We start from the raw sequence: 114,078 nt of genomic DNA, 5'->3' as shown, positions 1-114,078 counted from the left end.
ATGATTGCTCTCACATTATTTTCAGCGTTTAGTGTTGCAGGGTTAAAGCAAACCGGAATTGAGTAGAAACAGATCGTAAAATAATACATTTTGAACAAACTGTTTGCACGACCGCTGACCACGTGACTAAAGTGACTGATCTTATTAGAGCTGTGAGCACTAATCCCTAGTTTATTCAACAGTGTTGAGGGCAGCCTCTGTGAGCCATGACATGCTGTGATTGACAGGTAACCTGCAGGGGAGAGGGCCAGGTATGCACGCGGCCCTCCCCTCCATCTCCACATGTGTGAACACCTGATAGCTAGTGACAGCCAGCCGCACAGCCCTAACTTTGCTGTGATTCTGTTTGCGTGTGTGTCGGTGAAGACCTGCAACAGAACCTCTACAGCAGCAAAAATCTGTCATTATTTAGTCATCTCCACCTCTCTGTGGGAACGCAGCGAACAGTTGGGGCCTCTGGAAGTGTCCTGAGTGTGGTTTAGCTAATGATTTCTCATCGTGGTGAGAATAGCTTTGGGCCTGGTAATCCAGACACCCAGTTACAAGCCGTTAGCTCTCACATGCCAATCTCCATTACAGTGTGAAAAACACACACACACGCACATACAGCATTTTACAGTGGGGACGTGAACAAAAACTAAACGTGTGTGTATAATTTACTGTTTGCCGCCCTGTGTCGACAGGGTACTTGTGTCGACAGATGGATGTCTCTAAGTCTGTTTATATTAAACATGTGTGCATGTGCACACAAAAACACACACACTGATACCGTTAACTGCTTTAAGTGTGCGGTTACAGGCACTGAGGGAATGGCAGACAGACAGAAAGAGGACAGACCGGAAAGGAGGAAGGATGATGACAGGTATAAAGAGGGTTCAAACCTTCCTCTGTGTGTGTGTGTGTGAATGGGAGTGTGTGTGAATGAGCTAGACATGATGGGATTTTATGCAAATGCATAAGAGAACACAAGAACTCCATTTTGTTGTAAAGGTGACACTGTGAAGGGAGTGACAGACAGCAGTAATGTGTAATTTTGCAAAGAGATCACAGAGCTGTGAGAATGAGTGCTGGCTAAGTTTGTTTGGGAAGTACGGCCTTTCTGAGCTCTCCCCCGAGGGGCGAATCTGCTGCACAGCTCTCTATTTTGGAGTGTTTTTAAACCCCAGAGAGGGGGAGATTTTAATAGTTTTTTGCCTGCCTTGCACTCTTCAAGGTTGGTTTCTCTGGAAACTAAAAAAAAAGTAAAGTAAAACAAAAAGAGTTAAGAAACATTTACTCAATAAATTCAAACAAATAATAGCTTACCCTCTGTCCCGAAGACCCCATAATGAAGACAAGACGAAAAAAGAAATGCCATCCAAACCAGGCACTGCAAAACCTCATCTGGGAGATGCTTTAGATTAAAGAGTAAAGTATGAAAAGTTAAGAGAGAGTAAGAAAAGAAGTCTCATAATGAAGAGGTGCCAGCTTTGTCATGATGATCTGACAGTTATGTATTAGTATATAGTGATGTGGAAACAAAAGAAGGCAGGGAGTTTTCTCACATCAGCAGACATTCTGGCATGTCACACCAGGAAAATGCACAGGTGTAAATAATGAAAATGAATGATTCAGTTTCAGGCTCTTGGTACTGTGCATGCTGGTTCACTGTCACTGTTATGACTTACTGGGACACTTGGATAGAACAGAACCATTTTTAATGTTTTTAGAAATAAATTCTGAAGAAGTTGTAAATAAATTATGGGGTACAGTGATTACGAGCCAATCAATAAAGGGCTCATCACTTTTTATCACTTTAGATACTGGATATGCAACCCTGTCTCTATGGGTATTAAATGCATCCACTCTATAAAAGTCGTGTTTGCTGTCAACACATGCTTTTTATTTCAGTCTTTAGGTGTGTGTGTGCACCTTCAAGTGACCTTCATGATTGTGTCACATGTAGTCACAACGTAGTTATTTAGGTTTCAGTGTGAGTTTCACAAATTCTCTGTTCGCTGTGTCATATGGATATAGGTATTTCTAAAAATGTCTGCTGAGAGCCCAAACACATGTGATGAATCATTCATATTTATAAACAGCCTCAGCTGGATTTCCAGCATACAAGGTAACGCATTATAGATTCTAAAGCAATAAAGATACCATGACTTCAGTTTTCATGAGATAATGATGCTACAATGTGGTAACAAAGCTGGCACGTTGGCTGCTTGTCAGCCATGCGTGCTATAAAATAAACTAAGCTAATCATGTTTCCTGTTTCGGATATTTCATGGGTTTCCCCTTCACTCTGGCATGCTGTATTAACCTTTCCCACAGCTTCTTATCTCTGCTTTCCGTTGAGTTTGAGAGGCCGCAGTCATCTGACCTCAGGCAAAACCCTTTTTACTGCAGCATTATTAAGTCACACACCACAATGGCTAACCTCTGCCCACACAGTTGTTTACTTTTCACATTTTGCGGACCATTGCAATTCACTGTGGTTTTCCCCTGAGTGGAGACTTTGATACCCGGCCAACTTCAGTTGGTTTGAAGCAGATGATAAAAACAGCCACTCCTTAGAAACACAGACTCAGTTTCTAAGAGGTAGGCAAATGAGATGGTGGGGAGAAGAACAGGCACCTTTGCATTACAGGAGATGCTCTTCGGCTGTTCGGCCGGCGAATGCGCTGAGCCACTTTGATCAAGTCGCTGAGGAGGATGTGCAAGAAGCAGACTGTGACAGTCGATTATGCACATTAAGAAATGTGTTTAATTCTGCTGAACTCAGACATGCCCTGAGAAGAACATAATTACTGTAGCGCAGGTTATATAACAGTGATTCATCTTACTCAGAGGTTTCTGTCATATCCAACTGGATCACTTGCGTGCTCCTCCCATGCAGTGGTATCCTATTAAGATGACATATCAGTGTCAACATGAGGCGCATTAATGCGTCCACTTTCTCTCTCCATCTCTCTCACCAGCTCTTTCGCTCTCTGTGGTTGATGGAGGTGATGTGAAAGTAGACAGATGGGGCTGGCAGCCAGACAACAGGCTGTTGTCCTCTGCGTCTGTTGCTGGGCTGTCTTTCCTCACTCCCATGTATCCCATGTGCCCCCTCTCCTCCACCTCCTCATATAGCAGTCTCTCGTTGCTTCCTTTAACACCTTTTCCTCCCCGATATTGCTCAACCAATCCACCTTTTTTCACTTTTTACCCCAACTTGCACTTTCAGCATGGTTCCCCCATATTTCTCCCTCCCCCCCCCCCCCTCCACCCTGCCCCCCCTCCATTCTTTTACCCAGTGCCATTATGGCCCCACGCTAACAGAGGCCTTCATTAAATGTCAATTATACACCAGAGACCACACAGTGGAAGGACAGGACACAATGATTTCTGACCCCTAAAGGTCAACATGCTTATGGGCATTCAGCTCTTGCTGGAGAACAGTCTGTCAGCTCGGAGGTCTTTGCAGACTTTAGCTGGAGTTTGGATTTCTCAGACTAAGAGCGTACAAAAACCCAACTATTCAATATGTTAAAAAAATGCCATATTACATTGATATCATACAGTGAACAGATGCTAATAAAAACAGAAACGTCACAACAGCAGAAGGAAAAGAGGGGCTGGATATTTGGAAGCGGCAACTCCAGGGGTGGGGGGTTGGGGGGGTGGGGGGATCACAGTGTCTCCATATGTGCACGAGCATGAGAACAGTTTGATCACACATCTGTGCACTCCGTGTACTCCCTAGCGTGTTGCTGTGCGTGGGTCTCATACCGTGGAGAGGACCAGGCCAGATGGTGAGTGTTGGGGGGGCTGCAACATGTTGAGGGTCTCCATTCAGACAAGCTGTGCAGTATGGGCATGCCCCCAGCTCTAAATAAACCTGTGGCAGCACCCAGGGTGGAGCCTATAGCACAGAGAGCAGTAGGTAGGAGGGTGAGAGAAGAGATGTTAGCAGGGAACACACAACAGGAGCCTGTTTGTTGTTTTGGTGGCGTACTGTGCGCTGTCACATATTTTGTCCTGAGCTCTCTGTCGGTCTTAGTATTGTTTTAATCTCATTGTACATAGCTTTGCTCTGCATTACTGGACTTACACATAACTGCCTCCATCCTCTGACCCTGTGTGAACCAAATTCTCCTTGTCTGTTACGCATCCAATCTACAAGAGGTAATTTGCACAAGACTTTGTGTGTGCAGGACAGAGACATGGAGAAAAAAACTGTGTGCACTGCAGAAACAGACTGTGAGACAATAAATGTGAGGGCGCGTTAGTACGATAGAGGGCCATCTGGCAATTTTTAGCCGGCCGCTATGAAAGAACAGGGGGGCAAAGAAGGATTTGGTACACAGCCCCAAATGAGCGCAGGATATTTCTGAAGGAGTATGAACCACAGCAAAACTGAAATTCACTTAATTTCTGCCAGAGCTGGCTGTATATAGATAAGAGAACCTCTATCACAGGAAAGATGTACCATTGGGAGGTTTGTGGAGAAACTTCCCGGGGCACATGCAAACCCACCGGCACAGCAGTTTTATCTTTTCCCCTTCTTTCCAGGGAAGTACTCCCAGATTACTAATGCATCTCCCTGTCAGCAAGGGCTGAAAATAGGTGAGCGCTGACCCATTTAATCAGACTTGTACTGACCCCTAACTAAGGTGAGAGCAAACGTTTGGTCAGGAGCTCCAGGAATGGCTCAGATCATGCGTGCCCTGCGGTCTTTCATCTGAAATTAAAGTGAGGTGCAAATTACAGGTAGCATCTGAATGGGGCTGGTTGACTTTGGGATAATTTAATGTTTCAACACCGAGGTCATGGTATCCCATTTGCAACAATTTTCCCACCCTCCCTGCTCGTTTAAAGGTAGGATTCCTGGCTCTACATCACAGATTGTTTGCCCAGCTAACTGGTTTAGTGCTTTCTGAAAGGTGGACAGAAGTGACAGAGGGTAGATTCTCGTGGGAGACTGATGGTTAAGTTCAGCTGACTCGCTGACCCACGTCCACCCTCTCTATCTTTCTCTCTGTCCTTGTAGCTGCCCCTCTGTGGCCCCTGGTCGCCACCTCTGGCCCTCTGGCCCCTGACGTCCACCCCCAGTGTGCTCCTGTCCACCCACTGCATCCCCTCAAAGAGCCCCAGGGTCAAACCAGCAGCAGTGAAGGTGAAAATGCATCTCTTTCCTGGCCCGTTTGTTCAAGGCTGCCATTATGCTGGGTGTGATCAAGCAACCAAGTTCAGCTCCAAGATAAACCGACCCCCCCCCCCCGCTCTCTCTGCATCCCCAGGGAGATGCACCCCCAGGCAGAGTGTCTTCTCTCTTTCATTGCACCCCATCTCTGGCAGAGGACCTGCTCCCTGTTTATTCTCTTTTCAGTACCCCGTCTTTTGTATCCTCCTTCTTCTTGGTCTTACACTATCCCGCCTGCGTGCTACTCTTTCTCATAACCCTTACCCATTTTTTGGTTCTTCATCCTTCCCTTTCCCTCCTCTTTCTTCATACTTTCATTTCGGCATGGCTCTTTTCTCCCATCTCATCTTTTCCCCCTCTCTTTTATCTTTAATCTCCTGTCTCTCTATCTCCTTTCTGATCTTCTTTCCTCCTTCTATCTCTCTTTCAGTGTGGCCTAGACACCCCATAGTCTGGAAACTGGCCCATCCCGGCCCTGCCCCTGAGGCCCTCCGCACGGCCCCGTGGGTAATGGGCATTGTGTATTCCCACTGATCCCTGACGGGGCCATATTGTGCCTCGGCGGGATGTCAGGAGCACAAAGCCAACCGGCCTGCCACATTGTCTCACACTCCAAATGAAGAAGTTCCTCCTCTGGCTCCCAACACAGCCTTGAAATGTCAGCAGAGAGGGAGGAGGTGTAGGGTGGTGGTGTGTGTGAGGGTTGGGGTGTTTTTTTTTTTTTTTTTAAGAGAATGGATGTGTGTATAGGGGGTTATTGTTGGAGATGAGGGTTGTGTGTTACTCATTAATGCACCAACACTCCACTCATTTGGATCTAAATCCCACAGGCAACTCCATGAGGCACACACACACTCTTGGGTGCTATGTGCGCACACATACACACACACACACACACACACACACACACACACACACACACACACTGGGCTTGGATTCTGGCTCGGGAGCAAAGTGTGGATTTATGAAAGTGTGCACTTTTGCTTTTTAAATTGACTTGTTTCCATCGACTCTCAAAACAACATGAAATTCGGAGCCTACAGGTGAAGACAATGCAGCATTATCTTTTCACCCTGAGGTTTTTCTTTGAACTTGAGCACAAGTTCATGGGCAATCTATCTGCTCTGTCATGCTGTCACACTTAAAACACCATGAGTATCAAAGGTATGATTCAGATGCTGCTGATGTGCAGCTAGATAAATAGAGATAAGGAGCTTCACAGGCAGGTCTTCACCTTCACAGCTATCACAAAGCAGGAGTGATTTGGAAGAGACGTGCCGTTCGGTCCACTTTGCCTGCCGGTGTCTGTCTAATACAAGTCAATATTAACTGTCTGGAGATAAACTGCTACTTCAACACAGCCCCAGCTTCTAATTTCCTGTAGTTCTTTTTACATGTTTGTCAGTTTGACCTTGAAGTGATTGATTTCAAGTTGCTTATGGCATTACTTCAATCACTCACTGTGGTAGAAGAAGAATTTTACTCTTGATAGACAAACTTTATGGAGATTCCTTTTGATCCCCAAATGGCTGGTGATTACATGTAGCCATTATTAGCTTGGCTGGAGGGATGGGTGTACAAAGAGGCTGACGCTGACACAAGAGGCTGCGGTTCAGCGTTTGTATCTTTTAACCATGAGGGCAATATGCATAACTTTCAAGTTATCGAGTAGTTTTAGAACCTTGACCACATCAGAAAATGGCCAGTAGTTTTTGAAGTGTGCCAAACAAACTATTATCATTCAGTTATGAGGATTTGGTGAGTTATTCATAACATGGATGCTCATTTGCAGGGTATCAATGATCATCTAAAGGGTCAGTTCACACAAATCCCCCCCAAAAAGTTTTATCCTTGTTTACTCCACACAAATAGGTGAAATGTGATAGGTGATATGTGGATACTTTAAAATCTTGAGGGCTATTTGCATAACTTGATACTGCAAAATGTAAATGATGGCATACATGGTCAGTACAATTTTTGGATCACGGAGCTTTCTCCTGGTTTTTCAGTCTTGAAAAATAAACTGAAATAAAGCTGTAAGTGTACTGTTAAGTTTATTCTTTACCTTGAAGACAGTAGTTTTTTTTTTTTTTTTAAGCCCCTCAAGATCCACCTGCTTTTTCCAGAGTAAAAAATATTCTGTACAGGATATAAATCTCCAATAACACACATATATAGAGAATGGAGGGTGTGGATGCCCAGTGCCCAATTTAGCTTCAATGTTGCTTTCCAAAATAAGTGCATAAGGCAAGTCCAGGAAGTTAAACATGAAGAACACACAGTATATGTCCCAAGACATCCAGCACCTAGAATAACCTATGTTGTGTAGAGTATGATATATGAATACTTTCATGTCGGACTCGCAGGACTTGAGCATTAGCAGCCACCTATATGCTAAATATTCTTGCAGATGTTTTTCAGAATTATTAGTTTGGCTTTTGAGTTTCTCCTCCCAGTATGGTTTTGTAGATTTATTTGGCAGCATAAAGGTGTAATGGGTCGGTTAGGTTAAAGTGAATACGCCCATTACTTTTCATATTGTCTAATTTCACCCTCCTTTACCTTACATGCTGTGTGTAATATAGGTTATATTATACTGTGCTTCCTGTCTCAGACATAACAGTTATCTGCCATTCCAATTGCATCCATTATTGGAGGCAGAGAATTAAACTGTGAATGGAGCTTTATCTGGTTTACTTGTCTAAGTGCGAAAACAGCAAAGCAGCTACTTAATCAAATTATCCCTGCCTGTTGACATTGCACTTTGCACAGGAATGTTGATCTCACTCAAACATACTCTCACATACTTACCGCCATCACATTCCACCAGCTAAATTAGGCACTTAACAAGGGCGGTATGTGTGTAACACTTGCATTTACCAGTGTGTACATACGTTCCTTGTGTATGTTGACTGAAGCCTTGCAGAAATCCCAGGAATAGCTGAATCACCCAAACGTACATGTGTTTTTATTTGTGTTGCTCTTCCCCAACAAACCGCTTCCACTCCAGAGTCACAAGCAGCTTAATGAAGTGGTGTTTGTGGGTAGAGTGTAAACCTGTGTATTTGACTGCCAGCTGGAGCGGTTGGGTCAACAGGATGTCTGAGGGTATAGCCTGCAGGTTGAGCAAACTGCCCCCTGTGAATCCAATGTGTGAGCTGTTGACACTGAGCACAGTTAGATTGGCTGTGGCTATAATACGGACATGGCCTGGGCTCAGGGGGCTTGGCTTGGGGTCGAACCCCGCTCTGCCCAGTCGTTCAGACGCCCTGGAGAGAGCCTGTCAACATGTCTGAGCTGAAGAGGGCTAATCCTTGTAGCACTGCCCACGCCAGGGCCCGCTCTCAAAAATGATGTAAAATGAAGGCAAATTTTCAGTCTTTTCTTCCTTTTTGTTGCACTTCTTGAATCGCGTCTGTTTCTTCTATTATCTTAATGTCACGTCTGCCTCCTTTCATATTAGAGCTGTTCCTCTGTGAGAATCTGAGTTTACTGGAGCTTCCCATAATATTTGTTTCACAGGGTCAGACCCAGGCCATTGACAGCACCAAAATCTTATCCTGCCTAATTGATTTAACTTAACCATAACCAAAATAATTTCACCTAGCCATTAACAGTAAAAGGTAACCCAAGACTTCATCAAATGGATATCAATTTGAAGTTTCATATACATACATAGAGGGTATTGAAGGATAATCCCTGTCACAGCTTGGGAGATACGGTTAATCTTTATCTATCTTTATTGTTTTGAGCATTGGTTATGACAACATTGTGCCATAAAGTAACTTCAGAGAACTGGAAACACAATTACATCCCTTCAATAAAACAAACTGAAAGTGAAAGCACCTCCACCACCTCGTCTCCTAGAAGTTACATTTATACACAAACTTACAACAAATAAGCAATGTCATGCCTCCTGGGCTACTCCTTGTACGCTTGTATCTGCCGAGTCAAAAATATTAATGCAGAATATATCAGTAAAATGTTCCCTGATAACACACTTGATTTGTTTTCCCTTCAACATTTGCTCTTGCAATACATTATGTGCTTGTAGCAAATCTGATAGCACAATAAAACTTTGATTATTTAAAAGTTAAAAGGAGCATGAAGCATGAATAGATGACCATAGTGAAAAGGGGAAAAAAGGGGAGAGACAGGGTTATGACAGGCAGCCATTGTGGTACGTGGTAACCACTTAACTGTTGAGCTGCTGGGGCTCCCGCGGCTTTGAAGAGAAACCACATCGTTTCTCTAACCTTTGCCCAAACTTAACCACACGCAGGAGTCAGGATGTAAACACTGGTTCTCACACATCCACCCCAACCACATCTTTACAGCTAGCTTATGATAAATATATCCTTGCTTAAGTCGCTGACCCCTGGTACCTGCCCTCTTCTCTTGTATTCTGGCAGTCTGTACATGCACACCTCTTTAGTCATCTCTCTGTTTTACATTTCGACTGTCCCTCTACTCCCTCTGCTCAGTCTCTCTTCTTCTTCCCCTTTCTCTGACTTATCTTTCCATTCTGCAGTAATGAGCGTGCTGTAGCTGCAGGCCTGTCCGTGCACTGTGTTAATCCTTCCTTTCAGCTGGAGGGCCATTTAGAGCACAAGCACCCAGAGCCCGTTCCAGAATTTAATTAAACATTCTTGGTGTCGCTGTGTTACCTTGCACTCGCTCACTTTCTCTTTCAGACATGCACACGCACGCATACACACACACACACACACACACACACACACACACACACACACCGAGACGTCTTTTAAAAACCTTTTTGGAATCCAGACGATCCCCACTCAACGACTTCTGTGTACATATTTGTGAAGGAATCAGGTCTCTCCCACGTCAGTGTGCACTCTTTAGCACCAGTGCCCGACTGGTGGAATTAATTCACATTATGTTTACCTTCTAACTTGACAGTGGCTGTGCCTCATACCTGTCCGCATGATTGATACGTTCAGTCATCCATTTCATTTTAGAGAACATAGACAATATCAATGCAAAATCAAATACATATAAGCAGCAGCAGCAGTCAACGATGCAGATCAGGTCATCAGAATATGTGTGATTCATTACCTCAGCTGCTCAAATGTTTATTTTACTGTTCTCGGAGCGACATCTTACAGGTGCAATTGGAAGAGATTCTCTCATAACTCAGTTCAGACAGCATGAAGTATTACAAAATTGTTGTGTTATTCCTCTACTTAGTGATTAGAGGAGGGCATGATACAGTTTCTTTGACTGCAAGGAATTTGCTCCAAGCATCTCTGCAACCTCATATTGCAGATAAAGTCTGAAGTTCATAAATCAAATGTTCAAACCACACCTCAACCCAGTGGCTCAAGTATTGAGCACTACGAAACACCCATGCAAGCACACACCTTTGTGTACATGCATGTCTGAGGCAGACACACAAAGGATTTTCTGGAAATTGCTAGCCGAACAGTGGCAACTTTGGTGATTTGGCTCCTGCGTACGTGTTGTTTGTGTGATGGCTTGGCTCAGACTCCTCTGTCTTTCTGCAAGTCTGGTACAAGTCTGGCAGGTTATCATGGCTTAATAGCCAAACTCTCTGAGCTCTAAACCTAATCAGGAGGTAGCAGAAGGCCTTTCCTCTCTGTCACACACATACATGGATAAGAAGGCATACATGCATGTCCACAGGCTCCGTGCACACATAAACACAAAATGTAAGCGAACTGTTGGACAGGTGTAAAACATGCCCGGGTCAGTTATGCACATCAGCCAATCAGAACAACATAAATAATTTCTTGCCAATCAGATGTTGAGGAGGGCTGGAATACACAGCGTTAGTTCCCCCTCACTGTGAGTGAGTGTGTGTTATCTTCCCTGGACTAACAGAGGCCCTCATTCATACTCAGGTCTTTATAACTGGCCAAAGAAAGACTAATTTGGGTGGAGGTTTTTTGGTGGAGGGGGCAGTATGGGGGAGCTGGTATTGTTTGCCTAATCCGCAGTGACTGGGAAGTTGTACGCTGTGCAAATAGCGCATATTTGAGCAGCTCCGCTCCAAAGTAAAGCCCCTTCTGCCCCAAACGTTGAGATAAGCATTGGGCTTGGTTTTATTCAGAGAGCGCTGTCTTAACGGTCAATTTTTTTTTTTGGCACTCTCTTCTCATGCCATTTTGTTTTCCATCAGAGGTGCATAACACATCAAATCAGCCTGAATATACCGGCATCAGGGAGGATTTGAATACTGTTGCGGAGACAACCGTGCAGTTCCTATCTTAGAGCAATTTAGCTTATCAGTGTCTCTATCTGCAGAGAGTAAAGGTGGAAAGTGTTATGACATTTTTCTTTCATTAGATGGCAGACAATAAGAGTGACACTAGAGATACTGTTGAATGATGCCAAACAGTGGCTGCAGGAATATTATAATCATCCCTCTCCCCTCTTTCTTTGTGCTTTTTATCTTCCCTTGTCTCCTTATTCCCCACAACCTCAGCTTCATGTTTGAGAGACACTTCCAGATGAAAGTTCCCAAAAGCACTCCTCTGATTAATTTAGTGTCCCCAAAATGTCCTGTGTGTTTAGATGTGGGGTGCTTTGATTTATAACTAAAATCATGAATACGAAGACCATCTGTGAACAGAGTAGTCAGTCAGCACGTCATCCATCTTTGCATTAAAACCAACGGACAAGCAGGCAGGTTTCTCATCTTGTCTAAACACACCTCGCTAATATGTCAGGCAATCCACCAACCAGTCAGGTAGGTAGGGCCGTGCTGCTCCAGTTAGTGGCAAGAAATGCGTTTCAGGGCTGCATCGGTGAAGCTGGTTCCTGTGCTGTGCGTGTAGCGTATGAGTGGGACAGTAGTGTGTTTGTGTGGGACAGTTAGCTGGCATGGTCAGGCCTCAGTGAAGTGTTTCACTGTGTCTGAGGTGGAGGAACCAGGCTCGTACCGTGGCCCCAGGCTGCATGGGGAGTGTAAATTTAGCTGTTCTGACGCACTGACTTCTCCACTACTTCAAATTTCCTTTCACATGCCCGGAGGCTGACATTACTATCTTGCCCACTATTTGACTTTCAGATCAGTCAATCTATTACATTACCATAGGATTGGTTTTCAAACACTGCACACATTCTGGCTTGGAGCACATAAGTCAAACAGAGTGCACTGAAAGGTTTGATAAGGAGTATGGGACCAGCAGCTAAATCCGCTGTTTATTCTATAGTGTTTTAAGGCTCAATAAATTCAGACAGCTGCAGCAGTTAGTGCCATTGTGTTACCTTTTGAATTATTGCGATAGATCTTTGTATCAGAACTTTAAAGGCCTTGTGTAGTCCAGGCCTTTCCTAATCTCCCGTCATCTGCATAGAACTGCATAAAACTGTCACACACAATGGCAGTGCAGATCAACACCAACAAGGCTAACTTGTCCAACAAAGTGCTGCTTTATTTCAGCCACCCTTTAAAACACACAAGCTATAATCTATAGGGGGGAGTGTTTGGATTTGAGGTCTGAATCTCTCAAAAGCAGTGCTCCCCTTTCTTCCCTTTTTGCTGTATTGAGGAATTCCCTTATCTTACCCCAGCAGTGGCGTAGCACAGAAAAGAGCAGGCCGCTCCATTGTCAGCCCCTTAGAGTTCCAGTCTTGTTTGATAGTGTTTTCTGCGGGTCACTTGACACCCCCCTCCTTCTTTTTTCCAACACCCCCCCATGCCCCCTCATTGTTTGCCTCTCCTATTATTCTCCTAACCAGATTCAGGGTGGGGATGTTGGGGGGATATTGAGAGGTGGATGAAGGGAGGATAGGGAAGTTTGTCATCGGTTTGAAACAGTGAAAGGCCTCAGTCTGCTCGCAGCCAGCCGGGGTGAAGCAAAAAGCCATGGAACCATATGGAGCCTCCAGACAATCAAATTACTTTTTTCTCCTGTCTTCTCCCCCGCCCCTCCGTCCTTCTTTCTTTTATTTTCTTAAAGAAATTATCGCAGACCTTGGCATTTGCCACCCCAAGGCAGGGAGGGCATAAGTGGAAGATGTGACCAAATTCCACCGCTCCTAATAAGTTAATGAAATAATGAGATCATCACTTGTCCATCACGCCCCAAAGAATTCTGTGAGGAAATGCTTTGCTCTAAAGACGAGGACGCTTAAGGGCTCAGATATTCCAGACCTCCATAGAAAAACTTGCTCTTTTCAGGAAATGGTCGAGCAGCGCGACATAATTAGCCTGTACATCTTGCATACATTTAAACTAACAAATAGATAAATATGAAGTTTGTTTAGCAACATATTGCTCTCCATTGCTTGCAGCACTAATAACCTGTTATTCAAATTAATGAGAGCACCTTTTATTGAAGAGTTTAAAACTATATGGATACGTGGTGCAGAATTACAGTGGATGTGAAGGATGACTGTTTTTTCACCTGTTACAAAATGATTTCACCATCTCCTCTTGGAGTTGCTTACATTTGCCATGGTAACAGGCTTCCCCCAGTCATTTAAATGGCAAGGTGAGTGGAGAATAGCCAGGGGGTGTTTCATGGGACTGAGAGACATGCACGTGTTTTGGGGTAGAACTCACGCCAGAGTCAATGCCTGGGTGGCCAATTAGCAAAAAGGAAATAAAAGACCCTGTGCCATCAACCAATGACGGCTGGGGGAGTAGAGAAGGGGAAAGTTTTTTTTTTTTGTCTGTTTTCCTCTCCCTTTACTCCCTCCCTCTGTTCCTCTTTTACTCTCTAACTTTGTCTGTCAACTTGGTGTCCACAGCAAAACTCTATCAGAATAACAAATGAGGATTACTAGACTGGAAGCAGTGGGATTTCTAGGGTTGTGTGTGTCTGTGTGCATTTATGTATGTATGCGTGGCCGTGTGTATGTGTGTCTCACTTGTTTGTGGAACAAAAATGTCCTAGTGTGTCCCTAGACAGACATTTGGCTGTGTCCCAATGGCCATAGAGGATTACAAACCCTCTCTTTGCCTCTTCACACTGGCCCACAGTGCTCTACTCCCCCTGGCTAATGACCCAGTGAGACACATTCATTCCTTCAAATAGACCTCAGATCTGGGCTCATCCTTGATATTTCCTCTACATATACCATTTGAACACCAGAAGCCACAAAATCAGGGAAATTTAAAAATCACACCCTTGATTTCTTTGTGCTGCTACTTGCTTCTTTCTGGACTTTGAGAAGTTCATGTTGCAGAATACATTTGCTAAAAAGGCTTTTGTTGACTTTGCTGAACAATGACAATTTTATCTGAGCGATCCTATGTTGGATTTTTAAAGCGCCGCAGAGACGAGACTCTTTTTGTTATCTCTGAAGCTAACGGCTCGGAGGCTAATTCTGATGCTAAAGTCATTGTGCGAGGCCTGAGCATAGACCGCCGAGCTCCAGTTGCTGTTTGCTCACAGCTGCTCTGATGCTTCACGAGATCAACAAGGTGGTGGTTTTAGCACTGTTAGCCGCGTCCCTCCCAGGCCTGCTTGTTAACGATTCGGGAGTAGATGGAGTGTAAGTGTAAGAGAGACCTGTGGGAGCCTGTCTTGCTCTTTCCTTTGCTACAGCCTTTTTCTTCGCACTCTGCCCCTCCAGATATTCCACTGAGCTGATCCTCCCTGATGCCACGGCAAGCCCTGAGCATGTTACTCTCCTTCCAGCAATATGGGCTATTTATACACGTCGGGGTTACAGAGTGGAACACTGCCAATGGTGGGAGAAGCTGCAGAGGTACTGCAAAAATTAGTTTTGATCAAAGAAGGTTCATTTCAATGTGAAATGTTAATGTTTTGATTTTTATACTCAGAGGTACAGTCATTTGTTATTACGGAGGGAGCATGCAAGTGTATTTCTCGTATAATACCGTAGATACTGCTGAGATTGGTCTCCAATGATGCCTTTTTGTCTCGCACTGCTTGTTCTCGCTCTGCTGCAGGGGAGTGTTGCTTTGTAGTGAAGCAAATTAACCGTTGCCACAAAATGGTTGGAAATGCATGAAAATGTACCGCTGCTTGCTTTCGCTTAGACGTACAGCATGTGTATGTGTGTATGAGAAAGAGTGTGTCTGTGCCTCTGCACAAGCAGCCCGTTTTAATGACTCCAGGCCTCGCTGTTGAAATTGAGAATAACTAATGAGTGTGTGCCGGTGGGTGTGCGTGCAATTCTGTGCAAGCATGCATTTTTGTGTGTGTCTGCGTGTACGGGTGCGTGTTGAGGAGCGCAGGCCTGGAGTGGGGTGCTGCTGCTGCATTTGGGTCTTTGTGGCTCTCTGTGAAGCGGGGTCGACCTTGTGGGGCTCTCCTCTGGGGCCCAGACAATGCCAGTGCAGGATTATCCACCCCAGGACAAAGTGTGTGATTACCATGAGAAAACAGCCAGCTCCAGCCTCATAGCCAAGGACTGCCAGGCCTGCTGGAGAGGTGGGCCGCCACTCATTAGCTGCAGGGAGATGCTGAATGCAGGCGCACACTCACTGCCTTACACGCACACACAAGGAAACACAATGACGCACACGAACATAGTGAAACGCATGCTCATACTGATACACATGTGCACGTACTCACAATTTGTAGCTCATGTGCAGACATTCAAACACAAGCCAGGTTTGCACAACATGCATGATTATTAACTTTTCATAATTTATGAACAATATGAAGATTACATATGCTTTGTGTACAAAACCATACTGACCAAAATGAGTATATGTCAAGCAATAATTCAAGTTATTGTACATCAGCTATTAGTATGGTTGTATAATGATAATATGATCGTATTGCATTATTGTTTTACTGCAGTGCCTTGTCCAAACTAATCATTAGAGTGTGATTAAAACTGAGCAAAATGACTTACTGAAGTTTTTGTCTTCTGTAAAGAGCTTCATTTAATGCAATGTTCACAGTGCACTTGAACCTGAATTAAGTTTTCTTGCCTGTAATTTGCACGTCATATTTTGTAATATGCAGCAATACTGGAAAAATATTCCAAATAATATCATGGTAGAGATTTCAGCCATATTGCCAGTCCACTCATGTCAATCTGTGCTTGTGTGGACATGTGTGAATCTGCAACATCTAAGTGGTGCTGTTATGTTAATGTATGTATTTGCATAATGAGCATTATCACTTTGAAACAAGTGCACTATGCAGTTGCAGCAAGAGTGTGTGCTCCACAATGCACAGACAGAGATTGGTGTCCCATCCTGCTGCGATGACCCCAGAGAGAGCCACAGGTCCATTGTAGAGTTTGCATCTTAAGCCCCTGATCAGTGGATTTCCCACCTCTTCACTGAAGAGTCTCTCTGTCTACCCTGGATTAAAGGGATGAGCTGACACTCTTCCATCTCCTCATCCGTCCCTCTGTCTCCTCCGAGGAGGATGAGAAGAAGATGTCTTTTGTTGGAGCGACGCAACCCACTCGAGTTGAGCTGGAGAGGGTCTGCGACGGAGGAGGTTTTTGGGGGAGGAGAGGACGGAGACGGAGGGTGGATGGGAGACATAGTTATTGATGAAGGAGACGTTTTTAAAAGACGCCTACCAGGAGGTTTCTCAACCCACAGGCACTAGAAGACAGGCACACACACACACACACACACACACACAGGGGGAGAGATTATGAATGTATTGTTTTAACTGGGTGGCAGCTCTCGGTCACAGAGGAGGTCAAGAGTTCGGTCTTCTGCCACTTTGACCCCTCAGAGTTACAGCATTTTTTGTGTGAAGCCACTCTTTTATATTTCTTTGTCTTTTACAACTTTGTGCTATTTTACGACCTCTTTGTTTCATCATTGTTGGGAGGGGTAGAAGTAGCAGTGGGCAGGACGGATCGAGCTGGTGGGGAAACGTATTGCCACAGACATATGTGTCACTGAAGACTTCTCCTCTCGCTTTATTATTGCTCTATTTTCTGATCCAGCTGAATTTTCTTTTTTTTTCTTCTCCTTCGCTTTCTTTTATTCTTCTTTTGCCCTCCACACATCTTTTAATCCATCTCTTCTCTCTTCCTGTTCTTCTATCACTCTCCAGGGTGGGAGACAGGTCACAGCTGTAGGGGGACGGCGAGCCTGTCTCATGTTGCTTTGTCTCGGCCTTCACCAAAACATACCGCCACAAGTTACCCTGGCAACTGCTGTTCTTTTTAACCACCCTACTGTAGTTTGGAGGAAATGGCAGCATACCTCCTCCTCCTCCTCCTCCTCCTCCGGCCAGTATTCTCCAGTGACTACCCAAAAGGTCACTTTGACTTTTAATTTCTCTCCGCTGGGTATGATTCATGATTTGCTCTCTTATACGGGCCCGTCGATGTTTATATTTGACTTCGAGAAGAGCTAAAATAAATTCAGATCTGATTGGACACTCGGCTATTTATCTACCTGGAGACGGCTGCCAAAACGCTATTCGCTGAAGCGGGAGTTAGTGAATGTCATGAGAGAGAAATGAATCCTAGTGTGGAGCTCTATAAATATTTGACTCTCCTTCATCGAGCCCTCACCGTGAGAAGAGGCTCTGCCTATTCCTGCTCTCCTTACCAGAGGGAACAGGGTGGCAAGTCGCTTGATTAATTGACTTAAAGAGAACATCGATCATGTTTTTTGGGAGACCTAGAAAAAGTTTGGCCCTCTCCTCTGTATCCTACAGAACATCTTATTCAGCAGTAAATTTGAGCCTGTTATTGGTGAAACATTACGCTGCTAAAGCTTGCCCCGCTTCTCACCACATTCTTTTCTTCTTTGAACTGAGCCATGTAGAAACCAATGCTCTCTTATCTACAGCCCCGGTTCCAGAAAAGTTGGGACGCTGTGTAGGATGTAAATAAAAACAAAATGGAAGGATTTGTGAATCCTTTTTGACCCACATTCAACTGTTTTTTGTAAATACAGAATTTGATGCCTGAACACATTCCAGGTGTCGGGACAGCATTTACCTCTGTGTTACATCACCTTTCCTTTAAGCAACACTCAGCGAGTGTTTGGGTTGTAGTTTTGAAAGTGAGAGGCTTTCCCGCTCTTGCTTCATGTGGCTCCAGTTTTTCTCTGCTGTCATATATTGCACTTCATAATATGCCTCATACTTTCAGTGGGAGACAGGTCTGGACTGCAGGCAGGTCAGTCGAGTACCTGATCTCTTTTACTGTGAAGCCGCGCTGCTGGAACACCTGCAGAACATGGCTTGACAGTGTCTCGCTGGAATAAGCAGAGACATCCCTGAAAGGACGTCATTAAGCAAAACCTGTTTGTACCTTTCAGCATCAGTGGTGCCTTCACAGACATTAAACATGCCATGGACACTAACATACCATCATACCATCACACATGCTGGCTTTTGAACTCTGCACTGGTAAGAGTCTGGATGGTCTTTCCCTCTTCAGCCTGGAGGACACGACGTCCATGATTTCCAGAAACAATGTGAAAGGTGGACTCGTCAGACCACAGCACACTTTCCACTTTGTGTCAGTTCATCTCAGATGAGCTCAGGTGCAGAGAGGTCAGCAGCGTTTCTGGTTGTTGTTATTGATATATGGATTTGCTTTGGATGGAAGAGTCTTAACCATCATTTGTAGATGCAGCGACAAACTGTGTTTACTGACAATAACTTTTCTTTTCTGAAGTGTTTCTGAGTGCGTGTAGTAATATCCTTTATACAATCATGTTGTTTTTTAAAGCAGTGCTGCCTGTGGGATTTGAAGGTCATGAGCATTCAGTGTTGATTTTCAGTCTCACACTTTACGTACAATTATTTCTCCAGATTCTGTGAAGTTTTTGATGACATTATATATTGTAGATGGTGAAATCCCCACATTCCTTGCAACTGTGTGTTGAGAAACATTCTTAAACTGCTGCCAACTCAGTGTGAGCTAATTCGCTTTCAGTGGGTCAAGCAAACTTAACAGTCACCACCTCTGTTACAGAGTTTTGATTTTACATAAATAATTATTATTTACTCTTTAAACCAAATAAAACTTCACATTTACTTCTGCAGTTTTGGTCCCTCTGTCGCAGACATTTGCTCTTCTTTGCAATTTTGCTTCCCCGAGGACGATAGCTGTCACTTGAGGGTGTGTGTGTGTGTGGGTGTGGGTGTGGAGTGTCGAGTATGTTTTAAGCATGCACACTATGAGATCATCTGTGAGTATCACAGATGGCCTGGGGTCCCTTTGCTGACATGACTCTCATTTATAACCATCAGGGGTGGATACTGCACCCAGCTATACCCAGCTCATTCTCCTTCTCTCTGTCTCTCTCTGTGAGACACACACACACACACACACACACACACACACACACACACACACACAAACACTATGGACTAGTGCACTCTACCTAGCAACGCTCGGCGCTGAATGGCATCACACTGCTCTGTGGTCCAACTCTATAGTCAGCAGAATCAATAGACGGCTGATGTTTGAGGATCTGGCTGCTGTCCACAAGGGGGACTGTTCGTCTTTGCCGATCTATCATCACAGTCGCCACAGCATTATGTCATCTTCCACTCATTTACATGTCCACATTCAGTTGATAATTAAGATGTTGCATAATTAATAATCTTTAAACGGATTTTCTGTTTTTCTTTTGTGTTGAATGCACCCCAATGAGACCAAATGATGTGTTCTTTTGAAAATCATCCTTCTCTATGTTCAACAGTTACTATGACATTATGAATACCACAAGTAAGGGAACTCAACAAGCTGTTACAACCCCCCCCACCCCACCCTCGCCATCCTATCCATCCACACAGCAACCAGTGCTCATTGAAGAAAAGGATCAGCTCCTTCTGGTGTGTTCCCTCAGCCCGTTTAGCATAGGTCCCCACCCTGGGGCCTTCAGGCATGGCTCTGTGCCCTGACACCGGAGTCTGCGGGAATGCACACCCTGCTGAATGCTTTCTAATGGCTCAGAATGGTCTTTAATGAGCTTGAAGATGCAGTGCTCCGTATGGCGTTGTTCACCTGGGAAAATCACAATCTGTGCACCCCGAGGACCGGACACAGACCCACGTACATAGACACACATACATAAACACACACACACACACACACACACACACACACACACACACACACACACACACACACATTCAACTGGCTTTTTGCTGCCTCAGCACACTATTGTCCTTTTGATGAATAGGGTTGGAACGTGGTCAGTCACGGTTCCATTAGGATACTGTGTATTTGAAGACTGATGTGTGTTTATGTGCATTTGTGTTTTTTTGATTTTTATTTTTTCGTTTAAATTTGTGCTTCTCATGTATCACATGTGATGGCTAGACCTGCTTCTCTTTGGTGAGGTGTCTGATTTCAGATGGTAATGATGATGATGATGATGATGATGATGATGATGATGATGATGCTTGCATCTGGTTTTCCAGGTTTGGCTCAGTCAGTCTTCAGCAGAACTGAGTCTTTGCAAAAACAGCAAATATGTTCAGTTCCTTTCGTTTATGTGTCATGTCCTGGGACCTCTCACCGAACGCCTGAAGGAGTTTTCACACTCACCAGCGTATTCAGATCTCAGAGCAGGCTTTTGTTCTTGCAGAGCAGTGTTTCCTCTTTCCAGTTGCACTTGGCACAGCTTTGATTTCAGTTCAAATGATTTCACATTTGAAAGCAGGGAGCTGGAGCTTGAGGTCCAGCTCATAACTTTTGTCGACAGTTGCCATGATTCATCAATGTGACAACAACGTAACCGCTACGTGTGTTGCATTCAAAGACCACTCAGAATTCAGTGTATGAATTGCTTTGTGGGCTGCATATGTCCTAGAGACCAAACGACCCCACCCTGGTCTAACATAATAATAAACATTGGATTTATTATTACTAATATTTCCAATAGTGGAATACATAGAATATATAAAATGCTGTGGCCCCTACCTCTGTTCAATACCTATTAACAATAGCAATGCCTGATATAGCCCCATTCATTTCCTCTCTCCACCCTTCCAGCCCCCTCTCGTTCCACCAGTCTACTATCTGCCTCACAAGTCTCTGGGGTCTCATAAACTAGCACACTGAATTTGGACAATCCAACATGTGCTTTGTTTCCTCAAACCAGGACTTTTTCCTCATTAATAATTTCCCCGCCTTCTAACCTTTTCTGCATAAACCTTTTCTCCAACAGTTTTCCAGGTTTGCTTCATTTGCTCTTGATATTTGCCAACTTTTTTTTATGTATTTTATGGCTCTCCTTTCCTGTCCTTCCTCTGTATGAATATTGCTTAGACATCAAGGATGTTTGTCATGTTTTTTACTTGTCTTCTTTTGGATGATCACTTCTTGCTTTCTTCCTCCTCTTCTTAAATTCATCATTTGTACTTGCCTCTGTTTTTGTGTCTGCGTCTGTCCCATCTCTCTGTTTGTCTCTCTCCTGTCACCTCCATTTGTGCCTACGCAGCTGCAGGACTTTCTAACATCCATGACCAGCAGTGAGAGGTGCTCTATCAGCAGAGGGTGTGAACGTGACCAAGCGGGGACATCCCTCTCTTCCTTGGGCCACAAAGGCAGGGTGGCCTGCTACAGAACATCAGCAGCAACAGAAAGGCACCCGCTTTTGTTTGCGGTTAATGGATGCTGCCCATTCACTTATACACTCCCCTCCTCAATCTTAGCTCTTTCTATTTTTGCTCTCCGTCTTCTTTTCTTTTAGCACAAGCAGTGCTGCTATGAAAGGGGTTTCTCTTTTTCTTTCCTTCTTTCTTTGCTATCAGAAATAAATTCTGTGCTCCAGCAGCATTACACTTGAATGCACGTCACACAAAAGTCAAAGGTGTCTTTGATGTCAACCTATGTAAATCTCCTACTTTATCCATCTTTTTTCAAACGTTCCTTGCAGATGTGCGCTGAGCCCCCCTCCTCACCTGAGTTTTACTGTTCCATTTCACAGAGCATCAGTGGTCAGGTCAGCAGAGCACGGTGAGCCTCTGCTTGTGGGCCCCAGAGTCAAGAGTTCGGGGGCCCCTACTGCCCCCCAGAGGGAGTGCCCGTGGACGCAAGGGGAGGGCCAGGGCGGCCCTGTTTGACAGCTCAACACACAGGGTCTGCTGGTGACCAGGGGGCCATCGAGGGGGCCAAACTATACTGCTTTAGATAGCACCATACCCGGTTCCATCCCCCAAGCCTCCAGGCTGTTGTTCCCTCGGAGAAGAGGGTGTGTACGCAGGAGAGACCAGGCGAGGAGAGGCAGGGCCCGGGACAAAAGACGGTACTCCGGCCAGCACTGTTCTGCATGGTAGCGGCTGTATTCTTCTCGCCTCTTTTTTGCCTTTTCTTTTCTTTGGGTTAGCTGCCTTTGTGGCGACGTGATGGAGGCCGGGGGGCAGATATGATGGATGGAACTGGGGGGCATGGACGAGTTGGGGGGGCCGCAGGGAAGTCGGAGTTGGAGGGGCCCAGTGTCGTGCTCCCTGTCTGAGTGGAACGTGCGAGGCATGGGGTGGCCCTGGGTGGTAGGCGGACTCAGGCCCGGGGGGGTATGCTTTCTATGTTGTGTGTGTGTTTCATTTTGCAGGAGATTCGATGGAAATGGGGGGAGGGCACAAGCCATGGTGAGACAGAGTGTGTGAGGGATGTGAGGGTCCGTGCAGAGTCTATGGATGAGAACATACGCGTGGAAAAAGGATGTTGCTGCGGGTGGGGAATTGTTGGAAATGAGGGTAGTGTTGAGAAAAAAGAATTGTTTATAAGCATCATGGGGGATCCACCTTCTCATCTGCAAGAAAAGTCCACCACAAACAGATCTGTTCTCAAGTTGTCCGATACTGGCCCCTGTTGCAAAAATGTATATATGATGAACTTAAATGTCAAATACCTTCATGATGCTCAATTTGATATCCATACACATTTGCATATGAAAGTTGAAAATCCATTTTATCTATGATATTTTTATTGGGAAACAATAGAGACTGGTGTGTTGCGCTGCCTGTTCCTGTATGGGTGTGTGCATGCGTGCTCATAGTCTATGTGCATACGTTCTTGGTGCTGCTGTATGTGGAGCTCAGTTCTCTGGGGGTGAAAAGACAGATGAGGGTACAGAGTTGGAATGAGAGCACAATATTTCATCATAGACAGTATAAAACCAGGCCTGGATAAATCGTCTAATATAATCATCATATGGCCATCCTTTGGCCAACAACATATAATACCACACACACGATACATGGTGTTGTCATCAATTTTGAAGCTTCACTTGCTCTTCTGCGCTCTTGTGTCTCTACAGAACTCCTTCTTCTTTACTTCATCACTTCATAAGGATTAGGAATACTGGTGTTCCCAAGGGATCACCCTCCTCCTAGGGCCTCCTTAGTGCACCTTGCACTGTGGAATGTCCTCTCAGCAAATCAATGACAGCCTGCTTCTTGACTCGCTTCCCTCTCCCACTGTCCACCTTGCAATGTGGAATGTCCTAATCCATAGAGATACATGAACAAGTGCTTATAACCCCGGGAACACCTTTCAGCAATTTGCATAAAAAAATCAAAGCCCCATTCAGCTGCCTCACACCATTCAGATTCAGCTCTTCTCATTTGACAGGTAATTGCCAAAATGCAATTTAATGTCAAATGACCTGTTTTTATCAATAACATAGATCTGCTGTTGCTGCTCATTTTGCTTCAAGATGCTTCAGATTCTTGCCAAGGTTACTGATTGGGACTATAAGATGTTAAGTATGAGGATGTTACCTTTTCAGACCAAAGCAGCAACCTCATACCACTCCCACTGTGACTAACTGGAAGTCTTTGTTCATATATACAGACCACCTGCTGCATGACAACTACGCCACACTTTCACTTTCCTCTCATCAGGAGAGATAGCAAACCTCCTCCTGGTGCATCACAGAAAAGAAAAAAACAAACATAAAGGAAACCAGGACAGACGCCAATCTTCCACCCATCAGATACCAATCAGGGCCTGGCAACCTGCTGGCATCCCTCTGGAGGACTGAGATCAGTATCTGACAACATGCTGGTTGTCCAGTAGCCGGCAGCCTGGTGGCTGTCACCCAGTGCCCAGAGAAAGACATCCTCTTAGGGCTGGGACAAAGGTGGCTGGTCCTCAGGGATTACCCATTAGCATGCTAGTCTGTGTGTTTAACACTGGACTGAATGGAAAGGACAAGAGCCAGCACCCTGGTCTATTCTTAAGCAGGGAAGTGTTACTGTTTCAGCTGCTAATGCTGGTCTGACTTATGCATATATGTACGCATACATGCATATATATGAGAGGAATTTTTGTTTCTATCGGTATGCTGACCAACTGGATGACAGCTGCACTGTTTGAGATGAGATCTGATGCAGTGAAAGTTACATTGCAAAAAATTATGACTTGACATTATGTACTAAAAAATAGGTTTTAAGTCATATCTAATAAGCTTGCATTTCATGAACCTTTCCTTGACTATTTCCTCACAATGTGCTCAGCTGGTCCCTTGTACTGGAATTGGTCCTTTAGGGGTTATCAGACTGTGACATCCACTTATTTAGGAGCAAAAACATAAATTGTTTGTTGTCAGATGTACAGTGTCAGTGTGATTGAAGCCTTGATGGCATGAAAGAATCACATAGAAAGGTAAAAGATGCATGTGTTATTTATTCCATTCTGCGATTCATGCTAAAGTTTGAACATGAGCAATACAAGGATGATGAAGCCAGGTGGTAGCTGAAATTATTGCTGATTTATTCATTCAGCGAAACTAGCTGATTTCTCAATGGTGATCTGTGTGTTGGGGTAACCATGGTCTCTGTGTGTGTGTTAGGCTAATGATGCGTAAAGACGCCTGTATGGAAATGTGTATTTGTGAATCTGTCTGATTGTCTTCAATGATTGTGTTTTCGTATGTGTGCGTGTCTGTGATTGTGTGAAATGCTCCTCTTTTCGTGCTGATGTGTGTGTGATTATGTGCTCAGACTTGCTGCCTGGTGGCTGATAATAACACAAGAGGCCGTGTGTTTGTGGATCTCTTAGCTGAGGAGATTCCCACCGTGCTCAGCGTGTCTGGGCTCTGTGTGTTTTTGAGGTTGCACGCGTGACTCCGCCAGCTGTTCTATTCTCCTGTTGGCCCCCTCAACCCTACCCAGCCCTTGTCCCTCGCCGACCCCTCCTCCTCTCAGAGGCCTGCTCTTCATCTGATAAGGGCTGCGCTGGCCAAACCCTCAGCAGAGCTCCTCAGAGCCCCTCAGAGCCGCTCCATGCTAACAATACACCCTCCTTTCCCCTCCACGCTCATGCCATTTACATGTGAAAACACTGGGTCTTATCTCCAGTTCACTGGAGCTATGGCACTGCAGCCAAGTGAGTGTGAGCGTTCGTATGTGTGAGCAAAAGTGAAAGAAAGCTGCATCAGTGATAGCAAGTAAACTGAGAACACCTATGTGGCTAAATCTATATTTATGCCCTCAGTGAGCTTTATTTTGCTCATTTTCTCCAGTTGAGGAAGAATTATCAGAAACTACATGAGCAAATTAAATACACAGTAACTCAATAGTCTCAGTCACCACTAGTTGAAAGAATCAAGGTCTTTATTGTGAGTGGGATATTAGCCAGCTTTATCACACTTGCACTGTATCCAATAGCTAACGGCTACGGTAATGCCAAACCAAAGACCCCCAAGAGAGGAAAACAAGTCTCTCTGCTCCATCACCTTGGAATATTGCCATGGTGTCTGTTAGCAATAACCCTCATCTACATGAACATGAACGTCACCGCTGTCCTCACTATCACCATAACAGACTCCACTGCCACTATTACTCCTCTTCTGTACTGTCATAGTTTGCATCATCTTTACTGTTCTCTGCCAACCTTGACTTCAGAGTAATGGGGCCTGGTGTCATCTCCTGTGGGGCATAACTGAAGGAACAGTATCCTCTGGTCCAGCAACACCACTATTTTATGCAGCATATGTAGAAATTCCATCCTGCCAATTCACCAGCTGCCGGGCAGACAGAGACAGGACAGACAGCAAAAGAGAAGCGTGCAGGCTTTTAATTAAAGTCTGTGTAGTTAAGGGCTCGGGCTAAGCAAACATGGGCCTCCGGCATCAGAGTTTAAGATGAGGTAAAGGAGAGCAGGGCGATGAGAAAAAAGCTCCTAACGTTGGTCGAGGGAGGAGGGGTGAGGGGAGTGAAAATGAGAGATTTGCGAGTGTGGGAAGATAAAAGATGAGCGGAGAGGGACCATTAGGAAGCGAGGGGCAGGTAGAGGGATGGGGAGGACAGGAGAGGGGATGCGCTGTCAGAGATGGTATCACTCCTTATCTGATGTATCATAATGTGATGCGGATATTGGGGTGGGAGGGGCAGGATGAGATGCAGGGTTTGGGGGACATTACAATGAAAATAGGGGGCGACGGGTGAGATAATATTCATTTATGCATTCACTGAACTAGGTGTCATATAAAATGTAGATAGTTGCCATGAGTCAATGCAGATCACAGCTTGAATGCTAAACCTTTTAACATTTAGGTATGAAAACCTAAATTTGAAAGATTAGATTAACAATGCAGCAGGGCAGACATGTAGAGCTTCAGTGGTACACACTGATTCTGTTCTGAGCTTTGTCCATTATGGGGACATGGGGACATCTATTGGTGGAAATGAAGAACTGCAGGGCACTGTGCCGCTGTCTTGATAACATAACATTCACGCATGGAGGAAAAATATGGATACTTGAGATAACTCAAGAGCTTTCCAGCTAAATAATAGTTGCTTTGATTTTATTGGCTGTCTCTTGACTAGTACTTCACACCAGCAGAAGCTCTCTAAAAGTGATTAAAGGCTTCATAAGGAGATATCTTTTATCTTTACATTATACAGCACTACCTTTATGTGACAGATAGGATAACTAGTTACATTGCAGATGAAGTTTTATATAGTAACATATGATACATTATCAAAGTTAAGGTTAGACAAGTAGTTCCAAGATGTTTTGGCTTGTGACCCCTTACAAAAAAGTGCACTCTTCTCACATAGTTTCATTTAAGTGACAGTTTGAGATCCAAAGAGTCAAAATTGTCCAACATTGGACGAAGTCCAAAATATGACTTTAGATTTTTTTTCTTTCCCCTCCCAGCCCATTAATCATCTCACAACCTCTCAGATTAATTTTGTGAGAGGTGGGCCTGACCCTGAGGTTGGCCACCGCTGAACTCAACTGACTGTATATTAAGTCGCTAAACGTAGTTCCACCTTGACCAGCTACCATAGCGAAATGTGACTTGTGTGCTGATATGCATCAGTATTTACAATCTAATGTGATAAATGATAACATTTCTGTAAGAGTGGCCATTTTTACTGCAGAACAAGTTCTTACTTTTGATACTTTCGATAAGCAAATTTAGCTGATAACACTTCTGTACTTTCACATCATGATTCGGTCTTCAGGAAGCAATCTGCATACTGAATACTTCCACCACAGAAAGTGTCATTCTCTCCACCCACAGTGGAGGATCAGATGGCGCTCCTGCTACTGAGTCTTTATCACTCAGCGGTCTGTGATCTAAGGTTTGTCTGTCTGGGGCACAGGCTGGCAGCACAGCTGCAGACTTTGCAATAAACAGATGCTGACAATATATTGAGTTGCTGAGAAAATGTAATATTAAATCTCCAGGAAGACTCATACACACATAAACTGAGTCCGAATTTTATATTACTTTCAAAGTACAGAATACATGAGATAAAAAGATCATGATGTGACGGCGTCACAAATATGTAAATAACTCATGAGATCAAATCAGAGAAGGAAAATGGAATTTGATCTTAAACATTCCTTAAAACAGAACCAAGATATAAACAACAGAACAGACAGACTGGTATAAATTTAGTCCTGAGAAATGTCTTCCAGTTACAGCAAATAACATGAATTCTGTTTTCCTCAATAAACCGTTGAACATTTGAATATAATAATGGTATAAACAGCTGTGACACATAATCATTCCTTTGGAGGGTAACAGCCTTGGGTGAAGGTGAATAATGATAATCTTTGGTTTGATTGTATTTCTTGTGCCTGCATTAGCACTGCTGGCTCTCGAGGAAAAGTAAAATGCAAAGCATAACCACATTTACACATTCATCTCTCACTTTAAACTCTGCTTTTAAATAGCTTTCCTTACTTTGCCTAGCTCCTATGTACAGTGTCAAACAAACCGCTATGAAATGAACCATTAAAAGTCAAAAGACACGAGAAGATTTATGAACACACATCCTTCAGATACAGAATGGATTTCATCATCATTGTCTGATATAACTGAGGAGGATAATCCAGAATGATTCATAACCAGTTATGTACATTAAAAAATCTCAAGCAAAATTTGAACAATCTGATCTCAGATAGCCTTAAATGTACTGTGTGGTGTCATGCCAGCCTACTTTGAAAATGTTTTAAAAAGACCGTTTGTGCCCACAAACACGTCACATATAAAGGCACTAACTGCCAAACTGGCACAGAATAAGGTATTTCTTTTTTGTTTCTACATAAAACATTGTTGGTCTTCAAATGGAAATGTAATAAACAGTTATTGTTGCCAACAGAGGTGGATCTTTTCCATAGAGGAATGATTTATGAAACTCACTTGGTAAGGACATACTTCTATAATTTCTGCTCAGCATTATTTTTAAAAAACCTCAGTGGTCCTCTTCACACTTGTAGCTTGAATTTGACCAAACGACAAGAGTGTGAAAAATATTGTGAAAAAAGCATAATGCTTTTTCTAGATGTGTATTTTTCCAACTTCTTGGTGACAACAATGTGCTAACATGAGTCTGAAGTACCACTAAAGAAGCTACAAAATGCTGCTTTTACTATAATCAGTTCACTGTAGCGATATTATCAATTTTCTTATGAGTACCTCTGATTGAGCTGCTCTTCTATGTCACAACTGCACGTGCTTCTGTTAAACTATTAGAACATGCCACTGCTAAAATCATCTAAGAACAGTAAGTCATGATGTATCAGTAACTCTCGACAGTACAGATTTTATCTAGCGTTCAGTTATTTTACAATTTTAACACAATAAAACTTACATTTAATTATAAACTCCACTGTGGAGAGTGTGGCAGATGTGAAATGTGAAGCACAGGGAGGAGAATCAGAATATGACACAGCCGTCCTCATGATACCTCTCTCATGATTATACTGCAACACAATGATCACTTCAGGTGCTATCATCATATGATTTGATCATGAACATGTCAGTGATTGGCAGTTGAACTCCTACCTCTTTGGAGGTGCAGGTTAGGGTCACTGTTAGGTATCGTACACAGTATTTCCTCAAGGGGAGCACAATTCAACTGAACTGATGACAAGTGAATGAATGTGTATCGGATTAAGGTGTAGTGCAGCCATGAGCCCAGCAGGGGGAGCCGGCATACAAGATCGGTGTAGCTTGTCTCAGTCCAGTGCTTCAGAAAGCTGATGTGTGGGCAGTGAGTTAAGGGCACTGTTTAGTCTACAGTCTCTCATTGTCTGTTGATTCTCCTCAGCAGGTCTCTGCTGTGGACCGTCCAGGCCTCATGTGGCCCCGCAGCCTGGTCCTTCAGTCCTGCAGTCTCTGCAGTCCAACTACAGTCTCTAAGTTCTACAAGAGAGCGGCTACAGCTGGTCCGACTCCTCTCTGGAGCTCGAGCTTGGCTGTGCGCCCGAGGCCACAGTTCTGGGTGTGGAGGGTGCTGAGGGATGTGCTGTGGGGTGGCTCAAAGGCTCTTGTGGGCCCTCGTATTGAGGCAGCTCGCCCTCTGATGGAAGCTCTCCATCTGAGAGGTATGGAGGAGGAGGGAGATCAAACCAGGGAGGGCGACTAAAAACAGAGGGAGAATATGATGTCAGGGCCATGAGCTACACATGGATTGCACAATGAATATTTTTTGACTTGGACAAGCAACTAGCGAAGATTCAGGATGACTTCTGACTAAATAACACCACAATATAAGAACCCTTAGTTAAGGAAACATGTCATCATGCTGTATTAAAATTACATATAGAGTTAGTTACAGATAGAGTACAGTGCAAAGCTAGCTTTATGGATACAGACAAAAGATGATAAACTTCCATACAGCTGTGAGAATTATTATTCCTTTCACCTGACATCCAGAACAGCTTGTGAGTATGACGGAGGTGAGTCCATGGAGAGTCCGGAGGGATATAGGGTACCGGACAGCAGCTGCAGTGCCTGAGGAGTTGAGCGATACTGGCCCGCTGCGGTGGGAGAGACGGGGGAGAGACCTGGACCTCCGGCGTGGACGTGGCCCCGGTCCAAGATGACCAGACGGGACAGCAGCAGGGGCTGGTGGTGGTGATGCGAGCTCCCTCTCACTCCTCTGGGCAGCAGGACGCTCCGCTTCCTCTGGTGGTGGAGCACCAAGGCTAGCAACGCCACCACCAGGACGAAGATAACGGCACTGCCAATGACAGCGTAAGTGATGCTGGGGTAGTAGCGCAGACGATAGTCCAGTGTCACAAAGTCCTGCCCCGGAGCTTCTGCGGGAGAGAGGAAGGAGATGAAGAGCAAGTTGAGAATGGTGTAGGAGGATGGGGAAAAGGGAGGATGAGTGGTGGCGGGGAGGGTGACAGAACGGTACGGAGGAAGCAAGGATGGAGATGAGGAGGGAGAGGAAAATTATTTAAAGGAACGAGAAGAAACGGGAGGATGAGTTGTGGGCTTGTAGAGCCTGGGGAATGGGGGAGGGAGGGAAGGAGAGAGGCACGGATATTAAGCAGTAAATTGTTTCCAGGTTCATTCTGAAAATGTGTTTTGTGTGTTTCAATGGAGGCAGCCACTCCTGGAGATGAGAGCGCCAAGTAATAAGCACAACAACAGTCAGACTCTCCCCAAGAGCTTCCAGAGACAGGGAGAACAAACAGAACATCGCGTACAGTGCAGAGGCTAGTTCTGAGCCCCTTCAAACGGAGGGACCTCACTCTTTACTAAGAAGACTCAGACAGAACAGAGAGGCTAAATAATTCTTTGTGAGGACAAAACAGCTCACAGCAGTTTTAGATAAAACACGACGTGAGTTGCTCTGCACTGACGGACGAACGCACCGTAGGCAGAGGAACACCGGGGGTTGCCACAGATTACCATGTTTGTCGCAGGCAAAGGGGGTGTCTGCAAACTACCTCAGGGAACTTAAAGTTCACCATGAGAGCCGTGGCCAGCAGTAAGAGATGCAGAGCAGCCACCACGCGGCCTGAAATGAGGAAAGGGACGACTGTATTGCCAGAGAGCAGTGCAGCTTATTATTCCAGATGGGATGAGGGGAATAGCACTTAAACATTTCCGCTGACTGATATTACAGTGTGAGAATTTCAATCAGGCACTCAGGGTGAGGCCCATGTAAATGGTGTTTCTGCTGGTCTTACCAGCAGACAGTACTGTTGTATTAAGGAGAGAGGGAGGGAGAGTGAAAGGACTCCTGTTTATTACTGAGCTGCAGTAAGCCTGAGCTAATGAGGAATGAGCCAGATAAAAGTATTTTACAGTTGCTGTTTCAGTTCAAATTACACTAATGCCTCAAGGGGCTGGAACCATCAAACCTCTGTGTGCCTCCTAAAAGTTCAAAACACTCATTGAAGTACTTTCAATGTTCTGTGTTCGAGGTTTCTACGTTTCTGCTTAACAGGCTATGTGCATTAAGGCCTAATATACGCTTAAAAGGTTTCACATCTCTGTCCACTGGCCATCATGCAGACAGTCGTGGATATTGCCCAGAAAGCTTGCCAGGAAATGACCATTACAAGATATCTCGAGGTTGAATCAATAGTCTGAAAATGCTACCATCTGTAAGGATTAGATCCCCTGACACTGCAAAGCTGGCAAGCCTTTTTGGAGCTTTTTGAAGTATTCCAGGCTTATACAGACTTACAGGCTCTTGGGGGATGTTGTGTTTAGCACGGGGTAGAGACCCCCGACCCCCCCAAACATACATGCTAGAGCTGCATGAGTTCAGAGAAATCAAACACGAGATACTGAGTCATAGGTCAGATCCAAAAAGAAAGGACACTTTCTGATTCAAATAGAACAAGTTCATAAGTACCAGAATCATACGTTGATAGAGACCACGATGTATACTTAAAGGAACAGCCCCACATTTTGGGAGATCCACTTATTTGCCTTCTTGCCAAGGGTTAGGTGAGAAGATCAATATCATGCTCATGTGTGTAGAGTAAATATGATGCTACAGCCAGTAGCTGGCTCGCTTAGCATAAACTCTTCAAACAGGACAGGCGGAAACATCCTGGCTCTATTTGTTTAATCTGTGGAAACAAATGGAGGTATCACCAGGGTTTTGTGCCAGACTACTTCTTGGCTTCTTGACTTCCTGGAGTCTAGGCTCGTCCAGGAAGCCTTTCCAAGAAATAGTCTGGCGCATGACCCCTGTAACAATGCAATGCGTCACTTTCACATTTCGGATTTTGTTATGCTAAGCTGGTGGAGTGGTGTCAATCTTTTAATCTTACTCTCAGCAAGAAAACAAGTGCGTGCATTTCCCAAAACGTCAAACTATTCCTTTAGAGAAAAGGGTGCTGGGGGTTAGAGCGACTATCAAAGCTCAGTGTGTCAGAGCACCTGTGTGGACAAAGCTGTAAGTTATTATTAGAGGAGAAGGTTTTTGGGGTTTTTTTTGGCTTGTTTTCTCTCTCTTCTAGACACCATGCTGCATTTTTCCTCTGTCTATCTGACCTTGAAGGCCTGTGGGAGTCTTCAGCAGTACTTCTGTGTGTTTGTGTTTGTGTGTGTGTGTGTGTGTGCGTGTGCACAGATACTGTTGAATTCCCAACCACAACTAGCCTGGCATACAGCCTATTTATGTACCAGTGTGTAGTCAGGGGCCCCATGCCTTAATTAAATCTAATCTAATTCAGATGCTCCACCCGCTCGCTGCCCCAACCAGACACCAGCCAATAAACAAGGCCCCTCGACCCCTCCCTTGTGATTTAAAAGTGGCTAGTCCTTCACGCTACCAATTAACTATGAACTGGACTCTCAGCAGAGAAAAGCCAAAACAAAGAAGAATTATTATCATAATTACCTAGCAAAAAGCACAAATAAAGAGATCCCACCGCTGCCACCCTATGCTGCCTATCACGTTTCAGTGCAATCCTCTGAGAGCAGAGAGAAACACACACACACAAAAGGAACTCATAATGCTGTAACATTAACAATGGGAACCTATTCGGTACATTAGTGATAGACGCCTGAAAGGCTGTTTCAAATCACACAGGAGATGAAAAGACACAGAGAAAAAGAGACTGAAGCAAGCCAGCAACTCCCTCCCCCTGTGTGTGTGTGTGTGTGTGTGTGTGTGTGTGTGTGACTGAGCTTCGCGTTCACATTTTGAGCTGTTACCAGATTGTCACATGCAAAGCTACGTGAGGAGGAGGGTCTCACAATAACATTGGTTATTCTGATTGATAAAAGAAGAGTTCAAATCATACCTTACTGACACTTTATGTCCTTTGATAGCAGTACCACTCAGGATCTTCCTATTGGTTTCTATCTGCAAATCTTAGCTTCTGCCTATAAATTTATTCCCGATGAAGAATGGATTCACACATCAAAGTCCTGGATAGCTGAGCCAGATGTTGTGTGTAGGGTACATCAAAGGAAAAAAAAGGGAGAAGCAGCAGACTCATAACTCTGATTTTACATTCTATGGATCAATATTCAACACATATTGCCTTTTATAAAATAAAAACTAATAACCATCTGACTGACACATATATAACACAGGTAATTCAAAGCGAACATCATTATGTTTTATTGGCTTTCACCCAAATTTCTTGTGAATGGTGAGCTCATACAGCGTGTGCTCACAGTGTCTGGTCCCGCCAGACTCTCTGACAGTGTTACTGTATCAAATTCATTTGATGGAACTGTCAAGATCAAAGTTGAACATCAAAGTTCACCAGAGGCTTTCCTGTCTTGTCAAACTTGACATGAAAGGCTCAAGTAGGCTACAATCAGGCTGTGGACCAATGGCAAAGCTGCTGGACGCTGTTGACTTCAGAAGGGGTACAGTCCAAAGTGAAGGAAGCTTCCCTTTTAGCTCCTTCAATTTCATACAAGTCTACAGTGACATATCAAAAATTGGAATTCTTAAGATCTGCTGCAGGCGTACAGTCAGGCAAGAGCCAACTGGACGTGTTTGTACGCGAAAGGGCACTTTCATTGAAAAGTGGTAACATGCAAGCAAGCAGAAAAGGTCAAATAGTTAGCTGAGGATAATGGATAAATGGGTGATATAGCTAAAAGTATAAATGGTTGATACAGTTAGCTTAAAGTTATAAAAAGTTAGCTTTAGTGCTCAAGGTGGCGCCGCACAAGTGGGAGCCATTTACAGCAGCTCTGGACGGCAACAGTTTTTTATGGGCACTAGTATTTTTATGGCAATTAGTATTTTCAGAATGTGTACATAATGTACATATACAAGGTTGATTTCTATTCTTTATCCTGTATCCTCCTTATCTTGACCCTTCTATGCCACTGTTTCTGCTGTTTTGCCACTCCATGTGGTCGTTGTACAGATGCAAACTTGACCATGATGAACTAAACACTGACTATTCAATTGGATCAACAAAATATTGCAACAATTTCGACATTGTAAACATTTTGGAGATGGCCTGCATAAATTGAATTTGAAGGAATGGACTATTTTTGATGGCCAGACATTGCTGGACTTCAAGGCTGCTTTAACAGAAGCACAGACAGTATTTTTTATGTTTTCAATATCATGTAACTTTTCAAATACTGGCAGTGAAACACAGCGCGACTGGCATTCTGTGAGTGGATCAGTGAGCGGTAAATTACCAGGATTCCATCTGGAGGGGGCGAACATGACGCCACCTTCAGAATATTTTGGGGCATCTGCGGCTTTAGCTGCATGATTGAAGGTGCTGGACACAGATGTACTTGTGTTCCACATCAATAACCTCACTCTGCAGCTCTCCCAGTGATATTGGCACCTCCAACAGTGCTTCTATACTGTATTCATAAACTCATAAACCTTCCATATATAGAGGCTTGGGGAGGGGCAGGGGGGGTGCAGCCTTTCAACTCAACCACTTTAATTACATCAGAGTGCCTTCTCCCACATCTCTCCCCTCCTATCCCCTGTCCTCCCCTCCCACCTCCTCGCCACCACATGTGCTTTTTGTTTCCCCCTCTCGTTTCTGCTCTAATGCCTCCCTCTCCCCCCCTCCCTCTGCTTTGTGCTTTCCATAGCTCCCCCCCTCCTCTCCACCCGCTATTCCTCTCTACTCCCCTCTTGCTTGTAATTTACTGTCATGGAGATGACATGTACCTTGCCTTTATGATATACAACAACTGCACTCGCCCTGTATTATGCACTCAATAAAATTCTTATCAAAAGCAAAAACCTATCAAATCTCTTTTTCAATCTTTCTCCACTTTTTTCCACTTTGCCGCCTTGTCCCCTCTGTCTCTGCTTTTCCTCTCTCCTATAGTCTACCACTCTCTTTGCATTTCATTACCTGCCACCTGCATCAATCTTATTACCCGTGCATGAGAGGAGAGAATTATAGGGACATAGAGAGGTCACAGACAGCCCAACAGTGGACAGAGGAGAGGAACTGAAAGAGGGCAGAGGTAGAAACAGAGATACGAATACAGTGTCTTTTGAAATAGGCCTATCATGTGCTCACATCTCATCTCCTCTACCACAGAATAAGAAAATTGAACTCCACACACGCTGCTGCAAACTAGCCTTAAATCTATTACAAGCGACAGAGTCACACAGGCCCCCTGCTGTATGCCTTCAGTACCAGGAGCGCACTCTTTTTGCCTGAATCCCTTTTTGTACTTTTGCTCTCTTCTACATCTTTGCACCATCCATTCCAAATCTGGCTAATGATCCTTATTTCCTGAGACAGTTTCCTTTTCTTCTTATACTTTTGTGTGAAAGAAAAGGAACCAAGTCATAAATAATATACTATATAAGAGTATATAATGGCTGCTAAGTAACAAGAAATGCCAAATATAGTATAATACTATAATAGTATATAGTATAATAATAGTGCAGTTTCATGCTGTTTGTAGAAAACAGTACAGACACCTTTATCTTTTAACTTTCAGCAAAGTGAAGGAAATATGTACAACTGTCAGAGGGATTTACATCAAATCCTTCAGATTTTACTGGCCGGCTCAAAAGTGGGCGTGGGTGAGCAATTGTCAGCCTCCTGTTGCTAGGAGGATGATGCGAAAGAATTTGACAAATTAGACATCAACCGTGCAATCATGAGAATATAAAAAAAGTTTTTACTGACCTAGATCCAAACACACACCTCCTATATCACTCTGCTAGTTACTACAACCAACGAGCTCATGGTCGAGAGTGGTTTTGTATGACGAGCAGGGCTAGTTAATTGCTCCCAAATCACATCTGACTGAAGAAATGTATGTGTACTACCCCGAGTTCACAATGAGTCATCACAAATATTTCAGTGCTTTACAGGAGGAGCATATACGAATTTTGACATATGATACTCAAAATGTACTTTTGACCCATATTTACGATACCAAGAGATAAATACATTTGGGGCCACAGGATTTTTTCAACTGTATATTTTAATAGCCAAATTTAAGGGATCTTTAGTCATCAAAATAGCCATCAATATGTCTCTAAAAATGAAATTAAAACAGAAATCCATTGAGAGGTGCTTCAGAACAAGATAAGACAGAATATTGTTGCACACATAGTACATGCTCAGAAATAGAAAACTGTTTGCAGCTACTGAAGCAAAGTGAGGGCCGATGTTGGTGCACAATAGGCTATTGAGCAGGCGGTGATTAAAACAAGCTCTGAAGCACCCCTTTGTCTGTCTTTAATCAAACTATGCTGCAGATCAGCAGCAGACATGCTGTTGGGTTGCTGAGATACAAGCGTTTTTTGAGCACATTCCTTTATCCTGATTGGCTACCTTCCACTGAATATGCTAACTAACAACTGTCAGGATACGCTCAACAGAAAATGAATGAGCGAAATAAAATGAAAAGAAGTCGGTCTAATAAAAGACTCCACATATCTTAATTGCCACACTTAAAACGCCTCCGAATAAAGGGAATGGAGATATTTCCCCCCCTCTGGCTCATTCCTGAGGGAAATGATGGGGCCTGCACAGATGTGCTGTACTTCCCCTATGCACTGAAGACTCATTTCACATTCACAAAGTGGCATCTTTAAAAGGAGTCCAAAGCGGGGAGAAAAAAGTAATCGTCCTCTGGTTTCAGCATTCCAGGATTTCCTGCTACGTGTCAGGCACAGCTGTCACTGTCTTCAGCTGATAGAGGCTGGTCACAGCGGTGCATTTCCTTGTTGCAGAGTCACTTTGGCTGACGCTAATTACAGGTGTGGGGCTGCTGGCTCATTTGGCAGCTCGGTTGCCAGAGTGAACAACAGAGTGATAAAATGAGGCGCAGAAACAGTGACAGGCTCAGCGCATTAAATCCTGTATGAGTGAAGGGACCATGAGAAGAGAAGGGAATAAAACCACTAGGGGGCAGATGGTTCTCATGTTTACTTGGCAACACACACACACACGCGCACACACACATCCATTACCTTGGGCGTGCATCATGAGCAGATGGAGGGCATGCATTGGGTTGAGGGGGCATGACATCTGCCTCCAAACACCTGCAAGCACATGCAAGTAACATACAGTCCCCACATACAGAGTGTGCGCCAACCAGGCACATACGCTCATGTGCATCAGCATTAAACTTCACCTAATGAACTGACCATACAGTAAGCTCATGTGAAACAAAGTTCAAAGACAACCACGCACCCACACATTCGCACACAGACCGCTTTCAGATGATCATACGAGTAAAAACAGCAACACAAACAAAATCCCAGAAATCCTTTCATCCTGGTCCAGAGCGAGCTAACTAAAGCCATTCCACATGGTGGAGAAATCTGGGAAAAAAAAAAAAATGGTAGGGGGGAAACTACAAACAGCAACTTGTGGGTTGTTCTGTTTGGTGCACTCGTGCCTTTATTCTCTCCAGACTCCACTACGAGCAGTGAGGAATCTAGCGGGTGAAAAACAAACTCTTAAAAGTGACTGCGGTGGTTATGGTCACAATAAACTTTGCTAAAAAGGATTATAAAAATGAAACTATCCCGCTTTTACCATCTTTCTTGACCCAATTTATGCCTGCTGTAAAACTTCAGTCTTCATCTGGAGTGTAACACATGGCATTTATTCCTGCATTGTGATTTGGTTACATTTTTTGCGTACATGTTGAGCGAGTAGGTGGAAAGTCGGGAGGTTCTTCGATGAAGAATAACCAAAAAACCTGTCTGTGAGGTGAGGTTACTGTGCAGACGGCACCTTTTCTGTTGCTAAAACAAGCTGGTTTTACAGCAGCTTTGTTTTGCAGCAGCTGTGAATGTTTCAGTGTTTTCTTGTTGACTTTGAAGATGAGAATTGTCCTTTTTTGGTACATCATCTTGGCTCACAGCTGAGCCTGTCGTGATTTTATTTCTAACTCACGAGCAAACACCGTCAGATGCATCCAGTCACTCTGCAAGCCAGCTCAACTCCAGAGGTGGTCTGGCTGATGCAGTGACGTGCTGATAGTGTTTGTGTGCCTTACCACCTGCCATTAACATACAATCTCCATCATCGAGATAAGGCACCCAGATACAGATCAAACTTTAATTCCTCCACATAAATGGGGTGCAAGCCTCACCTCCATCCCCACTCACATGTTTTCACTATAGCACTGGAGATGTATGGTGTTTGTTTGTGTGCTGCACCTTACCGATGAGACATTTCCACTCAGGCAACACTGATAAATGGCTTTCGATACAGGCATCCTCGCTGAGGAACTATGAAACGCGAAGGTATATTTTATCTGACAGAGACCTGGAAACACAGGTCCAATTTCCTCAATGAAAGCACATTGGATTTTTCATTAGGTTGCTGCTCGACACGATGTATTTGTGGCAAATTAAATACTTTATCGCTCTGACCTGCCCAAGCCGTTTGAGCAACTGCATAATAATTTCAGGCTGCAATTTAAACGAGAGAATGAGAGCCATCAACACACTTAACTCTTGCATTATAGAAAATGGGATGCTGGTTGTGGAACTTTTTGACTATTTAATCTCATTTTAAACCCCCGCTCCCTGGAGATCTTAGGGTTTTCACCCTTTCCCTTAGTGTGTGATCACCCTCGTTGTCCTCTGTTATGTGATATTGTTTCCATAAAACCTCGCTGCCAACAAACTTTCCCCTGGTGGGACATGAAAGATTGATTGATTGAAAGCTGCTCTGCCAAGCCACGCTGGGAAGCAAAGCATGTTAACTGTTCTGTGACAGGACCGTTTCAGATCCCTTCGGCATCCCAGTATTAATATTCATGTCCCATGCTGTCACCCTGTTCCTGTTGCTGTGCCCTGTCATGTACTATATGTCTGTTCTCGTTAGCATGCAGAGAAGAAGGAATTAATGGGCAGGCTGTGTGTGTGTGTGTGTGTGTGTGTGTGTGTGTCTGTGTGTGTCTGTATGTGTGTATGCATAGTACCCGAAGCCTGCCTCCTTTTTTCCCATTAACAACTTCTGCATGTCTTTATGGTTCCATGGAAGAGAGCAGGGAAAGTGCATGTGTTATATGTGTTTGCCCTTGTTATTACTGTCCGTCTCTAATTCTGTCCTTCTGTCTGTCTGTATATCTCCCAGTGTGTGTGCGTGTGTGAGTGTGTGTGTGTGTGTGTGTGTTTGAGTGGTGCTTTGGGGAAGGGAGGTTTTCATGCTTCATCGGGCCTCTATTTGCCTGTCCTGTAATAACTTGTCTGCTCCATTGCTCGCCACTATCAGACCCCCCCCGCCATAACACTCAGTCACAGCTTACTGTGAGTTGCTAGAAGATTGCAGGGGAGGTGGGTTGGAGTTAATGGATGACTTAAGCATCGAGAGAACATCCACACAGGAAGAGGAAGAGGAGGAGGAGGAGAACAAGGAGGAGAGCGGAGGGACAGCTGGGGAGCGCATGGCAGGGACATTGAGGAGCAGATGAAAAGAAAACAACTGACTGATAGATTTAAGGAGCAGCTGCTGCAAAAAGGTTACATGGTGACTATAAAATACTGTGCAATGAAGGGATTAAATAGTGGTAAAGCTGATAAATTGAGTATGACCACAACAAGCATTTAGATTAAAGATTATTATTAAAGATATTATACTTATTTAATAACCAACAACAGTAGAGACGACAGTTACTGCTTTACTATAATGATGATGTTGGTGCGCTTGGGACAGGCATGAGAACTACGTATAGTTAATGCTTAATATCTATGGATGATTTATGTGCATGTTTGCTTTTTCAAATATTCGTGAGCATATATGTGCATATACAGTACAGTATGTATGTGCTTATAGATATATTTCTGTATTATCTACTTGGATGTGACATAAATCACGCTAATTATTGCTTTACCAGTGCAGTCCTCTACACTGAGCTGTGCTAACAGGCTGCTGTCTGCAGCTTCGTGTTTAGTGTGCAGATATCAGAGTGATCTTCTCATCTAAGAAAGTGAATAAGCCCATCTCTGCAAATCTCAACCTATTCCTCTAATTACTTAATTTACTGTGATTAGAAAATAATTGTTGAAATTATGCCTGTGTTATATTGCTAGAAGTAGAAACAGTAATATCACAGCAATATGAACAAGTCCAAAAAGCTATTAGCTAAAATAAAGGTGAAGCTTCCACTGGTGAAAGTACAAAGGACTTAATGTTGCTGCTGTTGAGGGAACACGGGAGAGTAGTGAGACGTGGGATAGAAGGGCTGACGCTGTGGCACAGCGGGGAAAGACTGAAAGGTGTGTTCATGAATAACACGCTTCAGAACACTGGTGAAAAGACGGCTATGAATATCACTTTTGCTTGTGTCGGTAGGAGCTGCACAAACACAGATGCGTCAGTCACGGTTCTATTTGTAACATGTTTCGTGTGGAGCCGAGGAAGAAAAGTCTGAGTTTCAGCTGCTCTCTTTCTTTCTTCAGAAACCCCTTCGGTGGCTGTGACGGAGAGGCTATTTTGTTCCTGGAGGAAAAGGAAGAATGGGGAGGGCGAGAGGTTGCTCAGGATCGTTGAGAGGCTTTGACTACGAGCTCGTCCCTCCAAACCTGACGGGTACGGTCGCCATGGCAACTGTTCTCTGGGGCCAAAAGGTGAGTTAGGAAGGGGTGGAGGCTACCCTGAGAGCGGACACAGACACAACTCACATACACCTGACAGATGGGCACAAAGAGATGACGCCCAAAGCCAAGATGTGATGGAGATGAGTGACAAGCCTGTGGAGATTAAGGGTGCTGTTCGGGCCTGTGTGCGTTGGCAGACATAGGACCCGCAGGCTTCTACCAGCCTCCTCAGGAGGGACAGGAGACTATTATAAACTGTAGCCTGCAGCTAGACTGACAAAACAGCAGGCAGGATGACACGCAGGAGTCACAGAGGAGACGCAGACTCATCTGACAGCCTCAGTGACAGGGGGCTGATATGGGACGTCTGACTGTTGAGGGCAAATTGGTTTTAGTGACTCATAAAACTTTCACACAATACAGACTAGCACCATTTGGGGTTGAATGTTGAAGAGGAGCTCAGGCTGACATTCACAGAGAATTAGGATGTTCATTAAGCCCAAACAGAAAGTGAATATAGAAAAGTGAATGGATTTTGTCATCTTCTCTGAAATATATTTCCACCACGAGGATGATTTAACACAATAAAGTATGCCACAATACGCGAACATCGGTGAGAAGAGAATTACGTAAGCACAGTAGTGAATTTAAATACCCAGTCGCATTTATCTGCTGCATGTCCTGAAGGAAAGGAGAGAGCTACAGAAATAGTATGCGAGGACTGCGGATGAGCACCCTTAACCATAAAAACACCTGAAATCTCTGTAAAACCCCACATTTTCTTTCCATTACAGCTGGAGTCTAATATAAGCTGGATTTATTAGAAGTCAGATACAAGGTCATCTGAGAACTACCAGAGGCAAGCTCCAAAAAAAAAAAAAAAAAAAAGCCATGATGAAAGACTGTGTTTGATGCAGAGGAGGATAAGGCTGTGTTGATCAGCAAATGACGCTGTCACATGGTTATCTGGAGAAAAACGACTATTTTCGAGGCACACAGTAAAGGAGAAAAACTACTTAAAAAGAAGCTCTATTACTGGGAATCTGGCAGCAGCAGGGAGTAACAGGGCTAGTCTTTTAATAACTGAGTAGTACAGAAGTGAGCGCTGTGCTGTAGTGCCAGCATCCCCGAGTGTTATCTTTAGATTCTTTGTTCTGCTCACCACTAATTTAAGTTTCACTGTCAACCAAAACCTTTGCTTCGCAGCTCTTCAAAGCACTCAGAGGTCTGTGTGTCATCACGAGCTTGAACTGAAAGGATTTTTCGACTTGAAAAATGCGCTCCTGTCCTAAACCAACAACCAAGTATGCACCTTTTCCCAGACTGTAAAAACATCTTCAGAAGTACAGAATTTAAAGCACCGTACTCGTGCTTTTGAATGTTTTAGGTCATTAACAAATTGTGCGTAATGACAAACACTTTCCAAAACATGCAAGGCTTTTCTCTGCTTATTTTCCCTTTTCAACGCTCTATGAGAATCAACCTGTGGAGACAGGTGGCATATTTGAAATTCCATTTCCTTTTTTTTCCCTTATTTTGGTTGCTGCTTGCTACTGTTGCATGCTAATTAAATTGTGCACAGGGAATGTTTTGAAAGCTCTTCTTTGGAGATGCATTCATGAAAACATTCGAGGCATCCGAGATACATCATTCTGGGAGACCAACCCTGGAAGAAGCCTCCAGAGGTGGCATGAAAAGGTTATTGTAAATATTGTACTTTCTTCCTCTAATACATTTGCATTTCAGCAGCTCTCAAATCTCTCATGTCATAACGATTACATCAATAAAGAAGTGTCTTGTTTTGCTGGGAAATCAATCTGAGATCGCTTACAAAAACGGTGGGCAGGAAAGGGCAATTCATTATAAAAGCATGGGTGTAAAAAACTTGCAGTGAATGGGCATACAGTAGCTGTCACTGTTGCCACAATACCCTGGTGTAAATGCCTATTACGCTGCCAGTGCTTACCCAAGTCTCCGAAGAGAGCTATCCCCACATCCACGTACTGCAGCGATCAGATTAGTGTATGGTTATTGCTCCTTGTTTGAGGCTGAATGTGCGAGCTGCTCGTGTAGATGTCAGCTGTATTGATCGTATAAGTGGCAGTTAAGCCGTCAGTCATTCTCGAGCTGCTACTCACAGGTTCACCTGCTGAGTTTGTCCCAGAGTGCCCTGGTGACTGGCAGGTCTACAGATGAGATTAAAGCTGGTTAAAAAGGTTGGTGCAGTGCAGCTTATTGTATCAGTGCTGACATCACGACACACAAAGATCCTTTTTTTTTTTTTTCTTTTTTGCTCTTATCTGCACAGTGTTGGATTCTGTGGGAAAACTAATCCAGTTGAGCGTTATGTGCCATTTTTCTGTTTGTGCAGAAAGTTGTAATACCTTGGACTGGAAGTTCAAATCCAATCATTTTCACATTGTTCGGAGTTAATTAATCTAACCATATTTCAGCATGTGTCAAAAGCAGAGCACTTAATGTTCACTTAATATTACAGAGCCCTTTCCAAATACACAAGATAATGTTTTATACCAAATTATATCACTTCAATTATATATACGTCAAGATGAAACACCATTTTGAGAGTATCTAGCTACCGTATCACGAAACAGGATAGGCAGGCGGGGTATAATGCTGGGAGGAATTGGGCATGTCATAACAAATCATGGAGAATTATAGTGATTCAGAGCCGGATGCTAGCCTCAATTCAAATGCAGAGGAGTAATCGCCTCCTTCAACACCTTCATCAGACTTGGTACTGGAGCAGCCAGCTCTTGAACTGCGGGAGGTGGAGGGTTAATTAGTGCTTCCCGACACCAATGGGATAGCAGCATGCATTGGGGAGCGAGAGACAGTATGCTCCATGAAGGTGCTGGCAGCAGTCTACTGCAAAAGGTCTTGTCTGTAACTACTGTATTTTGGGGAAATGGAACAAAGTTTGAGGTGGCGAACACCCGAAGACACACCAATGTACCTTGTTATTGCTAGCTGGCGAACTAATGAATCTTAGATCTGTGACACTAAAAGCTGAACATTGATTGATGGGTGGATGTAATGATATTACAGGTTGAAACTGGTTGACTTAAGCTTATGTAACTACATGCTACATGCTTTACAGGCAGAAAACATGATTGGATTTGGCCTAATAAGACAAAGAAACAGATGTTTCTTTTTGGCATATATCGTTAAATAGGTACACAATATGACCAGAGGTGTAATCTTAAAGGGTTAAAAAGGCATTTTAAATCCAAACACAAAGGGCTGCAACATGAAATACAAGAAAGACAAGCTGTCAAGCTGAATGTTTATATTGGATTTTCATAGCAGGACAAGTAAACATTGCAGTGCTCTCATATTAACTCTGACACAAACTGTGCACTCAAGAAAACCACACACTCACTCACAAATACACACAAGAACATGCGTGATCACACAAGCAACACATTCCTCAAGCTGAGTTTATCTGCTGAGAAGTGGTGGCAACAGCAGACTGTGTTTCAGTGAGTGTTCTAGTTGAAAGCATTTCATTTAGTTCTCGGGGCAGAGATCATAATTACACAGACAGGATTAATTAAGGAGCGTATAGACCTTTTTTCTTAATAACAATGTAGGAAATGGGACAGCTGAAGAATAATTCCAGGTATTTTCTGCCTGGGTTTATTTTCTGACTGATTGTGTATAATCACTGAAGAGCTTACCATGCGTCAAATCTGCTAGATCTTCAGATCGATCGGCATTATCATACTATATTGCTGCATATATCTGGCCTGCTTAAGTCCTGCAGGTGTGGAAAAAAGACAAGTTGGAAATATAAAGTAGACACAAATCTCTGCTTTGGCAAACTGTTTACACAGTTTCTATGTTTGTTTCTGTGCTCATCCATAAGTATGCAAAAGGCCAGCCAATGCTGTTCAGGCAGCCAAAGGCCAGCATGGACAGCCTGTTCGTGGCTTATCTGTTAAAGGTACAGTGAGCAGCGGCCCACTTTATCCTGGCAGGCCATGCTACGATAAGACTGAGCTCAGAGAGGAGAGGGGCGCAGGCAAGTCAGGCTGGGATCTGGCTTCAGATCAAGTGGGATAAATCCTGCAAACACACACACATTCATAGAGTACACACACACAGTAACGCGTATACACACAAGCAAACTTGGACATGTGAAAAAAGACATCTGCAAAGAGCATTAAAGTCTTTTGCAGCCATGCGGACACACTCATGCACATGCATAAAATATCAGTGCCCACATACAATGCCAGTCCTCCCATGGCTTCAGCTCTGCCCTGTTCTTTTCCTGGTTAAGAAACAGAGCAAGACCCCTGATGCCCATTCCACCATCTAATCCCCTCTCCTTCAACAATAAGCCTGGTCAGGCTGGTGGAAGTGTGAGGAGCCCCTGCGTCTTTTATCAAAGTCGAACAACAGAACAACACAGCCCACTGCTGAAGGTCTATGGCTCCTGTTTATATCTCTGCTTCAGCTAGAGTGGAATCAATGGCCTCTGTCTGAGTGATAAGAAGTGGAGCATGATGGTCAGTTGTGCAGCTTGTACATATTTGCTCCCAGTGTGACAGTTAGGGTCGAGGAAGCATGGAAAGATTGGGCATCAGTGCCTAAGACGAGGCTGGTACCTGGAGGTCAGAGATAAGGCTCGTCCCGGAGCGAGATAATTGTTTGAAGTCATGACCTTTTACGTATGAGAAGGCACAATGGAGCCAATCAGCGAAGAACGTTGGTCATGCATGTTGTGAGATTGGCACACACAAGGAGGAGCTGTTCCGATGAAAAAATGAAGAGGGGATGGAAAGAAACCCCAGCAGGGATCTTGGTTTGGCTCAGCAGAAGGCTCGCTAAGTATGTCACCATCCCTGTGTGGTCCCTGGATATTATTGCATTTCAATCTTTCTCTTGTCTCTGATCCACTTTTTCTCTCCCTGCACATCTATTTGCATCTTCTTGCGAACCAAGTAGAGTGCACAGCTGGAAATAGCTGACTGAGGTCTTCTTGAAGACCAAACAGACTGAACACCAATGTTCGATAAATCGCGAGGATGTGATGAGCAACAGTCTTTGGCCCCTCTTCCCCTGGCGATTTCCCATGCAACAGCTTCATTAACCAGAAGGAAATAAAAGACACTCCTTTAGCCCTCTGAAGGGCAAGACTTTAACATGAGACAGCCAATTAAGATCAATGCTTCTAAAATCAATTATGCATGGACTTTACTGTGAATGTGCTATGTGTGCTGCACCCCTGTGGCTTATTGGCTGAAATGAAGCAGTGGGGCTTAGTGTGTGTTTAACCTTTCTAAGTGGGAAAGGCAGATCTATTTTCCTGCTGTACCCCTGCTGTACAGCTTACCTGCTCAGTATCTTTTGCTCACTCCTTCCCTCCCACTCTCATTCCTCGACTGCATTTAGTTTTTTTTTTTGGTCTGTCTTTATTGACAGCACTCTTTGCTTTTCTCACTAAAAGCTCAATGAATGTTTGTTTTGCGTTTCCCTCCCAGATGCCTTTGTTCCCAGCTTGAATCAAATAATTCAGTTTCTTTATGCCGGTTGATCCTCTATATGCCATATTCTCAGCAGGAGCCCATTTTAATGGTTACCACAGCCATGTTACTGGATTCCTCAAATTGGTAACAGCCAGCTGTGATATACGTTGACATTACCCTGCATCATTTCCAACGTAACTGATCCCCGCCCATGAACTCACACATGTATCCATTTCATCTCTGTAATTAATGCTTTTGAAAACATGCACATTTATTCATTATCCCATCCATCAGCACCAGCCCAGACGTGCACGAACATATTCTGTAACACAGAAACACAATCTCTCGCCCACACGGCCGCAGATGAGACAGACCACACGTCACGCTGTGGCACACCGAGTAAGAGAGTCAACTTTATGCCCATCTAATTAATAATGCAGCCTCCAGCTATGCATCATCCGCAGCCTCAGGGAGTCGTATGATACTGTTAGGGAGTGTGATCATGTAGCGTGCTGTGGAGGGTTTGTATGATGAGACACACCCCTCACAGATGTAATTACAGGCACAGGACTGTGTCCCAATTCCACTCTACATGCTAGAACTACTCAGTATATTAATACGTGTCTTCATAGTAACGTGTTTTTGCAGTTAGTGTACTTTTAAATTGAGGTAGTTCTGTTTTTATACATAGTATAGTTTGTAGTCGTATATTATAGTATGTATGTTTTATATAATAATAATGTACTTGACAAATAAAAGCTCCCATTTTATTGTGCCTGGTTTAAGTCTTGAAGTCACAGTTCCTCTCCTCCACTTTTGTTTGTGTTGCCTGTCACTGTCCGATCTGTACCAGAGACCCGATTCGTTCTAAGCATCTGCAAAAGTGTGGCATAGAACATAATGAAAGTAACGTAAATCAAGTTTCTGCATGGATCAGGGAGTGACACTGCTGTCATGCAAATTTCCTGCCTGGATTCGTGCTCTGCAGAGGAATGCAAAGTGTCATCCGAAGGACAAAAAATGTTTCTGTTGTCACACAGCACATACTGTCATATCACACAGCCCCTATTCCCATATATCTATATTTAATGTCATTCACAGCCTTCTTGAAGCCTGCATCATCAACACAATTTTATTTTTTCCAGCAATAACTTGCTCCTCCATTTCCTTTGGACATGTGCAATTTAATGTCTTCTGGGATAATAACACACAACATGCTCAAAACTTGGTAAGGATTAGTATGCATGAAACTGAGCCACAGTGGGTCATAAAAGTGAGGTTTTTACGGCCTGCAAATGAGGCTGTAATGTTCACTGAAAATTTTTTTCTTCTTCAGGGAAGGAAATTGTTGCACGGATAAAAACTGATATCAGCAGTCGAGAGTTAGTTAGGCTGGAGCCAACTTTGATCAGTTTAAGCTCTTAGACAGGTGATCCTCAATATTCTCAGCTCAGACCATACCATGCAACACACCATGCTAACATGCTAACATTAGGAAAGAGTCCTTCTTATGCTGTGTTGAACTGAAGCGATTGTGATGTGTTTGTGATGCTTGATAACAAGTCAGGGTCCGAAAAATGAATGAATGCAATATTTTAGTCTGGACATTAGTGATGCATAAACCAACCACTGCCCAGACAGAGCCACAGAAAAAAAGATATGCTACAAAAATCGAACGAGGAGTTGCATGACTTTAAAAAAATCACCACTTTCTAAAAGGTGAATTGCCAGCATATGCATGCAAAGTAAGACCTGTCTTTTAGAAGTTGTGAAATGTTTCAAGCCATTCTTGGAGAGAAAATGAAACTTAATAAAAGAGGAAAAAAAAAGACGAGGCAAAGCAAACCACAGCTCTGCGGTCCTGATGACATTTGCATTCAAACACTGCTAAAAGGTTTCCCAGCAGACTGGCAGAGCTGGAAGATGCTGCTTTGAGAAACTAGGCTAGCAACTATAAAACATCACTCAAAGCCGTCCCTCAGGAAGACACCCAGTTGGTCTAAACATCTACATCTATTGTGCATCGTCTACAAGGAGCTTGCCTATAGTGCAGCACATACAACGCAAAGGCACATAAAGAAGTGTCTCATAGCTTACAAGAGTAAATAAATGCACATTATAGCCCATGTGAGGTGCTTTAACAGGCAATAAGAGTTCTACATTTGCACCTAAGGAACTATAGAGTTTCTGTGTGTGCGAGTGCGTGTGTGCATGCGTGGCTCTCTGTCTTATTTAAACATCTGAAAGATAGTCATCTTTCCAAATGCAATAATCCTGCAGTCTGGAGAAAATGAGAACGTCAATCTCAATATACTTCCATCTGAGATTCTTGTTGGCTATGAGGCTGGTTTAGGAACCCACACATTTGGATAGAGGCTATGTAAGAATTTCTCATAGAGGGCAGAAATTTCACTCTATTTTGGTATTCCCTACCTGCAGCCACTTGTAAGTTCTTTTTTTTTTCACCCCAGTACTGTGTGAAACTGTTACTCGGTGTGCTGAAAAATAATTAACTGACCAAAGTCTGGCTTTTTAATGGCTCAAATGCACATTCAACCTCCTAGTGATGTCGATAATGTATTTAAAAATGTATTCATACAGCATATTCACCATTGTCCACATTTAATGTACTGATGTGTGAGTGTTTTCTGACCTTGACTCTGATGTTGCAGTGGCTCTGCTCCACTGACAGTTACGATGAAAACATGAAAAAATTCAGTTTAAACGTAGTCTAACAGAGGTTTGAGAGAGGTCGATGTGAAGGGGCACATCAGCCAAAGAACATCAATATCTTTAATTGACTGGGTATCAAACTGCAAACTCAGCCGATAAAATGTATAAGTGATTCAGAGAAGCATACATGCAACATTTGCAGCTTTTAAAGTTTGGAGTCTTTTCTAAGACTAAGAAAAGCTTGTAATGTGTTTCTCAGATAAGAAGCTCAAACAGTAAAGGAGATTATTCTCCTTATCATTGATAAGTTATCACTGTGAATCATTACTGCAAATCCATGTTAAAGATCCTGTCCAATGAAACTTGCTAACATGTCCAGGTCGTGTTTTTTATATGCCACAAAACAATTTATGAGTGAAAAGAGCAGCCTATGTCATGCCTGAGCATTGCCACCGTCATCTCACAAACACTGATTCAGCCAGAGATTCATACCTAACATACATAAGGAACCAATCCTGTCAGCTTGCAGGGTGGGGCTATGGTGAAATGAGGGGTAGCAGGGGAGAAGCCAGGCACTGTATTGGTATTTTGCAAGCTAAGTTTCACTATTTTCAAATTGATGGCAGAGACGTGTTCTGTTTTCAGTTGCAAAGCTGCAAAAGGAGAAATGGCAACGTAGCCGTTCTCCAGAGTACTGTTTTGCCACAAAACTAACTCTGAAGCCAGATGCTGCTCTGTCCATTTATCCTGCGGACACAGCAAGTGCGCGCCAACGTGTTGGTTCACCAGTAAGTTTACTTTTCTCGTGTTTTATCCGTTAACTATGCCCAACAACTCTGCAGTGTGCGAGATAAGTTAGCCAAAGTTAGCCTGCCAAGCTACATGATGATTGATGTCAAATGCTGACAGGACATTTTCTATGGCTCGGGGATGTGGATGAAGAAAGTTACAGCAAATGTTACTCAAAAACAGCCTGTTGGATAGCGGAGCTGCTGATGAGGTCTGTGTGTTTGATGAGCAGAGCTGAAGCTGTAATCGAGCGATGGAGGGGTGGGTGGAGACAGATGCAGGGACTACTTACATTAATACTACATGAAGGCAAAGGTGTAGAGTTCCATCTCAGACAATGTCAGACATGAATGGATATTTTTTTCATGGAAAAAAGCATTTAAAGTATGTCATTTTGATGAACAGAGATGATTTTAGGGGTTTAATTGAATGCATGGAGAGGAACTTCAAAATCCACCTATAGAGAATGAGTATCAGGTACCAACAATAATAATGTCAGTAACAGGCATGTATGGCCTGGATTGCTCCGAATAGCCATCAGCAGAATACAGGCAAGAACTAATTTAGAAAGTGACTAACATGCATTGATGGATTATACTGACTGTCAATATAGTTTTCACCTTCATAGGAACTCACATTGCTTATTATTGTTATGTCAAAAGATATGCATTTAATTAAGTATGCTGCCGGAGGTTAAGACTGCTTTTTGTGAATGTGACAATAATTAAGGCCCTTAATTTTCAGAGCAATGCATTTTGTGAACAATTATATTTTTCTCTCTCCATCAATGTCACAATCGTACTGTAATCTGAACTGCACAGCAGCTCCCAAACGTACAGCTCAGAACTGTACACACATTAGTCCTGCAGGCACACTTGTCCTTGTTTTTTGCACACTGTCCATCAAAAAAAGCTGCTTAAGAGAAGGACCAAAGGTGAAACACATCCCAAAAATCTCTTTCTGTTGTTCACTGTATCTCTTGCTTGAGTGTCCATATGACAAACAGCGAGAACAACATGAGGAGAGAGAATGGGTGAGGCAGAGAAAGAGAGAGAAAAAAAAGGATGAGGAGGGTGTTAGAGGGAATGATTAAAATACAAAAAAAAAAAAACAAAAAAAAAACACAGCAGGAACAGAGTGGCCTTATCTTCTCAAGTATTGCATTTAAGCATTGCCCATCTGAACAAAGCGCACTGCCAGAGGAAGCAGAGAACAGAGGCGAGAGGAGAAAGCCCGTGATGAGAGGAGACAGGACAGTGGGGAATGAGGAGGTGAAATGGTAAAGAGAAGTGATGAGAAAAGGGTGGAGATGGAAGCCAAATGCCAAAACTGAGAAAAGTTGATGGGAGGTTAATGGTACATGAGCAGAGCGAGTCAGAGGAGGGAGAGAGCAATAAAAAAAAAAGAGAAGACAGCAGTTGAGAAATATGGTGCAGAATCCAGTAATTACCATGAATAAGACCACTGTTGCATGCAGGGACTAATCCTGGCCCCCCTATTCAATCTCTGCGCTTCAAGTATGACCCCCTACAGTAAAATCTCCCCCTACAGTCTTTCACTCCCCCCTCCATTCTCCTGTCATCATTCACATTCCTGCTCTCCTTACTTTCCCTCTCCTTTGTTGTTGTCTACCCTGCTTTGTTTCATTCCCACCTCGCCACTCTGGCTCCACTTCAATCCACTCATCCTGATCACTCACTTTGTTCTTTCCCGTCGTTTCCCCCCACATCCTCTCTGTTCAGCGCTTCCTTTTGTTCCCTGCACCTGTCTCTCAGGTTTCTGCCTGTTTATTCCCTTCTCTGAGGACGCTGTATTTACTGCTTACTTTCTCATCTTCTCCTGCACCTCTTCTCTTCGTCTCTCTTGGCGGGTTTTCTCTCTCTACCGGCACCCATGACCCCTTCTCCAGTTACCGTCTCTACCTCGCTGTTTCCCTCGCTTCTTTATCCTCCCCCTTGATTCCCTGTCTTTCTACACAATGAATCCAGAGGGTTTTATCTTTTTTTCTTCAATGGCTTTGCCACTCTCCCTAATCCCTCATCTCCATCAGCTTCCCTCTCGCTTTCCTTTCCTCTTCTGCTCCATCGTCTTCACACTGACATTTTGCTCTTTTTTCATCCCATATTCTACCCCCCACCCCACCCCCACCCCCACCGTCCTCTCACATATCTATCTCTCACACTCTCTGACATGCAATCCCTCTTTTCTCTCTCCAGGGCACTCTTCTTTTTCCTTCGTTCCACTTGAGCCTTACTTCTTTTTGCATTTCCCTGATGGATACGCGCACACCCAACACATATACAGTATGTTGCTCAAGCCTCCAAAACACACCCACACACCATCGCACCCTCACCTTTATCACCACCCAGACACACATCTGCATTTTATCACACTTTCATAACTGCTCTGGCTCTTTGTCTGTCGGGCAACACCTTCAGCTCAACCGCATCACGGGTGAATGCGCACTTTAAGTATTGGCAGAAAACGCATTTGCGGAGAATAACTCGGCTCATGAAAGCTCACTGACACCTTATGCCTCACTCAAGGGTGTCTATCTGTTTGCTCCTAATAGCTGCACACCATTTTGCTCCATTGCCACTTGAGTAGATGCATGTGGGGATAATGCTGCCTTTTAGTAGTAATTAACACTGGATTAGTTACTGTCAGGTAACCAATACATCAATGCACATTGTGGAAAATCATGAATGAGAAGGTAATGCAGTATTCAGCAGACTAGATGATGTGTTTAGTGATCCATATCCCAAGCAACAACCAATTAGCAGGATTTTGTAGCCTAAAGGAGCGGCATTTATGAGGCCACTTCTTTTCACAAGATGCAATGGAGCACCCGCTGTTGATTACTTCCATTTTTATTGATATTTCAGCCTCTGTTATTGGCTTTAATACACCAGTCTTTCAGCCCTGCAAGACTGCGACATCAAATTTGATGTTGCAGTTTTGTCACTTTGATTTACTCCAGCAGACTAGAGATGTAATGCTACTAAGTGATTCTGCTACTTACGGATGGGTGCATTAGACATGCCTGAAGAAACGATAATATGGTCAAAAAATGTGTGTGTGTGTGTGTGTGTGTGTGTGTGTGTGTGTGTGTGTGTGTGGGGAGGAATTAAATTGAGTTCTGGGCACATAACCATCTCTTAAAAGTACTGTATCGAAATTTCTCCAACATTCATCAAAGCCATCCAAGAGAATGAAATCATATTGGGTGCACTTCCTTGCTCTGGATTCATAATTTTTTTCTCCATCTTTAACTGCAATTTAAAAATGCAAAACAGCATTTTTCCTTCTCTTGGGCGACAAAGATCCAACAGAGCTAAAACCAAAAAAAAAAAAAAAAAAAAAAAAGCTGCTTGTACAAACTTATGGAAACATTTCTAAGAGAGACTGAAAACAAGGAGTGATTAAATTTCCTTTCAAGTTCTTTTTACTGCACACTGAACCCATTAAAGACTTCATTAATAATCTCTAAACTTTCGCAGAGAAGTCGTCAAAGTATCTGCTAGCACTAAATGGCTACTGAGGACTTTGGCAGGATGACTAACGAGCACTCAATATCTAGTACTGCTGCAGCCTCAACACCTCTTGGTCTTTCTTTAATGTGAAATTGTTCAGGACAGATAAAGGCCTTGGAGTTTTCCTCAAAGCGGACTAGGCAGGCACATTTTTTTTTTTTTTTTTTTTTACAATAGCTAGTGCATGGTGAATGGAGTGGAGGCACTGTAAATGACTGAAATGATTTGGATGCAGAGGTGAAAAGAAAAGACTTCAGAGTACCCCATTCAAGCACACTTTACGTGGTGATCTCACCTCCTTTCTGCTGTCAGCCAACCAGTAAGTGTGTAGCGAGGGTCCAGAGAGAGACACGTCTTTCAAGCCAAGTGTCGATGGAGTGGGGAAATGTTGCAGTTGAGGCCAGGCTTAACACACTCTAATGCAAATGTGATGCACGTAGAAGCACAAATCAGCGGCCTAATGAGCTTGTTTTCTTCCCTTTTGGGGTTTTCCGTTTTATAGTGTTACTTAAGTGATCTAATGGTTCAAAATCAGATCATTCACCTTGGTTCAATGTGTTTGGCTGGCGTGTGGCCACCATGGACCAAGCCAGCTCAACTAGAGATTGACACTCGAGCTATATTATCTCTAAATGGCAAACCCGAACATTCCTCAGAGCCATCCATCCAGAAAGCTAATAAAGTGGAAGTGTAGTAAGAATGGCAACAAGGAGCGATGGAAAACAATCACAAGTGCACCCACGCACACATGCAACCACATACATGGACACACACAAAGAAAAAAAAGCACCAGCACTCAAAGTACAACTCCACCAAACAGCGACAGTAGGGCTATTGTTTGGAGAGAAATTCCTCCAGCAGCCTGTGGGTGCAGGTCGTCACTTGACCACCATCACCATGGCGACTGAATGAGGATAGGTTTAGGAGGGAAAGGTTGTTAATTTACAGGAGTCTGAACAGCAACGGCTGACTGGAAATGATTCAAGGACAGGGATGATTCATGCAGACTCCGGCCCCAGGAGTGACCCCCCTGTGTGGCCACAGCAAACGGCAACAAGGTTCTTAAACAACAGGAGCTCTGAAAGGACTGACACTTAGCCTTGGTGAGGGGGGGGAGAGGGAGGGGAGGGGTGACAAGTAATGAAAGATGAAATAAGGGTTGATATATTCTCACACTTTACTAAGAAGGCTGCGCACAATAGATGGGGGATGGATGTGATCTATGGTATTCACTGTCACATAAGAACACATAAAATAACAGTGGAGATGCTAAATGCTACTGCCAGACCTCATTTAAAATGCACTCTTACTACAAGTACACTGGAAGACAATTTTATCCAAAATTTAAATAATGGAAATAGGAAGCTGCACCCCCTCAGTTCAGCTTTGCCAGCAGCAGCTAAAAGCATCTTGGCAACTGCTCTGCCTTCCTCTCCTGCAGACCAACGGCCGAGAGCCCCTCAGCACTGCTTTGTGAGCGTGCTTTAGGCTAACAAAAGCAAAACCCTGAAACTTTTCCAGAGTTCAAATCCATGGGCGGTGACATGTGCAACCTTCCCTATTTGAGCCTGTCAAGTGTGCGTTGGCTCTGATGAACTGGCATTATTACATTCCACTCCCACACCTCAGTCTACTGCCATTATATTCCCCTGCACCATTTCATGCTCCTTCCCACACCTTTCTCTCTCTGCCAGCGCTCTGAGTGCGACTGACGCAGGGCATGAACAGACCAACATCTCAACGTCACAGACGTCTCGACCACAAAAAGTGCACATGGATTAACTTGTCATTTTAATCTATAGCGGCTATATTATTCCGGCCCAAAGTGTGGCAGCAATCAATGGGGGAGGACGTGGCTGTGTGAGAAGCTATTAGCAAGCTAAAAGGATACCAATGGCAGATGCAGACTGAGGGACTTTTAATCACTCTGACATTCTTTGTTCTTTATACATCAGACTGACACTATATATTAATGTCGACTTTACTGGCAACTCTAATGGAGAGGCAGGAGTTACTGCTAGATGTCAGCACACAGTCACTGTATGTACAGCCCCGTCTGAATTACTGGTGTTTATTGGCCCTGTAAATGGCAGGGCTGTGAAGGCAGGTTGTTGAATACATAGCGCTTATGCAAAACAGCAGATGTAGTGCTAGTGGATCTATCGAGTAGTTCTTACACAGCCTTAGGAGGATATAACAAATAGAAAGCTGCAGATTACTCTCTGTGGGAGGGGAGCGTCCCTGGAGTTTAAAATGAGGGATTTGACTTCTCAGAGAGCAGCGCTCCATACACAAACCAGAAGGTTCAAATTGCTTTTTGTACAGTCGGCGGGTTTGTGGATATGCGGCGACGGTGGCTGGAATAAAGCTTATGATCATATTAATGTTTTAGCTGGACAGACATTGTTAGTTGCCGAACGCCCTTGACAAGAACTGTGAAACAAGTGATTCTCGCCGAAAGGCCGATCAAAAGAAGCTGGCGAGTTAAAATTACACACAGTCACATTCTCCGAAAAGTCTTGCCACCACATAATTTTGCAGATCTCTCACCGTGTTTAGTTGGTGGCTTATTTTCATCAAACCGACCAGGGTCAAGAGTGAAGTTAGCTGCCAGGGTTTTGACAGTATACTCATGTGGCAGACTAATGATAATTGTCAGCTTGCTGCCCAACATCTCACTCTGACTGACAGTTCTCTGAGGACCTGTAGGCCAATGATGACACTGATGGGGTCACTGGTGAAGAACTAAAGTGCAACAGAAATGTGTTGTGGCAGTCACACTTCCTGGATCACACACTATAGTTTGCATGAGCGTTCTTCAGTTCAGACGAGGGACTTGCTGTCTGTTTCCATAGGACTCTGAACACTCCCAAACATACAGACAATACAGTATGCAAACAAAGTCCCACCCATGGGCGTGATTCCATCGTTGAAAGAGTGATACCCCAGTGCAGGAAGACTATAAATAATTTTGTTTACAATGCATTGTGATTTAAATCATATGTAAATGAGTTTATCCAGCAAACAGTGTAAATGTATTCCACGATGCGTCCTGAATGTCAACCTTCCTCAACCACTTTGGTCTGCAGCACTGATGTTGCCTCTTTTGTTCAAAGAAGCCTAATTGATGTACTGACGCTTTCAAAGTGTTTGTGCACCGCCGCAGCCGGTGCAGTCTTCATGTGTTTAAGGATGTGTTTGCCTTTTATTTGTCTCGTTATTGCAGCGATATTAAAATAAATAGCCTAGAGGAGACGCAGCCGTGAAAGCATAAATCTTCCTCGAGCTACAGCCTATCATGAAACTGACTGCACGACTGTACGGCTTTGCACTCACAGCTTCGCGTAGTGTTATTGAGGAAAATAACACAACCTGGACATTAAATGTGGGAGTTGTTCTGCGAAGGAACAAATGCACAGGGGAAAGTATGCACACGCACGACCAAAACAAACACCTTTGATGTTTGCGACCACAAAAAAGCATGCGTTATCTTCAAAAACACACAAAGCCACGGAGAACTTTTGAAGCCCTCATTCTCTGGCCCTCTGTTCCCACCTTCACATCACTTCCATTTGCCCTCGCTCTGCTGCTTTTTCTCTCTTCAGTTAAAAAAAAAGGGGAAAAAAAAGCCTCGATGAAGCTTCTTTGAGATAGAGGAGATGTGAGAATTAATCGCTATCACACTCTCTCACAGTCACCAAGCCATCTGATACTCTTTTACTACTTGTGTTAATTAATGTGTAATGAGAGACGCTGATGTGTGCATTTTAAATCAATTACTTTTCTTAAACGACTCTAAGGGGAGTCTCAGACACTTGTTAAAAAAGCGTCGACTTCTGTGCTCATCACTTTTGTACTCGGTCCTTAAACTAGTCAGTGTCCTGACCTTCAGAAAGTTTCTTTTGGAGTTATTTTTTGCAATTAAATATGCAGAACAATTGCCGTGAGGTGCTGTTACTGTGTGTGTATGTGTGTGTGTATGTGTGGGGACATGTGGGGACTTATGGGGACCAATACTTGGGTTGAGGTTAGGGTAAGGGTTAGGGTGAGGAAAGTTTGGTGGTTTTGCTTATGGTAAGTCTCAAGAAATGAATGCAAGTCTATGTAATGTTCCCGAAATTGACCGCGTGATTGTGTGTGAGTGTGCTCGGGCGCTCATGCATACGCTTCCTTGGATATGCAGAGTGGCTCTCTTGTAGTCAGCCAGGGCTCCCCCAGCATCTGGCCGCGTCCTGTGAGCCCTGGGGCGGATTTTCAACAACAATTCGTTGCAGGGGCAAACATGCGCTCCATCGCTGCACACTCTCTTTGACCTGCCGTAAGCAGCCGGGAAAACCAGGGAGAGCAAAGGGAAGCTCTGCTTTGGTCGCTTTCATCACATTTCTGTTTCCAGAGTGACACTGCTCGGGCCTCGGGCCTTGACTTGCGATGGATGCTGCTCTCCTCCCCAGCTTATCGCAACCCCTTACTCAGTTCTATCCAAATCCCTGCCTTCCTCTATACCAAATCACCTGCCTCTCTTTGCTTACCTCCATCTTCCTGCCCATTGCTATTCATTGCTCCTCGCGACTCCCTTTCTGGTTCGCTATATTATGTTTATGTGGTGTACTTTCCATTTCTTTATCTCCGTTATCCGTTACAGTCTCCCCTCTCCTACTCCTACTATCTCACTGTGCGATGATTGCACCAATGCATTTCAAGAAGATTGTGTATTGTTACATTGCACCGTTTGCCACTTTGCCGCCTCTCTGCTATTTCAAAAATCAATTACCCATCAAATAAAACGATAAACAGTAAAGCTCTGTGCCGCTCTGTTCACATCTAACTGTGCCAAATTGTTTAAAATCACTCTGATGGGAAATAAAAACACTGGAGGCATAAAGAGCTTGGAGGATGGCGTTGCTTCTGTGGATCTAATTATCGGACACCTCTAGGGCAGGATAAGCAAACGCTACTCTATAAACGGCACGCTGATGTGTCCGCTGACAGGCCGCGTGCTGATCTCTCACTTGACTATTCACATCAAGCAACCAAATGTGGAGACACTGAAGCAAGTAATTATGGGCAAGGAGGAAGACGAGTTGAACAGAGGAAGAGGTACAGGAGAGAAAGTGAGGAAGGAGATGCTGTGCTCAGGTGGCTTAGAGCGGATATTGTAGGCCTTATCTGTCACCTGCAGGTCTGTGCTTATTATAGAGAGGCAAAGTCAGAGCAGAATGTAAGGTGAGTATGTGTGTGTGTGTGTGTGTGTGTGTGTGTGTGTGCACATACAGGAAAGAAATGCAGAGTGTCAAACTGCAGTGATGCCTTCGCTCCACAGAGGGTGATGATAAAAAATAAATAACTTAAAAAACAAATGAAAGAAAAAAAAAACTGAGCTGCTCTTCATTCATTGGTTCTGAAGGTCATGACAACATGGAGCTCACAGCGTCTCAACACTTGTACTTTACACAGAGCTACACAGGTTTGCAGCAGCAAAATAAGCAGGGGAACATTTAGGTCAATTGCGCAGCATACATACAAACACTCCTCTAGGACCAGCGCCGACAGGGAGTCTTTTGGTACGTTACAACACTTCTGAACAGCGCAGAAGAAGGTGCACTTGTCCATGTCTGTGAGAGCTGCATTGAAATCATGCAAACGACTCAGCTGGATAGTTGAAAATTCAGGCATTTTTATGAGAAGAAAAAGATGAAACTGGATACGCTATTATTAGACACCTGAAAACATTTTCGAGATGGAGGCAGTCTGAGAAGCCTCTCAGTCAACCATAGCATGCCTTTTAATAAAATCGCTGCAAGGCAGAACACTTTCTCTTTGTGGGAAATGGAGTACATTAATTGTACTCAGGACCAGCAGTACTGTGTATCATAAAGCTTACAGCTTAGATTTTCGCTCAGCCCAAGAGCTGCAAAAACATTTTATGATATGATGTATCTGAGCTGCACCACACTGTTTTCTACCAGGTAATTAGCAGCGAATGCTAATTGCATTAAACGCAAGCAACATTTTTCAAATCCATCAAGCGTTAAGTCTTCTGCTAACAGTGAGCTACTAAGACTGTGGTTTGAGATCTACTGTAATACCTCAGACACCGTAACGAGACACAGCTACGTTCCGCCAGCCGGCACCACAGTTGGTATTGTTCACTTGTCAACAAGGAAATGGAGTGCAGTGGAAACGGATATCAATCAATATTTCTGCATCACTATGCAGTTCCATCCAGCATTCAGCGGCTCTGCATTGAGTGGTGGAGTCTGGAAAAGAAGGCCTTGTGATGATGGATGGACTCCCTTTCTTTCTGTCGCTCTCACAAACACACACACACACACACACACACACACACACACACACACAGAGGTAAGAATAATACAAATTTGACCAAATCAGCTTCACTAATTAGGCTAAATAAAAAATAGACTGGAAGCACATTCGATTTAGATGCTAGGCTAAATCATAATAAGCAGCGTAATTATCTCCTGCAACCATTATCCAATCTGTGTCAGATCAGAGGCATTTTTCACAGTCGGGGAAATACCGAACACTTGAATTTTATTTTAGAGAATAAGCGGTATTGAAAAAGTTTCACCAGGATCGTCTGTGCTTATGTTCTGAAGTGTGATGTGTAACCGCTGCAGAGCTCCTTCCCTGATTCTCAGACATGTTTTGCCTTTTGAGTTTTTGCTGCCTCTCTCAGTGCTGGTGATATCATTACTGTCTTGTGACAGTGACAGGTTATCGTTGCCTCTTTTTTTTTATAACTCTGCACTTAGCCTGTTTTCCGTTTTGTCAGTTCTGACAGACTTTTTTTTATTTTTTTAGTACAGAGTAAATCGATGTGACGGAGGCACCTAGACAGGAGAGTAGGGATACACTGGGAAAGATGGAAAGATAATAAAATGAAAAAAATAGAGTGACGTTGGTCCACATTTGATAGCCTGGGGTTATATACACAGCAGGGCCGGACTGCTGGAAGAAATCATGCCACTGGAAGTGCAGCTGAAGTGTTGACAGAAGCCGACTGTTGTGCCGTAGTGGCAGCAGCTGCGTCTGAGAAGTGAAGCTGTCAGTGGAATAAGACATCCTATACCAGAAGACATCAGACTCACTGTCAGGGATGATGCTGCCGCTATTTGTGTGACAATGCCAAGTCAGCACAATGTCATCGATATATTTCACCACATTATACAGATGATGCCATGGTGCCTGTCTCATCATTTTATCAGGATGCATAAAAAAGCTAAATACTGTACCTACGAGCTTCCGCCTGTTCTGAAATCCGCTGCAAAGTTCATTGCCAATGTTTCCAGCTATTACAGTGTGATTAAATTCAACAAGTTTGTCCAAACAAGTGGTCACGACCCAGTGTGTCATTGCTGTGAGCGACCTCTGAATGAAGTGGATAAAGTGAGAGGAAATAGAGACAATTTAAGGACTTATAACTGTGAGAGAAAACGTACACGTCCAGCATAATTGGCGTCTCTGCTTCTAGTGCTGTGTGCAGTGCCTTTCCCACTAGCTCCAAAACTCCGGAGAAAAGATCATCATGTACATATTTCCACAGTTTCCACCCTTTGTTTGTATAAGTTTGTATAATATCCTCCTGCAGAAAGTGCACTTTATTTACTAGATAATGAACATGGACATCAATACGCATACTGTTGGTTTTTGCTGTACGTATTGAGTTCCATCTGAAGTTTGTAATGAAGTAGAAGCCTCTGATTCACAACGCTAAGTCAGCACATTCTGTTCACAAGTTACATACTTCTGTAGAAGTGTCGTGTATCGAAGTCTTTACATCACAGCCAAACGCCTTCACACTTTCTGACACTTAATGGCTCCTTGTAGACCATTGGTCAAGTAGAAACATAGTGTCTTAGTGATATTTGCACATCATTATTATCTTGTATCCCTTCTTAAACCAGACGTTTGACTTCCTGAATTACCTGCTGTAGTGAGGCAGAGCTCCTCGTCGCTGTTGTCCTGACAGTTGTCCTGGCCGTTACACAAGAAGCTGCGGTCTACACAGTGGCCATTTCGACACTTGAAGCGAGCCTCGGAACACACCAGTGGGTTGCCTGTTGTGGAGAGAGGGCAGAGGTCAAGGGTCAAGTGTTAGTTGAGTAAGTGTTGTTACAGTGAGAGGTTTCCATTCAACGCTTCCTGACAAACAGGAGCAACTGTGTCAGTGACTGTGAAAAACAAACTGCAGAGTGTAAAAAAAATTAACAGTGGAAGTTTGTGCAATTTTTGTGTCAAGTTGTTTTTGTGTGCTCATTGATCCCATCCCATCTACAACTCTTTGATATGACCCACCACTGACTAAAAGAAAAACAGGGCTGAAGAATACATGAAACATTAAAACAGTGCCAGTTTGCAAATTTGATCTTGGGGTGTGTGATAAAAATCAAACTAAAAAAAATAAAAAAATAAATAAATAAATAAAAAATCTCCAAAACATCCTGCCCTGCACCTCCTTTAGCACACGTCATGGTTCTGTCTTTTGTTCTAGCTTCTGCAAAATGAGGCAGAATTATCTTGTGAAAAGATCCAGACAATTACACAGTTGCGACGCAGTATGTGCTGGGAGTGTGGAGCAAATCTCCATTTAAATGGCTAGATTAGATTTGCGAGCGTGGGGCCCTGCAGGCTAGGAACACTGCCTCTGACAATGGTGAGTGACTGGCTTGATGCACGATCCCCACTGGGAAAGCAGAGATGGGGTCATGTGAGGACAAACAATGTGTCTGATAATATAGACTACACCTGCATGTTCCCCCTGTCCTTCACTTCAATTTAACATGGGTATTAACCTGTCTACAAGGCAACGCTGGACCCAAGGGTGCACAGTCAGGACTTACAAGCAAAGCAAACAAATAAAGACGACTCACACATTTTTGAAAAGGTAATACAATTTGCCATGATGCCACCACTGTCATCATCTGCTCTAAATGCAGGGTTTCATAGTGAATGAAGGGGGCAGCAACAGTACAGAAATTGCATTCTTTATAGAAGGATGTTCTTCCTCTGAGGGGAGAGGCATTCCTGCTTCACGCTTTAGAAAGTACAAGCAGTACAATTCAGACACTACAAAAACTAAAGCAACAAGGCGGAACAATAAATTCTCGTGACTATCTCTGACAACACCTGCCCCCACTGTACATAAGCAAATCTAAAAAAAGGCAACACTTAGATGATGATCATGCGCATGTTGTGCCTGTGGAAAAACACTGAGATCTTTGCTTCACAAATCAATTGTCCAACCTCCAGAGATGGAGGTTGAGATGTAAGTTCAGCAAGATATTCTCTTTACACACACTGCAAAACTGAGATAGAAGGAGGTGGGAAGAAAAGTGGAAGAGGCAAACGTGTGAAAGATGCACATTTTGTCGAACGATGTCTGCTGCTCCTTAATTAAATGAAATAAAGCATTTTTTATTGCTGTTGTTTCTGCACTGACCCACTCACACTATATGCAAAGTACTTCTTTGTTTATACTTTGTTGATGAAGCATTTTTCTAGCTTAAAGGGTGGACTTCAGCAGTTTTGTACCACGCTTCTATAATGAGAAAGAGATTCAGTCAAAAAAGAACTGCCACAATTGAAACAACAGAAGCCGGGATACTCTTACTTTTATTTCTGAGGGTAGAACTAGACCACCCCGGTCTGGTTAACGCCTACAACTCCACAACCTCAGGTTTGTAATTCAGGCTTTCTGTTATCAATTTATGGTCGCTGTACACAACTGTATTTACAGGCTGAATAGTTCATTATTAGCACACTGATTGTTTAAAATTTCTGCACTTCCCTTAAAACTCTGCTCAGATTTTACAGGAATAATTGTAGTTGAGTTGTGCACATGTTCAGTGCTCAACCCACCTCTGGATATATGACCAGTAAAACAATCTAAACTGTTATGACTGGAGGACAGTACATCATTGAACACTGGACTTCTGGAGGCCATGGGATGAGACAGATTGCTACTGTTGGAACTGGCTGTTGTGTGAGACTCACTGCAGTTCTCCTCGTCGCTCCCGTCAGGACAGTCACTGAAGCCGTTGCAGCGGAAGCGTCCGATGATGCAGTGGACGCCATTAGCACAGGCGAAGAATGTGGGGGCGCACTTTGACTTGACCTTGGCTAATGACAGACGGAGGGTTGGGGGAAGTGGTGGAAAGAAGGAAAATTGATTAGTCTATGGGTGATGTGGAGATGATGAGGAAGATTTCAATGCGTTACTTCATGTTTTATGACAGAACTGATGTGATGCACAAGAGAAGGGAGGGACCCACCAATAAGGTCAGCAAAGTTTTCATAAAGTTATTACTGCAATAACATAAAAGACTCAACTTGTTGTTCTAAACCATTCAACAATTAAGCATTACATGAGGTTCAAAGAGTCAAAAAACTGCTTTGTTATAGAGACCAATTAATTATGAAGCTCATTTTCTTGTGCATTGCTTATCTTCATGTTCTCTGTATGACAAGGTAAGGGTAAGATCCCGAGCACAAAGTCCTGATTGGAGAAGAAAACAAGTTAATGACAAAGACAAAGAGAGCAAACGTGTGGGAGAGTGTTTGTATGGATTCAGCCATTGATCAGCCTAAGCAGGCCACAGGACTTATCTCCCAAGACAGGCCCGAGACTGAGTGACGAGCCCACAGAACATCAATGCCTGGCATCCTCCGTTTAGCTGTAACCCCTAGTTTTAACTGAAACACATTGATCTTCCCTTGCACGAGGAGAAAAACAAGATAGAAGGTAGACGCAAGCAAAGACATCAGAAAATAAAGGACCCCTCTTTAGCTCGATCGCTATGAATTGAGAATTTTAAAGCCTGATGGCGACAAAAAAGACCTACAAAAGACATTGCAGCACAGCCGACGCTATTTAGTTTGCGCGATCCTCTCTCAGACCACTGTTTCTCCACTCTCGCTGTAGTTAAACTACTCATGGATTATTCCCTTCCGGTAATTTGCATTGCAATACAAATGCTTAAAGTTGTAAATGTGGCTTTGTGTGAGAGCTACCACTGCTGTTATCGTACTTACTAGAGACACAGAAAGGCAAAGCTACCAATTACATCTGAGACATTGTTATGATACGAGTTAAATAAGACTAGAAGTTAACGCCAATGATGCAGCGGCATTATAAACATACAAAAGAATGGAACAACCCACACAGTGAAACGCACAGGGAGGGGGAGAGTGAGTGGGCATGCTAGACATCTCAAAGCAAGCCACCAAACAGTCCTTCTGTTTTTTTTTTTCTCTCTCTCTACCGAATACAAAGGGTGGAATTGGCCCGCTCATAGGTTGGCATTGTGCCGTCTCAAATGCCAGGGGCGCACATTTTTCCCTCTACCATATATTGTGCTAGGCTGATTTATGAGCTCTTTCAAGCTGCGGCGATTATGTGTAGCGAGGGGGGAGGGCTAGGCATAACAACCACGAGGGTTTGGAGCGCCCGTCTCCAGGATGAAATGTAATCCGCTGAACGCTGGAGGAAGCTGGTATAGCGCCCGATCTCTGTGTCTATAGTCTGGGAAGCCTTTGTTTACCTGGACAGCAGAGGCCCTAACCACTCAAAGCTCATTTTGCATGGTATATCACATTCATTAGAGGCCAGGCTGAAAAACAGACATGGCTTCGAGCTGTAGCAACACATAAAAGAAAAGATACACAAACATGCTGCAGTGGAGGGGGAAGCTGAAATTCATCTGGCCACAAACAAAGGCAATATCATCCTTTCGTCTCCATTTTTATTTATTTTACATGTCCAGGATTTCGCTTCTATTTCTAGATTCTTTTGTTTTGTACCCAACTCTCTTGGCTATGGATCCTGACAGCCTTTTTCTTTCTCCTGTTTGCCGGGCCGGCTCGGTTAGAAGGACAGCTCTAAGATTCCTCATCCACTCCCTCCCTCACCCAAATCCTCATTACCACTTCTACTGCTGGCAGGAATCATCTGACCCAGTGTTTGTGTTCCAAATTAGCTCAAAAGTCACATGAAGGGCAAGCTCATGAAGGGAAATTCGTGGGTGGGAGAGACAGCGCTGGTTGGAGGGATAGAGCTAATGTGCTTAGCTGTATTTTGGAGGATGCATGGCCCTTTATAGCCTGAGCTGAGCAGTTTTCAGAGCAAGAATATGAAAAATTAATTAGAGGGAGCAAATTGAGGGCGGAAGAGATGGTAAAAACACAAAACTTATTAAGTTTCCTTTGATGATCCTGTGACAGTGTCCTGTTTAATTCCACGTCTGGTGCTTTGACTATTCAAATTCAAGTCATGCTGCAGATCCAGGTGATGCTGAATCATTTCAGCCTCCCTCTGCAACCTACAACCATCCATTTCCTCCGGTCTTCATCCCTTCTGTCATCATCATGTTTCTTGGTTTGAACTGCTTCAGTTCGTGCCAAATTTTCTTTCTCTTCCCGAAGCCTTTGTAGAAGTTGTTTACGAAAAGCAGGCAGGGTGTTGGATGGCGTCCAAACCTGGTTCCAGTGTTCAGCCGAGCAGCGCAAATGAAAACGAATGAGGTTAGCAGTGGAGCTGATTCCTTGAGGTAAGACTATCACTAGCAGAAAAACGTGGCTGGATCACACCGAAAACACATGGTTGGAGGGCACACAAACAAAGGCACGAAAGCACACACATAAACACTCTCTGTTTTACCGTCTGCCATACAATTACTGCCACACACCAAACTGAGCCGTCAACTCTGACATCTGTCTCAAATTTCTTCCACAAGAACATTTTTAATTGAGAATAATGCACTGCGCTTTCTCCAAACATCCATTCTTCATTTGTTTTTTGCAACAAAACAATCCCAAACATTTCTCGCTAAAAGGAAAACAAAGTTCAAATCTAGGCCAGGGAGTGCGGCACCATGGCAGATTTTTGGGTTTCAGAGTAAATCATTTTTATAATCTCACATGAAGTTGAAACTGAATACTGCTGTTTGTCTCTTCTTTCCACCGCCCTTATCTCCCCCGTGGCCTCAGCATTCATGCCAGGCTGAATCCAACAGCAGAGCTCTTGTTGCAGAGGCGGTACGCTTTGCTCTTCCCCAGCATGCACCTCTGTGCCCCTCACCACACTTCTCCCCTTTTCTCCCTCTCCTCGCCTCCCCAGAGAACAGAGTAACTTGTTTGGCACAGGTAGGATTGGTCGTGATGGGCATGCATGATTGACAGAGTGAGGAGAAGCACTGGAGGAAAAGACTAATAAGAAAGAAAACAGCAGCGAGGGAGCGGGACAGAATGGAGGCTGAGAAAGCGTGGAGACAGCTGAGGACTTCAAAGGTTTCTCTGACCGTGCAGAGCATTTCTGAGGGGAGGAAATCAATAGGTAATGGAGTCAGGGTGTAAGCAAGAAGGGCAAGGGTAGTTTCACTCTAGAGGGCTTAGGGATCAAAATAATCATTCCGTACTTTTCACTGTCCAAGCCCTGCACGCTTGTTGTACAACACAACAACCTTCTGTGTGCAGGAAGAGGCACTGCAACATGATAGAGCTGCCTTCAGCTCGAGGGCCGAGCGTTTACGGGCCACTGGCGTTCCGCGAAGCCATCAAACTTTATGCTAGATGAGGAAGCAAGTGCGGCTCGTACACCATACAGCAAGCGCATGTGCAAAATATCAGCAATACTTCAACAGCTTCAGATAAAAGGAGAGGGAAGCAAGGGCATGTAGTGAAAAAGCAGCGAGTGATCTGTCTGATAATAACCCTGCTGCAATATTCATCATAGAAGGCAGCGTGTTGCTAAAATTGCCTGAACTGGTGGTGCCCAACATTGTATTGTAAAATGACAAGACAGTATTTGTTATTCCTTTGAGGGTTTTGAAGCAATCATTTTACCTAATTTGTGACTATTGATCGGACAAGGATAGCATTCGATCTAAAAGGGAAAACTGGAAGAGGAAAAAAAAAGACTGTATGTAAGACCCTAATCAATATTTCATCCCTGTTCCTTGGTATTAATTACACCAGCTCATAGATCAGTCGCACATGAGATGCACCAGAATCAGTCCCATTTACTTTTCCTGCTATTAAAGCTCCATATTCTCTTCCTTTTCAGTTTTTTTTTTTTTCCTGAGCTGGGCGAAAACAACCCACACAAACCAAGAAATCCTCCAGTCTCCCCAAACCCCCCGATCCCACGCGCTTTTTTTTCCATGATGTCCTCCTGACTGCACACACCCACACAGGAACACAAAAACAAACAGAGCAAAGGACACCTTTGCACAATGAAGCAGTGCATGAACAGGAGACAACAGAAGAATAAAAACAGATCTGTCAGCAGAACGTGGCTCTTTGTGTTCGAGTCAGAGCATTGGTCATTGTTCTTATCACTATAAACACACACTCCTAATCGCAGCAACCCCTTCCCTACCCACGGTGGGGTTTGGTAAAGAATTGGCAGTGTGTGGAGCCTTGATATCTAAATCATAACCGATCTGTCTCAGGAGTCTTTTTAGCTATTTTCCACCCCTGCTGTCGAGGAGAACTTTGTTGTTGATAAGCATTTAGCGGCTCTTTGAACTCAATATCTCGTGGGCATTTTGTGGAGGTCAGTACGCAACAAAAAAACAAAAAGCTCCATTGATGTTGCTCCAGGCTTTGGTTGTGTTGTGACTGCAGAAAGCAATAATGTGATAATATTCCAGTAATCCAATGAACTGACTTTATTTTGCTCCTAATTGTTGGGAAGCGCTAACCGGATCAAGAAACAGCACATCAGGTAATGAAAACTCCACTTATTTCCTGAGTTGTTATGAAGTATTAATAGACTTTTAAAGCAACTGACAAAACATCAGCCCTTAGTTGAGCCACCAATTTTCTGCCCTTCCTGAGTGTGAGTTAGAGTTAGAGTCACGGCTGGCATGTGCAGAGTTTAGTTCGCACAATGTGCAAATTTGCAGCAAATCTTATGGAATAAAGACAGTTTGCTTAATGCAACACATTGTTTAATATGTCTGCAACTGGTGAGCAGATCAAAAGTGATTTTCCCTTCGCGAATGCCACATGCTAAAGCATGTAGCTCAGGCCTAAGAGTCATCACGTCAGCGAACTGACTCGGAAATGTTAGCTACACAGCAATATTCATCTGAAGTTAGCCAAACCCCCAGAGTGTATGAATTGGGCAATGGTTCATTTTATTGCTTATGATTTCAACATTTCATTTGAAGTGGAAGATGGTGTTATTCTTGCAAAAGTAACACAGCCTGAAAGGCTAAAAAGAGTCAGTATTGCACAAAAAAGGGAACTGTTGGAAAGAAGTTAGAAAAAGAAGACATTTTGGGTTGAAGGAAAATGTTTTTGGGTCTCAACCATCTGATTTATCATCGTGTGAGCCCTCAGATTTAACCAGCAAGCCCTTTGAGGCGTCTGTAACAGACAACACGGGCTCAACCAGAAACCTACAGAAATCCTGTACGTGACTGGAAAACAAGACAACCCTAACCCTAAACAGATAATCTGGTCTTCTGCACAACATAAAAGACAGATAATGTCATTTTGATGGCTGCTCCTTAAGAGCCACTGGCCCTGCTGATGGCTCTTCTGGTTAAAAGTTGAACTTGCACATAAGTTTTTAAGTGTAGGATTGTGAATACATGGATTCTTCCACACAGAAACGCCGCACAGCCTCTGCCTGCAGGACCGCTTGTTCAGAGCAGTCATTTCTTTGAAACAAACTTGTCTTTCCTCTTTCTTCCAACTGCATTTCTCCCTCGTCTTTGATTCCCCACTTCTTGCCTCATACATCATGTCCACTCACCCTTTCGGCCCCACTATGTATCTCTCCTCTCTCGTCTGCTCATGCTCTGCCCAGACAAGGGCAAAGAGGCTAATCCTGGCTCTGAGGCCCAGTAAGCTCAGTCAGCTCTCCTCCTTCTCTCCTCTGTCAGTATCCATTTCGTCTAACACCCTCCCAGGCTGTCGTTATGGACACCAGAGAGCAGGCTGGTACTTTTGACCTCTTTGTGTGAGGAATTAGTCAGCAGCCTGTCTCTGAATCATTGCTTGAAGACCCCTCAAACGTGCCAACACATATGCATACAATAATGCCCACATAGGGAAGACGTTCGGTACAGGAGATACTGTAAAAACTGCTGATACGTTTTCATGTGAAATTCAGTTAAATTCATGAGGAGCAAAGCAGAGGTTACACTCCATAAAAAATTGGACTTGATAAAAACGGTCTGCAGGGGGGGTCCTGGCCTCGCGCAGCAGGACAGTAATACAATAAGCTGCATCTTTAATGCAATAAGACTCAGGCTGGAGATCTTGCCTCTCTCCTCTCAGCCCAGACTGTTATTTAGTGTAAGAGCCAGCAAAAAGTATTTACATGACTCAAGGGCACCCTTGTGCTAGAGGGGACCGGAAGAACAAACAAACAAGAGAGGAGCACTGGGGCTCGGGAGGAAGGGAGAAGCCCATCTTTTCTAAGAGAATAAACATTCCCTGACCATTCGAGAGACAATCCCTGGCCAATGAGGCATAGCAGGCTGGAACGCATCTACAATAAGCAAATAAATAAAAGACAGAGGCAAGCAGACCAGGTTTGCATAATTCTCTTCATAGCTTCTTCACCCAGTGATAACGCTGGAAGAAAATATAGTCAAAAAACGGTAGAAAGAAGTTTATTTTCCAGGCAAACAACTGCTGGTAAAAAATAAAAATCTGCCATCGTGAGTTCATGTGTGGGTGGTTCTGTCTTGCAAAACACTTTTGCACTGACTGGATCAATGCAACCCAATGTGTGAAAGTCAGTGTGCTACTTTGCGTTTTGGTGAAATCTGGGTTTTACACATTTCGCACAGATTCAAAGGAAAATTGATCTGTTACATGTTCAGCCAAGTAATTTGCAAGTCCAAATTGATTTGTTCTCCTTTGTGTCTCCCCGTTAGCGGCGCGATTTCCAAAAACAAAATTCTCATTAATGAGACGCCTCGGAGATGTCACCACATGTGACCTTTACCTCAGGCTCTGCAGAACTATTCCTCGGATGGGAGACACCCACACGGGCACAAGGCTTACAGGGGATATGCGCTCTAACTACAGCTGTCTACTGCTGCAAGTGTATGCGGTAAAAATAGAGACTGGCTCTGGAGAGCAAAAGACTGTATATGTTCACACATACATGTTATAAATAAGTGATTGTGTATATACAGGATGCATGTATGCAAGGCACACGGTGTCCATACCTAACACAGGACGCAGGAAGAGAAGACAAGAGAGCACAGGGGTTACTAAAAATATAATACTTTAAAGGTCCGGTGTGGATGCTTCAGTGGCATCTAGTGGTGAGGTTGCAGGCTGCAACCAACCGAATACTCCTGGCCTCAGCCCATATGTTTCCGAGCCAGCAAGAGAACCTGCAGTGAAAAGTGGTTTCTAGAGCCAGTGTTTGGTTTGTCCAGGAGGACCTGCTCCCTCTGTAGGTATAAAGAACTCATTCTAAGGTTAAAAAAACACAGTGATTCTTATTTTCAGGTGATTTTAAATTAATGAAAACATACTTTAATGAATGATATTTGTTCATTATATTCCATTTCTGCATATTCTGCCAACCGATCCCCCTAAATCTTATCCACTAGAGCTTTAATGATCAAGTCTTATCCAACGAAAATGGACTAATTAAGGAAATAAAGTGGTCAAAAGTAAAAGCTTCTATATTGATGCACACGTGTTGTTAGAAACCTCCTGTCAGAAGACATCTGATCATGTTAGAGATGGGAGGAAGTTTGATATCCTGTGGTGGTCAACAGCGGTCTGCCTCTAACACGACTGTGATTGGAGACGTCATCAGACCATACAGAGGTAAAGAGGTCAGTCTGATGGCAATACTTCACTAAACAGAAGAGATTTTTACGACTTCTCTTTGAATTCTATTCATGCAGCTGAATGACAAGAGGAGGAAAAGCAAAGTCAACAAACTGTCTTTTGAGTTAGCAAATCAAGCACCCCCCTCTGTTAAATATATATATATTTATATACTGTGTGTGTGTGTGTGTGTGCTCTTAGAGGGGGGTGTCTAATTATGATTCTACTTGCAGAAAATCCAGTGCTGCAAGTCTCAAAGTTTCCAGGCATTGTGTTCTCCTCAGATAATAGACAGAACTCCTGCTGTAGCCACCATAATGAGGCCTCCTCTCTACCTCCTCTCCTTCCCTAACTCCCTTGGTTCCCCCTCCCTCCCTCCCTCCCTCTGTCTGTCTGTCTGTCCCGGCAGAGGCCACTAATGGAGCCAGAGGCTTGTCTGGGGATTTTTGCGAAGCAGTCGCCGGAGATATCGACTGACAACTAGCCATCTATTTGAGGATAATAAGGCCCACTTATGCCAGCGCAGATAATGTAGACGTCGACAACAAACACAAATAGACCTCTGACAACCGGAGAGGCAGGCTGAGTGTGATGCTTTGTGATAACTTTTACCAGCTTTTATCTACAGCAGTGTAGCATGTAGTGTCAGCAACAGACAAAAAACCCCCAAACCTTGCTTATCTGTAGGTTCAAAGTGAAAGTACTTGAATGTTGAAGTACTTCTACTTGAATTTGATTGACGATGTAACAAACTGACACATGAACTGTGTGATTAGCTGGAACAGGAAGACTTAATGCATCTCATTCTGATGCAATTAGTCCAAAGGAATCTGAATATTATCTTCACAGGTCTGACAGTTGTTGACAGTTTAAGGCCACTGAGTGATGAAAATCTGGGACACAGAACTCATCCATCTAAGTAGTTTAGTAATGCAACAGACTTTTTGCAAGTTAAAGAGATGTCAGTAGTGAAAGTGCACTAAAGAATACAGTTTAGGACACATGTATACATAACTTAGAATGACAGAGACATTGCAAGCTAAGAGGACTGATGACTGCAAAGCTTGTGGGCTCTGTATGTGTGTGCTGGCATGCCATGGGACACAACTTTGTCAAGAGTAGTTTGCCTGTTCCCTGAGCTGCCAGCAAGAGACAACAGTGAGAAAAGCGACTGCTGGAGGAGGAGAAAAGAAGAAAATGAGAGAGGTGACAGAATGGAGGATGAACCATATGTGATTTTGTTTTTGGCAGCGAATTAGCCGGGTACAAAAAAAAAAAAGAAGAATCTCTGCGAGAAGCGGGTTACACTTTTTTCTAATTGAAAACAAGCCCCTCTGAAGCAAATAGCAAGCCAAAAGCCAAGAATAATCACAGGAGATACAGAGAGGAGGCCCAGAGAGGAGTGAGAACGGGAGACAGTTAAAGAGATGAATATATCTGGAGATGGGGGTTTCCATTCAGCGTGGCAGGGCCTCAAAGTCAATCTTCATCAGCAATCCCATCTTTGCATGGAGCTCTGGCTGAGACGGGAGGGGGAAGAGGAGGAGCAGCAGACCAGAAAGATCAAAGCCCACTAAAAGTGAGGATCAAAACTGAACTATTACTGTAGCCTTACAGTAGAATTATGCATGCGCTGCTCTTCCTGCGCGCAGTAGTAATCGGCCTTTGCTTTGATGGTATTAAGTTCTGCCCCGGTGCTAAACTGGGGCCGAGGGTCTGGCGGGGGAGGAGGGGCGCAGTCTGCCGGGGGAGGGAGGTGAGGATTGAGGAGAGAAGTTCGTTTAAGTTGGCAGAGAATTAGCTTTAAATGGCCCTTATGGCTTTATGAATAGGGACGGGAGCTGAAGTACGACTGCAATATTGGATAGCGGGAGGAGTTCAGGAGTTGAGAAGACATGACGTGACTCTAAATAGGCTATTTGGCTTCATTGCTTCAAGGCACAGCTGAGGGTTGAAAAAAGAAGCTTTGACAATGGAGTCGAAACTGGACTTACGACAGCCTTTCTCGTCGCTCTTGTCGAAGCAGTCGGGCAATCCGTCACACTGCCACCCACCTGGGACGCACTTCCCATCCCCGCACATGAAGTTCCCAGGGATGTTGCACTCGGTGGTGAAGTTATTCCCTGGGAGCAGCTGGCTCTCTGATTGGAAAACAGATAGAGTGACACAGGGAGGAGGAAGAGAGGGGGGGGGCGAGAAAGAGAACAGACAATTACAATCTCACTCCATGAAGAAATTAAACAGGTACAGGGATACTGCACTCCAGCGATATTCATCAGCGCAGTCACAATGAGAGACTTGTTATCTCCAACCTCTAAATAGAGAAATATGAAAGGCTCTGTTTGAAAAGCAGAGGAGGTCACTCGGTGTTAACAGTATTATGAGCGCAGGCGTCCGTTTAGAGCAGGGCAGCATCATAATTGGGCAGATAAGGACACAAAGACCAAATAACAGTCACATAAACAAAGCACACATCGACGTCTTGGACACACAGACCACGAATACACACACTCAGAAGAAAGACGGTACCCTGAATGAGCCCGGGCCACTTCAAGTTGACGCAGTGCAGCTGCGGCATAATGGGCTGGAATGTGAAACACGGCCTTTTGGCTGAGGTTTGACACTATGCAGTGAGCGGTTTAGCTCGTAAACAAAACTATAGGGCAGTAATGAGGAGTTCCGGGCAGGCGGGGGAATGCTTTCATCTGCAGTGCTGGAGCTGGGTTCAGCTGGTGGGCCACGCCATCACACTGAGAGCGGGACACAGGAGGTGTGGACCTTAAAGCCTCAGGTGACAGTGTGGATAAAAGTAGAGTCATTCTGGAGAAACTTCCTCTTGCCTTATACACGAGCATGAACGCCACCTGTTGCTGATTGGCTGGAATGCTGTTGTGTGGTTTGGTCAGATTGTTTCCTGTTTACAGAGCCAGGGCTGTGAAGGAAAATGTTGTTTTTTTTTCAGCGCACACACAGGACAGACAGGTAGCGGACCATGAGGCGATGTTCACTGCATTTCAAAATTCAGCAAATATCAACAGTCTTTCTCCAGAATGACTCACCCCAAAAAGTAAAGTGACCAGTGAAGTGACTGATTGAGACCGAGGATGAGTCAGCCTCTATCTCACACTGATATCTAATAACTCAACTGACTCAAATATGAGACTTTCTATAAACCTCATCCAAGGAGATCATTCATAACTCATCTGTTGTCAGCTCTCGCTCAAGGTCTGTTAAATCAGCACATTTCCTGTGATGCCCGGTGGCTTATTAAATGTTAAATTCACTGTTAGAGGCTGGTATTGACCCATGCTAATGTTTCCAAAAACCACAGCGTTGACTTATTTACATTAACGTTGACATTCTAAAAACATCACATATAATATGACCATTTAAACATTCTCTGTGGGGATGCAAAGACATTGAATATCCTACAATAGTGCAGTTGAAAGAGAAGCTTCTTCGTCCAATATTTCAGAAGAGATCAGACAAATGAATTCACTTTGTGCGGAAGAAACAGGGTTTGTTTCCTCTGTTTAATCATTACAGGCACGCATTCTCAGTGAGGCAGTATTCATTACGGAGGGATCCGATGTACTCCAACACAAACTGAAAGGTTTGACCTCTGAATGCTTGTGAATTCATAACCAGAGCTCGCAGGTTCAACGCCGTTAGTTGATATTCATTTAGTAGATGTAGCCAGTTCCCAGAGTACAGCTGAGTAACTGACACATAGAAATCATCTGTCCTTACATCATCCTTCTCCCGCTGCCCTTACTGCAGCAGGTTGTGGAAAGCATGTATGGATCCTCTCTAAAAATGAGACAGCACGACCCTTCTTTCCCTCTGTGGGCATGATGCAAACCCCTCTTTTGTCTCTTGCAATATAGAAAAAGGGAAGTGAGGGATGAAGAGAAAAGCCGGGTGCAATTTATGAGGACTGGAAGCATTTCAATCATCATTTCACTCATCGGTGGGAAGCAACGAAGACATGCAGTGAAAATTGTTTTACATATTAGTAATTAGTAGCTTTGCAAAACTTAAACTTCTAGACGACTTCTTGTGCCTGCTTCACCTGTGTGGTCTCACATTTCCTGAAATAGAACAACACCAATCCCAGCGGTGCTGCAGGGACCGATTCTCGTAGACAGCGCTGGTGATCGGGCACCACGGCGAGCCTCCAGGATATATAAACAGCCGTCCAAGTATGTTTGAAAACTGCCAAATGTCAACTTTTCGTTATCTGTCTGAGAAAACACCAGCATCTTCACGCAATCTCCCCTGACTCTTCCCCTCCCCTCCGTGTTTGCTCTGTTCGCTCAAAACAGGCACACTTTGGAGAGACAGAGAGAGAGACGGAGACAAAGGGAGAGAGAGAACGACACAGCAGCGTCAGGAGTAAATGAAGACTTAAGGCTTAAAATACAGTTAGACTACCAATTTGACATTTTTTAACTGAAACAGCTCTATCTGACGTTCATACTGCCGCCATACTGTGTGTACTTCTTCCACTCAGTATACTACAGAGCAGCCTGGAGCCTCTGTGGGTTTACAGAGCCACAAACTCACACACAGAAGAATGTGATTAGGCTCACTCAAAATGCCACGTAAATGTCTACGCAGACCCGAGCACAACTAGGACGGAGATGTAAAACGACTTCAAAGGGCCGGCGGTGCAGGAGGCGCAGGTTAATTGGAGATTTGCTTTGAGAGCAAGGGAGAGAGAGAGGACGGAGCATGTGTTGCGCGTGTGCTTGAGAAACGGCCAAAAAGAATGAGGAAAGGTTGACAGACAGCTCATCTTCTCCCATGAGTCTCTAACACCGCCAGTGGCAAACCTTTGCATCACTTCTTGTATTCAGGTTGTGAGTTCCTCTTTTGACAGGCTTGCTACACCCTTGTCATTCTACCGATGCGGTAATAAGCCCGAATACTTACAGTGGTTTACCGTGGAGGTAACGAAAAGGCCCACCTCATTACTGCAGTAAGCGTGGCTACACAGCTCATTACAGCCTGCTCTATGAGCTTGTTAACAGAATGATACGTCGCCACAGTTCTCTGTGGCCACTACCACAGTCCAACAAGGTGACCTGGAGAATTTTAATGGACATGACAGTGTCTACTCACTCACTCATCCCATCCGCTTTTAACTATTATGATTGGGCAGCCGCGGGCACTATGCACAGCTGCACAACACTGCTGTGCGCAACTGTGGTCACACAGTGGGTGTGTGAGGGAGAACTGGAGGGGATAAGGCAGGGACGACGCTGGACGCCTGTGTATCTTGCTGGGGGAAGCGTAGACCAATTACTCAGGGTAAATATTGACTATACTATCCTTGCCTCTGCACACCCAACCTCTGTCTTCCACCCTTTGCAACCCTCCATCATGCCTGCGGCCCCTAAGGCCCTATTTAGACTGTTAAAACCATAGAGGGGTAGAGACTTTGAGGCATTAGCTGGATACTTTTTTAATTAGCATTTACATTTTCTGTTTGCGCTCCTTCCATGAAGTTTTGCTGGTTCACTCTGGGTGAAACTCTTCCCCTCAATCCCCATTTTAGCTGAGCTGCTGAACTGGTACTGTAGAGTGCACCTCTATTTCCTCAATTAGAATATGAAATAAAAAAGAACTCCCAGCATAAACACAAGTCTAATTTCCCTATGGTCTCGAATCTTACTGAAATTACATTTGGAATATTTTTTGATATTTTCTCACGGAAAAAAACATCCCTCATGCAATCTTTCCTTATTGAGTCATAAGTGGCATGCAATATGAGCACGGCTGCCGTGTTAAGATTGTATGCAGTCGAGTTAAAGAGATTCAGATTTCAAATCCTCTTCAATCATGTTTGAAGACACATAAAAATACTGAAACGGTGTTTCCACAACAAAAGTTCAAATACCTTGTTCAAAACGCTCAAAATTAACATCTACCCCTTCTCTCTCATTAGAAATCCAGATCTACGATATGCAATTACGTCTCACTTCTGCCACTTCACCGTAGAGTCCATTCTCAGCATATGAGCACTGGAGGTTTCCATTTTCCACGTCACACTATGAGTTATGATGTCAAAAAACCACGCATGTGTGTGTGTGTGTGTGTGTGTGTGTGTTAAACTCAGATTTGAGGTGAGCACTGAAGAAACTTTCCCCCTCCAGCAGCTGAATGTGAAAGCAGCCTCGGAGTATTAAACTCTGCACATAAATCATTCTGCACCGAGAAGGTCAAACATCCAAGAGAAGCAACAATAAAGCAAAACACATTTTTAAGTACCACTTGCAGTGCTATGGGGCCGTACTTTTACAAGTGGGCTAGCACGAGAGTGGCTATTCCGCTGCTCAGCGTTTGGTGGTGGTGATGCACAGTGAAATGTAGTAATGTGCCTGCAAAGGCGAAGGAAGAAGACAACCACAAGCTAGCCAATAAAGCTGTAGATGTAAATGCAGCAGGATGTAAAACACCGGCTGGGCAAATGTTTTCTGAGGAAGGAAATGCATCCAATATGTTTGTCGGGCGGGTAACACTGAATGGTAAAAATAATTTTATTATACAAGAAAACTCCTCAGGGCACCTTAAATCAAAGCATTTCTGGGTTAAAGCAAGGAAAAAACTCGTCCCGAATTCAAATAAAATCATGTAATGAAAACGCTGCGACTGGGCCTGGTTCTCCTAAGTATAAGATCTTTACATTATTCTAAAAGGTGATTACTTTTTGCATAATTGGAATTGAAAAGGGGAACGTATACCCATAATCTTTTAAAAGGGTTGTCAATTATTCAATATCTTTGACCACAAAATCCAGAGAATGCAGAAATGGCAAGCTTCCAACTGTCACTCCAGGATTTTCTATAGGTACACTTCATACATAATGATTGTGGAAACGGCAGCCTGGAGACTTCAGTGCAGCCTAAGCCATTCTCTAAAAATGCAAATACAGGCTGCGCAAACCAGCTTACAGTCCAGCCACCCACATCTGCAACTGTCTCCCAGCAGGTCTTATGAATATTTTCATGCCAAATGTCAGCGTGCCGCCCTGACACTGGACAGCTAATTTGGTAATAAAATCTATAATACTCTCGACAGAGCCTATTGAAAATTTAATAAACCTTAAAGTGCATAGATGGCATCCCCTATAAGACCCCTCTGGGTGCATCTGGACTTTGGGTTGTGGTATTGGAGGCGCCGCAGTAACTGCTGCTACAATACTCAACAGGGAGATAGAGAAAAGTGCTGCGTGGTGGGCGAGAGGAACCAAAAAAAAAAGATGCTGTGAGGAGTCAAAGCAAGAGTGTGCACGGAACGCAAGTAAAGACAGTCCGCTCACTATGGAAAAGGAGAGATAAAGAGGAGTAGATGAAGGGGAACAAATGGGAGGGGAGGGAAGATTAGGATGCAGCTGGAGCAGGTTTAAGGGAAAATGGTAGAGGGGTAATAAAAAAGAGAAACAGAGAGGTGGACAGTAACATCATTTTCTGCCCTCACATTCCTAGAAATAGCCACCCTAAGCAAGTTCTATTCCCTGTGCTCTGCGCATGAAAGGTCAGTGATATAAATCTATATCTGAGATGACTATTGGCTTGGCTGTTACTGCTTTAACCCCATATTCCTCAGCAAGCTTAGATATCTGACCTGCATTGATTAGCCCTGAGTGAGAGGTTTGAAACAGCACCTAAAAACTGATCCGGCCGTCTTTGCATACCACATAAGCTCCAGTAGAAGCAAGGCTTCCACGGCTTATGGGAGACGTATGACAATTAAATGTTTAGAGAGGGGAGTTGTTGAGCTCCCCAGAGGAAAACAAATCAAGCATCTCTTAACATAGGCTTTTTGTCTTCAACAATACGCCATACTCTGCCCACACAGTCTCCAGTGAATTATGTGAAATCCTCTTGGAAGCTGAGAAGCTACGCCACAGCCTGATATTGTCAACACAAACACTGATGGCAAGGTCTGCTTGTGTTGGAGGAGAAGGGAGTAAAAACTGGACTCTTTCAGGCTCAAGGTTAGAAACTTTCACTTCCACACGACATGTAATGGGCTGGCTATACAAACAGGCTCTGAGGTGCATTGGCTGTCTCTTTCATTGTCTGTGAGTGTGGACGTGTATTACTCATGTTGTGGGGACATAAATCTGTTTACACAGTCACACTGTGGGGACTTGTTTTCCTAATAGGGACAAAATGCAAGTCATTAAATGATCAAATTTATCATTAATGGTTATGGTAAGTCTATGTAGCCTCCCCAAAGAGATGTGTGTGTGTGTGTGTGACAGAGAAAGACAGAGCTTCCCAGAGACAGGAAAAGACTCTCCATCCTGTTCCCTCTGCTCACTGAAGCGTCCAATATAAATAAGCACAATTGCAAAGAACCTGGTCTGCATCAATTAAAGACCCCCTACAGACACACACACACACACACACACACACACACACACACACACACACACACACACACACACACACATACGCACACAGCATACGAGCACAGAGCAACAGAGCTAGCAGGGCCTTAATAGGGATGGATAGAGAAAAGAGCAGTCATGCATGGAAAAAGACAGTAAAGCCCAAATAATATGATATTAGGAGTGATTCTTTCAGCTGCTGTTCAGCCTTTCTGTAGCCACACGGAAACTGTGAATGTGTGTGTGTTCGAGGGGGAGGGGGGCACAAGCTTCAGCACATGCTATGTAATTACTCTGTTTGTGTGGTGTCTGCGGCACAGTTACGTCCCTAACAGCCAATCCTAAATGAGAAACTGAGCCGAAGAGAAAACAGCCTTCATTACAAACGCAATTCTAAAGTGAGAAGAACAGAGCTCTGAAGAGACGTGAAGTTTGATCATCATTAATCCAAACATTTCACATCTACCAAGGCAAGCTGCGCTCACTCATGTGAATCAATTACCAAATCCCCATAAAATCCACAACAGAGGGTAAGTACCTGATGAAGAAAAGGCAAAACAGAAGCAGATTATGAGTGCAATTAGGCTTTAGAAAATGCAAAAAGAAAAATGGTTGAGAAGAAAGCAAATAAGACTCAACGTAAAGAACTAAAGCACAATTGCAAAGAACCTGGTCTGCATCAATTAAAGACCCCTTTGAGGATGCAGGTTTGCTATTGTATAAGATACCATTACATCTATTTCTGTATGTATTTTCAGATAAACAAGACTTGGACCAGGAGTCCTCAGCTCCAGTGTGCCACAGGAGGAATCTGATTGGTGGTCATTAGTCATTCCAGTAATCTAAAGAGGTAATCAGCAATGTGCAGTGGATTTCATGTTGTGCCTCGTTCTGCTGGGGAAAAAAAAACAAAAAAAAAACAATGAAACAAACTTCCATGAAAATACAAATGAGGGGCATTTGAAAGAAAGCGAGCGTGGACAGATAGAGAAGTAATGAGCAGAATAAAAGCACGGCACGAGGGGGAGCTGAATCAAAGTCCTCATACTGGTTTTTTTTTATTTTAATAAAGAAGGTGGATACATGCTTTATAAATAAACCACAGGGAAGAAGGTGGACCGACCGCCTCTGCAGGGATTTTATGGTTCACTTTCTGAATAATCATTTAGTCCAGAAACACTATGATAAAAAATAATTGCCGCTGAGTCACTGGGACTGGATGTGGCATTCGCTGGACAACTGTAAGAGTAATATGCACTGACTGTGATGGTGGCTTCTCTGGTGACTGGGATGAGCTGCAGACAATCCTTCTCTTGAACTCTAAACTTCAAGCTAAATTAGTGTGTGATTAATGGTGGTGAATGATGGTTTTCTCCCATTGTCTGCTAAACTGTATGTTAAAATAATAAGCCACAGCAATGCAATAACCCATCGAGCTGCAGCAATGATGCACGATTCTCCCATATCCTCGCTTGTTTCATGGCGTTCTGTGTGTGCTGACATGGCACACTCAACATGCAGGACATGTCTGTCATTGTAGCTTTAATGTGGAGCACACTCCAAAAATAAGACTTCCCCACAAGGGGAAAATAGCCAAGGCGTTGATGTGAGTCACTCTTCCTGCCAGAGCGTCTGCTGTTCTCAACAGGAGAGGAACGAAGATGTTAGAGTTCAGGACAGCCGACGTCTTCCCTGCTCCGTATTCTTCTGCTGCACGTCCGATGCCGACATGACAACACAAACATGCCTTAATCCTGAGAGGAAAACGTACATTTCTGTACATCTGTATTCCACTTTTAGCCTTTTGGATTCAATGACACAGCCAGGGACACGGCAGCACTGGTAGCTGCAGCTTTACAGCAGAGGCCAGCGTGCAACCAACACGAGTAATCCTACAACCAGACAGGTTTTAAACAAATCCCAGATTTACCCAGTTGTATGAAAGCACGTATTTGGAGGTGAAACAAAAGCACATTCAGCTGAAGCGCCCGATAGAAGTCACGTTCTCCTTTCTGAAACTATGTTGGGTGCAGTGGGTCAAAGTTAACCTCCGAGCGGCTCGCCAAAACCGGAAGCTCATTCACAGCTTAGTCTTGGATAATAACAGTCACCTTAATCTTCACTTCCAAATTAAGTTCTTTATATAAGACTGTTAAACAGCTGACATGTTTAAAACGGTCTCCACTTTAAATTTGCTTGTGAAGAATAAGAGCTGAAGGCCAAAACTGATGCCGATTGGTCACCCTACCACACTAACAGGAATGTGACCAAATCATCTTTGCCTCGGGCTCACTTCATTGCTTTATTTGCAGTGACAGCTGTGAGCATACAGTTTGTTATGTAATCCCGATTTTCATTAACCTAAAAGTGAGAAAATGGGACTGTGATACAGTTCCAGCTCAGCATGGTTTGACAGTTTTAATCAGATCTAAAGCTGCGGGTGTTTTTTTTTCGGGGATTGGAACTGTAATGGAGACATGTTGATCTCTCATCAGGTCGCCGTCACTTGTTGTGTTCACTGAGGAGGTCATGAGAAGCAGCTGAAGTCAACTGCAATGTTAATTTGTACTGCATATCTCCACTGCTGATCAGATTTAGATGGTACGGTTTAATGCACAGGCCACACAGTGAGGACAAACAGACATCAGACGTCTGTGAATTCTTGGCTCTAGAGCTTGTTTCATCTCTTAACGCGTCCGTGCGCTGTCTCAGTCTTTCACAGTTTGCTAATGCTAAACTCTTATCCATGCTATATAATCAATTTGATACGCTGTGTGCAGCTGTACTTAGTCAGTATACAGAGACAGAGTTTTGATGGGCTTATATAATAAAACATTCCTATTGTAGGGTGTGTTGATGCAATAAGAGTGTAATAGTGCTGATCAAGAAAACTAACAAGTATTTCTGAATTTGCCATTTTGCCATTTCCCTCCCAGTTTGGAATACCTGCGTCCTCATGCGCTGTGGTCCTTGTCTTTGCTCACCCTCCTGCTGGCCTGGACTTTTCACTGATTGGCATAAACAAGTCCAGATAGATGATGCTCAGATGCCCAATCCAATCCAATCCCGCACGCACTTATCACCTCTGCATTCAGTTATTATTGATTTATCATAACATTTTTATTTACGTGTGTGTTGTGTATAAAGTTTCCATTAGCATGGAGATTGACTTCTTTCGCCTCGAGTTGGTTTGTGGGATTGTTAAGAGTTGGTCTATGACCTGCCCCTTTCCTATTTGGTCTGCATCACTTTTTCATTCATAGAAAGGTCCTTGTGAGCAAACTGTTAACCCCCTTTTTTGAATAAATCAATACGAAGGTGATGTGTGTGTGCGGGAATTGGCTTTTTCCTTTGGAACTGGTTTATTGGTACAATATCATTGTACACCGGTTTGAATATTTTCTCCTCTGTGTTGACACAGAAGTAGAGCAATCCTGTGAAATGGAAATGTCTAATACATTCACACGTTTTAGTTCTATCAGGGTACCATGTATATGCACGCACACACACACACACACATGGATCTAGACGGAGCGGGGGAGGCACACACACACAGAGTAAAACAAAAGGAGCGTGGTAGCTGCTGGAAAGCGCAAAAAAATGTTTAAGAATCCCCGTCCGTCACTAAATTAGCAATGTTGCGCTTTCCCCGTTCTGCATGACATTTGAAATGTTTCATCGCAAACCAGCACCGTCACGCATTTGCCTGTGCAAACGGAATGAAACTTTCTGCACACGTGCACCAACATCATGAGGAAACTGGCATGAATAAGAGAGGAACACATCCCACTGAATCAATCAGACCACATGCACCCCAGATGCTTAGCTCCATCTTTGAAATGATATGTTGGTCTGAGCAGCTGTGTTAGCGACTTACTGTGTATCATTGGACAAGCGACACTACGCATGGGGGGTGCAATGCGTCGTACATGTTTGCATTTTGATAGATTTTGGAATTTCTGATGAGGATGAAGGAGTGGATGTACTTTTAATCTTTTCCTCTATTGAGCATGTTTTGAGAAAAACAGACAAACTATTATTCAATGCTGAGGATTTTACATGTATTTAAATTAGTGTACATGGGTCTTAACCAAGTAATAAATTGGTACCTTTAGTCATTTTTTAGTCCAAGCTCAAACTATGAAAAGCACAAAATGTGAAAAAAGAAACCCCAACTTGTAAAACGCCAACAGCAGAAAAGGGTTAACACTTGCATGGCCGAAATGAAAACCCCTTGTCGTGACCGCATCAAGGCAACCGGGCTGATTGCTGCCAGCTGACTTCACCACGCTGGCAAAAGGAATCCAAGGACATCCCAAAAACCACCCACTGTCACACTAAATCTAAAAAGTCTATGTCTCAGGAGGAGAGAGCGGCTCGTTCTCAGCAGGGTCGGCCACGGCGCTGGATAACACTCGCAGGTGGGGGCATCGGCCCAATCCCCCCGCGTGAATCTGGAGAGGAACAAACAATGGACCACAAGCTTGTCCTCTCCACAGCCTGAAGCAGGATTAGTCGCCATCCGCGCAGCAGATAACGAGGCAATTGTTTGGCTTCGGGACTTAGCGTTTGCTGTTTAATGGAATAAGGACAGAAAGTCGGAGTCAATTCCTCAAGGAAGGGAGGATGACAGAATACAAGCCGAGTCTTCTGATGTGCAAAACATGCTCTTCTATAGCATCTCACTATAGCTCGCAGTTTGTGTTGTGATCAAATTTTTATTTAGACGAAGCCAGAAGACAGGAAATGTTGCATGAACTTACAATATATGAGACCGAGGAGGCTCAACTTATATCATTTCTCCTTTTTATGTTACATAAATGGCACAAGTTTACAGTATGTTAACAGTACGAGAACAGAAAAGAGTTGCTTTGGCAACAGTCACATTGCTTTAATGGCCTTAAAAAAATCTGTCATTGGCACTTCACTCTTCCTCATGTAATGCCTGTCTGAAAACCAGGACAATATGGCATCATCCCAGCGCAATCATTATCTCACAGCGTTCATTATACACAACTTATTTTTGTTTTTCTCCATCGGATCTGCTCTCTTGGACTCACATCAAACACGGCGCTGCTTTAAGTCAACACGCCTCAGTGAAGGAGAGGTTTTAACCTCTTTTAGCTTATGGCATCATCACAGACATTGAGGGATAACTGTGATTCCAGAAAACAGCTTCTATTTCCTCAAGACCCCCTTGCGACTAATCCAAACACACACACACACACACACACACACACACACACACACACATACACACACACACTCTTGTGCATCACATGGGTTTTGCCTGAAAAGATGCGTGGGGCTGTCTGGGGCTGGCAGTGCCTGCCAAGTCTTCTGTTGTCTGGCCAGATATGCAAACAATATATGCTCAAGAACAATATGAATTTCACAGCGATACAGCGGCTGTGCTTTCTTCTTGCTTTAACTATCATCTCATTTCCACAGCTATGCAGTCAGTGCTCAGCTCTCTCCTTCCCAGATGAGACATCGACCTCTTGGCCTAGCAGCATTAAGTGCTTCCCAGCATTTGCGCAGTTCAGAAGAAAAAGCCTTTATAACGACATGAATAAAGTATAAAATGTCTGTGAACAGCGAGTTTATTTCTGGTTTCATTAAAAAAAACGAACCTTTCCTTCCACTAGCATGTGGCCACCCAGCGACGAGCAGGCATCTGAAAGGGAGGGGCGCAGACAGACCCTCTTAAAAGCCTCGGCCTTGTTAAAGAGGCTGCATTATTGATAGTGCATCTGTGGGCTGAAATAGTACCAGAGTGAGTGGAGTGAGACAGAGAGAGACAGAGAGGGTGAATGCCAGGTTGAAGAAGAGAAAAACTCTGATTTTGAACTATGTTTATGGATGTGCATATTTCACATGTGACTAATAAAGCAAAGAAAATGAGTTCCATCCATCAATATTATATCATTATGGGAGTATATGGAAGTATAACTTTGAATGTGTAATATCTGCGTACAGTCTACATCTGTACCGCTCTCAGGTGAAGGCTGCGGCTCGACAAATGGGAAAAAATGTGAGTGTTCCCTTCCTCTGAACGGAGCGGCAGCAAGCAGTGGCTGTATGGTTGATATGTTTGTAATGTACAACTAACAGCTGTCTGGTCGGGAAATCGCTCCCCTGCAGCTACAGTGTTTCTGTTCTCACATATGGACACATAAAGGTTAATGGAAACATAGATGCAGACTTTGCAAGCGAGCAAGCACGCGCGCAGCTCTGCGGCGACATGAGCACAACACTGATTGTTTCATTAGCCTCTGCCTTATTATTATGTATTCGTTTAGCAGCCTCTCCTTTATCAAATAAGCCTTGCAATGACTGCCTTCTACTGCCTTTGGATCGTTGGAACGGTGACTGGCCAAATGAGCCTGGCTCAGCTAAACAAGGCCCTATTAATCACGCGCTGGTGTCCCAATGATCTGGGATCACAGATCACACTGAGCCTGTAATCCCACAGCGTCAGTTTATTTTGGCTGTTTGTGAGCTCATCTGTGGTCAAATTAAAATGGAGATCAGAGCATCAATGCATAACAATGCACGCTGGATATTGGGGACATAAAACTAGGTGATGTTCACCGAGGAACAGAGGGAAAACAAAAGCGTGCGGGCGCGCTGGCAGTACGAGGCACTTTCAGAAAAGTTGTTTTGTTGCAGTTTTCTTTTAACCACTTGGCTTTAGCCTCAGTGAAGTAATTGTCCATCTAATCCTCTAAGAGATGACAGTAGCATTTTCAACAGCATCCCAGCCTATTAACATCACCTTGGGATTACCTTCACAGAGAGGAGGAGCTGATGGAGATGGGGAGGAGGGGGAAAGGATGAGGAGGAGAAGGGTGGCTAAAATGAGATTTTAGATGTTGGCACTGTGGGCAAGCTGCTCGCCGGTCCAATACAACAGAAACTTGTTCATCTTGTTCGGCACAGAGACACGCAAAAGAAAAAAAAACCCCCCAGACGTCGTACGAACAGAGAGGACACGTACACACAAAGCCAGCCAGACAAATATCTTCTTGAATTCCTCATCACTCCCGAGGAAGAAGCTCCTCCCATCAAGCAAACACATCTATCCCATTAATTCTGATTCCACACACCGGCCCATCACCGGCACAAAACTAAATGTCAACACTCCCCTGCGTCTCTTTCATCATGCAGTCGGCTGTCGCAGAGCACACCGGTAAACAGCACACACCCTTCATCCGCTGCTACGCCGCGAGACCCCTTGCTGAGCAATTTGGCATTTCCGCAGAGCCAGCCAGATAGTGAAAAATGATGCAGACAGTGGCACAGAGGGAAGCTGCCTGCGCTGACCTTATGTTACACCTGTGAGACTTGTGGTTCTCTGTGTCCTTCTAGTGCACTGAGCTCTGGACGTGACAGGAGGAGAGCATCTGCAAATAAAGGAATCCATCTTTATTTTTTTTTATAAAAACAGACATTGCTTACATAAGGTCAAGAAAATTTACAAAGCACTTAAGCTTTTCAGATGCTAAATGAGGCGCGCAACAACTCAAAAGTCATAGGTGTGAGGCTTGAGAGTACATTTCATTTCATAAAAACAAATGTTTAAGGGGTGGAAATTGAACTATTAATTCTCCTTAGCACACACGGGCTCATTATGCACCACGGAGAAGATGTACTGGTGCAGAGGGTATGATGAGAGGAGTGGGGGGGAGAGGAGGAAGAGAAATAGCACCCTTTTACTCAAAAAGCGCCTGGGGTGAGACAGAGATAAAATGATGGAAGGAGAGGGAGCGCTCGCCAAAAAAAGACTGCCTTTGTCTGGCTTCTTCTAGTCTGTGTATTAGCAAGTAATGAGCTCCTAATTGTGAAGCCAGGCCATGGAGTCACTGCAGGGGTTGAAAAGCAGAGGGAACGAACTATATCTGCCAAAATCACTGGGGCAAAGAGAGCGAAGGAGGAACAGAGAGGGAGAGCACAAGGTGAGAGGGAGAAGATATTAAGGCAGGGGAGACAGAGACGCTACATTAAGGAGAAAGGGCAAAGGGGGATGACGGGGGCATTACAGCGGGAGTGTTTATTACGACAGCATGCAGATGAGTTAAAAGAGTGCCAGTGGCCCTCGCCTGTGCTCTCTGTCTCTACGTCTGTCTCCTCTTTCTCTTTTTCTCTGCATAATATAATATCTACTCAAGCGAATGATAATGAGTGAAAATGGTAATAAGTCAAACGGAGGGCCTCAGCTTAAACGGTAGAGGCTGTGCGAATAGTTCCCACCGTGGCAGCTGATGTTGTAACTAAAGGTCATTCCAATAAGATTTCAGTCTCATGTGCTATCAGTAAAAGGCCAACTTAGACACAGAAGCAACATGACAGGAGAAGGCATGAACGGTGATGAGAAAGGTCACGAGAGCACGAGGTGACCGCTTTCTCCCCGGCTGGTAATTACAGTCAGGGCGGCGAGTTCACAGCACGGGGATGTCTCACTCCTTCGCACTCTCTGTTAAACTCTTCTCTTGTGGAAGGCGTGGGAGATGCTAATTTGTTTTACTGTGCGTTTCATGTGTTTGACTGCTGCTGTTCATCTCAGTCTCAGCCCGACACGATCACAGTGCCGATGCCCCCCATTGCGCCTCCTGGTTGCCACTTAATTCGTCTCTGGCGGGGAGCCCGCTGCACCCTGCTGCACCCTGCTGCACCCTGCTGCACCCTGCTTCATCTCCCCTCTCAGAGATCGGCTGCAGTGGTCACACCTGTGATTCTGTAACCGTCATTCACACACACAGGCCTGGATCTCTATGTTTTCATGGTAATGGCTAAAAAGTACTCTCAGCACTACGTTTGGAAAAAAAAAAAAAAGCTTGATACGCTCATGTTATGAAAAACAGCCTTGTCCTTCTCACTGCGTATCACATGCAGACTCATGTCACGCTCACAGCTGCAGCTCTTTGACACCTCTATAGCTTCCACCTGGGTCAATAGCGCCATCTACTCCTGACATTATTCCACTTGCTTTTGTTCCTAATGGCATGTGCTCTGCTTCAAATGCAATGAGCAGCGCTTTAGCTGACCAGGTGACTGGACGTGCATCAGTCTGCACCAGCGATTAGTGCCATCAACCTCATTTCTCTCGCAGCTGCACCAGCACCATTGGCGGTAATGAAAGGAGCGGTGGTGGAGGGGGTGAGGCGGCGGTGGCTGGTCTGACAGAGACACACTGCTCAAAGTGCTCTGCACGGCACCGGTAAAGACACCAAACCAAATGAAAACGAATGGCCCCCCTCTGAAAGCAGCTCCCACTCCTTTTGTTTTTTTCTTTTTTGTTATCCGGTGGTTTTATTTGCTTTCATGTGAGTTTGTGGTCAGTTAATTGGGTTTGGTTCGAGAGTGTCAGCGGTACTGATCTGAGCTAACCTGCAAAAGGGTCAGTTACAAGCAACACTGCACGGTACTGCGCAGTCTTAGGATGTATTGTGTGCTCACGCATGCATGCCTGGCCTTGGGTGAATGTGCCTTCCCATTGCAACGTGGACATACAAGTGTCTGCGCACACTCTCAGCGTGCATCAGCGTTTACGTGTCTGTGTTTACACATTCTGCGCCCATAGATTTATGAGTGTCTATGTGTGGGTGTGGGTGCAAGTGCAGTGAAGAATGTGTGACTGGCTGCAGAGGTCAGTCAAGGAGGAATCTATCATAATCCATCATAATCAGCTGCTGTGCTGTTCCTTCAGGACAGATGAGCTCCTGACCCATGGCGGACACGGTGGAGATGAGAATCACACGAGGGTGAAATGTGATGTTTACCAGCTTGACTACTTTCTGTATAAGACATTTTCAACTCCAGCAGGTCAAGGCATCTGCAAAAGCATGCGGTTATTGAGGGAGCCCGGCAATTCTTTCGTGCACATTTTCTTCCCAGTGAACGCACATTTAGCATTTTGGAAATGTCACCCGGGTAATTCAGCTGCATCAGAAAGATCGCCTGTCTGATGTTGGTTGGATGGAGTGATGGACAGGCCACTGTCTGAGCATTAAGGCTGGGCAAATGTGCATCGGCATTACAGCTGAGCAATTACAATATTAGCAAAAATACAATATGACAAAGTGCAACATCCAAATTCCAGGAGCTGTCATTCTTTGATAAAGGTAAAATGTGTTTCAACATACCATAAAAATGAAACACTGTGGTGATACGGAGATGTCTTAGCTTACAAATCATGTTGTCCAGGCATAAGGGAACATACTTGTTTGGAACAGAATCTAGCAAAAATCATCATCATCATTTTTGTATGTTTTTCTGTGAAAATGAAAAGCACTAAAGCTGTAACTCATATCTGTCAAAATAACTGCAACATAACTTTCTTTTTTGCGTATATGTGCAACAAATCTACTCATCCATCAAAAATACACATAAATACAAATACATATAAGGCACTCTGCTTTTGATCAGCAGCACACCGACAGAACATCAAAAGCCCTGAAAGTGTCATTACACAAGTCTCCAGAGAGCTCTAACTTCTGAAGTACACGAACATAAAGCTCCATCCAAGTCTCCGGAAATCCCACCAATCCTTCATTAAGTATCTGGAGTCATTAGGCACGGGATGGCCAGGCTGACATATCGTCCTGGGCATAAAAGAAATTAGTCAAATCTTAGGCCTGCAGCCTCTCATTAGAACAGGCTGCACAGAGACAGACTCAATTACCATCTCTGACACACTGGACCTGGGCAAAACTAATGGCTCTGGTCCAATAATGACCTGAACTCCCTGCCCCCTCCCCCGCTCCACAATGAATCCGCCCCCCGCTTTCATTTACCCTCCCATATCTCTGCTCTGCTCTCCCCAGATCAAAATATCAGAGGGTAAAAATGGGTTTCTGCTTTTCAATCCTGAAGAGCAAGACCCCCCCCCCTCGCCTCCACCGCCCCGCTTTCGTCTTTGGTATTCATTGAACAAGTGAAAAGAATTCATTTTGTGGCCTAGTGCTGGGGGCTGCTGCCAAGCCATGGTTGACAGGGAAGCAGCATTAAGGCAATTAACATGGGCTTTGCATTTGATTTTGGCTGGCGAGACTGCCTCTGTAAACAGCAGGCGGGATCAGGTGATTAGTTCCTGTGAAGATGAATGCCTCGCCTCCCCTGGTCCCTGTCCAAGAGAGGATTACCCTTTATACATACTGTGCATACACACCGCACCGTATACAAACACATACATTCACACGTATGCACTGACTCAAGTGCACGATCTTTACTAGAGAGGAGCGAGAGCGAGCACCTGAAGCGAGGGGCTGACAGCTCAGGGGGTTAAGCCGTGTTTGTGACATGACAAAGGTGGAGTCGTGTCTCCTCTGCTTCCAGCTTCCCCATCGCTTCAGAGACAGAGAAATTCTCCCTGCCTGCCTCGACCCTTTTCACCATCCATTTAACACACACACTAATTCTTTGGATTCGGCTCCGTTTAATGAGCAGGTTTTCAGGTATGTAATAATGGGAAATTCAATATCAATATCAAGGGGTCTTGACTCAAAGCTCTGAAATTAATTGTGACAAATAGGCAATTATTTCAAGTCAGCCGAATTGAGATTGATCTTATTTGTTCATTTATGCACTTGCCTGGAGGAGCAGCCTCAAGTACATAATGACTTTTAAGTCCCCAGACTGGAATTTCACCTGAGAGGTTGCTAAATCAAACGTGCGTCCCTGTGAGTGAGCGCGCAATAATTGGTGAAAGGCTTCCATTGGCACCGTCAACTAAATGTCAATCCGGTGCAGAGAGACGGGCAGGTCACGTCTCTCTCTCTTGTATTTTTCCCCATGGATACAGAGGGAGGTCGGAGCAAGTGAGGGTTTAGCTGCTATCTGCTCTCGCCGCCAGAGTAAGGTAAATGAAATAAGATGCATGCAAAGATCAAAAATGCGATCTTCACACTTAAAACCTGCTGAACAATCAGATTGTTGTCAATAAGACATAAGGTTGCACTGCGTTCATACGGGGCCAGAAAATTCAATGCGGTCTGCAAATGATTGAAATTTCGCAGTGTGTGACACCTCAGTTATAACCGCGAGTTCCGCTTCAGCGAACAGCCTGTTTCACGAGCCGGCATTACTTGCGTGTGAGTCTTGGTCTTAAGAGTTTACCCCTGACCTATTAATCAATCCTGAATCAGTGTGTTGTGCGATAGCAGAAAAAAAAGAGTTCCACTAAAGGTCTCTGTAATTGTAAAGATGAATCTAATCCGGCAGAAAAATACATTAGCGGTAACGCTGTGTTTCTAAAACGGGTTTCTACGATGCCACTGAGATAATTTGCATAGTTATCACACGGGGCATGGAATGCTTACGTAATCACACTTGGCACGCAAAAAGGGGGAATTGAGAGAAACAAATGTCTGTGTGATTGCAATCAAAAAACCGTGTCTAGTCAAAATAACCATTTTACTTCTGATTAGATGTTTGGAAAACCGCATCTAATTACAGCATCCAAAGCTGGCGGATGGAGTTGGACCACTCGGTGGAATGATGAAACTGCCAGAGCTGTATCAATTAAAGCAATTATGCATGAGGCTAAAGGTACAGCATGTCCACACACAGGTTTAGTGCAGCGGAATCGCAGGTATTTGGCTGCTACAAAGATAAAACGCTGGGCAGTAATGAAAGTAAAGTACACATTAATATTCTGTAAATGTCCAAAATAGCAGGAGTCCGTCTCCAAGGCCATCGTCATCTCAGCATCTTAAGGGACAAATCAAAGTCACATGAAGATCCAAACGCGTAAACCGCAGTCAGACCACGTGAATTTCCACACAGGTCGACAAACAAACAGAGGAGCAGCTGCCCTGATGTTATCTGTGTTTCTCCCGGGGGTTTTTGTTGACCTTTAAGGTAGTGTTTGTTTGGTTTGACAGAGGGATGCTGGAATTTCAGTCCAAAATAGCCTGTCAGTGTCCACACTGGCTGCCACGGTGGCAGTGAGACACCGTACAGCAAACGACTGCTGATCACGGGGGACAGCCGGGGAGCCAGCTGTCAGCCTGCCAGGGTCCGCTCCCCGTCTGACAGCAGGCAAAGCAACACAGGGGACACATGCAGCGGGTCGCTCTCCTCTCAGAGGGGGCACCGTGGATGAAGACAAAAGCGGGGAAACCAAGGTGACTGGCCGGGGCGAAAACGAGCCAATGCGGCGCGCAAGCTCTCAAACAAAATAATCCATAACTCTGAAGCTGTGTCCAAATGCTCCAAAAGTTCAGATCCTCCAAAGTCTGCAGACTGAATGCATTACGACAGATCAGCAACTTCAAGGTCAAACGTTTCTGAAGGCTCAAAACTTTGGACAAGGCTCAACAATAGACTGACAGCGATTAAGCCTGCTGCTGACAGCTCGGCCCCACTGAGATAAAACAGCTGTGGACTCTGCTTTAATTTAAAATATTCAACATCATTCCAACATCATCAGCTAGCAAGACTCTGATTACAGTCCACTGTGGGAGTCTTAAACGAGGACCTGCATTACGACCTTGGACAGGACTCCTCTGACTATTAAACACAACAACATAACGAGCAATTAAGTGTTAAATTACCTCGCTACTTTATAGGTCGAATACATTAAGCATATTTAGAGAACATATCCAAAAGGTTAACTGCCCTCATGATAAACAAATAACACCAAAAACACCTGTTTGGATCATTCCGCAGGTAAACAGGTTGATTGGTAACAGGTGATAGTATCATGATTGGGTATGAAAGGGGCATCCTGGAAAGGCTCAGTCGTTCACAAGCAAGGATGGAGCGAGGTTCAACACTTTGTGATACACATGATTGGATAAAGAATATTACTACATGGGCCCAGGAACACTTAGTTAAACTGTTCAAATGATTGGATTCTGTTTTTATTTACATTTCACATAATATCCCAATTTTTTTTGCAGTTGGAGTTCTACTCAACTTACATTAAATACACAACAAATGTCAGATGTGATTGATTACCGCACTGCCATTCTCCACCTCTTCAATGTCACAGTTCATTGAAATGAACTTTTCCTCCCTGCTCTGCCTGATCTTTTCCTTGGTGTTCCTCATGAGCAGTTCGCTGCCGTACAAAGGCAATGAATGGGATGCTGCAGCTCCACCCATCTCTCCGTGTTCAGGGTGTCCACGCCCTAAAGGATTTTTCTGAACTGTAAAACAATGGGATATCAGTTCAGGAGAGAGAGGGCTGTTTGAATCAATAAGAGGGACAAAGCAAAGAGGGCTGGAGAGTTCACCATTTTCCTAGCTTACAACAGTCCACTGTTGAACTTATGATAGGTAAATTGGCTGTCCTCTCACATACAGTATGTGTGAAATGTGTGTATGTGCACCTCTGTATGTGCTGCAGACTACAGCAGTGTTAAGAAAGGTCCGAAAACATTCACTATTAAGACTTCACTTTAAAACAAACTCAAGGTACCCTTTGGGTCCGGCACAGTAGACTGTTAAAATCAATGTCTAGCACAAAATGCCGTCATGGTCAACTCTGCAGAGAATAGCTATAGATAGTATACACAGCACTGGGTAAATGTACTGAGCAAACACTGTATGCGGTGAAAAGCATGCCGTATATCCATAAACTGAAAAAATGAAATAGCTAGCATTCTCAAAACAACTCTGTTCAGTAAATAGAAGATTCACCCAAGACTGAGGTGATCTTGACATCCAAGGACGTGCCGGATCAATATAAGCCAACCACCTGGGATTAACAGAGCTTCTACATCACTGCATGGCAAATTAGTTCAGATCAATCCAAAATCAATATGTAATGAGCTGTCCTCTAACTTTTTCCAGTACATTTTACTCCTCTCTGGTTCTCTCTGTCTCTCTGGATCCATATATCCCTGCCTTCATGAAACATTTAGCATCATGACTTATATATCAGAGATGCTCAAAGAGAATGGACACCGCACCAGCATTCCTCGCAGAGAAAAATACAATGTGATTTACACCTGATGGGCAAAGATACTCCAATGTACCAACACGCTTCACATGAAACATGCATTATGTATAGTTATATTTGACTGAAAAATGATGAAAGAGACTCCACACAACAAGCGCTTACAGTAGTTAAAGTTAAGTTGTTACCAAAGGCTGAAACGTGACTCCAGTCATGTGGCTTTGTGAACAGCTCTGGGAACTAAAGCCACACTGGCTGTCCTCACTCCATGGCGTTCTCTCTGAGACCATGACTGGAAGCATACCAACCATGTCAGCCTCTTTTTTCTCTTTCTCTCTTTCCTGTTCCAAAGACACGCAGAGATAAGCACAGACACATAGCGGTTTATTGGGCCAACTGGCATGCCTCTGAGAAGCCACAGTGCAGAAACACAAAGCACAATAAGCAGGAGACAATGTGATTCTGTGTCCCTGTTCAGTGGGAGAAATGACCCAAATAGTCTGCCTTTGGCTGCGGATGAAAATATCCGACCACCTGGCCTGTGTGTGTGGCCTGGTAAGGCGACAAAACTGAGCCATGTAACAGACAAGAGCGTGCGTGGAGTGGTCCATAGACGTTTCGCAGGTACTGTACAGGTGTGTTGCGTGAGCGAGTAAATAACAGCAACGTGTAAAGCATCAAGATTTCTTACAAAATTCCTCACTGAAGCCAGACATGGGCGTTCAGAGGTCGAGAAGCCTCCTTACTCAAGATGAATGGTAGACCGTATACACGCTGCAAGACTTAGTGCTCAAAGCAGATTTATTGCTCAGATCTGATTTTTTATTTGGCTGTTCGCATTAATCTTTTAAATGTGGCCATCGTCCTGAACTGACCCGTATGCGCAACAGACACTCTGGCCGGAAACATAGTCATGAGAGGATATGAATACGAATGTGCAAGTAATTATTTTGGCTTTAACACATGCTCAAACTTTCTTGTGTTTTATCAGTGCATCGGCCCCATCGTTACTTTAAATACACTGTTCACACGAACACTAAGCAACAGACAAGAACCCAGGTATTGTGTAATATCTGATATCAGCGCCTACAAAGTGAGGGATTGCAGGGAGCAAGCGGCTGAAATATATCAACTAGTTAAACAAAATTATGTCTACATAGTGTTTGATCACCACACAGCTGCATTATAGCATATTTGATCCAGGCTGCCCTGGATGCTAAGAGCAATGTGGTCCAACATTTCTTAAATAGCCATGTATATCACAAAGCTGATCCTTAACAGGCAATAATCGTCCTCGGGTGCAGGGGGAAATAACTTATGCACGGCTAATTCATCTTTCCAATGTTCTACCTCAATTTATTTCTATCAATATTCCCCCAGTGCATGGCCGAGCAGACCAGCCGAACTGCTTCAATATACTTTCAGGTTGCACAACACAACACTGTAAACTTGCCTTGATTGTAACTGCAGTGTAACATTCCATTGTCTGGGGATCGTGTGGCTAAATCTCGTATTACATAATAGCACTGATTTATCTCATCTAGCTTTCAGGGCGAGCGCAAGGCTGCAAGGGTAGGAGTCCGGTCCAGTGCAGTGTCTGTGAAGTCTGTTAGCAGCCTCTGAAAGGGAGTACAAGGTTACTGGATTTGATGTGTTGTTATCACTATGGGATGGATGCTGTACGAGAGAACTATGACTGCAAATCATCAACAAAGAGCACACTGATAGAAACTTATAAAGGATGGGAACATTTGGAGAGAGGAAACGGGCATTTTTCACATTGAGGTTGTGAAATTTGTGATTTGTACTGGATGTATATCAGATATTTTTGGCAAATTCTCAAAATATAGTACAGATGAATCTTGTCTTTGCCTTGAATTTGACTTGGCCAGGTGATCCTGTATGGCCTGGAAAGAATGTAAAACAGGAGCTAGAAAGTATCCTCATCTTGTAAATAAAGTATCGCAGCCAGATGCTGGTGTGAGGACTGAAATTGGCTGCTGTGTAAGGCTCACTTTATATTCCATTAAGAGGTTTCATCATCCAAACTGTGAACAGCAGTAATTTTGGACCCTGTTCTGGGAAGGCATTAAAATGAATGAATCTGTTCAGCATTTGCATGACAGCACGCAACACAGTGCTTACAGTACAAGCGATGTATGCACACTTCACCATGGAAACCATTCACAGTTTCTGAATCTTTGCACGGTGAAGCATGTGCAGGAAAACGACCTGTACTCACACATCATCTGTATGTTTGCAGGTCTGCAACTTCCATAGCTACGATCACGTGTAGTGAGTAAAATACTTCGATTCTCACGGTGGACATTTGGAAAAACCCTGAGCCTCGTGCATGAAAAACCTACCATGGAAGTTCTTCCTCCACTCATATTATATCTGCCTTATTATTCTTAGGACAGACACTGTGTGGGGTGGGAAGTCCTTCCAATGCAATACTCCACTGCCATATCTTAAAATGTCAATATTGTGATTATCATTTTAATAGGTACCGGCCAGCCAAGACCGAAATAGATTCTGAAATGTGTTAGACCTTTTATTAATGTCTGGGTTAAAGATCAAATTAAATGCAAAACATTGTGACAGAACACCCAATTTAGATCTAATATTATTGTTTCATTTGTAAGCCAGAGTTTTAACCAATAGCAACATCCTGTCAGAGGACAATACTGGCTGGTAATATCTATGCTCTATTCTTCTATTTTTACTAATATGCTGGCCCGGGCACCAACACAACACACACACACACACACACACACAAACACAGCCTTGCTGATGTTATTATGACCCTGGTCAGGCTATGAGCTAATGAAAGGCTGAAAGACAATTTGTTTATTCAAAGCTGACAACACATAAGCAATACTGAAGAAAACAAACTGCAGTAATATTCTGCCAGAAAATTTCTGACATCAATCATGTGTACGTGCTCCTTTGCTCCAATAGAGCAAACTAGGGTGGCTTTTGGCAGCCCACACTGAATCTCTGTTCTACCCCTAATATAATGTTATTCACACTTGAGCCTCGCTGTCATCGACAGAAACGCATTCACATGCACATGCACGATAACTAGGTGTGTATTTCCTGCGTTTGACAGTAAGAGTTAAATTCAAAAGTTGACACGAATTTCACAAGTTTTGTGCTTGTTTACACAGAGAACAGCCGTCTTTGGAGGCATATCCTAAAACCTGTGCAATTAAATACTGTGACATGTTGAATTATCACAGTAGGAAGAGCACAGGTGTGACTAACAACGTTAACAAGGCTTCTGTCTATTCAGGTGTCCCAGTCAGTCCTGTGACAGAGAGTCAGCATGTACAATTCCAGGACCCCAGAGCATTTAAATCAAACGCACCTGTAATACCAGTGAAACACATTTACATGTAGTAAATACAGGAGACATGACTGACAGTGAGCTCAAACCATGTTGGCAGAAATGCTTTGTTAACACTGCATAAAGGCACCTAACATGTTAGTTTAAAGGCTTCTTATCTCACCGATAAACAAACTGTTGGCATGCAGAGGGATAACGTATATTAATTACACGCCATGCATGTGTACACTGGGCATGCATACAGTAAATCAGCATCATCAGGTGGGATTACAACTGGGCTAAACTTGATGAACACATTTCACACATGCTGGGCCTGAAACAAATGTCCTCTCTCTGCTCCTTCTAAAGAAATGGTCCCTTGTCTTGTCATCGTGATCACACATGTGATTCACATCTATTCACTGCAAGCCATCACTGACATGGACAGTTCGTTTTTCAGCACACTGTAATAACCAGTGGATAGATGTCACTGATCGGAATACCAGTTCCAAACTGCAGCTGCATGAAAAGTGCCAACTGGCTGTCCTAAGTATAAACCCCGCGTCCAAGCGTCCTCCACCGGGGCCCCAGCTGCCATGGCGGGGCTGGAGAACAGATTGACTTGTCAACATCGTCCTGTCAACAACCTCCCGGCCATAACTTAACCCGGAGGAGCCTAGAAGCCCATGTCAGAGAGACACACAGCAGGCTGGATGGATGTGGCATGGAGCGAGTCTGCGGCAGTGAAGGGGACACGCAGCCAGCGCAATGCATTCGACATGCCCGAAAAACTGAAGACGCTGCCGCCCCGGCTGCAACAGCTCCCAATCTCCAGCCAGAAAAAAGAAAAAGTTCACGGAAATAAAAAGTCTGAAAGCTTCTCTAAAGTCTCGTCTGATAAGTTTCAACTCATCGAAGGGAGAAGAACAGCTCGAACAGTAAACTACAGCTGTCCCACACAGCGAACACTTCACTGATTTTTCGCCCCCCCCTCCTCCTCCTCTTCCTCGAACCCACCCGTACTCTGACAACAACATTAGTTTCCGTGTGTTTCCAAAAAAACTCACCTACAGTTCTTGAGCCTGACCCCGAACCAAGCAGAAGGTACCAGATCCACATCATACGGTCACCGTTGCCTCCCCCGGTCTGCCCTTGCTGTCCTGCCCCGCAGCGGGGCCAAAAACTCGGGGCAAAGACGAAAAACTTCTCCGCTGCAGCTCCTCCTGCTTCTTGAGCTCTTCAAGTCCCGACTTTTGTTTTTCTTCCGGCTGAACTTCGACTACGTTCGGCGTCAGAGAGGTGGGTTCGCTTTGGGAGTCCGGGTCGGGCAGAGCGGGCTGGAGCTGGAGGGGGCTTCGGGGTGGCGGCAGGCAGGCTGGGGAGACGGTGGCTCGTGTGTTGGTGCAGAGAGAGGCGGAGTCGGAGGCAGAGAGCCGGAGAGCAGAGGTCGGCCGGTGCGGGACAGCGGGTCCCTAAATGCGGGTGAGGGACAGTTAACGGTCCCCGCTACCTGCAGCAGGAGCGGAACCGTTACTGCGGTCACAGCGAAGCCAGCTCGCAGCTGTGCTCTCGCCTCAGTACACGAAGGCCTATTTGTTCAGCAGAGACGACACAACACTGGAAAGACATTTAGGGACAGTTAGCTTGGACAGAAGCTACACGAGGGGGCTCAAAGCTGCCTGTTTTTCCTCCAAATGGAAAAGACATGGCAGCTGGGCAAGGGACACTTCCACATTCCCATAATGAACTAATGAAAGTTTGCATGTGGCTGTTATTTCAAGAGTTAAAACACTGCAAAAAAAGAAGAGATAACAGCATTAACAAAATGCATAATATGAGATGAATCATTGTAAGTGCTATGCAGGCCTGTTACACAACATACCAGTCATGAAGCAGGCCTTAAAGGTCACTTTACAGGAAGTACAAACACTTGCCTTAAGGAATATTACTAAAGCCTACACTGTACGCTATATGACATTATGGGACACTATATGGTCCGCATACTGCCCCTCATCTGAAGCAATGTCAATATTAAATTAAAGTGTCTCATACTGTCCAAACTGTGTGTCAGCTCCGTGGTGAAGTAGTGAGGCGGCAGACATGAGCTGATACATCAGTGGAAGCAGAAGCTCGAAGGACCAGCCACAGCCGGGCGGAGGGACTGTGTTTCCCTCAGTTCAGCCTCCCAGGATGTTCATGTAGATCCTCATCAGTCATCAACTTCAATCTGGAGTTTTTGGCTGTGTGTGCTGTTCCAGATTAACCCACTGAATCAGCTGAAACAGTTTTAAAACAAAGCTCACACTCACATTTTTTTTTTAACTATTTCAGTCAGAGACAACAATTATGCCTGATGTATTACCACTAAACATCATTTTATCATCATTACACATTAATATGGTTTCTCATGTTGGGTTTCAGCCATATGATAAGCCATAATGCCGCTTGCCATCTGTGTTTCAAAGTTTACCCAAACACAGTTTTGCCAGAATGTGGCCCAATATTGCGTCTTGCTGAGGTGTTTTCAAAAGGAATGTAAATATTTTGAAAGTGTAAGGGGAAAAAAATGATATGGAGGCAACAGATGGCGCAGGGGAAAACTATTTGGAGCAATCTTTTAACAGATGGTTGCCTTGATGAAAGTTGAAAGAGGCAAATACTTGTAGAAAATCAAAGCGCGGAAGAATTTTTGGAGTCGGAAAAGAAAGTGAGAAAGAGATGCACAGACAGAGATTTCTTCTTTTCAGTTGTATTTCTGGTTCGCTGATACAAACTCAGCTCTAGTAACTTCCACACAGTGTGCGCTTTAATATTTAACAACCCACACAGCTCACTGTCCAGGCGCTGATGAGCAGGATGCACGCGCACCAAGACACAAGGCGGAAAGTGAGGAAGAAAGTATCCTCATGCTTCATATTTGTGTTTTCAGATGTAGTTGAATAGAAGTAATGAGAGACAGAGCAAGGGATGGAAGGACAGGATGCTTCACCTATCAAACCTCTCTCCTCTTTATCATAGAGCTGCAGCTGTGTGCAGACAGAAACCCTCGCTTCAAACAAACCCCTCCTTTTGATAGCATGCTAACCTGCAGGCATATGATTGGGATGAGTCCCAATATCAGACTCCTCCAGTTCACTTTATATTCATCCACACACTGCCTTATCAAGCCAAAGCCTCGCGCAGACTCAAACTCCAGGGGAGGGTCTTGGCATGTCAGTCGGATCTGTAAAATTTTTGTCAAAGATTCTGACTTGATAGCTTCTGCAGGGGCCTGCTGTCCTTATATCCCCCCATTGTTGCCTGCGGGGCCGTATGCATTTCAGTCTGTTGTGATGACTCCTGATGTCAGACGGCTGTGTGTGTGTGTACTGCGTAACCACTCTCGAAAAGTCTACAGTTGGCAGATATGAATATTTTAATGATCGCCACAGCTAACAAAAGCAGACACAAGTCTCCTCAACGGCAATCCTGAATACAATCAACAACACTAATACAACTAAAGGCTTGTTGAGGAGGAAGAAGATTTGTCAGTCAATGTTTAATGGATTTTATTCTGCTCCCCTGGAGTTATCATTAACGTTAATGCTGAGCTGTTTCACAAATTATACAGCCTGATCCATGAACCAGAACGGTATAATCTGTTTTGGGGGCCTCTGCACTGGAGGGCTGCAAGCTAAAAGCAAAAAATGGTCTCAGCTACATTACTGATCGACACACAGTGTTTCAGTCATGCCCATCAATTAGTTTAGGCCATCTATAAACAGCTCAGACCTAATTAGCCGCTGGCCAACAAATGGACTCATTAGGGGACATTAAACTCTAATATGAAGGTTGTTATTGACTTAATCACAGGAGAAACCCAATTAGTGGCCAAATTTGGAAAATGACTGAGGTAGTGAGACGATCTGATTGGCGAAGAAAGGGGAGCTTGGCAACCTGGGATGACTTTGCCTGTGGGTGAATGGCGGCATTGAAGGAGAGGGAGAGAGATTCAGATGTATAGAGAGGTAAAGGAACGTATAACAGGAGCGACACAAAGGGAGTCAGTGTGAGAGTGTGTATGTGTGGGCGTGGAGAGAGACAGAACAACACTTACAGAGCAGCGGGGAAGGAGAATGAGTTAGGAAGCCGACGGCGAGAGAAGTATCAGGAGGTGGATGAGGAAAGCGAGAGATGAAGAAGGGTGAAAGAGTTGGAGTGAGAATGAAATGGAGAGAAAAAAATCAGGGAGATAATGTCATAGAAAGAGATGGCAAATGAGAAGAATGTATTTGGGCAAAATCTTCCTCAATGGTATTACTGTATTTTACAGAGTATTACATGAAAGCTTTAGGGTATCACTAAATACACTGTGTAACTTTGCCAACAAGAGTTGCTGAGTCCACTCTCAGTGAGAGCTATGCTAATATATCACTTTATCAAACGAGAGTGTGAAATGTGGGCCAGAGAGCAGTAATAGAGCTCTTGAGAGCTTCACCATGACATGTCCTTGTCATGTCAGACTGCCTTCAAGGTGGGTGTGAAATGCCAAGGTCCCTAAAAGGCCGGAGATGGCAGTTTCACTCTCTGGCATGACTCTCTTGACACTCATCTTATATTAATAACCAGCGTACCGATTTGAAGGACATCTTTGTTTGTGAGTGAGTGTGTGAGTCAGAAAGCAACAGAGAGAGAGAGGAAAACAGGAGAGAGGACATATCAGGGGACAACGCGCTAATGATTTCTGCAAACGTTTCTGCTGGCCCATTAAGAAGTTGACTTCAGTGGCGAATATTCAGAGCAACACACACCTCTGCCTAAACAACACGGCGCACTCCCGTGAAGGCTTACACGACCAATCATAGCATTCTTGCGTACTTGCAGAATTTTGCCCGCACTCATGTTCACCCAAAGTCTCCTTCATGCTCCTCCAAGTGCTTTAATTGAACAATCATTCAATTATGTGATCAGTGTCTTGTACCACTGACATTAGTTAGCAAAGCTGACGTCTAGCCTGGTGGTGCTGCTGGGACATCAGATAGGCATCAACAATTGAATCAGAAGGAGATAGAAAGGGTAGTGTGTGTGTGCGCGCGCATGTGTGAGTGCGTGTGCGGCTGTCAATCTATAAGGCCCAGGCTGAGGAACAGGTATTGATTTGGGATTTCAGAGGCAGGGGCCAATAACAATTTGAGTGAGAAACACCTGAAGCATCAACAATTACATTCTTCATTAAGCTACACAAACTCATGTACAGATTGGAGCAGCTTACATAGCAAATTGTAAAAAAAAACAATGATGATAATAAATTGACAAATGTAGCATTAGCATAACATTATTGTCATGGAAAAATACAGGCATTTGGCTTTCAAAAAATAAGATAAATCCCATTATTATGTCTATATTTATCCCTATTTGAGTAAATGTAAATATGGTAAACATTCAGTAAAACCCTTAATACAAAAGTTAACCACAACACAATGAGAGCAATAATAACTGATAAATGTAAAGATTTAGACTTTTTAAACAGTGAAACATACACAGGATTACAGACACTCATTTAATTGGAAACCAGTCAGCAGCTGATGGAGAAAGACCTCTAACATAAAACTGGAAGAGGCTGGATTTACTCTATGTGGCGAACCGGCTCTCAAGGCCACAGTAGTTTATCATCACATCTGGTCTCCAAACAACAGGCAGCAGCATTTCTAAATAACAGCCTCAAACAAGGTCAAGTCCAGCTGAGCAGTGGGCAGTCTTCTCTCATTTCTACGTGATTAGTAGACATCGGTTAACTGTGAGCACTCATCAAGGTTTTATCCCTCTCTTTAGGTAAAATATGAACTAAACTCATGCTTGTACGATCTTAGATGTCACTCTAAATGATGAAATTATTGTCAATTGAGTTAAATGATGTTTGATTAGAGGGAGCGGTAACACCAGGGGCGGTGTGTCAGGCTGGGATTGTCCTCTGTGAGGGTCTATGTAGGCACAGTGGTGCTTTGAGCTAAATGCAGCAGAGCGCAGCCGAGGCTGATGGGAAAGTCATTAGTTTTGTAGGAATCAGGCCATAAACTATCGTATTAGACAAATTGAGATTCTGACCCGACGAAAACTCGGGGTGACCAAAGCTATTACACATCATCATGTGAGCAGCATAAATGTTTGGACCAAACATCAGGACGACCCAACTATTGAGACATTTCATGCTGAACTCAAACTGTCAAAGCTAGAAGAAAAGTCAGGGGACCACCAAAGATTCTGTGTGCTAATCCATATCATAGGTGGGAAGGTGAAACCTTGGCACCAGATGAAAAGTCAGGGCATCACAGTAATGGGGAACCTATGAAATTTCACATTAATTCATCCAATATTTGTCAAAATATCTGAACCAAAGCAGTGGACCAGCTGTCCAACACTGCCAGCTGCAGTTAGCATGGCTAAAAACAAAAGCGTTATTGGTTTGTTCAAAGACAAAAAAACAACTCATGTTTATGATTTCTGTGGCCTCTTGTGATCATGCAAATGATGACTGTTCTCTCTCAGAAGCAAAGGAGGAAGCAGTGTGACATCATTGGTTTCTTTTAACATCAACAAAGTAGTTTTAGCTCTCTAAACTCAATCAGAAAATGCTCATTTGCAGTGATCACATTGTTCTGAAAGCTACAGACAAAGTTTCTCTGCAAGCTTCTTGTCTGATCTGTGTTTGTTTTGTTTTGTTTTTTTTTTTTTGTTGGGGGGGGGGGGGGGGCAATGAAAAATGAACTTATTTGTAGTTTGTATGAGGACTTTTCAAAACTTCAAAACACCGTCTGGTCAGCAGCTCATGAACACCAGAATTAAATTCCTTAGCATCAAAAATTGAATTATATTGCTATCGTCTTGCGTCTGGGCTGCATAATGTCCACCTCTTGAATTCCATCTGTCTTCCTTAGTCTTCTTGCCATGTGTTGCGAGTATCATCTATCACAAAGGGTGTTCGCATTAAAGTCAATAACTCTGGTTATCAAAGGCAACATTAAAATGGGCTCGGGGATTACACAGAATGAAAGAATTGAGGCTAGTCAATTGTGCATCTGGTCTGGGCACATGTGACCAACTGCACAGACAAAATCTAATAAAATATTGAAGAACAGGAGGAGTGGGAATATCACAGAGAGCGGGTGAGAGAGAAAGGAGGAAAACAGAGGGGCCGATGAGAGCGTCAGGGCCAGAAGGTCATGTGATGGAGTGAGGCCAGGATGAAAAGAGGCACCAGCAGTCCCAGCAGGCCTGGCCTGTTTTATAGCAATCATTTTGGCTTGGCCCAGTGCTCACACCCGCAGGCTGCCGTCGTTTAGAGGACCACAAACTGTCGCAGGTGTTTTTATCGTGGGCCAAGGTGGGACACTCATCGCCTGCCTTGTTGCCATGCCCTGGCCCTATTCTGCAATTTTCATCAGCCTGCTTGGTGCTCAAGGCTGTATTTGTGTTAGATAAAAAAGACCCAGATTTGCAGGAGGGTAACATTGAGAGTAACCTTGAGAACATTACCGCAGCGATGCATGTATACGAAATGCAGGAATGAACAAATATGCATAGGGCTGGAGAGTGAGTGACATGTTTGAGCTATTGAAGTGTGAATTAGAACAGAAGGAGCAGCGGACAGCCATTGAGAACAAAAGAACATTGGAGCAAGCAGGGAAGAAAGAATTGGTTCATACATAAGATTCAGCAGTCAAGTGCAGGAATATAGATGGGTGTATGAAAAGTGGGTTAGAGGAGGAAAGGGAGCATGAAATATCTTAACTAAACTGAAAGTCACGGGTGTTAAGAGAGGTTTCGTCAAGGGCGTGATAGAGTGGATCATGTGTTGAGTTCAAAACCGTTCAAGAGACTAAACGCAGGAGGAAGGCAAGAGGTAGCACTGCTGTAGCTGCCTAAAGGTTTCTGCACAGGCCAGGACTGAAAGAAATTGTTTGAGTGCGAGTGCAGCTACAGCATGGAGATTGACCATGAGAGGAGGAAGTTAGGTTTGAAGGGGCAAGAGTCAGCACAGTGAGGGGCTGCCAGTCGGGCGGGACCAGAAAGATCTGCAAGACTCACGGATAATAAGCAACAGTACCACGGGGGTCTTAACTCACGCCTGGTTGCTCTGGGCTATGATTGGAGTAGGAAGGAGAGGGGAGGGAAGGGAGCTTGCTGAGAAGCGGGCCTTTGATCACAGGGTGAAGAATTACCAGCTCAATGCCCACTGCTGCTGGGCCCCAACCCCTAAGCACCATGGGAAATGTACATATTCGAATATCAACCCCTCTCTCGCTACACATCTCTTCATTTATTGGCATGCACACACACACATAGCCTACACACTGACAGACATGCAGGAAAATAAGTGGCTCAGTTTTGGTGTCTGGCCTTGGATGAACCCTCATTAGGGTCACTGTTGAGGAGCAGTTGAGCTGTGACACACAGTGACATATGGTGATGGCAGTCTGCACACACACACACACCTATACATTAGTCAGCACCGACACACTGAGACTAAAAAAAGAGGACAGGCACCGGAAGCATCCAAACAATTGCAGCAGGAAAGTGGAACGTAGCTGAAATATAGGACATCTTTTGAAGTGTGAACACGACATGGTGACAACATGAGGTCTAAACATGTCTGGATGACATGGAGGCAGTCATTCGAATTCGCAACAGGGAGGAAATGTTGTGAGGCAGCGTGATTCACCTATAAATGAGTCCCACATGGCCACAGAACACACTGAAACGTCACAGAATTTGTGTGCAGCCATAGAAAGTTTCTAAGCAGCGTTTGGGTGTGTAGCTCCCTGCCCTCTCGAGCATGCCTGAAGCTTACCCCGCTGCAGAGATGTGTGCGTGTGCGTGTGTGCGTGTGTGCGTGTGTGGGCCGATGGGGGTTTCCCGTCTGCTGGTGGGAGGGTGGAAACGCGAGCGTGGAATGAGCACAGCTTTGATCATTTCTAATCCTCAGAGGAGGGAGGCCACCTCAGCACGTCGGCAGGGGAAGGCCAAACGCGGCATGTATGGAGAAGGCGGGGTGTCGGTGCGTGTTTGTGTGTTGTGCAGTGCTGATACAATAGCTTCACTACACGCACTTGAAATGATTATTTATGTGCTTGCTGTGTTTATGGTGATGATTCTTTTTGAAGAAGGTGAGGTCGGATCCATTATAAATACCATTTGATAGGGAGACAAACTGCCCTCCATTACTAAAGCGCCTTTAAGACCCAGCATGTCCTATAAATGTCAGCTGGGAGCAGAAAGCGCTGGCCTCCGTCTTTGTTTCCCTGTGGATAATTTAATTGAGAAAGTCTCATTAAACACCGAGGCTGCCGGCGCCTGGACTCAGACACATGCTGAGCCTGACCTTTCATCATAAGAACAGTTAACATGACTGGATGCTTCTTTGATCAGAAGGCTATTTTATTATCATTATCTTAATGGTGACTCATAATATCGTGGTTGAGGCCAATCCCTGCTCCCCAAGTTGTGGCCTCCAGCAACGGTGAGCTGGGCACAGGTTTAAATGAGCACTTTGACTGGGTAGGAAAGGGACAGGTTTAAAACATCACCTCTAAACAACCACAGATGACAAAGCAGATGTTACATCTGAGTGAGGGAGGAAAGTTTTATTGTATCCATTCATTGCTCCGCTCTGTGGTGCACGCAGCTTTCATGAGGAAAGGATTCTGCATACAGTGCAACGATGACTCAAGAGCTGTGTGAATAAACAGATACTGGCTATGAAAAACAAGCCGGCTATTTCTTGTCCTCTGAGCTGTCAGGTAGGGTCCTCAGTGAGTGTGTTTGCCATCTTTTTGCTCATTATCTGCCACGCAGGCTCGTAGTAATAGAAACTGAGTGGCCACATTTGAAGTGATTACATGCTTTTTTAGGGACCGGCCTTTGAAGATGGAGTGTTCTCAAGGGATAAAGTATACGTGCACATGAGAGAGGAAGCACAAAACAGGCAGACATTGGTCGAGAGCTGTCTTTGCAACTATTTATTTGAAATTGTACGAGCGCATTCATAGATAGTGTGTTTGGTATTCCACCCACAGGTAGAGATCGCAAGGCCACTCTGAAACAGCACAAGCTACCTTGGGAGAGCTCCAGCTCTCACTTCACAGTCCTCCTGTATACATGCGGGGCACTCAGAGGGGTGCTTAAAATTGGAACACATTCATCTCAATCCCCCGCCTGCCAACACTAATGGATGTTAGCCTGTTTTGGAGAGACAATGAAATCGAAGAAAGACAGGATTTCAGGCTCCTGTGGCGTATGTGGACATGAGCAAAAAACACAAATGCGGTTAATCCCTTTGTGCTACCATGTGTATTATACATAATTTGAATTCAACAGCAGCCCTCTTCTTAGCCTTGAAAGCAAAGCTCACATCCCTCCGTTGCCCTGATGTGTCAGTTTACTGCAATCAGTTTGGAGAATAGAATTACTTTTCATTCTGCTGCATTTCCACATTGTCTGCCCTTTGTTATAAGTCCCATGTCCCATTTCCTCCACTACAAATAAAAGATGAATCAAGAAATCTAAAAGATGATTGAATACCGACTCCTGGGCTACTGACAGAAACGTAGATGCCGAGCTGGGAAGGTACATTGAAAAAAAAAGTGATTCTAAAGTGCCTTGAATGCAATATCACCTGTATTTATGCTCTGAGCTCTATCTACACACCATAAAACATTGTCTATCTGCAATAGAATTCTGACCCAGGTGCAGAATCTGCCTCATGCCTTGTTTACAGTTTTTATTTCTCTACTTTTCATGCCTTTCAACCTGCACCTCGGTCCACACACTATTTATTACGTTTCTCTCCGCCTAGTAATGTAGTTCTGTCTTTTCCTGCAGAAAAATATCAGCCCTCGAGACCACACCTTCATTCTCGCCCTTAAAAAGGAGAAGCAAAATCACAACCACAATAGCATAAAATATCTATTCTGCCAATTTTCCTGCTCCAGTTTTGAAGAAATCCATCAAAAATGGCAAAACTCCCTCGGTCAAATTTCTCTTTCATTTCTTTTGATTTCGCCTCTTATGCTTTCTAAAAGTTAGTGAACCGCTACAGTTCTTGCCATCCAGAAATACACTGTAGTGTGTTGACTGTTGTCTCGGAGCAGAGGTATCGTGAGCAATGTGTGGATTTCTATGCAGAGGAAGTGTTGGTGATGCTGCAGAGATCCAAAGTTCAGTCTTTAACCTTGCTGAACAAAGGTTATTAGCACAGCTGCCATACCTGCAAATGTTGGCTCTATACATGCAGGTGCCCTGGAGTACAAGTGTGGCAGATCCAAAGAGGTGAGAGAGACATCAACAGAAAACAAGAAACTGAGAGGTGTTTGAGTGTGTGGCTGTAAAAGAGAGCAGGATAAACAGTTTTAAACAAATGCAACCTCCAGTTGAGAGGAGGTTTTAGTTCAGGGACTCTAGAAGACGGAGAGAATTTTTTGAAAATACATAAGTGTTTAGTTAATGTCTTATTATCACTGCATCCAATTAGGATCTGATTTATAAGCTGCTTGTCATCTTGATTAAACAGTCACCGCGGGGAGCCTGCTGAAGAAACACTGTGTGGGCGGGATGTACCAGGACAGACAGTAGTACAACATGACAGCAAGAAGTAAACGGATAAAATCATGTTGACTGTACAAATTCTCACTCATATTGACATTCCAGCATCTGTATTTTCTATTCCCCTGTCTACACTTGCTATTAATTTAGAATCTCGCTGCTCCTCACAAAGAAATCTTATGAAAAACAGTAACACAGTGTACTAAAACAAACCTTTTTTTTTTTTTTTTTTTTTTTTTTTTTTTCACTTTTTAGTAATTAGTAAGAATGATAAATGTGTTGTACACCTATCCAGAAAATATTATTGACATACAGCCTGAGAGGAGTTTTAAGGTGCATTGTTAAAATGCGTTACAGTGAGCATAATCTCATTTCACAACAACATTTGATTGGAAATCACTCACAAGAGAAAAAGTAGCTGATGTGCGCAGAGGTAACTACTTGTTCCTGGCATTTTACGCTGCCAATACTTAACCCATGAGCACGAGCAGAATAGACTCTATAGGTTGGACTACAGCCAGGCTTCTGTTTTTACTGTGACTGTTTATTATGTGCACCGCAGAACTGTATTATTTATTAAGAGCATTATCTATGGAGAGAATGACGATAAATTCTAGCTTGAACTTTAAAGTGGCAGCATCACTACATTAGAGGGAGGACTTGTTTCTATAGATCCAGGGTTACAATGTATAATTTAGGTCCTTTTCCCACACATGTGTTGCTCTCTAAGTGGAACTAAACACCACAGGGAACGATGCTTGCACCCCCCACCCCCATGACGCCATCATAACCTGAGGCCATGAATCTAAGTGAAGCAAAAGCATACCATGTTTCTGACTGTTTATGCTCACACAAAAGCCCAACAAAAACCAGGGCAGAACAGCTCTGTAAACAGGAGACTGGAGCAGGCTTCACACAAGAAATGAGCGAGCTCTCCGTCTTGCATACTGAGTAACAGCTTGGTGGATTTGTCCTGATTGGCTGAACGAATACATGTAAATTTCAGTGTGCTGCTCTAAAATTGTAAAGCAGATTGTGAAATGGAACAGGCGGTTTCTCTCTGACCTGGGACTGGTTGGGAAAGGGAATTGATACTCTTGGTTAAAACAAAGCTGACAGATAAACACAATAACTTCCTGTATTGCTTTCCAAAATGTATTTCTCACATCCTTTAAGCCCCCTTCTAAAGCTGACAAAAAACCCTACTCTTGGCAGCAACTTGTGCAACCTTGAAGTTGAAAACTTAGCAACACCTGTTATGTTCTACTTCATTAATCACTGTGAGGAAATGTGTCCTCTGTATTTGACCCATTTAGCAACAGTGGGCAGCTGTGTTGCAGCTCCAAGGAAGCAAATCAAGGTCGAAGGCTAGCGTGTTATTCAAGGGGAATGTTAGGTGCATTCCCAACACCTTAACTCCATAAAAACTCCATACAAAGGTGGGGTTTGAACCCTGACCCTGCTTGTTATGAGGTGACTGCGCTAACCAGCAAAGTGTGCAAAGCATTCCTTTCAGTGAATCAAACTGCATCATTTTGACTGCCTTACATACAACCCGTGACACTGGTCTCCCTCCAAAGGCTGCCTTTGACGTATTTAGGATAACTTCCATGGTTGAATCTCCAGTCTTTTCCAGAGCAGCTTGATGAATGGAGGCCACTGACACTAAGCTACTAACTCAGAGAAAGCGATTTGTACAACAGCAGGCATTTAAGTCTGCCACTCTCATGCATGAGAGTCTACAAATTATGCTAAGTGATGGCATTTGTGCTGCCTGTATTAGAGTGAGGAGAAACAAATAAAGTGAGTGGCTAACATGGTGCCCCTGCTGAAATCTAAAGGTCATCACAGCATACAGCATATTTATACGGTATCTGCAGTATAGTCTGGCAAACCCAATGAGGACAGCAGTGCAAGTTTGATGGTGGACTCTAGCCCTGATAAAACTGCTAATGCTATCCATCTCATCAAACATGGAAGCATGTATCTAATCTTGTAGCCTTGGGGCAGACCTAGAGGCCAGACGGCTACACCCTTCCTCTCCTCAGGCCAGACTAGAGCAATTACTACTGCTGCTTCACACACAGACCTGTGTCACCAACGCAATTAACAAGCTCCGGAGGAGCCTGGGCAACCAGAAAGGGACAGACTGTGTACACAGCATGAATGATGAGAGGCATGAGGGATGAGGAGTGAGGAAGAGATGGAGGGGAACACAGGAGTGGATCAAGCCAGGTTGCCAGGTTTTTTTTTCTGAGCAGTGTGAGCGTAGACAGATGTCAAACTCGGTGGAAAGAAACACAAGCACTCACATCTCAAGGATTTTTGATGCAACATATCATTTTGAGATGCATGCAGACATGTGTGTGTCAACCGAGGAGGAAATTCGATATTCCGATTTGATATTACAAGGATGACATGTACTGCTTCCACTTCCACGTACCTTTGGGCAGAGATTTTGGAGAGCGAGCCTGCAAATGCTATGCTTTGCCTCCCACTTCTCAACATTCTACATTCATCCTTGTTGTGAGGATGATTCATCACAGCTGTGACAGAGAGAGTATAATGTGTTACAGCTCCCAGAAGGAACAGCAGTAGGTGTTATCTTGGCGGGATGCTCATTTTATTCAGCGGCACGTTCCATTATCAGCTGGAGGAAACCAAGCATCCCGGCTTCTCTCCACTGCATCCACACCATCATGATCCCCATCTCTATTACCTTGCATGTGACCAGTTTTATGTCTCCCCATTGCAAGCTTAATTCGAAACTCTAATCCTCACTCTAAACCGTGGTATGAACCTGCTCATGTTCTGCTTTTGATGGCAATATCCCCCAAGTCTCCTTTACTTCCCTGCACTACAATTCCTCTACTTGTCCAAGTAGGCTGCTCAGACAGGAAACGATTGCACAGAGGCTAGAGACAGAGGCCCTAAGGTGTCTTTGCTGACTCTGGGATGTAAGAGTGATGGAAGCTGTCGAGAAGGGAGATGGATTCCCCTGGCCGTCTTGTCTCCACCCATTCATTGTTCATGAGCTAGGGCTGCCAGACAGCTGTCTGTTCCCGCCACCTCTGACAGATGCCTGCTGTCAGTCAGTCTGGGAGAGTCCACAATCTGCATCACCTTCTCGCTGGCTGGATCTCATATGAGCCAAAAATCAGGGACTGGGAAGAGACTGATTTATTCTCTCTTAGTGTTTCTCAGAGGTCCTTCAGCTCTTTGTGGAACACAGGAAGCAAAATGGAGACAAGCTGGAGGTGTTAGTGCAGGTTGTGACTACAGACAAACAAATAAACTAGACAAATAAAAAAAATATATATATATAACCAGCATGAAGTGATGTGAATTCTTTAAGCAGCTACATCAGTATGTAACCACAGCACAGGTGTTGTTAGAGAGAGCAGCCCACAGCAACCAATAGAGCGACAGGTAATCAGAACACGGAGCGAAATACGAAGGATTTGCATTTGCAGTAAAAAGGAGACACTTGTAAAGTATATTCAATGTGATGTGAACATTTTTCATGATTATCTAAAAACGTCCAGAGTTAGCAATGAAACGAGTGTGTGGCTACAGACAAACAAATACACAAAAAAACAAAAAATAAAAAAATAAAACATAGATCACTTCCTTGTATGAAGGAATGCCATTTTTGTTGCTTATCTGCATCATTTCCTCAGCCAATATGCAATTTCTGTGTCCTCTCCACCTCCCATTTTGCATCCAAAATGAATTGGAAACACATTGGAAACCCACAAAGGATGAACATATTAAACTCAACCAACACTATCCTTGACTTAACTAATCGTCATCTGTGGCTTCATTGAGTGGCCGAACCCAAAGCAAGCAGTGGAAGGTTAGCATCCCTTGGCTGATGCCTGTTTTCTTGTTTTTGTGTGTCTGCAAGTGTGTAAAAAGGCCGAGGGGAAAGATGAATAAGATAGAGCATTTACTGTGAGACAAGCAATACAGTCTCTTGAACGGTACAAGAGGTGTGGGTCTCTGCAAATAAACTGTCATTTTTCACAGGCTAATGCACATCCTCACAAATCCTTAAACACACACTTGTGTAGACACACACATGCAGTGCATGCACACACACACACACACACACACACACACACACACACACACACACACACACACACACACGCACACACACGCACACACACACACACACAGACAGACAGAGATACATCTCAGGGCAATTTGTGGTCTGTTATTAGAGGAATTTCCTATTTCTTTTCCCACTCTTGCATGCTAAT

At 44.0% G+C, this 114,078-nt stretch overlaps 1 protein-coding gene across 1 annotated transcript; it reads right to left on the bottom strand.

The window, feature by feature from the left end:
• Positions 1-27,702: 27,702 nt before the first annotated feature.
• ldlrad3 (low density lipoprotein receptor class A domain containing 3) lies at positions 27,703-99,633 on the bottom strand. Its single transcript, XM_076733837.1, has 6 exons — positions 99,304-99,633; positions 73,597-73,743; positions 63,788-63,913; positions 61,720-61,851; positions 30,205-30,601; positions 27,703-29,921 (listed from the first exon to the last, which is right to left on the bottom strand). Exons 1-6 carry the CDS (start codon positions 99,356-99,358, stop codon positions 29,717-29,719), a joined length of 1,062 nt encoding a protein of 353 aa, XP_076589952.1. The 5' UTR covers positions 99,359-99,633; the 3' UTR covers positions 27,703-29,716.
• Positions 99,634-114,078: the final 14,445 nt, after the last annotated feature.

Source organism: Chaetodon auriga, chromosome 6 (genome assembly GCF_051107435.1).
Source record: "Chaetodon auriga isolate fChaAug3 chromosome 6, fChaAug3.hap1, whole genome shotgun sequence".
Lineage (NCBI taxonomy): Eukaryota > Metazoa > Chordata > Actinopteri > Chaetodontiformes > Chaetodontidae > Chaetodon > Chaetodon auriga.
Note: the sequence above shows the minus strand (reverse complement) of the source record. Positions and strands in the feature narration are given on the sequence as shown.

Bases quoted from the DNA above. Each gene is read 5' to 3' on its own strand.
- ldlrad3 (XM_076733837.1), bottom strand. From the start codon at position 99,358: ATGATGTGGATCTGGTACCTTCTGCTTGGTTCGGGGTCAGGCTCAAGA. The intron at 61,852-63,787 runs GTGAGTCTCACA...TCTCCACAACAG, and splicing joins GAGCGACGAGGAGAACTGCA to GCAACCCACTGGTGTGTTCC. The intron at 29,922-30,204 runs GTGAAAGGAATA...CTCTGTTTTTAG, and splicing joins CAAGCTGTTCTGGATGTCAG to TCGCCCTCCCTGGTTTGATC.